Below are 144,179 nucleotides of genomic sequence, written 5' to 3'. Positions count from 1 at the left end.
CAGTCCATTGTGACAAACCGAAAGAGGAAGTGAGTTGCAGAAGTTGTTTTGCAGAGGATGCAGTGGGATTGTCAAGAGGGATGTTGAAGTCACCAAGAATGAGGGAAGGGGTGTCTGAGGAAAGGAAATAAGGTAGCCAGGCAGCCAAGTGATCTAGAAATTGAGTTGAGGAGCCAGGAGGATGGTATATGACTGCAACACGTATAGCAAAAGGAGAGAATAAGCTAATCATGTGGGCTTCGACTGAGGAAAATGTGAGGGAAGAGATGAATTGTATTTGTTGAAAGGTGCAACAAGAGGAAAGTAAAATACCTACACCACCTCCTTGTCTATTACCTGATCTAGGAGTGTGGCTGAAGTGGAGACCCCCATGTGACAGAGCAGCAGTGGATGCTGTGTCTAGGGGAGAGAGCCAGGTTTCTGTTAGGGCCAGAAGGTTGAGGGAGTGGGAGATAAAGAGGTCATGTGTTTATATAGTTGAAGTTTTCTGCTGATTTTAAAATGCTTATATTTATGGAATTGTTCAGCAAACACAGCTAAATTGTAGAATTGTCATCCTCTACAAACCCTGAAAATTTAAAGCACATTAAATTTTTAATACTCGTTAAGATATTTCAATTTGACAAAAAACAGCTTTTCAATATAGCTAGAGAACTGCTATACCAATCTAAATTCAATTTGGCATAGAGATAGATGGGTAAATAGATGTGATAGCATAAACCTTTTTATGTGATGGAAAAAAAACACACAGTAGCTCCAAAAATAAATTGTTATGTTGCATTAAATACATTTTCTGACCCTGCACAGTTGCCTTTTTCTATTGTAGATTGTTACATCTTTATTCCAACTTTGCATGTCTCAAAATAACTTTTTAGTCAAGTTTTTTCAATTTGGAGTTCATATCAGTTTGGGAAGTTACAAAGTTACACAAACATTCAAATCCCGCCTAGCTGCATTAAATTAAAACAGGGAGTTGCGGAAGTTTGATATTTCAGTAAGCTAAATTTCATATTACAATTAAATATGTTCATGGTTTCAGCATAAAAAAATATATTGGTGATAAAGGTTTTAAATACATGGCTTGTTTATAAACACATTTTACCCATGTTTAAGTCACTATATAATGTCATTATAAGATGGTAAACTGCTAAGTTATTAAGTAGCACAGGGAACAGAATGATTGTCTGGTGATCTTAAGATCATGGGTTTTAGGCCAGTTTTAGTAATTATTTGTTTTAGTTTAATAATCATGAATCAAGCACAGACTTAAATATTCTAAATTAAAGAGATTATCACCTCATTTTTGTGCATTTTTTTGTATAAATAACTTCTCTGTGTGGTGTAGAAAACAGCAATTGATAAAGGGTAGATTTTACAAGTGTTAAAAAACAGGAACCAAAACAAGGTACAATAGATTATTATAAGACAGGGGGCAGTTTATAAATTATTTAATAAATCATATGGTTCTTTTAGGTGACCATTATTGACATGGTGATAGCCACCTAAGCATGTAACTGCTCAATTTAAAATGGGGATTTCCTTGGTTCAAGGAATTATGTCATTATGGTCTAAATTACAAGTGAAGCAGTATTTTGGGTGAGATTTTTAGCATAATTTGCGCTTGTGTGAAACTGCTACTGTGAGTATATTAGGAGTATCTGTGTACTTGAATAAGAGTAAATAAACATGATTCCCATTGTGACATTACCAGAAACCTACCAATAACACCTTATACAAATTCAAATCACTAATACTAATACACAGACAGCATCTTACAAAAAAGGGCTTACATTGATACTGTTATGTGAAAGGACAATAGCAATTTCCATGAGTGAAATTAACCTTTTCACTTCCAAATGAATAGCAAAAAATAGTAAATAAATTTTATTGTAAACAAAAAAACTTTTTATTTTGGCATGTTTTTGGTTTAGAAACAAGATTAACAGTACAGAATAAGGCCGAAGACGATCATTGGGGATGCCATGTTCCTCTTTTAGAGGAGGATTTCCTGGTATTTCGGGGCTGGACTAACCTGTATAGGCGGGATCAGACTGATATACTTCAGGAAAGTTCTCTTCTGTGAAAGCACAATTAGGCAAAAAGAGGCTATTCCCGGGTGGCAATTTGCTGAAGAACAAGCTATTGGGCTTTTGTTTGTTCCTGGTTGAGCGCTTCTACTTGTTGTTAATATATAACAGTACACAATATTAATATCCCACATAAAAAATGGCTGCGACTTTTCCCTGTCATGATAGTATATTTTCAAACATTTCTTATACTGTAAAATGTGTTTTGTACAAACCGTGTTTATGCAAACTGTATCCCACTGTACCTAGAAAAGCCTTTTTTATGCAGGATATTAATATCCTGTACAGCTAATCTTATTTCTAAACCAAAATCAGAATTATTTAATCCTACGTTTACGTTTTTTTTTTTTTTCGGTTTCCAGGAGTCAGTGAGTTGTGCATGAATCAAACCTGCATTTATAAGACCTGAAAGTGTGTTGTAACTTGCAAGTTTATATTGGTTATGCCTGTTTCTGTTGAATTTGATGGTGTGCACTATGAAGTACCCCTCTTTGTGTTGCTGTTTTTAGGTTCATTACTCCATAGGAGCCCATCTTGCACAACAATTAGTGAGAAATGTTACTACTTGGTGAACACTTCTGCAGTACATGTGATGTTATCATGCAACATTTGATGACATCACCATGTAAAAGCCCTACAGGGTTACTAAGAATGGTGACAGATATGGAAAGAGAACAGTAAGGTAGATGCCCTCATCACAGCAAAGGCAAAATGGCAGAATGATGTCCTGCCATCCTCTCCATCCAAACAGAATTAAAATGAGTAAATATATATGTTAAAACTTTTTCGTAAAAAAAAATATAAAAAAAATGATAATAACAAATTATTTAATTCTGTGCAAAATAAATGCGATGAGGCATACATATGTGTAACATTTTCTACATTTTATTAAAACTACAAAGTAATTGCCTTTTTTCTAGCCCCCCCCAACATAATAGCTAGCCCCCGCAACTGAGATGTTACTCACGTTTTAGCACCCCACTCTGCCCATACTCCCCTAGCTCTTTGTCGCTTGCACATGCCCACACCACCACCCACAGATCGCCCGGGAAGTGAGCCCCTTATAACTATTTCTGGAGACACCACTGCTCAGTCCAATAGGTATAGGGGGGTAGTTATCAGCCGTCAACTTTTTCTGACTTCGCCGGCCAATACGCCCGCCTAAGCTCGGCCTGGCCTTCGCGCCGCGGACCTGAAAAAAATACGCCTAAGTTATCAAAAAAAAGCTGTCAAAAAGCCGGCGGGCGATGAGCAGCGGACTGTGAGAGTTATCACTCATCCGATCTCGCTGCTCTTCGGCTGTTTGACAGGCTTTCTTGCTAGCCTGTTACTAAGCACTCACACTAAACTACACTGCTCTAACCCCTATACCGGCACCCCCGGAGCCCCCCGCAACTAAATAAAGTTACTAACCCCTAAACCGCCGCTCCTATACCCTGCAGCAACTATTAAAAATGTATTAACCCCTAAACCGCCGCTCCTAGACCCCGCCGCAAGTCTTATAAATGTATTAACCCCTAAACCGGCCGCGCTCCGGAGACCCACCGCCACCTACATTATACCTAGTAACCCCTACAGCGCCCACTATACCGCCGCCCTCTGTAATAAAGTTATTAACCCCTATCCTGCTGATCCCGCACCTCGCCGCAAATAAAAAAATTGTTTAACCCCCTAAACCGCCAGCTCCCTGAACCCGCCGCAACCTATATTAAATTTATTAACCCCTATCCTGCCCACCCTACACCGTCGGCACCTATAATAAATTTATTAACCCCTATCCTGCCCCCCACTACACCGCCGGCCACTGTAATAAAATTATTAACCCCTAAACCTAAGTCTAACACTAACCCTAACACCCCCCCTAACCTTAAATATTAATAATAAATCTAAATAAATGTAACTCTTTATTAACTAATTGAATCTATTTAAAACTAAATACTTACCTATAAAATAAACCCTAATATACCTACAATATAAATAATAATTATATTGTAGCTATCTAGGATTTATTTTTATTTACAGGTACCTTCAATTTATTTTAACTAGGTACAATAGCTATTAAATAGTTATTAACTATTTAATAGCTACCTAGCTAAAATGAAGAGAAATTTACCTGTAAAATAATCTAACCTAAGTTTACAATTACACCTAACACTACACTTACTTTAATAATTATTCCTATTTAAAATTAAATACTTACCTGTTAAAATAAACCCTAATATAGCTAAAATGTAATTCATAATTACATTGTAGCTATTTTAGGATTTATATTGATTTTACAGGTAACCTTTGTATTTATTTTAGCTAGTTAGAATAGTTATTAAATAGTTATTAACTATTTAATAACTACCTAGCTAAAAGAAATACAAAATTACCTGTAAAATAAATCCTAACCTAAGTTACAATTAAACCGAAAACATACACTATCATTAAATTAATTAATTAAACTACCTACAAATAACTACAATTAAATACAAATACATAACAACTAAAGTACAAAAAAATAAAAAAAGCTAAGTTACAAACAATAAAAAAAAAAAAGTTACAAACATTTAAAAACATATTACAACAATTTTAAGCTAGGAAGAAAATTGAATTTTTTTTTACTTACACTAATCTAAGCCCCCTAATAAAATCAGCCATCAGATTGAGCTCCGCATTCTATTGGCTGATCGGAACAGCCAATAGAATGCGAGCTCAATCTGATTGGCTGATTGGATCAGGCGCAATCGGATTGAACTTGAATCTGATTGGCTGATTCCATCAGCCAATCAGATTTTTCCTACCTTAATTCCGATTGGCTGAATAGAATCCTATCAGCCAATCGGAATTGAAGGGACGCCATCTTGGATGACGTCCCTTAAAGGAGCCTTCATTCGTCGGGTAGTTCGTCGGAGAAGGAGGATGTTCCGCGTCGGCGGGATGAAGATTCAAGACCCGGCTTCGACGATGACCTCGCCCGATAGAAGACTTCTTCAGCGCCTTTTGGAAGATGACCTCGCCCGGATGGAAGATTTCTTCAGCGCCGCTTGGAGGATCACTTCATCGGATGGAAGATTTCTTCAGCGCCCCTTGGAGGATAACTTCTGCCGGTCCGGATGTCCTCTTCAGTTCCATCGGTGGCTCGGCTGAGTGAGACAACAAAAGGTAGGATGATCTTCAGGGGGATTAGTGTTAGGTTATTTTAAGGGGGGTTTGGGTTAGATTAGGGTATGTGGGGGTGGGTTTTAATGTTGGGGGGGGGGTTTGTATTTTTTCTTTTACAGGCAAAAGAGCTGAACTTTGGGGCATGCCCCCACAAAAGGACCTTTTAAGGCTGGTAAGGTAAAAGAGTTTGAACTTTTTTAATGTAGAATAGGGTAGGCGCAATTTTTTTTTATTTTGGGGGGGTTTTGTTATTTTATTAGGGGGCTTAGATTAGGTTGTAGTAGCTTAAAATTGTTGTAATATGTTTTTAAATGTTTGTAACTTTTTATTTTTATTTTTTGTAACTTAGCTTTTTTATTTTTTTTGTACTTTAGTTAGTTTATGTAAATGTATTTAATTTGGTAGTTATTTGTAGGTAGTTTAATTAATTAATTTAATGATAGTGTAGTGTTAGGTTTAATTGTAATTAGGTTAGGATTTATTTTACAGGTAATTTTGTATTTCTTTTAGCTAGGCTAGTTATTAAATAGTTAATAACATATTTAAAAAAACTATTCTAACTAGCTAAAATAAATACAAAGTTACCTGTAAAATAAATATAAATCCTAAAATAGCTACAATGTAATTATGAATTACATTGTAGCTATCTTAGGGTTTATTTTACAGGTAAGTATTTAGTTTTAAATAGGAATAATTTATTAAAGTATACTGTAGTGTTAGGTGTAATTGTAACTTAGGTTAGTTTTTATTTTACAGGTAAATTTCTCTTTATTTTAGCTAGGTAAGCTATTAAATAGTTAATAACTATTTAATAGCTATTGTACCTAGTTAAAATAAATTGAAAGGTACCTGTAAAATAAAAATAAATCCTAAGATAGCTACAATATAATTATTATTTATATTGTAGCTATATTAGGGTTTATTTTATAGGTAAGTATTTAGTTTTAAATAGGATTAACTTAGGCCTAGATTTGGAGTTTGGCGTTAGCCGTGAAAACCAGCGTTAGAGGCTCCTAACGCTGGTTTTAGGCTACCTCCGGTATTTGGAGTCACTCAAAATAGGGTCTAACGCTCACTTTTCAGCCGCGACTTTTCCATACCGCAGATCCCCTTACGTAAATTGCGTATCCTATCTTTTCAATGGGATCTTTCTAACTCCGGTATTTAGAGTTGTGTCTGAAGTGAGCGTTAGACATCTAACGGCAAAACTCCAGCCGCAGGAAAAAAGTCAGTAGTTAAGAGCTTTCTGGGCTAACGCCGGTTTATAAAGCTCTTAACTAGTGTGCTCTAAAGTACACTAACACCCATAAACTACCTATGTACCCCTAAACCGAGGTCCCCCCACATCGCTGCCACTCGATTAAATTTTTTAACCCCTAATCTGCCGACCGCCACCTACGTTATCCTTATGTAACCCTAATCTGCTGCCCCTAACACCGCCGACCCCTATATTATATTTAGTAACCCCTAAACTGCCCCCCACAACGTCGCCACCAGCTACCTACACTTATTAACCCCTAATCTGCCGAGCGGACCTGAGCGCTACTATAATAAAGTTATTAACCCCTAATCCGCCTCACTAACCCTATAATAAATAGTATTAACCCCTAATCTGCCCTCCCTAACATCGCCGACACCTAACTTCAATTATTAACCCCTAATCTGCCGACCGGAGCTCACCGCTATTCTAATAAATGTATTAACCCCTAAAGCTAAGTCTAACCCTAACACTAACACCCCCCTAAGTTAAGGCTACCTCCGGTATTTGGAGTCACTCAAAAAAGGGTCTAACGCTCACTTTTCAGCCGCGACTTTTCCATACCGCAGATCCCCTTACGTCATTTGCGTATCCTATCTTTTCAATGGGATCTTTCTAACTCCGGTATTTAGAGTCGTGTCTGAAGTGAGCGTTAGAATTCTAACTACAAAACTCCAACTGCAGAAAAAAGTCAGTAGTTAAGAGCTTTCTGGGCTAACGCCGGTTCATAAAGCTCTTAACTACTGTACTCTAAAGTACACTAACACCCATAAACTACCTATGTACCCCTAAACCGAGGCCCCCCCCACATCGCCGACACTCGAATAAATTTTTTTAACCCCTAATCTGTCGACCGCCACCTACGTTATACTTATGTACCCCTAATCTGCTGCCCCTAACACTGCCGACCCCTATATTATATTTAGTAACCCCTAACCTGCCCCCCACAACGTCGCCGCCGGCTACCTACACTTATTAACCCCTAATCTGCCGAGCTGACCTGAGCGCTACTATAATAAAGTTATTAACCCCTAATCCGCCTCACTAACCCTATAATAAATAGTATTAACCCCTAATCTGCCCTCCCTAACATCGCCGACACCTAACTTCAATTATTAACCCCTAATCTGCCGACCGGAGCTCACCGCTATTCTAATAAATGTATTAACCCCTAAAGCTAAGTCTAACCCTAACACTAACACCCCCCTAAGTTAAATATAATTTACATCTAACGAAATTAATTAACTCTTATTAAATAAATTATTCCTATTTAAAGCTAAATACTTACCTGTAAAATAAATCCTAATATAGCTACAATATAAATTATAATTACATTGTAGCTATTTTAGGATTAATATTTATTTTACAGGCAACTTTGTAATTATTTTAACCAGGTACAATAGCTATTAAATAGTTAAGAACTATTTAATAGTTACCTAGTTAAAATAATTACAAAATTAACTGTCAAATAAATCCTAACCTAAGTTACAATTAAACCTAACACTATACTATCATTAAATTAATTAAATAAAATACCTACAATTACCTACAATTAAACCTAACACTTAACTATCAATACATTAATTAAATACAATACCTACAAATAACTACAATGAAATAAACTAACTAAAGTACAAAAAATAAAAAAGAACTAAGTTACAAAAAATAAAAAAATATCTACAAACATAAGAAAAATATTACAACAATTTTAAACTAATTACACCTACTCTAAGCCCCCTAATAAAACAACAAAGCCCCCCAAAATAAAAAATGCCCTACCCTATTCTAAATTACTAAAGTTAAAAGCTCTTTTACCTTACCAGCCCTGAACAGGGCCCTTTGCAGGGCATGCCCCAAGAAGTTCAGCTCTTTTGCCTGTAAAAAAAACATACAATACCCCCCCCCAACATTACAACCCACCACCCACATACCCCTAATCTAACCCAAACCCCCCTTAAATAAACCTAACACTAAGCCCCTGAAAATCTTCCTACCTTGTCTTCACCATACCAGGTTCACCGATCCGTCCTGAAGAGCTCCTCCGATGTCCTGATCCAAGCCCAAGCGGGGGGCTGAAGATGTCCATGATCCGGTAGAAGTCTTCATCCAAGCGGGACAGAAGAGGTCTTCCATCCGATTGAAGTCTTCATCCAGGCGGCATCTTTTATCGACATCCATCTGGAACGGAGCGGCAGCATCCTGAAGACCTCCGACGCGGAACATCCATCCTGGCCGACGACTGAACGACGAATGACGGTTCCTTTAAATGACGTCATCCAAGATGGCGTCCCTCGAATTCCAATTGGCTGATAGGATTCTATCAGCCAATCGGAATTAAGGTAGGAATATTCTGATTGGCTGATGGAATCAGCCAATCAGATTTAGCTCGCATTCTATTGGCTGATTGGAACAGCCAATAGAATGCGAGCTCAATCTGATTGGCTGATTGGATCAGCCAATCGGATTGAACTTGATTCTGATTGGCTGATGTTAGGGAGGGCAGATTAGGGGTTAATACTATTTATTATAGGGTTAGTGAGGCGGATTAGGGGTTAATAACTTTATTATAGTAGCGCTCAGGTCCGCTCGGCAGATTAGGGGTTAATAAGTGTAGGCAGGTGGAGGCGACGTTGTGGGGGGCAGATTAGGGGTTAATAAATATAATATAGGGATCGGCGATGTTAGGGCAGCAGATTAGGGGTACATAGGGATAATGTAAGTAGCGGCGGTTTACGGAGCGGCAGATTAGGGGTTAATAATAATATGCAGGGGTCAGCGATAGCGGGGGCGGCAGATTAGGGGTTAATAAGTGTAAGGTTAGGGGTGTTTAGACTCGGTGTACATGTTAGGGTGTTAGGTGCAGACGTAGGAAGTGTTTCCCCATAGCAAACAATGGGGCTGCGTTAGGAGCTGAACGCGGCTTTTTTGCAGGTGTTTTTTTCAGCTCAAACAGCCCCATTGTTTTCTATGGGAGAATCGTGCACGAGCACGTTTTTGAGGCTGGCCGCTTGCGTAAGCTACTCTGGTATCGAGAGTTGAAGCTGCGTTAAAAATGCTCTACGCTCCTTTTTTGGAGCCTAACGCAGCCTTTATGTGGACTCTCAATACCAGAGTTATTTTTATGGTGCAGCCAGAAAAAAAGCCGGCGTTAGCTACGCGGGTCGTTACCGACAAAACTCCAAATCTAGGCCTTAGTTAATAATATAAATATGATTTAGATTTATTTAATTAATATTTAAGTTAGGGGGGTGTTAGGGTTAGTGTTAGACTTAGGTTTATGGGTTAATAAATTTATTACAGTGGCGGCGGTGTAGTGAGGGGCAAGATAGGGGTTAATAAATTTATTATAGGTGGCGACGGTGTAGGGGGGGCAGGATAGGGGTTAATAAATTTAAGATAGGTTGTGGCGGGTTCAGGGAGCGGCGGTTTAGGGGGTAATAACTTTATTTAGTTGCGGCGGTGTAGGGGGGCAGATTAGTGGTGTTTAGACTCGGGGTACGTGTTAGGGTGTTAGGTGTAGACAGCTCCCATAGAAATCAATGGGATGTCTGTCAGCAGCGAACTTGTACTTTCGCTATGGTCAGACTCCCATTGATTCCTATGGGATCCGCCGCCTCCAGGCTGGCGGTTTGAAAACCAGGTACGCTGGGCCGGAAAAGTGCCGAGCATACCTGCTAGTTTTTTGATAACTAGCAAAAGTAGTCAGATTGTGCCGCACTTGTGTGCGGAACATCTGGAGTGACGTAAGAATCGATCTGTGTCGGACGGAGTGCGGTGGATCGAAGTTTACGTCACAAAATTCTACTTTTGCCGGTCTGAAGCCTTTGATAACTAAGGCAAATCAGCCTCGCCACAAATACGCTGCGGAATTCCAGTGTATTTGAGGTTGACGGCTTGATAACTAGGCCCCATAGCATGTAAATATATGCATATTTAACTGAGAATAGAGTAACAAAATATTTTGTCATTAAATATATAAAAATGCATTTAATTATTTAATCATAAAATATTTGCTAAAGTTTCAGCAAACATTTTACAAATTAATATTTACTTCTAGTTCTGCCTTAAAAGTATATTAGCTAGAGACTTTTGTGTTTTTTTTTTAATTAAATGAATTAAATCCAAGCTTTCATGGTTTAAATATTCTCGCTTCAGCTCTCTTGCCAAAAATGCAACTATACAATAAAAAAAATCAATTCACTGTTTGCAAAGAAAAGACCAAAGTACAACAGTCTCGTCTAACAGTTCAATCACAGTTCATGAATATTCTGCTTTATGAATGAAAGCGTACAGCAAGTTCAGTTTTTACAAACATAATTTGTTCTATATCAACTCAAATATGATTGGTATTTTAGAGCAGATATTTCTTGCACAGATTTAAAGAAACAGTGTGTTTTTTTTGTCTGAAAAAACTATAAGTAAAAGCTGTATATGTTTAAACTAAAACAAACATAATGGTATTAGTTGTATACTTACTGAAGCTTACCTGCTTAAACTCCCTGCGGATTGTCTGATAGATATACATAATCATAGTAGGAAGAACACTGACAATATTGCTGTGTTAGTTTCAGTTTAAAATATTTAAATGATAGAAAATTTTAGAGTACAAAATACCTTTAAAGTGTTAAATATCAGCATTCATAGATAAATTATGCTTTTACATATCCAGAGCCTACCTATGTACCTATATTTTGTACAAGAAATTTCTGTTAGTTGCTTTGATTTATTAATACGAGAAGCAAAACAAGAATTGGGAAGCATTTGCCTTTTAAAATCACAACTCCCTCTCCAAATTACTAGTGTTAAGTTACTGAATTAAAGGGTTAAAAAGACAAAAATGAAATGTGCATGGGCGCACTTCAATTTGAAATGTAAACAGTTTTGCAATATACTTCCAATAGCAAAAATGCTTCTAGTAAAAGTTTTTGTGTTTCTCTGCAGCATATGCACATATCCTGTGAGGGCCTGTGCACCAGACACTACACCTTCTTAGAGAGTCAGCAGTGGCTTGCATGATACAAATTACATCTTTAGCAGCCATACACACCACTGACAGCTCTCTGAGAAGATGTGGTGTCCACAGGATACGTGCGTATGCTGCATAAAAACAGCAATAACTTTTACTAGAAGTATTTTTGCTAATGGAAGTATAATACAAATATGCTTATATTTCAAATTGAAATGCACCCATACACGTTTCGTTTTTGACATTTCTATCCCTTTAAAGGAGCACAGCATTGGGGGGGAACTTCCGGGCGGCGGCCATGATAGGCTGCTTTTTTCCACACTGCTCCTGCATCCTATCTGTCTCTACTTGTAATAACCTCCTAAACAGCTCAAATGATAGCTAACCATACAGATCTTCAAACAGTTTGAGAACCTGCATCTGACGAGCCTAACATCAACAAGATATCTGCAGTTTTGAGCGCCCGGAGCAGCTTGGAAGGTTGAGGCCTTTTTATTACACCCCCGGGGAGGCACACTAGAGCCTTGTCGTTAAGTGGCACAGCGTGTCAAATAACAATATTTCAAGTTGATTGTCCCCTTAAACAGATCTAGTGGATATGGAGCCTGTTTGCTTACTAAAAGAAATAAGCTGACTGCTCTTTCATTACCGAGAGGTCTACTTAGAACCGCCCCGCAGAATACCTGATGCCCCTTCCGTGGATTTACCCTCAAGTACCCCGCTGGCTGTATTGAAGTGTATTTCAAGTGATAGCGGCATTGTGATTGTACCTGAAGGGCGACTGACATCTACACAGATGACTATGCAAGCGGGCCTCACATTTCTCCAAGTTACGGAGGGCACTCCAGAGGTGGACAACACTACAGGGCCTAGAGGATCTCCTGCAATACTTACCTATTGCCAAGCTGGAGCTACGAAACGCTTGGATGACGATCCTGTTGCCCTAGTCTCACTGGCGGTTAGTTCAGAGACTCCTATTCAGAGGACAACCCTGATGGGGCGAGGTGCTTCAGCGCACAGTCCGGTTTCAGATGCCCAAGACAGAAGGAGTGTCCCTGTTAAGCATGAGCGGTCTCAGCCTCTTTCGGCACCGCACTGTGTTAACGCTCTACATCTGCTGATTCCCCCAGAGCCGCAACTTTCTAACTCAACTGGGACGCAGAACCGCGGGTGGAGGGTGAAGAGGTTCTTTCCAAGTTTAGCACTCATATTGATTGCGCTAAAGCAGCAGCGCTCTATGTTGTGTTCCCAACAACAGCTGATGGGCTCTGTTTGCGGAGCGACTTTCACCCAGTTCAAGAAAAAAGGAGTAGGTTGAAAAGTTATTTTTGTTATTCTTACAGCCCGCTTGCAGTGGACATGGGATGTAAAATCAACCAAATGATCTCTTAACATTACCTACTGCATATTAAACTCTCGCTTAGCAGCCACATACTTCGTTTCACTGCATTGCAATTCACCCCTCCTATCTATGTATTTTATAAACTATAACTATAATTTAATGATGGCCACTAAGCCTGATGCAAGAGGAGTGGGTGGATAAGTTTTCTGCTGCCAACATCTGACAGCAATGGGTAGGATATAGACACCAATCAATCCCTGCCTTACAGCCCCAAAAATGACTCCTGCCTATCAAACACTCTTGTAGCCATAAAACATGTGAACTTATTCTCTGGGCACAATTTACCCTTTTTATAACGGTCTAATACAGAATCCAAATATGGCCTAGGGTTGGCAATTGTGCCTGTGTTGGTATCATGACTGCAAACAGGAATATTTGGACAATTATCTATTGGAACCTTAGTAGTTTATGTTAAAACTATAGCATGTTTATATTTACCTGCATACTCTGTTATTGAATTTAGCAACAGATATTAGCTTAGAAGATTCCACTTCCTATAATTTATTAGACTTGGGAAAATGTACTGTTTATATTTGCTATTTCATTATGACCTTCTTCTCCCCTGACCCATACTAGTATATATTAGAAACCACGCCGATAAACCTATCTGTTATATAAACTGCTTCATAGTACTACACTAACTATTAGAGACCTCTACAAAACAGATTTATTTGATTTCCCACCATTATGATATCTCTATTTGAGAGTGCCTTTTTTATAAAGTGTTTAAACAATTAGGTCTTCCATCAAGAAGCAGTCCAAACTTCTATATGGGTCTCACTATATGGAAATGGGCAGGAATACGTAGTTATAAACTTATATGAATGTTATGTTTTACACCGAATGCTCACATTTGAATCATATTGTACCAATAAGATAATCATCTTTATGACCACAGTTTTAGCTCATACTAATGCTAGTCTTCTTATTTTACTTTGATGGTATCCTAGACGAGGATCTTTGGGTCTTTTTTTTTCTTAGTCTCAAAGGGGCGCCGCCTGCGACCGGGGCGGTGCGACCTAATACTAGGCACAGCCCGAAGATCCTCTCTTTATACAGTTGCTTTAATGCTATACATGGGCCACTTTTTTTTTCTTAGTCTATAGTAGAGTATAATGTTCTCTTAATAAAGATTGTGCTCACACTAACCTGCAGCTTTGGGACAACTGGCACAAGAGTCTACCATGGGTTATAGGTTTGGCACTTAACTGACGATACTAATGGTGGGGTGTGTGGCTGAAGAGATGAATTAATACAGTTTTATCTGGATATAAGCCAAGTAAGGGCACTTATTGATGTAATCTTTACGTTGCTACCCGGGTTCATTGCACTTAGCATATTCCATATTTAAATTATCCCTGTGCGACCATGCCAACCTTGCCCTTCAAGCCTCAGCATCCTTAACTTCCATTTTTGAACACGCTGTAGCTTCATAACTAGTTGGCTCCCAAATCACTGCTAACTGATCTAATTTTGTATTTTGTATTTGCATGTTGCATTTTCCTCCACTCTCTATATTTGGACCTCCCTATAATCTACATACTCCTAGTCCCATATCACCCTCTCAACTCCTTTAAACACCGCCCTTATATTAATAAGATGTTCTTGGATGGACTACTGCTCTTTATAGAAGGAGTCCCCTTTAGTGTTGTTATCCTTTGCATTTTAATAGGGGATAATCAGACATACGTATATATAATTAAAACTTACTTTATTAACTTTACGTTTTAATTCTAAGCTTAACCAAACCCTATACAGTCTGATTATAAGGTTTTAACTCTACAGCTTACATAAGATTATCAGATTGATAAAAACAAGAAAAAAGAGGTTCTCATTTGGAGATCCAAAAGTGGTCTCTTCACTAGAAATAGCCCCCTACCTATGGTTATGAGTTTATAACTGAGGTCCAAGAGTGGCCTCTCTTGTCATCTAGGGAGCACACAGAATAAAGAGCAATATACTTGTATATTAGGCTTCTGAATCTACTTATTAAGAATGTACTATGCTGTTATATGGACTTGTACTGTATGATCCCCAAGTTGCATTATCATTGTGTTTTGTTTTCAAATCTCATGTATGCCTCTTCAGAATCCTCAATAAATAAAAAAATTTAAAAAAAGGAGCACAGCATTCATTTTGCAAAATAAAGTTATGGTATTACTGCAGCATTTGTCTTGACAAATAAATACATGGATACATACTTATTGTTGAATTATTTATTTAATACCCTTATCCACTCCCTGCTTGTATTGGGATTTTTCCAATTACGGAAGTAAATTGCATACATTTATGTTTAAAGGGCAAATATGGAGAGTGCTGCCATGGAGTATACAGGGAAGTGCAGAATTATATTGGCAAGTTGTATTTTTGAGGATTAATTTTATATTGAACAACAACCATGTTCTCAATGAATCCAAAAAACTCATTAATACACAAAGCTGAATATTTTTGGAAGTAGTTTTTAGTTTTGTTTTAGTTATAGCTATTTTAGGGGGATATCTGTGTGTGCAGGTGACTATTACTGTGCATAATTATTAGGCAACTTAACAAAAAACAAATATATACCCATTTCAATTATTTATTTTTACCAGTGAAACCATATAACATGCTCAACATTCACAAATATAGCATTTCTGACATTCAAAAACAAAAAAAAAAAACAAATCAGTGACCATATAGCCACCTTTCTTTGCAAGGACACTCAAAAGGCCTGCCAATCCATGGATTCTGTCAGTGTTTTGATCTGTTCACCATCAACATTGCGGTGCAGCAGCAACCACAGCTCATCCCAGGACACTGTTCAGAGAGGTGTACTGTTTTCCTCCTTGTAAATCTCACATTTGATGATGGACACAGGTTTCTCAATGGGGTTCAGGATCAGGTGAACAAGGAGGCCATGTCATTAGATTTTTCTTCTTTTATACCCTTTCTTGCCAGCCACGCTGTGGAGTACTTGACGCGTGTGATGGAGCATTGTCCTGCATGAAAATCATGTTTTTCTTTGAAGGATGCAGACTTCTTCCTGTACCACAGGCTTGAAGAAGGTGTCTTCCAGAAACTGGCAGTAGGACTGGAGTTGAGCTTGACTCCATCCTCAACCCGAAAAGGCCCCACAAGCTCATCTTTGATGATACCAGCCCAAACCAGTACCTCCCACCTCCACCTTGCTGTCGTCTGAGTCGGACTGAAGCTCTCTGCCCTTTACCAATCCAGCCACGGGCCCATCCATCTGGCCCATCAGACTCACTCTCATTTCATCAGTCCATAAAACCTTAGAAAAATCATCTTGAGATATTTCTTGGCCCAGTCTTGACGTTTCAGCTTGTGTTGTCTTGGTCAGTGGTGGTCGGTCTTTCAGCCTTTCTTACCTTGGCCATGTCTCTGCGTAATTGCACACCTTGTGGCATTTTTGGGCACTCCAGTGAATGTTGCATGCTCTGAAATATGGCCAAACCTGGTGGGCAAGTGGCATCTTGGCAGCAGCACGCTTGACTTTTCTCAGTTCATGGGCATGTTATTTGCGCCTTGGTTTTTCCACACGCTTCTTGCGACCCTGTTGGACTATTTTTGAATGAAACGCTTGATTGTTCGATCGATCACGCTTCAGAAGCCTTTGCAATTTTTAAGAGTGGCTGCTGATCCCTCTGCAAGATTATCTCCACTATTTTTGACTTTTCTGAGCCTGTCAAGTCCTTCTTTTGACCCATTTTGCCAAAGGAAAGGAAGTTGCCTAAGTAATTATGCACACCTGATATAGCGGTGTTGATGTCATTAGACCACACCCCCTTCTCATTACAGAGATACACAATCACCTAATATGCTTAATTGGTAGTAGCCTTTCGAGCCTATACAGCTTGGAGTAAGACAACATGCATAAAGAGGATGATGTGATTCAAAATACTCATTTGCCTATAAATTCTGCACTCCCTGTCTCACTTGATGAATTATGTTAATGAATATATACTCTAACAGAACCCACCATAATCACAGAGAAAGCGGCAGAAATAAGCACGTTGAGTAAAGAAGAACTAATTCCTGTCATTTGTATGCCGACGACACCCAAATCTAATTCCTGTCATAAACATGAATTAAATCATATAGGTCTCAGCACTCACTGTGTTTGGGAACAAATAAGCATATTCTTTTGCACTTTTAAAGGGACATTAGGGGCTAGATTACAAGTGGAGCGCAAACGATTTTCACAATCGTTTGTGCTCCTTTTTAATTGTGCTGATATTAAATGTAGCGCAATTGAGATTTACGCTAGAATCATTACCGTCATTTCAGAGCTGTAGTTAACTGTTTTCTGAAACTAAAAAGTTGCACAAAACACTTAAAAAATATAATTACAACGTACAGTACACTCTCATTAACACTGTCTAAGAAAAATTATTTTCACAAAAATATTGCACAAAATAGTTTATAAGGGCTCAAATATATGAGATCTCGGATGTTAGAAAAAGGAAAGCCGCCAAATGACTTTAACATTGAGATACATACATATAAATGTCTAAAGATGGATATGTATGTATTTATATATCATATGGTATTTCCGGCGCTGGACTGACCATAAATAGGCGGGATCAGACTGATATACTACAGGAAAGTTCTACTCTGTGGAATAGCATTACTGGGCTAAAAGAAGCTGCACCCAGTGGTTAAATCGCCATAGAACAGGCTAACAATAGTGTTGAGCCAGTTTGTTCGTTCCTGTGAGTGAGCTTCTCTCTGTGTATATATATTATATATATATATATATATCTGTGTGTACACAGATATATTAAATGTATTTATATGTGTACATATGTATTTAAACAGACATATATACACATAATTATATATGTACAACATATATAGACATATATCAGTGCATGTAGAGCGTTCACCGTAAAAGTAGATGGGAAACATGTTAAAGCATATTTATGCAATATTATATTTAATAAAAGTTTAACTATGTATTTACTGTAAATATTTCACATTCTAATGTACTGTGCAATAGGGGGGGAATATGTTCTATGACATATGTATTTATAAATAGATATTCCTATATATTATATTATATATATATATATATATATATATATATATATATATATATATGTATATCTATACCTACAGTGTACATAATCATCTATATATATATATATATATATATAAATATATATATATTTGTTTAAAAAAGCATCAGATATATGTAGAAATATATATTTATGAATAACTAGAACATATTACATTACGTACAGAACATTGGAAAATGAAATATTCATAATTTCATTTCTGGTTAGTGCAATTGAGAATATGTGATGGTGTTTGAGTGAGAGAGTTGGGTATTTTTTTAGTTGTTGAGTAGCACTAGATTATATACACATTAGGACACATACAGCATATTTCATTGAACAATACAAGTTGATTTGCCCATTGGGGAACTAAAATTGAATTATATACTGTATATATATATATATATATATATTGAATTAAATTATATAAATTGAATGAGTTTCTATATACTATACCATGATGAGTACACTGATGAGGGCACAGCATATTTGAGTATAGATACTCATTTCATTGTATTTTTTATTTTATTTATATATGATGAGTATGCATACTCTGATAAGTATGCTGTACTGTATAATGACAAAAACATCTATACACTAATACTAAACATGCTGGACTGTATAATGATGTATTTATACACTTATGAGTATGCTGCGCAGTATAATGATGATGAGTATCTATACACAGATAATGACCATATAGGCACATCCCTATTTATAGAACGGCTGCTATGGACCAGCACAGTACTTGGGCCCAGGTGCCAATGCACCTGCTGCACAAATGTTAGTTCCCGCCTCTGAGGGGAAATATAATAATCACACTTTTGATTTACACTGAATATAAAAAAAATCAACAAAAAGTTTTATCATGAGATATTCATTTTTTTATTCTTTTTTATTGAACATAGGGTAAAAGAGCACCCCTCAAAGTAAACAAGAACAAAACAAACCACTGGTCTGTGTCATTTTATGCTAATTAGAAAAAACAGAGTTGCTGTCATGGAAGAGACTTAAAAGACCATTCCAGTAAGATTAGTTAAGTGTGACAATTGTTATGAAAATAAATTACTATTGGAAAGCCAAAAAGGCAATAAAATACATGCAGGCTATCATATGGTTACAATTAAACAAAAATTCAGTACAAATAAAGAATGCTAATTAGAAATCAGTTACTCTTCTCATAAAGTTGTGCAGGAGTCCTCAGGATCTTCCCTCCTGCTCCTAGAATGTACACGCAACCAACGCTTCTTTGGAGACTCCTTGTATTTTTTATAGGTAGGAGAAACCGTCTGGGTCTCTGGAATTTCTTCAAGTCTCTGGATACCTCAGAAAGGATAGACGACCAACATAGTGTGAACCTTACAAAACAAGGCACACACTAAAAGGAAAATACTCACAGGCGTATTTAGTCTATTGTGCAACAAGAATAATCTCCAATATGGTTGATGAAATATATTAAAATAAAAACAGCTTAAAAAAAATGCACAACATGTTTCAACAGTCCCTGTCAGCATTCTCAAGAACAGTGTAATCTTCTTCAAAAAGCACTAGAACCATTTCCAGGTAAGATTAGTATTTAAAATACAGTTGTAATCAAAATTATTCAACCCCATTTGTGTGTTGTGTTGAGCTTTTTCAATTGCTTTTGTTTGATTTGTTCATTGCAAACAGCTGAAAGTCTGTAAATTCAACTATATTTATGTGTGACACCTGATTCTCTTAGCCCAGTCAATGGCCTTAAAGGGCCATAATACTCAAATGTTTAAACACTTGAAAGTGATGCAGTATGGCTGTAAAAAGCTGACTAGAAAATATCTCCTGAACATCTCTATGTAAAAAAGAAAGATATTTTACCTCAAAGGTTCCTCAGTAGCCACATCCCATTGTAAAGGATTTCTAAGCAGCATTTTAGTGTGTCTGTCCTGGGACAGCTTAGAGAATGAGCCTCGTGCACTCTCATATTATTTCACTATTCAGCTTACTATGAAATCTCATGAGAGTTAAGTCAAATCTCATGAGATCACAGTAAAAGAGTTCATGACCTCAGCACTGCTGATGCTGATTGGCTGCTGTTGATTTCTTAATTTTTTATTTTTTTTTACCTGCAGCTGGGAGCAGCTGAGTATAACTTTTTACACAGAACTTACTCTGCTGAGCTGAGGAGATTGTGAGGTAAAATATCTTCCTTTTTTACATAGAGATGCTCAGGTGATATTTTCCTGTCAGCTTTTTACAGTTATACTGCATCAGTTTCAAGGGATTTAGCATATGAGTATTATGTCCCTTTAAGAGAAACATTTACAATAAGTAGATACACCTGAAAAGAGAAGAAACAAAGAAAAATTTATACACCCAAATGAAAAAAGGGACAGTGTACACCAATTTTCATATAATTGCATGTAATGGACACTACTATAAAGAAGAATGTGATTAGATACTGATCTGAAGATCCGTTATAAAACCTTTTAAAAATGTATTTAGAAGCTCCCAGCTTATCACTGTTGATGAGGTATGGCTGGGGCACCCAGTGAAAGGGGCTCGGAAAGCAGAAAGAGCAGACACTCCCCCCTTTCCTGCATACAAAAGACATATAGCACAAACAATAGCAGCAATAATCTGTAGATCTGGGACTACATCTGATACTTTGGGGATTGGTTCGGAGTCTGAAAATCAGCACAATGATAAGTATGCTGTACTGTATAATGACAAAAACATCTATACACTAATACTAAACATGCTGGACTGTATAATGATGTATTTATACACTTATGAGTATGCTGCGCAGTATAATGATGATGAGTATCTATACACAGATAATGACCCTATTTATAGAACGGCTGCTGTGGACCCGCACAGTACTTGGACCCAGGTGCCAATGCACCTGCTGCACAAATGTTAGTTCCCACCTCTGAGGGGAAATATAATAATCACACTTTTGATTTACACTGAATATAAAAAAATCAACAAAAATAACGTTTTATCATGAGATATTCAATTTTTATTCTTTTTTATTGAACATAGGGTAAAAGAGCGTCCCTCAAAGTAAACAAGAACAAAACAGACCACTGGTCTGTGTTATTTTATGCTAATTAGAAAAAACAGAGTTGCTGTCATGGATGAGACTAAGACCCTTCCAGTAAGATTAGTTAAGTGTGACAATTGTTATGAAAATAAATTACTATTGGAAAGCCAAAAAGGCAATAAAATACATGCAGGCTATCATATGGTTACAATTAAATAAAAATACAGTACAAATAAAGAATGCTAATTGCTCATTAGAAATCAGTTCCTCTTCTCATAAAGTTGTGCAGGAGTCCTCAGGATCTTCCCTCCTGCTCCTAGAATGTACACGCAACCAACGCTTCTTTTTTATCTATTTTTTATAGGTAGGAGAAACCGTCTGGGTCTCTGGAATTTCTTCAAGTCTCTGGATACCTCAGAAAGGATAGACGACCAACATAATGTGAACCTTACAAAACAAGGCACACACTAAAAGGAAAATACTCACAGGCGTATTTAGTCTATTGTGCAACAAGAATAATCTCCAATATGGTTGATGAAATATATTAAAATAAAAACAGCTCCAATAAAAAATGAACAACATGTTTCAACAGTCCCTGTCAGCATCCTCAAGAACAGTGTAATCTTCTTCAAAAAGCACTAGAACACTTTCCAGGTATAATTAGTATTTACAATACAGTTGTAATCAAAATTATTCAAGCCCAATTGTGTGTTGTGTTGAGCTTTTTCAATTGCTTTTGTTTGATTTGTTCATTGCAAACAGCTGAACGTCTGTAAATGTATCTATATTTATGTGTGACATCTGATTCTCTTAGCCCAGTCAATGGCCTTAAAGGGACATGAAACCCAAATATTTTCTATTGTGATTTAAAAAGAGTATGCCATTTTAAACAACTTTCTAATTTACTTCTATTATCTAATTTGCTTAATTCTCTTGACATACTTTGCTGAAAATCATATCTAGATAGGCTCAGTAGCTGCTGATTGGTTGCTGCACATAGATGCCTTGTGTGATTGGCTCCCCCATGTGCATTGGTATTTCTTCAATAAAGGATATCTAAAGAATGAAGCAAATTAGATAATAGAAGTAAATTGAAATGTTGTTTAAAATTGTATTCTCTTCTTGAATCATAAAAGAGAAAAATTGGGTTTAATGTCCCTTTAAGAGAAACATATACAATAAGTAGATACACCTGAAAAGAGAAGAAACAAAGAAAAATATATAAACCCAAATGAAAAAAAGGGACAGTGTACACCAATTTTCATATAATTGCATGTAATGGACACTACTATAAAGAAGAATATGATTAGATACTGATCTGAAAATCCATTATAAAACCTTTTAAAAACTTACTTATATAGAAGCTCCCAGTTTATCACTGTTGATGAGGTATGGCTGGGGCACCCAGTAAAAGGGGCTGGGAAAGCAGAAAGAGCAGACACTCCCCCCTTTCCTGCATACAAAAGACATATAGCACAAACAATAGCAGCAAGAATTTGTAGATCTGGGACTACATCTGATACTTTGGGGATTGGTTCGGAGTCTGAAAATCAGCACAAAAAATAAGTAAAACTATACATTTTTACAAAAACACTACCAGATGGGCTATATAAATGTATCATCTACAAAATATGTATGCAAAGAAAAATCTAGTGTAGAATGTCCCTTTAACTTGATATTGCTAAAACCAAAATATAATAAAGAAAGATTTAATAATGTTACTTTAAATAGATAGACAGATAGATAGAAAGTTCTTTAAAATTGCATGATCTATTTGAATTGTGAATTTGTTATGCTTTTGTCCCTTTAAGGACAGCGCTAATGAGCCAAACAGGGAATAAACCCAGAATATTTCAAAGACAATGTTAAAAAACCAATCAATATATAATAAATAGTCTATCATTTATTGATAAGATCACAAACAATAGAAATAGGTACATCTACATAAGTGATGGGTTTAAACTGATCTGATACAGATCAAAATTGTTCAGGTCAAATAGCTCCAATAGATAAAATGTTTTTTATCATTCATTATCAATGAAAATTTGGTTTTATGATTTTTTTTTTTTAAAAAACTAAAAAACTTTTTTACATATGCTGGTGTATTCCCTTTTTGTCTCATTGGCACCATTCTTAAGATTAGGTAATATCTTTGGAGATGGTACCCAAACATGGTCATATGCTGCTTGAAAACTCGAAACAGAAAAATGCTCCACTAGGAAATTTGCTATATTATACCAACTATATTAAAGGGATACTAAACCCATTTTTTTCTTTTTCTTTTTATGATTCAGATAAAGCATGCAATTTTAAGCAACTTTCTAATTTACTCCTATTATCAATTTTTCTTTGTACTCTTGCTATCTTTATTTAAATAGCAGTAATGTAAAGCTTAGGAGCCGGCACATTTTAGGTTCAGCACCCTGGATGGTGCTTGCTTATTGGTGGCTACATTTAGCAAACCAATAAGCAAGCATAACCCAGGTTCTAAACCAAAAATGGGCCGGCTCCTAAACTTTACATTCCTGCTTTTTAAATTTGAATCAGCCAATAGGAATGAGTGCTGCTTAAATCCTATTGGCTGTTCAAATCAGCCAATAGGATTTAAACAGCTCTCATTCCTATTGGCTGATTTTAATTTTTCAGCCAATAGGAATGCAACGGTACCTCAATATAAAAGAGGTACCTTGCATTGAATCCTCAGTGTGCGGCGGACAATCGAATAAAGAGGACTTCCACGTCGGACCGATGGACATCCACCTGGACCTCCGTCTTCGTGCATCGACAGCTCAACAGGGATGAAGAAGATGCCGATCCCGCGATGGATGAAGATGGAGCCACCTGGATGAAGATGCTTCGCCGCTGTGATTAAGATTTTTCACCCGAACTTCAGCAACTGTGAGTACTGATTTTGGGGTTAGTGTTAGGTGGGGTATTTTTTTTTTTTTTGGAGTGTTTTTTTTTTTTTTTTTTAGATTAGGGCTTTTTTATTTTAATGGGCCAAAAAAGAGCTGAATGCCCTTTTAAGGGCAAAGGGTAGATAAGGTTTTTTTATCTAAGATTTTTTTATTTTGTGGGTTTTGGGGGGTGGGGATTTGTAATGTTATGGGGTGTTTGTTGTAATTATTTAAGCAAAAGAGCTGTTAACTTTAGGGCAATGCCCTACAAAAGGTCCTTTTAAGGGCTATTGGTAGTTTATTAAAGATTAGGTTTTTTTATTTTGGGGTGTTTTTATTTTTTAAACGGGGGATTAGAATAGGAATAATTTTTATTTTTTGGGATAATTTCGTTTGTTATTCTTTGTAATGGTAGTTTTTTATTTTTTATAATTTTATTTTTTTTTATTTTTAGTAATGTTATGTTTTTTATTTTTAGTAATGTTAGGTTTTATTAGTTTAAGCTTAGGTTTTATTTTTATTTCACAGGTAAGTTTGTATTTATTTTAACTAGGTAGTTTGTTAGTAAATAGTTATATTGTAGCTAGCTTAGGTTTTATTTTTATTTCACAGGTAAGTTTGTATTTATTTTAAAATAGGTAGTTAGTTAATAATTGTAACTTTGATTTAGGTCTATTTTAATTATGTTAAAGTTAGGGGGTGTTAGGTTTAGGGGTTAATAGTTTAATTTAGGTTGTTGCGATGTGGGGGCCGGCGGTTTAGGGTTTAATAGGTTTAGTTAGTGTTGGCGATGTTTGTGAACAGCGGTTTAGGAGTTAAAAGGTTTCGTTAGTGTTGGCAATGTTTGGGAACAGCGGTTTAGGGGTTAAAATAGGTTTATTTAGAGTTTCAGTTAGTGTCAGTGATGTCTGGGAACTGCGGTTTAGGGGTTCATAGGTTTAGTTAGTATTGGCGATGTTTGGGAATGGCAGTTTAGGGGTTAATAGGTTTAGTTAGTGTCAGCGATGTCGGGGAACTGTGGTTTAGGGGTTGATAGGTTTTGTTAGTGTTGGCGATGTTTGGGAACGGCGGCTTAGGGGTTAATAGGTTTGGTTGCGTTGGCGATGTCAGGGAACTGCGGTTTAGTGGTAAATAGGTTTAGTTCGTGATATTTGGGAACAGCGGTTTAGGGGTTAATAGGTTTAGTGTTTTAGTTAGTGTTAGCGATGTTTGGGAATGGCAGTTTAGGGGTCAATAGGTTTATTTAGTGTTTTAGTTAGTGTTAGTGATGTTTGGGAACGGCGGTTTAGGGGTTAATAGGTTTAGTTAGAGTTGGTGATGTGGGGGGATGGCAGTTTAGGGTTTAATAGCTTTATTTAGTGTTGGCAATGTGGATGGCGGTGGTGGTTTTAGATAATTTTGTTTCGGCAATCGTCGACATATTAGTTATGTTAAGTTAAATCATTTTTTCAGATCCTTTCATTTTTTTCGGATCCATTTCATATGCATTATTCTATTCTAAACTTCAGAATAGAATAATGCATATGAATAAAGAATGGATCCAAAAAATACGAATGGATCTGAAAAAACAATTTAACTTAACATAACTAATTTGCAGAAACAAATTTTTTTTTAAACTTGACTAAACTAATTTACAGAAACAAAATTATTTATTTAACTAATGAAAATGAAACTAAACTAAATTTTTAGCGTTGCACATGTCTAGTTTTTTCACTGAAGTGCAAATATTGTTTATGTACAAATTATTAGATTTGCAAGTAAGCTATATTTCCCATTGCTATGTTTCCAGAAAATTACCAGTTTATTACCAACAAATGCAAATCACTAATACAATGGGGATTCAGCAGGACTTACATTGCAGGCGTTTCTATTGATACCATTTTAAAGGGTGAAATGATAATAAAAAAATTACATCTGTGAAACTAACGTTTTTAGTTCCAAAATACTAGCAAAGCTTGTAAAACTGTTTGAGCTGGGGTATTATGGACACACTGTGCATGTGTATAGGACATGCTATTTATATGCATTATACTATTAAAATTAATTATTATATGTTTTAACTTAATTTATTGTTTTAAATTGTGGGAGCTTTTGCATCAGCATCAAGATTAACAGTACAGAGTATGAATATCTCACAGAAGAAATAGGCCATGATCTTTCCTGTTTACAATAGTAGGCTTTAAACTCACTTTGGTGCAACATCAAATATGAGTGCACTCGTTGATATTATTATCCTGTTTACATTATCAGTCTATATTAGACTCTGGGGCGCCCCTGTTTCCATTTTTTATCCACTGATTGCTGAGTTTGGGAGTCAGATCCCCCCTCTCCCGCCCACAGAGAGCTGCTTGGACCTTGGCACTGTTTTAAACTATCCTTTTCTATTTTGACTTCGTAGTGATTTGTACATAGTACAATTTATATCATCCATTATTTGGCTATGTTTAGGGCACCCCTATTACTATACTATGTATGCAGTCTGATCTTACTGTTCATCTTAATTCTAGAGCACAATCTTGCAAAATTTAAAAACCATAAACAAAGCAGGAAAAAATGTAATTAACTACTTTCACAACCTCAAAATGCATTTGTTATTGTCACTACATCAGAAATTCTATTTCATCTGGAAATGTTTGAAAACTCATAAAATTGGTCTTGAAATTGAAAAAATGTTTCTTAAAAGAATAAGGTCATGATGCACTCACAGATAAAAAAATAGTTTCTGAAAAATTAGAATAACGGGCATTGCATGAAGGAGGCATTCACCAAGTGCTCAATGTTGTATGTTTTCTTGCATTTCTATTGGTTCTTTGATTATATTACTGGCCATTTAATCAAAATTTAAATATTTAAATTACTGCATCAAATAATAGTGAAGGACTATAAAATAGAATAGCAATAACATCATTTACATTAATGCAGACCCATTGTAACTATATTAAGTAAATCTAAAATGTGCTTTGTCCAAACACAAAACCAATTATTCTTTCTAAAACGTCTTGAAGTTGTATGAATGCCAGGTATTAAAACACAAGAGGTCAGTTTTTGGGAGTTTATTAAGTCCTTTATGAGCAATCACAATGACTTTACCAGAACTTTTCACTTTGGTTAACATTTCTAGTGTTGCTCAAGCACAATGCCTAAACATCAACTTGTATACAAGTGCAAATTTGATTAGCGCTTATCATTGAAAGTATAGGGAGCAAGTATTTATCATTTTGTTTCCCAGCAAGTGAACTTACAATATTGTTTAATGCCTGACTTCTTATGCTCATAAAATAAAATTAGTCTGCTCCACGTGTATTCTAATCTTAATTGTTTTTGTAACTGATTAAAATGACTATGCCATGGTAGATTTTAAATTATTTTTTGTACCTCCTTCTTTTGTAATTGCAGACTTTTACACATGCGAAAACTGGATTAGTTTGGTATCTTTACTTTATTGAAGGGATGAAACCCCAAACGGCTTTTTTTTCAATGGCATTGCTTTATTTATAAATAACTTTAGGTTTATCCAATAAGACTGGACCCAACATCTCATCATTCTGGAGAAACATGCCAATATTTTCTTATAATTCAATTCATTGTTGAAAAAAGTTAATTTAAAGTGGCACAAACCTTTGATATATCAGAATGCTATTTTAGATTTTTTTTCTAGTAGATAATCCCTCTTGATATTATGAATAGTGTTGTTGAGTTTTTTGTCTTTATGGTTTAGGGTATTTCTTCTCTAGAAAACTGTTGGAATTTTTTTCTTGACTAACTTTTAAGACCGTTCTGATGTTCTATTCCATCCTAACAGTGCCGGACTTTAGCGCCGTTAGTACGGAATAGAATAGTCCCTAGCCGCTTGGCAGTCCTGAAGCCAACAATGTTTTCCAGGATGCGATCGTGGTATGGAGGGCGTGCCTAGCGTCATAGGGACGCCCCACTGACCCAATCCCATTATTAAAATCTCACGATCGCGGGATTTCATTTTGTTTACCATCTGAACCTTGTTCCGATGTAGACAACTTAACCCTGTCATTTAAGGGTTAATTACCATAATCATTTATGTTGTTACAATTTCTTCTCAATCTATGAAATTGTCCTTTTTATAGTGTGAAACAATTGATCCCTATGTATTAGAAGAAGCCCTCTTTACCTTATGTGACTCTGGAGAAATTGAGTTTCTCATACTCTCTAACAGGAGAAATTCCATTACATACAGATTAAACATACTGAAGACTAGTATTCTATTTGTTGTTTATGAGATGATTATATGTCCAAGTTGGGGTAGAGACTTTTAATAATTTTGTACATGTTTGTTTCTCTACTGAATTTTTCAAATTGTTATAACTTTGGTAATTGACACTACTTTTTTGTCATCCCCCTTAATTAAAGGTGATAATAAGAACCTTTCCACTGGAGCGCCTGATTTTTAAACAGTGTATCTATGGCAAATTAGCTACTATGAACTCCACAATATTGTTTCATTGTTCTAATTGGATTAATTTTGCAAAATGTAATGCAAAATAAAATAAAAATGTCTTTTTGGAACATAATTTAACCAATGTGGGTTATAGGCTGCAAGAACACAGTTGCCATTATTTGAAAAACATTTCCAGAGACACTCTGCAGCCGAGCCACTCCAATTTATGGATTGCATAGACCCCGCACAACACCAATCCACTCCCAGAACAAGTATGCAAAATACTAATTAGTATAATTTAGCCATACTGATCAATTAAAGGGACAGTCTACTCAAAAAGTTTTTAATGTTTAAAAAGATAGATAATCCCTTTATTGAACATTTCCCCAGTTTAGATAGCAATTCTTCATATAGAAAATAATGTTCTTTTTTATTATTTAATCTATATATATATATATATATATATATATATATATATATATATATATATATTATTTACATTATATATATCTGATACTGTTCATGTAAAGTGCATATCTATATATCTAAGGAACTAGATACACAGATATGGGTATGTATATATATATATATATATATATATATATATATATATATATCGAATTTATAAATTTATCCGGTAAGTGAAGAACATTGGAATGTTAAATATGTAGAGTAAGTATACAGTAAAACATACAATGACATATTTAATTATATGTATATATATATATAAATAATATCTATATATATATATATATATATATATACATGCATACACAACATACACATATAAATATCTACATTGGAGGCCCTTTGCAGTCAAATATCTGAGAACATGAAATATAATTTGTATTCACTATAAATGGTTTAATAATGTAATTTAACTTTGTATGTACTGTAATTAATTTTACATTCCAATGTTCTTCACATAATAGAAAATGTTTTATGTATTTTTTAAATATATATATTTATATATATATATACTATATATATATATATATGCCTAGTACTAAAGCCCGTGTACCCGGGCCATTTTTGCAGTACAGCGGTCCCACCCCCCTTGCTCTCCTCTCCCCCCCCTCTCCTTTTGCTCTCTCTTCCCCCCTCTCTTTTGCTTTTTTGCTTTCTCTCCTCCCCTCTCTTTTGCTTTCTCTCCCCCCCCCCCTCTCCTTTGCTCTCTCTCTCTCCCCCTCTTTTGCTCTCTCTCTCCCCCTCTTTTGCTCTCTCTCCCCCTCTTTTGCTCTCTCTCCCCTCTTTTGCTCTCTCTCTCCCCCTCTTTTGTTCTCTCCCCCCTTTTTGGCTCTCTCCCCCCCCCTCTTTCGGCTCTCCCCCCCTCTTTGGCTCTCTCTCCCCCCACCTCTTTGGCTCTCTCTCCTCTTTGGCTCTCTCTCCCCCCCCCTTTGGCTCTCCCCCCCTTTGCGCTCCTCTCCCCCCCTTTGGCTCTCTCCCCCCCCTTTGGCTCTCCCCCCCCCATTTGAGTTCTCTCCCCCCCCTTTGGCTCTCCCCCCCCTTTGGCTCTCTCCTCCCTCTTTGGCTCTCTCATCCCCCCCTCTTTGGCTCTCCCCCCGACTCTTTGGCCTCTCCCCTCCCCCCTCTTTGACTCTCTCCCCTCTTTTGCTCTCGCTCCTCTTTGGCTCTCTCTCTCGCCCCTCTTTGGCTCTCCCCTCACCTTTGGCTCCCCCCCCTTTGGCTCTCCCCCCCCCTTTGGCTCTCTCCCCCCCCCCCCTCTTTGGCTCTCTCTCCCCCCTCTTTGGCTCTCTCTCCCGCCCTCTTTGGCTCTCTCTCCTCTTTGTCTCTCTCTCCTCTTTGTCTCTCTCTCCTCTTGGCTCTTTTTCCTCTTTGGCTCTCTCTCTCCCCCCTCTTTGGCTCTCCCCCCTTTGACTCTCTCCCCCCCTTTGGCTCTCTCCCCCCCCTCTTTGGCTCTCTCTCCCCCCTCTTTGGCTCTCCCCCCTCTTTTGCTCTCTCTCCTCTTTGGCTCTCTTTCCTCTTTGGCTCTCTCTCCTCTTTGGCTCTCTTTCCTCTTTGGCTCTCTCTCTCCCCCCTCTTTGGCTATCCCCCCCCCTCTTTGGCCCTTCTCCCCACTCTTTGGCCCTTCTCCCCCTCTCCTGCTCCCTCTCTGGCTCTGTCTTCATTGAAAGCCTTTGCCTCTCTGGCCACGCCCCCATTGTGGCACCCCGCCCGGCCACGCCCCATTGTGGTGACACCCGCCGGACATGCCCCCTTACGACGCCCGGCCACGCCCCCATCACAACACTCCCGTCGGCCACGCTCCCTGACACTCCGCTTCAGCCTTGCTCTGTGCTGAGTGCTGAGTGTCAGGATCGAAACTCTCAGGTATGTTTGTCACGTGCAGTCTCTACTGCGCATGACTGCATCTGACAAACATACTTGGCCATTTATTATATAGGATATGTATATATCTATACCTATATATAAACATATAGATATATAGGTATAGATATATATTTTACCAAAAAAAATCATCAGATATAGATAGAAATATGCATAAATAAAAAGAGAGAAGCGCTCAACCTGGGAATGAACAATAGCATAATAACTTGTTCTATGGCTAGTCACCACCCTAGAAGCAGCCTCTTTTTGGCTCAACATGTGCCTTTCACAGAGAAGAACTTTCCTGTAGCATATCAGTCTGATCCTGACTTAACAGTACAGTCCAGCCCCAAAATACCAGGCAATCCCTCTCTGAATGAGAGAAATGGCAAAACCCCAGATGTACGTTTTGGCCTAGTGTGGGCCTCGTCAGTGAGGTGCAGCCATATCCTTCTAGGCACACTGAGCACCGGGTCCCACGTCTGGAATTCCCGCATCACGCGTAGGGAGACTTCCCTAAGTGTCATAATTTGCATAAATGAATAAAGAGAAGGCTTAACCTGGGAATGAACAATAACATAATAGCTTGGTTCTATGGCTAGTTGCCACCCCTAGAAGCAGAATCCTTTTGCTCAACATGTGCCTTTTCACACGAGAAGAACTTTCCTGTCTAGCATATCAGTCTGATCCTGACTTCAAAGTACAGTCCAGCCCCGAAATACCAGGCAATCCCTCTCTGAACAAGAGAAACGGCAAAACCCCAGATGTATGTTTTGGCCTAGTCTGTGGGCCTTCATCAGTGAGGTGCAGCCATATCCTCCTAGACACATTGACCCAACGGGTCAATGTCTGAATTCCTGCATCACTCTTAGGGAGGCTTCCCTAAGACTCATAATTTGATAAATAAAAAGAGAGAAGTGCTCAACCTGGGAACGAACAATAGCATAATAGCTTGTTCTATGCTAGTTACCACCCTAGAAACAGCCTCCTTTTGCTCACATGTGGCCCTTCACAGAGAAGAACTTTCCTGTAGCATATCACTCTGATCCTGACTTAACAGTACAGTGCGAGGCCCCGAAATACCAGGTAATCCATCTCTGAATGAGAGAAACGACAAAACACCAGCGCTTCTCTCTTTTTATTTATGCAAATTATGACACTTAGTGATTGGTCTGCTGTTGTGTCCTCTAGTTCTGAGGAGGATATGGACAATGAAGGGAGAAAAAATCTGCCCTCCAAGCCGAAAAATAATGTGGATTTCTGATGGATGGAAAGTCCTGATTTGAATCTTCCAGTAGTTAAGAGTGCAGATCCCAGATATACAAGTGATCGCTGACTCTTTAATTTCAGAGTTTCCTTCTGTCCTCTACTAAGACGTTCCTTCTGACTAAGCCCAGTGTATAGGTGACTTTTCTGATGCCTCTTCTGTTGGTTATCTAGATAAAAGAGATGTGAACCAACTTGCTGAAGTTACTGCGTTATGAGGCTGGCCAAGGGCGTGAGCTAGGAGGTACGGAACAGGTCACAGAGGCAGATTTAAAGAAATCTCCTTTGAGTCCTACAAGAAAAGAAAGAAAGACAGAAGTCCTGATGTTGTATTTCCTTTTTTTGTTTTTCTTTAATTTAATTTTTGTGATGTTTCTGACCATTTCTTTCCATATAATGTCAGGTGTATGACAACCTGAGTAGCAAGGAGAAGCTGCTAATTTTTAAATTATTATCTGTTTGTTCTGCTCACTATTTTTTGTTGCAGGAATGTGGTCTCTCTGAACATCCCTAATGTGCTGACTGGGAATACTGGTCCTAAAGTATGGTCTTGTTCTTCTTGATACGGAATGGTGGGGGTCGGGGAGGTCTTGGTTTTTTAAACCAAAAAGGGGGTTTTAGTTTTTCATATTCTAATGTAGTTCATATTGTCCCAGGTCGGGTACTTTTGGTTAGTTTTATTTTTCGTGGACTGTTTTTCGTTTGTTTAATGTATACTGCTTCTCCAAATAGGGGTAGAACGTTTGCTTGATTTTTAAACCTTTAAGTTTTTTCTGCCAAGGTCGAGAGCCAAACTTTTTTGGTTGGGGATTTTAATTGTATTATTAAGAATGGGGACAGAGAGGGTGGGAGTGATTGTAGGGTGGATAGCTCAGGGAAGTTTTACTTGATTTGCTTAAATCTTTCGGTTTGAAGGATGCCTTCGGGTCTGTTTCTTTTTCAGGGGAGGGTTTTACTTTCTTTAGTGATAGTGGTGGGATAAAATCTCGAATTGATTTTTGTTTTTTATCTAAATTTTTATGTGTTGATGATTTTTCTTTAAAGCGGATGCCCTTTACGGATCATGCCCTTTTGATGTGTTAGGTGAATTGTGATTTGAAGATCAAGTAGGGTAAGGGTGTTTGGAAACTGAATGTGGATTTGTTTAGAAGATGAGAAGTTTAACGCCGTCAGTTTGTTTGGATGTATGAAAGGGTGGCGTGACAAGAAAATATGATTTTAGTAATGTGCTTATGTGCGTGGGAATGGTTGAAGGTGGAAATAAAGAGGTTTTTTTTATTAGAACAGGCTGTGAGAAAGCTAGAATGGAAAGGGATGTTGTATGATAATGGTATCTGAGGTTGTTGTATTTGTATGAATTGAGAAATTGTGATATTGATGTGCATGAGGAAATTGCTGAAGCAAAGAAAGATAATTAAAAAGTGTATTGCATGAAAAAGGAAAGAAAATTGTTTTTATCGGCAAGATTGAGAGAAAATGGAAAAGGATGAGTCTTGTAGTAAATATTTTTTTAAGAAAGCTTTTGAAGGAAAGACTGGTTTTGTTAGTGTTTTTGATAAGGTTGAGTGTGAAGTTAATGGTACGGATGGTGTTTTGCGTGAAGTTCATGAGTTTTTACAGTGAGTTGTATAAAGAAAAAACAAGAGATGTTTTATTGGAAAATGAGTTGTTGGAAAACATTGAGGTTAAGTTGGAAAAATATGATAATGATTTGTTAGGAAGGGATCTAAGTTTGGATGAGATTGCAGAGGTTGTTAGGAGTTTTAAGAATGGGAAGGTACCTGGTTGTGATGGTTTGCCTGTTGAATTTTATACTTGTTTTTGGAATTTGATTGGGGTTGATATGTTGGATGTTTGTAAGTTTGTTTTTAGAATGAATGTTTTGCCTGTTTCAATGAGGAAAGGTTTGATTGTTTTGTTATTTAAAAAGGGTGATAAGAGAGATTTGAGGAATTGGAGGCCGATTACGTTGTTGAATGTTGACTATAAGGTTATTGCAAAGGTGTTGGCAAATAGAATGCATGGAGTGATTGGTAAGGTTGTGGGGTGAAGAGCAAGTGTGTGCTGTTCCTGGGCGTCAGATTTCTGAAAGTTTGTTGTTACTAACGTGATGTACTGTGGTATGTGAGGGAGAGGATGAGGTCTGTTGCTGTTGCTATTGTGGATTTTGAAAAAGCGTATGATAGGGGTAGTGCATGATTTTATGTTTCATGTTTTAGAACGTTTAGGTTTTTCTGGTAAGATTATTGGATGGTTTAAATGTTTGTATAGTGATATTGTGAGTCAAGTCCAGGTTAATGGTTTTTTTGACTGAGGAATTTTGTGTTAAATCTGGAGTGCGTCAAGGATGTCCTTTGTCTCCTGTGTTATTTGTATGTGTCATTGAGCCATTATTAACTATTTTGAGGAAGGATAAATTAGTTAGAGGTGTGAGTGTTCCTGGTAGTAATGGAAGGTGATTGGGTATATTGATGATGTGAGTGTGTTATGTGAGACTCCGGCTGGTTTGAGGAGGGTGAAAACTTTAGTTGAATGTTTTTGTATGGCAAGTGGTTTCAGAGTTAATTGGAATAAGTGTAAAGTTAAAGTTTTTGGTAATGATAGGGAGATTGATTCCTGTGGATGGCCTGTGAATGAAGGTGCAATTGAGGTGTTGGGTGTGAAATTTGATGTGGATTTGAAAGGCTTGGAAAGTTGGGAGAATGTTTTTGATAAAGTGAGTAGAAAACTTCAGTTTTGGTCTTTAAGGACTTTATCTTTGGAAGGAAAAATGTTAGTTATTAAATCAGTTTTGATCCCTATTATGTTATATTTGGTGTTAGTTTTTCCAGCACCTGAGAGGATTTTTCGGAGAATTTTGAGAGTGTTGTTTTCTTTTTTCTGGAGTTCTGGTATGGAGCGTTTGAAAAGAGATGTTGTTGTTAAGAGTAAGAATGTTGGTGGTAAGGGTTTTCCAAATGTGGAGAGATTTTTGGCTGTGAAATATTAGTAGGTGTGTGGTGCTGAGTGGTAAGGATAGCATGGCTGTTTGTATGGTAAAGTATGCTTGTGGAAATGTTTTAAGACGATATAGTTTATTTGAGATTGATAGAAAGAAACCGGTATGTTTTGCTGTTCCGTGGTTTTATGTAAGGGTGGAATGTTGGATTAAAAAATATGGTTTGGAGAATATTAGTAGGGAGATGTGGTGTGCAAACAGAATGGTGTTGAAAATGTTGGAGAAGAAGGAAGGTCTTGAGTTTATTGGGGGTTTAAATGAAAATGAATGTGTGTTGGTATGGAAAAATGTGTTGTAATAAGTATTTGATGAATAGGCAGAAAGATATTAGTTGGATGAGTGTGCATAAGTGTTTTGCCAACAAGGGATTTTCAGAGAATACGTCGTTTAGTGGCTTCAGAAGTGTGTCCTAGAGATGGTTGTTTTCAAAGCGAGAGTGTTATTCATCTTGTTTTGGAATTGTGAGTATGCTAGGGATGTTTGGAGAAGTTTGAAAAGGATGATTAAGGGTTTGACTGGAGTGCAATTTTTTTACTTTTAATATGATGATGTATGGTTTGTGTGGAAGTGGTGTGGGAAAAGGAGAAAGCAAGATTGATATGGTTGTGTTGGCATGTTGTGTGAAGGAGGTGTTATGGGATGTGCGTAATATTTAGATTTTTAAGAAAGAGGTAGTTACTGTAGGTAATTGTGTGGGTATGATCCATGGGAAGTTGTTTTTGTATTTTTCTTTTGATAGGAGGCGATATGGGGAATTCGATTCTGAAGGCATCTGGAAGACAAAGAAGTGGAGGATTGGATTATTTAGGGGTTTTTTTTTTTGTTTTGTTTTTCCCTCCAGTTTGTTTTTGTCTGTTTTTGAAATATGTTTAATTTTATTTTGTGTGATTATTTAAGTTTAATGTTGCATTTTTATTTTTTTCTAATGACAAAAATTTGGGTCAATATTTCAGTTTTGTAACAAGAGATATTTTGTTTGCATTTGTTATTATGATTTTATTTTTTTATATGCATATATGATTTATTTTTCTAAATAAAGAATTACGAAACGTTTAGGTCTGGGGTTTTGCTGTTTCTCTCATTCAAAGAGGGATTGCCTGGTATTTCGGGGCTGGACTGTACTGTTAAGTCAGGATCAGACTGATATGCTTCAGGAAAGTTCTTCTCTGAGAAAGGCACATGTTGAGCAAAAAGAGGCTGCTTCTAGGGTGGTAATTAGCCATAGAAAAGCTATTATGCTATTGTTCATTCACAGGTTGAGCGCTTATCTCTTTTTATTTATATATAGAAATACGTATTTAATAAATAGAGCATATTCTTCTATGGAATGTGAAATAGTCATAATTTATGTCATGTTGCGCACACTTAAATAAATGTGGTCGGTTTACTGCACGAGTATGTTTTTTTTGTTTTGTTTTTTACAGTTTTTGTTCTCCATTGAAGTCTATGGGAAAAGAAGTTAACGTGGTCTTGATATTTTTTTTAGCGCGTGTTGGGTTTTTACAAACATTTTACTTGTAACTTGTAATATGAATGTGACAAATGCAAAAAGCCTCCATCTAGCATAGTTTACGCTCGAGTGGGAGTGCTAAATTTTGCTAATCTAGCTCTAGCTAGTGCATTCCTGCTTTGAACAGACTAACAATATTTTAACCCCTTTGAAGAGGTTTATGCGAGCAATAACACTTTAGAGCATTTTCTTTTTTCAAAAACAACATGACAAATAAAGCTATTATATCGTGCTCAATGTAAATAAGTGTTTTCCTTTTTTTATTTTGTTAAAAATTTGCAAACCATGGTTTTATGGCAGTGCATAGGATTCTTTATTTATAACAATAAAGTATATGTATACAAAGCAACTCCGAAGTCAAAACAGTAAAAAATAAATCATGACATACATAAAATTTAAAAACAAATATATACATATAAGAATATCTAAAAAAATATTTTTTTGGCCTGCAGTCAGAATAAATTTATCCAACTGTAATATAGGAAAATTATTTTTATTTGAAACCTTGGCTGTAAACATTGTCAGTGTTTCAAGTGCCATGTGATATTTACATATTACCATCATAGTACTAGTAAATATACAAACAACTCTTAAAGGGACATCAAACTCAAAACATCCTATTAAATGAGAAATGAGCAAGAATTACAAGTGTTAAAATATTGTTTGAATTAAAGGTTAACAGCTTTTTAAAATATTAACGTTAACAGGAAGTGAATGTGTGCACACAACTTACACCTAGGGGCAGATTATTAATCTCTAACTGATTTGTTGCTGAACAGTCCACACCTCCATGCTTAGGACAGAAATGGTCATAAAAAATATTATACCATTTTAAAACAGTCTTTTAGATGCAATACAAATGAGATTAATGTCCCTTTAAGAAAAAAAATCTTTAAATCATATTGGCAGTTCAATAATTTCTCTATATATTACATTCACAAAGCTAAAAGATAAAATTAATAAGAATAGTAAAAAAATAACATTCTTGTGCACAAAAATCTATATAAATGAAGTTGTTTTTGTAAATTATGCGTCTTTAAAGTACTGAGTTTTGCGAACAAATGTGTAATAATATTAATGACATACTTTAAGTGTAAATGTTTAATATGTCTGAATATGTTTATATTTGAAGTATTGAGGTACATGTCTTAGTATTCACATAAATGATAGACAATATATCTAGGTTTTTTTTTGTTTTTTGTTTTTTCACTTGAGCATTAATAATGCTTTATATACAATGTACGTATTCAGTATAATACAATAAATATTTGCATATGATTTTTATTGTTTGTTGTTTTTCTGAAATATATTGGGAATTAAATAATAGATCTGTGTAATGTTTCAATCAGAGTACTAGATTGCTTTAAGAAATAAAATAATGTACATTTCTTTTAATTTGGTATTACATGGAAATTGAAGTCAGAGATACATGTGTTGAACATTACAATTCATATTGCATAAACCTAGAGTATTGTTTCTCAACTGCAGTTCTCCTATACCCCTTAGAGTTCAGATTGTCATTATATCTCAACTAGAGCACAGGTGAGATAATCTGCTGATGAGTGAGAGCAGACTAGTAGCCATGGTTACTGATCAGCTGATTATTTCACTTGTGCACTAGGTCAGATATCATGAAAATCTGACCTGTTAGGGATATTTCAGGACTAGAGTTGATAAAAACAGACCTAAAGGATTAAGGAAGCTAAAGGAACAGAAAAATCTAAATTACATTTTCATGATTTAGATAGAGTTTGCAATGAAAAAAAAAGCTTTCCAATATCCTTCTATGATAAAAAATTACTTCAGCCTCTTGGTATCTTTTGTTGAGGAGTAAACACTAGGTAGGCTCTTAGGAGCTCAGATTTAATCAAGTCTTTGCACTAGCTAGGTTTACTCTTCAACAAAAGATATCTATAGGATAAAGCAAATGTTTCTTTTTTTATACTTATTGAAATTTTCAATAACGTAACGTTAATCATTTTCTCAGGAACATAATAGAGAATCATAGCATCTGACAATGATAATATGGTAACATTTTCTTTTTTAATTGAAAGTATAATTTTTACTTTACTATCCCATTATAAGCCATAAACCAAGAAAATGAGCTTACAATCAGGATATATTTGTTAATGTGAAAACCTTCTTTGCATTTTTTAAACAAATTCCTAAATATAAATTCAAGAGATTTTTTTTATGGCAAAGCAAACTAATGTAAACTTAAAACATAAATCAAATACAGTGGAAAGACCAATTATTTTTTGAAAAAAGGGATGAAAATTTGACTACATAAATGTTGCTACAAAACAATCCCCCATTCACCACTCACAAAAAAGTTTGCTGCTGTAAACAAGAATCAGAATATTTGGTATGTGAACTAGAAAGATTACATTTTTGTTAGTCTTCAAACATGAAAACAGATTATTATGGAATGTTTTTAGAATAGATTGTTTCTGCTAAAAGGGATATTTATCAAACATTTCCTGACACAAAACAACCCCAAATATGTATATTTTTTTGAATAAATCTACCTCGCTCAAAAACCACGTAATATATTACACTAAAAAAAATAATTAATAAATACATTTTAATTTTAACCATGGCACGAATACAAATTGGCCACACCATATGAAAACTACCAATAAGTCAGTCAGTGCTTGATTAGAATGCTTAGCAAAAATATTTTAAACAAGACATAAGATTTTAACATGAGAATAACTTATTATTATGTAAGTGAATAGCATTTACATAAAAAAAAATTACCAGAAAAAGTGATTGTTATTTTAAGATAATTTTGTGTAAATGTGGCAAATCCACAGCTTGATTAAAAAAAACAAAGCCAGTGAATAAATACAGTAGAAAGTGTAAAGCAAACCATTACTTCGGGGAAAAAACAAATATGGAGAGTTAGAAATTTAAAGCGACATAGATTAAAGGCCCATTTAATGAAAAAATATGATGTGCTCTAATTTGTATGTAATGTTATCACTAGTGAGTGACCCTTGTGCTGTTGATTGGGTCAGTGTTTGAACAATATTCTAAACTTGACCCATTTTTTTCTCCTTATCAGACATGACATTAAAGGGACATAAAAATAAGTACTAATGTAAAGCACTTTGCAATAAAAGTCTGTTAAAAATGATGCTTTAAAATCTAAAGCATCATTTTTTTCTAACAAACTTTTATTACAAAGTGCTTTCTAATTGTACTTACTTTTATGTCCCTTTAATTTCATACCTGATAAGGAGAAAAATATTGTCTTGAACGCTACTCTTTATATTTAATGAGTCTTAAAGGCATTGCTTTTTCAGAGATTTATAAACTTTACTTTGGGTGATAATTAGGGAGGAACAAGTACTGCAGCTGCATACTTTTTATTATTATTTAAATGACAGCATATTTTGTAAGTGATATAATTTGTCTAATTTGATAACAATTGTAAACGTGAATGCTTTGGGGAAAACATTTTAACACCAGACTTTCTTAAGCTATATCCGGCCAAAAATCAAGTTTGCGCACAACAGTATTCCAATATTTTTCTTCTTTTTAAAAGAATTTAACAAACAATCTTTTGTAAGTGTGAGATCATTCCTATATTTTCTATTTTTTATATTTAGAAATGAAATCTAACACTGATAAAACATATCATTTAATATGCTCCATTTGTTTCCAAACATTTTGTTAAACTGGATCCTAAGTACCTTTAACCAAATAACGAAGGCCAACACTTACATTTTATAGGAAATATATATATATATATATATATACATTGAATTTTTTATTTATTTTTTAACTTCTATGGCACGTACGTAGGGATCAGTATTGTGCACATGTTTTAAACACTATTTGGCAGCAGTTTAACAAAAAAAACTTTTAACAATGTTCTACATTTGTAACAGCACTAGATAGCGGCAGTGATTGCTATCATGTAGTGCTCCAGACAAGTTCACGCTACCTACGCTCTTTAACAATGAATACCAGGAGAACAAAGCAACCTTAATAATAGAAATAAATTAAAAACTTGTTTAAACATCTATGCTCTGTCCAAATCATAAAAAAAACACAATTTTGGGTTTCATGTCCCTTTAAAGACAAATTCATGTAAAATTGTCATAGGAAACATAATAAAAAAAAAAAACAATCAATATATTTGCTTTTTTTTTATATGAGACATAAGAAAGATTACTTTATGATAATAAATACATTATTTTTGGATATTTTTGAATATTATTAAAGAGACATTACATTTTTATATAAAATAACAGGATTTAAAGTTTACAATATATTTAATCTTAACCCTAAAACATTCTAATTGTTATATTACAAGATAGGTGCATTGTTTGCAACCATTATCCATTTATTTCACTAGGGAGTCTATCTCTGAGGGTAAATTGCCAATATGGATTAAAATCACACAAGTCGCCTTTTATGTAAATACAAGTTGGTTGTAAAGTTGTTCTTGTATATTTTTCTTGTATATTGTATTTAAACTTTAAAAAATAGCCAGTTGGTTTAGTTTTTAAACAAGTCTGCATTCTGATTTTTTTTTACATTAAAGGGACATGAAACTCAAAATTTTCTTTCATGATTTAGGTAGAACATACAATATTGAACAACTTTCCAATTTACTTCTATTATCAAATTTGCTTCATTCTCTTGTTATCATTTGTTGAAGGAGCAGCAATGCACTACTAGTTTCTAACTGAACTCATGGGTGAGCCAATGAAAATCAGTATATATATTCAGCCACCAATTTGCAGCTATAACCTGGGTTCTTTGCTGCTCCTGAACTTACCTAGATAAACTTTTCAGCAAAAGGATAACAAGAGAAGGAAGCACATTAAATAATAGTAGTAAATTAGAAAGTTGTTTGAAATTGCATTCTCTTTCTGAATCATGGAAGAAAAACATATGGGTTTCATGTCCCTTTAAACTTACTTGACCTTACAGTTTAACAGACTCTCAACAACTTTTTTTGTTGAGAGAGTTTAGTGAATTGACTCTTCTGCCTGTTTTGGTATTTCTCCAATCAGACTGCAGATTTCATGTAAGTAAAAAGGATTAATACAATTAAAATATTTATAAAAATCTTTTTTTTTTTTTTTTTCTGCATTAATAAGAATTTAAAGCTAAATCTACCTGTAAATAATTAGCATGATCCGTGACTTTACCTTCACTTTAAGAAACGTTAGGGAAGTGGTGTGTTTTGAGTTGCCTATGATATAATATGAATCACAGAATCTGATGTTTTAATTACTTCTTTTTCATACAAAAAATTTTAAGGGCTCTATTTAAATGCATTTTACAAAAATGACAGTTTTATAGCCATTTAAATATGTGATAACAAATATTTCAGTCATATTGAGAAGGGTGCACCTTAAGTCTATTCCAGCATAGATAACAAAAAATAGTATATAACCACTTTAAAATACTTTTTTCTGATGTTTCTTCTTTCCAATATGAAGGATCAATATATATATATATATATATAATATATATATATATATATATATACATACAATGTTAAGAGAGAGCACTCTCACCCCAATCCCAACTGCCAGGGTGCCATCAGTTAAATATAAGAATAGAAGGAGGCACTCGCTGGGCTTTTAATAAGTGAATTTAATTCTTTAGAGCGTGATGTTTCGGGGACACACTCTGAGGAAGGGGAGTGTGTCCCCAAAACGTCACGCTCTAAGGATTAAATTCACTTATTAAAAGCCCAGCGAGTGCCTCCTTCTATTCGTATATATATATATATATATAATTAAAGAGACATACAACTAAAATGCATATTAATGCATTTCAGATTTGAATACAAGAATTTTTTGCAATGAACTTGTATTAACAAAAATGCTTCTTTGAAAAGCTATCATTGTTTCAACTAAAGCTTTTTGTGTGCACAACGGTGTACAGGAACTTACATGTCTTCTCAGAGAACATATATTGCTCCAGTTATGGCTTAATTTGTACATTTGTCTACCTTTGCTTCTCCTACTGGTCCTCCTGAGCAGGCAAGTTTTTTTTTTTTAAATGGATAGGGCATATGTACATATGCTCCATGAACAATAAAGTTATCATGAAACAATAATACATTTTGCAAGTGTAATTCGTTTGGAAGAACAAAGTCCTGTGGACATTCGATTTGGACAATCGAATCTTGATAAGAATAAAAATTCATTAAAATTTGGTTATCAAATGTTATTTGCGGTTTTCCCATGTTACTTTTAGTTTTCGAATGTGCATAATTACATCGAATATCCACATTCCAAATTTTCGAATGTAACATTGGATTTTTACAAATACTATTCCGAAGTTCAGTAGTTCATGTGGTAGGAATTTAGTAAACTGATACATAATAGATACAAGTATATCAATTCAAATATTGCATAATTCAAATATTACATTTAAAGATTAGTAATACTATTACAGAAATATTGATTAGAATTTTTGGAATTTGAATATTGCATAATTTGAGTCGATTAGAAAAATTTGAATAGAATATTACATTTAAAGAAAGCATTAAAAATACTATTACATTAAAGGGACACTCGAGTCAAAATAAACTTTTATGATGCATGCAGTTTTAAGACCAATTTACTTCCATTATCAAATTTTGTACAGTATATTTATATTCACACTTTCTGGGGAACAAGCTCCTACTGAGCATGTGCACAAGCTCACAGGGTATGTGTATACTAGTCTGTGATTGGCTGATTTCTGTCACATGATACAGGGGGTCGGAAAATGGGAGAAACAATACATTTTCCAGAAAAAAAATCTACTACTTATTTGAAAGTTAAGTGTTAAATCATTGTCTTTTTATTATGCACTTGCTAATTATGCAATCCTACTGCATTGAGTGGTCCTTTAAACGAACATTAGAAGGTTGTAAAAACATTTGAAAATCGAAATGAACGAATGTGTGTGTTAAAATTTGTTTCATTTTTCTAATTAACAAAACATTTGGCCTTCCTTAGTAACAACCAATAATATTTCACTAAAATCAAATGCACATAGTACCAAAAACAGTATTTTAGTCAGCATATTGTGCCTCTTAAAATGGGCTATGTAGCTCAACAATTGTGGTTAGAAATATTGTGTAATTCGTGAGAAATAGTCTCCAGCTTTTATATAAAAACAAACATGATAATATTAGTGAAATAGGAGTTATTTGAAAGGGGATTTTGTTAACAAAGTCACTCCCTCTTCCCTTACACAGCTATAGTCGCTGGATTTCAACACCACACATATTGCTTATGTTTTTCTAGATCTGCTAAAAAAAGTGTAAAAACTTAAAAAAGAATTAAACTCCAACGTAATAAACACATTATTAGATAAATAACATTGGGTGCTTTTGTAAAATGTATATGAACAGATCAATGTTTTCTGTATCTCTACCCCTAAGCGTTTGTATAAAGGTGTAGATATTGTTCCCCTGACTTTAAACTGTTATGGTGGTCTCACAAAGACTACTTGCGTGTATCCTTTTAAAAACGATCATTATCCACTAGTGCCTAACACACGCCTGCAACTAGATGACAAAATCGGGGTGAATAATATAGTTTCCAAAACCTAATTATGCTTTTTTTTTGTCTTGTCATATTATTACTTCTGGTTCCATAATAATAAGCCAGCATAATAACTCACTATTCTTGTGATCTTGTTGTCAAGACGTTTTACAGTAAGGCATGAGAAACCTTAGGAGAGTTAGAGGCAAAGTTGGTTTATGTCTCCTCAATTTTCTAATCAGTTCACATGTATATATATATATATATATATATATATATATATATACAGTATATATATATACTATTTTACTGGCTCCTCAACATGTGTGTGACTACTCCATATTCTGTCTGTCTCTTAAAGGGACAGTAATGTCAAAAGTAAACAAATGGATTGGATAGAACAAGACATTTTAAACAAGTTTCCAATTTAATTCTGTTACCAATTTTGCTTAGTTTACTTGTTAAAGAGTAATCCTAGGTGAGCTCAGAAGTGTGCATATATCTCTAGCCATCTTGCTGTTTATTTAATAGCAATGTTATAGATAGTTGCAAGCACTGCTATAATAGAATAATCAAATGCTAAACACATGTGGACCCTCCTAATTTCACATCAGCCTAGTTATCTTTACTCTTGAACAAAGGATACCAAGTAAACAAAGCAAATTTAATAATATAAGTAAATTTGAAAGTTGTTTAAAATTGCAGGCTTTGTCTGAACCATGAGAGTTTAATTTTGACTTAACTTTCCTATAAATGTATCAGTCTTCTCACTTAGTCTGAATTTTGGGGTATATGGTTTAAAACAATGCATACTGCATTTTTTATGTCTGAGTGTCGGTCTACTTATTGATATATGTAAAAAGTAAATTATGAGAGAAAATTAGCAATTGATACAGAGTTTACATACAGATGTAGCACGCAAGATAAGATGTAATCTATATTATTAAAGTAAATATTTATTGTTTAATTTCAAAAGATAACAAGGGACGCTTTAAATAAGTAGTGTATGTATCACATTATCAGCCACATATAAAATATAGGTGTAATACTGTTCAACTATATCCGTTAAAGGGACATAAAAACCAACAGTATGCAGGGGGTGTACAAACCGAGCTTACTACTGCAACGCACTTTGCAATACAAAGTTGATTTTGAAAAGGCTGCTTTAGTGTTTTTAAGTTTTTGATCAATCGCTCCTAAATGTGTCCATTATTTTACATGGGAGTTGATTGGTGTGTCAACAACACGCACTAGCTTGGCAATTAATGAGTCTATGGCATGAGAGTAAACGCATTTTAGAGGTGCCAATCTCGAGAAAAAAAAAAAAAGGCTAAAGCAGATTTTTTAACACACCTTGTATTTCAAAGTATGTAGCATATACCATCTAAAGTCTCACAAACCCACAATAGAAATTAGACTACAAACACTTGCATAACTGACAGATGATTTTGAGTGCAACATCTGTAAATGTACATGAAAAAAATACTTATTGAGTTTTATTTCATTTGTAGCTTTGCTGCTAATTATGAGAATGCTGTGCTAAAAAGAGACATACAAATACCCAGAAGTAATGGCTTTTGGAGAGAATACGTGGAAATGCATTGAAAGTGTCTATTAAGCATGAACTAGCAAACATGGCTAGGAGCATATATTTTAAGATGAATTATTTATGTCATGACATCAGATTTATAATAATGAACTGAAGCTATTGAGCTATAGTAAATGGCAATAAATAATTTAAATTTGTATATAAACACAGACGATGAATCACAAGTTAAAATATATGGCAACATATAGAACATGCTATATGTTTTTTTTTAAATGGACTATTCTTTAATATATCTATTACTTTCATTATTTCTAATCTTCCATAAATATTTATTTAATGGAAAGCTATGTGTGCATTTTATGCATGGTATGTTTGTGTAAGCATCTATGCATATTTACATAAATATACAAATTGGGACTTCAAACTTTGTATTTAAAAAGAGAGTATATATTAAAACCTGAACTATTCACAAATGTCAGGGATTTGGCTGTTCAGACTCTTTCTGGTAATCTAAGAATACTATCAACTTTATATGGAGTTGAATACTTATTGGGGTTGATGAAATGCATTGTCACACAACTTCACACAATTTCCCATTCTACACATATACATATAGTGTAATGTTAGACTCATCTTCCTATTGTTCTCAATTCAGAATCCCATGCCTTGGTCATTAACCATATAGTCACACACATATTAACAAAAAAATTATAGAATCAATGCTACTTAAGTTATATGGACTATGTTATTAAAATGTATTAATCACATATAGTTTGTATAGTTTTAATTTATTTCAATTTTTTAATCTACCAGAGAGAGTAATCATCTCAAACTAAGTGGTACATTTTATAACACTTTATGTACAGAAATGTGTGTCCATTATAAAAAAATATATTTAATATGTGAGCTAAAAATAAAAAAGTATATATGTATATCCTGCTTCTGTTGTGCCAGCTTTGTGGAAACATTGCATTCAGACTCAATTGTCAAAGATCCAGAAATACTGTATAGATCATATTCACTCTACTGTCAATGAACTTCGTTCTTCATTGTACTACCACTGATCTCCAATGACATGTTGAGGGTCAACATTCTGAGCGTGCCAGAGACAAGTAGAATTTTTCAATGAACTATACTCTTCTCAAAATTCCATATCAAGTCCATTGAGGAGGAGCATACTTGATTACCGGTGGGGTCATTCAAACACCTTTCCAAGCTTACATTTTAATAAAAAGGGGAAAAAAATCAAAGGATCCTTTGAACCTAACCTTTAATTTCCATACTGTATATAGACATAAATAATTTTAGTTTTTATAAGGTTGCATATTTTTCTTTTGGTTGTTTGTGACTGAATTCACCAGCTACCATCATTGTCACTGGAAATAAAGAATTCTTCGGTCCCAGTCTAGCAGAAGAGGCAGAAACAGTGTGCATAATGACAGGTTGGCGAAGAACAAACTCTCTTCTAAGTGATTTGACAACTTAGTCCGTTTCTAAAATCATCACCAAAGAGTCCAAAAACAGTCTTTTGCTGTGTAGTATAGGAAGAGTTTGTCTTAATTTCTTCTGGTTATGATGGGAGTACATGCCTGTCACCTGTGGGGAAAACAGAAAAAAAGCATTATGAATTTAAAAATAAAGATATTAAGTTATTAAAATATTTTAACCAAAGAAAACTCAGAATATTCAAATCCATTAAAGTTTATGATTTTATTTTTACTTTGTTGTTGTTGTTCATTTGGGACAACATTTAAGTATGACTGAAATTCATGTGACACTGATTTATTATTTAAATGTCTGTTGTAGCCAGAGATTTCCATTGTTTTAATATCATGTAATGAAAAAACTGTGAATAAAACATCTACTTAGAGAATATTATGCAATATATGTCACATGAAATAATTTAGGAATAAGAGGGTATGCACAAGGAAAAACAAAATGTGCATTCTGTGATATTTTAATCCTCTGCTCTAATTTTATCAGCTGAAACCGGTGACTATTTTGAACGTCCAGACACCCTGTGATACTGGCCCCATTCTAACCCTTTAGAATTCATAAGCAATGACCCTCACATTGCTTTTTATTGGACTTTTACATTCAAACAACTTCAATTAATTTGATAAACTCATAATAACATTCTTTATCACAAGCTTTTCAAGTATATTTATATTGCTTTAATAGCCCTATACCCTTCATCTACTATTGCTTTGCCATCCATCAGAAAACACTATTCAATCAACTTTCTAAATCATTTTTAGAATTTTCTATTTCAGTAGCTTTGACTTGACATCATAATGCTCTGTTTGTAGATAATCAAAACTACATCAGAGTAAAAAAAAAAAAGAATCAACTTATATAATGTAAGTCAAGGGGCTAGACTCTCAAGAGCGAGGTTACCTCAGGCCCCATTGTAACAGCGACTACATGTCTGAAATTCTTTGAGCATTACTTTACCAACATTTTTAACAGTAGGTGTTCCCGCGGTTAACATCTATGATTGTGTGAGGTGCCCAATCAAACACCTACTTCTAGTAATGTAAAAAAAAACAATTAAAACTGCAACACTTAGGAAACACGCTTTCAAAACAGATTATGTACATGTTTGCAACTGTAAACATGTCTGTTTTGTTACAGTAAAGTAGTTACACTGAGTAGCACAAAAAGAGTTGATAGGCTGGCTGTGGGTGTATCAGAGCGTCTGAAAAACATGGTTTGGTTTCTTCACCTACACTTAGGCCCAACATGTGGAATTCATCAAGACTATACAACTATACAACTTTTATTTCTTTGTAACAATTTTCAAGTTTTCTTTTTTGCTTATGCTATAGCGGACTACTTTACGGAGGGTTTTTTTTTATTTTGTTTTTTTCTGTAACGCATTTTTGTAATGCCAGTATCCCTGCACATGGAGGTGAACAGAGAGTGACTCGATTTGTGATTTTGCTGCAAGTTTTCTTTATGAAATTTGACTTTTACAAACTTTTTTAAATTAATATAGGCCAATAACTTACAATACAGGCCCCTTTCACATTTAACATAATAATTGAAATATTATTATTAAATTTAAAGCTCTGAAATGTATGCTATGAATGTAAAAGCTAATTTTTGTGAAAAAAAAATCTAAAACAGATGTATAGCGTGTAAATAAACTTAAAATATAACGTGGGGTAAATGTATTATCCTTGCAGGCAGACAGATTCCGCCTGCAATCGCCAGTTGCAAAGTTTAATAACAGGGTAAAATTTAACATTGCACAAAAGGATTCTTATGCAATGCTGCCCCCTGCTACTGCGCAACCAATTGCACAAGAGTCAATCACCTTGAATGAGCGAGTGTCGGATGACTGACCTCACCCCTTCTGAGGTGGTGTAAAAAAGAAAAAGAAGAGGTTTCCGAACCTGCTCCACATAGACGTAAAATCTTCAACCACAGCTTAATAAATTTACCTCTAAATATAAGTTATGTCTCCCAAAATAATAAAGGCTGTGACACACTGCAAGCGATGCAGCGCGAGGTGAAGCAGCTGCTTTGCGCCGCGTTGCTTCTAAAGTTCAAATATTTCAACTCTGAGCGCTCAGCTACGCGACCTGACGCCGCTGAGCATGCAGAGATGAAAAGGCAGGACACACTGAGCGCGCACAGTCGCATCATCATGCTGTGCGCCACATCGCTTGCACTGTGTCACAGTCTTTAATGTCAAATACTGTTGTTTCAGTGCAAAGGCTCTCACAGAGTTGCAAATAATTATGTATTGTTGGGAGTTTATCCTTTAGAAGACAGTTCACGTCAAGTGCCCGCATTTCCTTATGTCACACTTTTTGGGTACTGTAAATCTGTGTAAAATAAACTATTGCAAATTAAGGGCTACTGCTAAAAAGTCGTCATCCAAACACATTGTCAATAATGCAATTAGCAGTATAGCTATTCTTTGTTTTTTCGCACACTTGATTTGCCTACATCAAGGTCTGGGAAAATCACTGGGAAAAGCTATTGAAAAGCCTGTAAAATGCTTATTAAAGTTCTTGTTTTTAACTAGATTTGCTTTATATATTGCACACTTTGAGCAATTTTAATATTTCACATGCCAGCTTTCCTAATGGATTAAAATGGCTTCAAAAGTTGAATGAACTGGAATGGGAGACATAAATTGTATTAGTTTTATTTATTTCCATTATCAGATTTTCTTTGTTCTCTTGATAGTCTTTGTTGAATACCACACATAGTCCTGAGAACTGCATGAGTAATGTATGCCTGCATTGTTACATTGTTGCAAGCACTGTAGCCATGTAGTACTTAACACAAGTGCACACTCTCGAGTCTACCTAGATATGCTGTTCAACAAAAAATGGATTAAATAAGAGACCGTCACAGGATGAAAAACTATAGCATAGTGAGTGTTAACCATGCTATTGTGGTCGTATACAGCAGTATAGTATATTAATGAGAATGTATGTTTTATTATTCACACTTGTCAGTGATACTGTAATAGTAAACTTGATGCAATTAAATAAATACCTACTTTTTAATTCAGTACTTTCTTCGTCAGTTCTTTCTGGGGATTTTCTGTACTTAACCTGCAAGAAAAATAAAAATGGAAATTTAACATATATTTAACAGAACATCCAAACTATTATAAATCATTATCTATAGCATTCGCATTATTTTTTTTTTTTCATTTTAAAATATGCAACTATTTTAAAATAATAAAAACATATGTATATGTACAATATAATATATTAAGAGCCTAACTATCATTATCTATAAATAATGGAAGAAGTGAAAATTCAGCCACTAAAATATAAAAACACTTAGGTTCCATTAAAGTAACTGCAAATGTTGCGTCTTAACCTGTGTGCAACCTCCTAGGTTGTGTATGTTAAACATCCTGGACTCATTCATCCAGACTGATTGCCAAGCAGTGCTCTTGCTCCATTGATAGCACAAGACACATTGTTTGCACACTTTATCTGTCACGAATAGTCCTCAGTGGTTAAGTTTACATAAGAGAAGCCTAGGTTTCAATATGGTGGCAACTATTACTTTATAGAAAGGGAAATGGGAAGCCCACATTTTTTCATTACAGATAAAGCTCGGCATCTCTATACTGAGCACCCGCCATCTTGGTACACTACTCTGAAGTCACAATACAGCTTGTCAAAAAGACAACAATGTCACTGATCTCTGAATATGCACCGTTTCTGTCACAGGGTGCGAGAATACTTTATCTCCACGATGGTGGGCCCAGTGGGAAGATGCAGAACCTCACTAACCAGCACTTGTAAAGGCTTAAGAGAACAGCTGTAACCCCTTAATGATCAGTAATGTACCCTGTACGTTGCTGGTCCTTCTATGGGAGTGTCTTTTTCAAGAGTGCGGTTTAGCCGCCAGCAGCAAGACCGCACTATTTTAGCAAGCCTGCAGGATGGAGGGAGGGTTTAACAGGGCAGTCTTGCTGCTAGCGTCAAGACCTGCACTATTATACCCAGACAATCCACTAAAGACCAGCGACGTACAGGGTACATCGCGGTCGTTAAGGGGTTAAGGAGAACTGCGGGAACATAAGGAAGAAACAATACTGTGACCATACTATGCTACTTGTAGCCAACTAATTAATGTCCCTTTAAACTACAGGAAAAGGGAACAAAATAAATAATAATGCATAATCAAAGATATTCAAACATTTTATATTAAAATCTCACAGTGTTTAATGTCCCTTTAGGAATGGGTTCTAGTTTTAAAGAAAAAAAGAAATGGCATGATTCTCCTCTGTTAACTTAGAAACGACACAAATGAAGGTTAATAACAAGTGCCAATGATACCACACAGGCTCCATTAATCGTCTGGTTTATCTACACTGTAAGTATTCCTGGGCACAGGGCCCATATGTGTGTTGTTTAATCCAAATGCATAAGACAGAGCTTCTGTCAACTTGTATATTTCATCTTATCTGTATTCAGTCTTCCTGAAAGGTTTGCTACAGAAATTTCAAAAGACATCGCACTTACCAGCCAGCATACAAAGCCTCCAACAAGAAAGCCGACAATAAGACAGGACAGTGCTATTGATGCTATATTTGCCCACTGCAAAGATGGGCCACTGCTGAGCTCTGGTTTGCCTGGAACTGTAAGAGTCAAAGAAAGAAAGTGATTAAAAATACAGTAGTTTGTGTTTTGCCTATTTTAATTCAAGCAATAAATATGAATAATTTGATATATAGATAGTTATGGGGTTTCCTTATGTTAAAGGGACACTCAAGTCAAAATTATTTTCATGATTCAGATAGAGCAGCAGTTTTAAACAAATTTCCAATTTACTTCTAATAACAAAATGTGCACATTCTTTTTATATTTACACTGGCCTAGATTTGGAGTTCGGCGGTAAAAGGGCTGTTAACGCTCCGCGGGCTTTTTTCTGGCCGCACCATAAATTTAACTCTGGTATCGAGAGTTCAAACAAATGCTGCGTTAGGCTCCAAAAAAGGAGCGTAGAGCTTTTTTACCGCAAATGCAACTCTCGATACCAGAGTTGCTTACGGACGCGGCCGGCCTCAAAAACGTGCTCGTGCACGATTCCCCCATAGGAAACAATGGGGCTGTTTGAGCTGAAAAAAAACCTAACACCTGCAAAAAAGCAGCGTTCAGCTCCTAACGCAGCCCCATTGTTTCCTATGGGGAAACACTTCCTACGTCTGCACCTAACACTCTAACATGTACCCCGAGTCTAAACACCCCTAACCTTACACTTATTAACCCCTAATCTGCCGCCCCCGCTATCGCTGACCCCTGCATATTTTTTTAAACCCCTAATCTGCCGCTCCGTAAACCGCCGCAACCTACGTTATCCCTATGTACCCCTAATCTGCTGCCCTAACATCGCCGACCCCTATATTATATTATTAACCCCTAATCTGCCCCCCACAACGTCGCCTCCACCTAACTACACTTATTAACCCCTAATCTGCCGAGCGGACCTGAGCGCTACTATAATAAAGTTATTAACCCCTAATCCGCCTCACTAACCCTATCATAAATAGTATTAACCCCTAATCTGCCCTCCCTAACATCGCCGACACCTACCTTCAATTATTAACCCCTAATCTTCCGATCGGAGCTCACCGCTATTCTAATAAATGGATTAACCCCTAAAGCTAAGTCTAACACTAACACCCCCCTAAATTAAATATAATTTTTATCTAACGAAATAAATTAACTCTTATTAAATAAATGATTCCTATTTAAAGCTAAATACTTACCTGTAAAATAAATCCTAATATAGCTACAATATAAATTATAATTATATTATAGCTATTTTAGGATTAATATTTATTTTACAGGCAACTTTGTAATTATTTTAACCAGGTACAATAGCTATTAAATAGTTAAGAACTATTTAATAGTTACCTAGTTAAAATAATAACAAAATTACCTGTAAAATAAATCCTAACCTAAGATATAATTAAACCTAACACTACCCTATCAATAAAATAATTAAATAAACTACCTACAATTACCTACAATTAACCTAACACTACACTATCAATAAATTAATTAAACACAATTCCTACAAATAAATACAATTAAATAAACTAGCTAAACTACAAAAAATAAAAAAGAACTAAGTTACAGAAAATAAAAAAATATTTACAAACATAAGAAAAATATTGCAACAATTTTAAACTAATTACACCTACTCTAAGCCCCCTAATAAAATAACAAAGCCCCCCAAAATAAAAAATTCCCTACCCTATTCTAAATTAAAAAAGTTACAAGCTCTTTTACCTTACCAGCCCTGAACAGGGCCCTTTGCGGGGCATGCCCCAAGAATTTCAGCTCTTTTGCCTGTAAAAAAAAACATACAATACCCCCCCCCCAACATTACAACCCACCACCCACATACCCCTAATCTAACCCAAACCCCCCTTAAATAAACCTAACACTAATCCCCTGAAGATCTTCCTACCTTGTCTTCACCATCCAGGTATCACCGATCCGTCCTGGCTCCAAGATCTTCATCCAACCCAAGCGGGGGTTGGCGATCCATAATCCGGTGCTGAAGAGGTCCAGAAGAGGCTCCAAAGTCTTCCTCCTATCCGGCAAGAAGAGGACATCCGGACCGGCAAACATCTTCTCCAAGCGGCATCTTCGATCTTCTTCCATCCGGAAGTGGCAGGATCCTGAAGACCTCCAGCGCGGAACATCCATCCGGACCGACGACTGAACGACGAATGACTGTTCCTTTAAGGGACGTCATCCAAGATGGCGTCCCTCGAATTCCGATTGGCTGATAGGATTCTATCAGCCAATCGGAATTAAGGTAGGAATTTTCTGATTGGCTGATGGAATCAGCCAATCAGAATCAAGTTCAATCCGATTGGCTGATCCAATCAGCCAATCAGATTGAGCTCCGCATTCTATTGGCTGTTCCGATCAGCCAATAGAATGCGAGCTCAATCTGATTGGCTGATTGGATCGGCCAATCGGATTGAACTAGATTCTGATTGGCTGATTCCATCAGCCAATCAGAAAATTCCTACCTTAATTCCGATTGGCTGATAGAATCCTATCAGCCAATCGGAATTCGAGGGACGCCATCTTGGATGACGTCCCTTAAAGGAACAGTCATTCGTCGTTCAGTCGTCGGTCCGGATGGATGTTCCGCGCTGGAGGTCTTCAGGATCCTGCCACTTCGCTCCGGATGGAAGAAGATCGAAGATGCCGCTTGGAGAAGATGTTTGCCGGTCCGGATGTCCTCTTCTTGCCGGATAGGAGGAAGACTTTGGAGCCTCTTCTGGACCTCTTCAGCACCGGATTATGGATCGCCAACCCCCGCTTGGGTTGGATGAAGATCTTGGAGCCAGGACGGATCGGTGATACCTGGATGGTGAAGACAAGGTAGGAAGATCTTCAGGGGATTAGTGTTAGGTTTATTTAAGGGGGGTTTGGGTTAGATTAGGGGTATGTGGGTGGTGGGTTGTAATGTTGGGGGGGGGGGTATTGTATGTTTTTTTTTACAGGCAAAAGAGCTGAAATTCTTGGGGCATGCCCCGCAAAGGGCCCTGTTCAGGGCTGGTAAGGTAAAAGAGCTTGTAACTTTTTTAATTTAGAATAGGGTAGGGAATTTTTTATTTTGGGGGGCTTTGTTATTTTATTAGGGGGCTTAGAGTAGGTGTAATTAGTTTAAAATTGTTGTAATATTTTTCTTATGTTTGTAAATATTTTTTTATTTTCTGTAACTTAGTTCTTTTTTATTTTTTGTACTTTAGCTAGTTTATTTAATTGTATTTATTTGTAGGAATTGTGTTTAATTAATTTATTGATAGTGTAGTGTTAGGTTAATTGTAGGTAATTGTAGGTAGTTTATTTAATTATTTTATTGATAGGGTAGTGTTAGGTTTAATTATATCTTAGGTTAGGATTTATTTTACAGGTAATTTTGTTATTATTTTAACTAGGTAACTATTAAATAGTTCTTAACTATTTAATAGCTATTGTACCTGGTTAAAATAATTACAAAGTTGCCTGTAAAATAAATATTAATCCTAAAATAGCTATAATATAATTATAATTTATATTGTAGCTATATTAGGGTTTATTTTACAGGTAAGTATTTAGCTTTAAATAGGAATCATTTATTTAATAAGAGTTAATTTATTTTGTTAGATAAAAATTATATTTAACTTAGGGGGGTGTTAGTGTTAGGGTTAGACTTAGCTTTAGGGGTTAATACATTTATTAGAATAGCGGTGAGCTCCGATCGGAAGATTAGGGGTTAATAATTGAAGGTAGGTGTCGGCGATGTTAGGGAGGGCAGATTAGGGGTTACTATTTATGATAGGGTTAGTGAGGCGGATTAGGGGTTAATAACTTTATTATAGTAGCGCTCAGGTCCGCTCGGCAGATTAGGAGTTAATAAGTGTAGGCAGGTGTCGGCGACGTTGTGGGGGGGCAGATTAGGGGTTAATAAATATAATATAGGGGTCGGCGGTGTTAGGGGTAGCAGATTAGGGGTACATAGGGATAACGTAGGTGGCGGCGCTTTGCGGTCGGAAGATTAGGGGTTAATTATTTTAAGTAGCTGGCGGCGATGTTGTGGGGGGCAGGTTAGGGGTTAATAAATATAATACAGGGGTCGGCGGTGTTAGGGGTAGCAGATTAGGGGTACATAAGTATAACGTAGGTGGCGGTCGGCAGATTAGGGGTTAAAAATTTTAATCGATTGGCGGCGATGTGGGGGGAGCTCGGTTTAGGGGTACATAGGTAGTTTATGGGTGTTAGTGTACTTTAGGGTACAGTAGTTAAGAGCTTTATAAACCGGCGTTAGCCAGAAAGCTCTTAACTCCTGCTATTTTCAGGCGGCTGGAATCTTGTCGTTAGAGCTCTAACGCTCACTTCAGAAACGACTCTAAATACCAGCGTTAGAAAGATCCCATTGAAAAGATAGGATACGCAAATGGCGTAGGGGGATCTGCGGTATGGAAAAGTCGCGGCTGAAAAGTGAGCGTTAGACCCTTTAATCACTGACTCCAAATACCAGCGGGCGCCCAAAACCAGCGTTAGGAGCCTCTAACGCTGGTTTTGACGGCTACCGCCGAACTCCAAATCTAGGCCACTTTTTGAGTCACCAGCTCCTACTGAGCATGTGTAAGGATTCACAGAATAGAAGTATATGCATTTGTGATTGGCTGATGGCTGTCACATGATGCAGGAGGAGTGGAAATAGCCATAACTGACATTTGTCAGAAACAAAAAAAATCTACTGCTCATTTGAAGTTCAGACTATGTGCTATTGCATTGTCTTTTTATTGTGTATATGTTGATTATTCAATTCTACTGTATTTACTGGCCCTTTAAATAAAAAAGAATCCTGAAGTGGATAACCACAATTTAAAGGGACATTGAAGTACAAAAATGACATGCTCACATTTGTTATTGCATATAATTTTAGCATTACTGACCCTGTAAGCCTATGTATTTAAACCTGCAAAGTTGTGAAAGTACTACCTATGAGCCACAGAGAACTGCTGATTAACTAAGTGACTGATCAGTAGCATATGCACAACCCTGCCAATCGCCAGCAATTCCTGCTTGGGACCAAAAGTTAACTGAAGATTCTAAGCAGGACTTTAACTATGTGTTTATCCCCTTTTGCAGATGGTAAACACAATAGATTTACAGGGTTAGTACTGCTAAAATAACATGCTCTAATAATGTCCCTTTAATTTCTTCTACAACATTTGCAGCACTTTAATAATTTCTACATGTTGTCTTCCACACAATTGGATAATTCAAATATGTGAATTTAATTGTGCATATAATTTAATATCTAATATGCAATTTAAACAGAAATCTAGGAGCTCGGATAAAAAAAAATGTAATTTTGGCAATTCAAGTGATTTTAACAGACAGCTTTTTATGTTCATCTGGTAATAAGTTCACATATTGCAGATGAGGCGTCATAACTCACCAGTTAGTAAGTGCAGATGACATTTATTCATAAATTGCACAAATACTGCCAAGCTAATTTGAGTTCTAAGTTAATGAATGACATTAGAACTCTTTCCAGTCTCATAGTCAGTAATCAGCCAGAAGTTGTCAGGCTTTCTATGAAAAATGTGAAGCGTGCAAATCAAATATTCTCTTGTTTATACAAGAAGTAAACATATACCATGAAGATAGAGTCTGTTTTTGCTGAATAATGCATAAACCATGCTCACAGTAAGATCAATTCAGTTCATTTGTGTGATTCCAAGCTCTTACGCATCCATATTGGTTTCAGAATTAGCCTAAATCATTTCAAACCTGTGCTAAAGCCTCCGTAACAGGCCACATTTTGAGGATATCTAAACTAGAGCACATATGAAATAATTAGCTGATTAGTTAGTTTTGGGATATTTTACCTGCTCTTATCCAAGGTAATCCTGAAAACCTGGACTGTTGGGGAGCCTGAGGATAGGTTTGAAAACCAGTGGCCTAAACCAATGCTTTCCAAGCCTGTCGTCAGGGAATGATAACAAGCCCAGGCGAGTGAGAAGCTGAGGAAATGGCTTAGTTGGCTAACTGAGGCCACCTACACTATCTCAAATATCTGTTCAAACATCTGCACTGCAGGTTTATTCCATGTAGGGCCACCCCACACTTTCATGGTTGGATTGATTATGGTCACAAATCTGAAATTAAAGAATCTACTTATTGAACTATTGCTTGCTTATACTCATGCCAGTTTTCTTTACACCTAGCAAAGTCATTTGAACTAAAATATATTATCATTGTTAATTTACAAAAATTCTTAGAATTATATATTTAGAAGTTTTCATTTATTCTAATACTTTAAAGTGACAGTAAATCCCTTATAAATAAATTAATTTAATTGACGAAAATAAAACAACATTGTTATATACATTATTTAGTTTGCTTGTTTTTGCTGTTAAATACCCGTAAAAATGTTGTGTGTTCCACTCCTAGTGAGGCTGGGGCTCAAAACTGCTGAAAACTGCTGTATATAACCTGGCTTAATACATACATACAGTGATTGCTTACAGTAGTGCCCAAACTCATTGGCCACAATCAAGGGACCTAAGATAAACATGCTCATCAGCGTTATTACTGAATATTGTGTAAGAAGGTTCTAAATGATTTTAAAACATTTATTTTGTGTGTAGATATTTTGAAATCAAGTGCTTAAAGGGACACCAAGTAAAAATTTAATTTTCAGGATTAGGTACGAAATGCAATAAAAACATTAAAAAAAACTTTTCAATTTGCTCCTATTTTCAAATTTGCTTTGTTCACTTGGTATCGTTTGTTGAAGAGGAAATCTAGGTAGGCTCTTGGGAACTTAGGTGTGTGCATATGTCTTTAACAATCTATGGACATAGTGTTTGGTATAATGTTTGTAGCAGTTGTATACATTGTTGCATGCATGCTTTCACAGAATGCTAAGGACACGTGCACGCATGCTCTTGAGCTATGAGCCTACCTAGGTTTACTCTTCAACAAAGAAAAGCGAGAGAACAAAGCAAATGTAATAGTAGTAAATTGGAAAGATTTTGAAGATTACATGCTCTGTCTGAATCACAAAAAGTACAATTCACGTTAAGTGCCCATTTAAATGTTTACATATACTATGCATAATAAAAATTCCTTTAAAAAAATAAATATATAACAAAAAAATGTTCTGCAATGTTCATATTAAAATATTTTACATTTAGAACTACCTTAATTATTATTGATAACTGAATAAATAAACTAATAAGCAGTAGTGTAACAGTAAAAAATACTGGCAATAGCATTTTAGGTCAAAGTGATGGTAAATCCTAGCATTTTAAAAACGGTAGGAGTTACCTGTGCTATAAATAAAGGTGACTTTCTGTCATGAAGTATAAAAAATGCAGAAAGAAAGTACCTTTATTTGGCCCTGAGCATCTGCCTAAACTGAGCCGCCCTCTGCAAGTCTTTTTTTTTTTTTCAATGAGGTGAGATTTCCACCTCTTAGCCAATAGCAGTGCTAGCCATAGAGCACAGTGCCGTATGGCTAGCACGACTATTGGCTAAGAGGTGGAAACGTCACCTCACTGAAAAAATAATTACTTTTTCAGAAATTGCCCAATGCGGCTGAAGGCGCTCAGTTTGGGCAGAAGCTTGCAGCCAAATAAAGGTACTTTCTGTCTACATTTTTTGCTTCATGACATAAAGTCACATTTATTTATAGCATTGACAAATCCTAGAGTTTTTGTAAACTCTAGGATTTACCATAACTTTAATAGAAATGAACATAATGAGTGAGACTTGACTCTGTAACCTGAGGAATGTAGCACTGACTTTGAATAATTGTCCTAGTTTAATAACTGTTTATAAACTTGTCTACCTCTTTCTGCTATGGCTGTAATTCAGCATCAGAAATATGTTAAGGAAGTATGTAAACAGTTTACTATTGCGGGAGCACAGCAGTACATTAGTTAACATGCCAACAGGTTTAAAACCATATTTCATACCAGAAAACTATTTCGCTTTGTGCAGAATAGATGAGGATAAAAAAAGGTATTTGTGTTAATTATCATCTTGCTGGGGTGATGGTTTTCACTTATGAACATAATATACATTCAGTGTTTGCCTGCATTCTTTAATTTGTACAATTCTGTGTAAATATTTCCTAAATGAATACTTAAAGAATGCTAAGCTGTCACTCCAAATTTAAACAAGAACAAAATAAAAAATATTATTTAAATTATTATATGTTTATTCTACACAAATGAATCAGTTAAAAATAAATATTACAAAAAATAAAAATAATAATAAATAATAAAAAAAAATAAAAAAAGAATATAATATATTTTTATACTACACAAATGAATCAGTTAAAAATAAATATTACGAAAAAAATAAAAATAATAATATTTTTTTTTTAAATACACAGTGAATTGTACAACATGAATACTTAAAGGGACAAATAGGGCAAAAATATTCTATTGTGTTAGAGCATTTTTATTATTGTGCTATGGCTTGCATATAACTGTGTTAAACCCCTGCAACCCTGCAAATAGTTTGAATACAAGTTTAACACAGCAGCAATACACTACTGGGAGCTAGCTGAACACATCTGATGAGCCAATGACAAGAGGCATATGTATATAGCCACTATTCACCAGCTAGCTTTCAGTAGTGTATTGCTGCACCTGAGGATATTAAAGGGACAGTCTATACCTTAATCATCTTAAAGTCTTACCTTTGATTAAGCTGCAAATAGCCTCCTGCACCCCTTTCTATATCATGCAGCAGGAATGGTAAAACAGTTATTTTTAAATGAGTATTGTTTTTGGCCAGTTTGAAATGGCTACCAAGCTCCACCCACTGATGACATCATGATCTGGGCTGCATATTACTTCCAATCACAAAAGGCTCACTAGTTGGATTCAACAGACTGTCAATGTTATTCAGCAGAGTGCATAGATGCAGCCCAGATTGTCATCGGTGGGTGGAGCTTGGCAGCCATTTCAAACTGGCAAGAAACAATATTCATTTTAAAATAACTGTTTTACCATTCCTGCTGCATGATATAGAAAGGGTGCAAAAGGCTATTTGCAGCTTAATCTAAGGTAAGACTTTAAGATGACTAAGGTGTAGACTTGTCCCTTTAAGGAATGCTTTTCAACAAAGGATGAAGGTACTTGAATATACAGCTGTATGTATACCGGTATGTATGTGTGTATATATTATTTTCAAACATTTTGTGCTGATTCTTAGAGTAATATAATATTTATGTTACTATAACCCTGATTTCCTCTTGGGGTTACTATAGAGGGTTTACACTGAATAACTGAACATTGTAGTCTTTTTTTTTTTTAACATTTTCTGACACCACCCACCAGTGAATAAGTGATATGTGATAACTATCTGACACTGAAAAAAATGGCATGAAGCAATGTTAACAAATAGCTGGGAATGTAGCTCTGATTAATGGTATATACCGTATAAGCACAAAAGTACTGAATAGCAAAACATAAGCATTAAATAAGCATTTTAAACTTTGTTAGAACAATAGAAAGAGATTTGGAATTCAGTAATATACCACTTGAAAACTCTAGGAAGACTGTTTATCATATCTCTATTCAATGTAACCAACATGGGTTAGCTTAAAAAGGGGTATTATACTGTATTTTTCCACTAATGTGTTCACAATTATCCATTTTACCCACTGGAGTATATTTAAATGTTTACAAATAGCAACTTTACCTTTAATAACTCAGTTAGTACAGTTAAATCAGCTATACTTAAAATACGAATACTGTAGTATTCTTTATAGAAAGACTATGTAAACAAGATGCAGCAACAAAAATTAACTTTGCAGTAGGGGAATTGAAGTTTATGTATCTAAAACAGCTGGTTTTGCTCATTGAGACCCTGATCATAATTTATAGTTCAATACATATAACCCTTTGTGCATATACAAATAGCATGAGCTATTTAAAAATACAAAAATAAACATAAAGTACACATTTCTCATATATTTAAAGGGACAGTCAAGTCCAAAAAACTTTCATGATTCAAATAGAGCATGCAATTTTAAACAACTGTACAATTTACTTTTAGCAACCAATTTGCTTTGTTCTCTTGTTTATCTTAGTTGAAAGCTAAACCTAGGAGGTTTATATGCTAATTTCTTAGACCTTAAAGGCTGCTTCTGCATTTGTCAGTTTTTCACTGCTAGAGGGCGTTAGTTTATGTGTTTCATATAGATAACATTGAGCTCATGCACGTGAATTTACCGAGGAGGAAGCACTGAGGAAGCACTGATTGGCTAAAATGCAAGTCTATCAAAAGAACTGAAATAATGGGGCTGTCTGCAGAGGCTTAGATACAAGGTAATCACAGATGTAAAACGTGTATTATTATAACTGTGTTGGTTATGCAAAACTAAGGAAATAATTAAAGGGACACTGAAACCAAATTTTTTCTTTCGTGATTCAGATAGATCATGCAATTTTAAGCAACTTTCTAATTTACTCCTATTATCAAATTTTCTTAATTCTCTTGGTATCTTTATTTGAAAAGCAAGAATGTAAGTTTAGATGCCGGCCCATTTTTGGTGAACAACCACAAGTACTGTCCAGGGTTCTAAACCAAAAACTGTCTGTCTCCTTAGCTTAGATGCCTTTCTTTTCAAATAAAGATAGCAAGAGAACGAAGAAAATGTGAAAATAGTTGTAAATTAGAATGTTGCTTAAAATCGCATGCTCTATCTTAATCACAAAATAAAACAATTGGGTTCAGTGTCCCTTTAAGGGATTATCAATCTTTTAAAACAAGAAAAATTCTGGTGTTGACTGTCCCTTTAATGCTCTAGCCCTTTAAGCTCTCACACACCTTTATTCTGATAAAAAAATATTTCCTGGCTATTATTTGACGACTTTATGCAAAACTTGATAGATCATTTTGTTAATACAAGAATAAATCACTAAAAGTTTTCCCAAGGCAAATTAACACTAACTTTCAAACTTGCTAGGTCTTGCATTTGTTTTTAAATAATTGGCTATAGGTTTAATAACATATTACACATATACTGTAAATTAATTTTCTCTGCTATATAGTAATGTATTATTAGAATTATATTGTTTGTAGAACCAGCTATGGGATTGACACGTGAATACAAACACAAACATGCAAAATCCAAATATAATAAAATAACTCATCTTTTGATACCAAAAATAAGGTAGGCCCATACACATACTTGTTCTACCATGTCAATTTGTTTTCTCCCCCAGAATAAATATTAACATCTGTATGTGGAAGTTAGTAAGGATCGATTAAATATTAATATCCAAATATCTGAATGCTACATTTGTGTAAGCAAGTTTAACATTAATCAATTAAAAAATACAACTGTCAAATAAGGAACAAACACATAACATTACTTTAGAAAAATGTGGTCAACTCTCATATTTTAAAGAGATATGCATGTTGCAGTTTTTGCTTTTATGTAAGGAAATTTGTTATCTAGGTTTTCAGAATACTGCCACTTGATTTAACCAGTTATTTGAAATGTCCTTTTAATGAATGTGCTAACACCTTCTCTAAGCCTATTGTACAGAAAGTGAGTAACCTACATGGGCACTATAGCCCCAAATAATAGCAAAGCAAATGTGCCATCTACATTCTGTTAAAATAAAAGTCTGCTTAGCCTTTTTTTTTCACTCCAAGAGCACTGATATACACACACACACACACACTGCTGATCTTAGAAGAATAGAAGTGTATGTAGCCTCTGACAAGTAACCACGTTTAGTGTGTATACATCAATAAGAAACTCGCAAGGATCCATGTTCCAGATCTTGAAGCAGGCTTCTGTGACAGTTTGTGAGTTTAAAAAGGTTAAGCAGTGTATACTGTTAACTTTCTTTCTAAACTATAGACTCAGATTAGTTTGTACTGGAATGTTTCTTTAAAGGGACAGTCTACACCAGAATATTTATTGTTTTAAAATATAGATGATCTCTTTATTACCCATTCCCTAGTTTTGCATAACCAACACAGTTATATTAATACACTTTTTACCTCTGTGATTATCTTGTATCTAAGCCTCTGCAAACTGCCCCCTTATTTCAGTTCTTTTGACAGAATTGCATTGTAGCCAAACAGTGCTGGCTCCTAGGAACTCCACGTGTGTGAGCACAGTGTTATCTATTAGAAACACATGAACTAACATCCTCTAGTGGTAAAAAAAACTGTCAATATGTCCTGAGCTATGAGTGGCGGCCTTCAAGGACTTAGAAAGCAAAATTGGTGATAGATGTAAATTGGAAAATTGTTTAAAATTACATTCCCTATCTGTATAATGAAAGCTTGTTTTGAACTAGACTGTCCCTTTAAGGCAGAAACTGATTTAAAGATACCAGCTTTAGGGATCTATGAAATATTGCAAGTAGGTTTACCTTACAGAGTTTACATTTCTTATTACTGTAAGCATCCAAATCAGTTTCTAGTAAACCTCAACCTTCAGGCTTCCAGTCATGACATGTTAAAACTGAAGTAGCTGTTACCTTTACATTTTAGACATCATTTTAATAAACTCCTTATAACAGCATCTCTTCATCTAAACTGGTGCAGGAACTGAAGATAGATCGACAGAGATAGATAGCTTGATAAATAGATATAGATAGATTGTAGATAGATATATAAATAGATGATAGACAGAAATACAGACAGACATATAGATAGATAGATAGATAGATAGATAGATAGATAGATAGATAGATAGGCAGACAGATATATAAATAGATAGATGACAGACAGATAGATGGATAGATAGATATATTATCCAAAATCAGACAAACATATGGAGAAAAAACAAAATTTATGCTTACCTGATAAATTTATTTCTTTCCGGACATAGAGAGTCCACAACGTCATTACAATTACTAGTGGGATATTTGACTCCTGGCCAGCAGGAGGAGACAAAGAGCACACCAGCAAAGCTGTTAAGTGTAACTTCCCTTACCCATAATCCACAGTTATTCAGCCGAAGGAAAATGGAAAAAAAAGAAACTCAAGGGTGAAAAGGTGCCTGAGGTTTACTCAAAAAAAACCTGCCAAATTATAATGAAAAAGAGGGCGAGCTCGTGGACTCTCCATGTCCGGATAGAAAGAAATTTATCAGGTAAGCAGACATTTTGTTCTCTTTCCTATGACATAGAGAGTCCACAACCTCATTCCAATTACTAGTGGGAACCAATACCCAATATAGAGTACACAGAATGAACAGGGAGGGAGAACAAGGCAGGAGGACCTAAACAGAAGGCACCACCACTTGAAGAACCTTTCTTCCAAAAGAGGCCTCAGCCTAAGCAAAAGAATCAAATTCATAGAATTTGGAAAAAGTATGAAAAGAGGACCATGTTGCCGCCTTGCAAAACTGTTCCAAAAAAGCCTCATTCTTGGAAGCCCAGGAAGAGGATCTTAACAGGGAAAACAATGAAACAGGGACAAAGAAGCCAAAAATCCTTAGTAGCTAAAAGGAAATAAATTTAAGTGCAAGCACAACAACCAGGTTATGCAAAAGACAACCCTTCCGAGAAGAAGAATTAGGACAAAAAGAAGGAAGCAGCAATTTCCTGCTTAATATGGCGATCCAATACAACCTAGGAAGAATTCCAGCTAATTATGAAGGACCACCTTATCCGAAAGAAAAAGAAGGAAAAGGGAATCACACTGCAGAGCCGAAAGTTTGCAAACTCCGCAAACAGAAGAAACAACTTTCCAAGATAACAATTAAACATCAACAGGATGCAGCGGCCCAGATGGGACCTGTTGCAAAACTTAATGAATAAAATTAAGGCTCCAAGGAGGAGCAACAAGATTAAACACAGGCCTGAATCTGAACCAATGATAGAACATCTAGAAAATCTGGCAGACGTTTGCGCAAAAGAAGAGCCAGAGCAGAAAACTGACCCTGCAGAGCACTGACTGACAAAACACTCTCCAGGCCCTCCTGAAGAAAAGAAAATATTCGGGGTACCCTTACCCCGCTCCAAGAGAAACCCTTCGATACACACCAAGAAAGGTATGAACGCCAATACCGTATGGAAAAGTATACAAAGAACATGCTGACCACTTCCATCAGAAAAGATAGCATTGAGGAGCATAAGCTAAAGAAAGGACTACACATTGGAAGTGTATGTCCAGAAAGACTACCCATAGGAAGTAGAATGTTCCTAGAGATGAAAGCTTCCTTCAGCTCTATGGGAGACCCGAAAAAATCCTCCTAAACCAAAAGTAGAATATAACGGAAATCTCCATTGAAGGACGGAATCCTGAAAAAATTGTAAGACCCATAAGGTCTAAACAGAGAAGGTCGTAGACCTCAAGCCCCCCAAGGAACTAGGATTAATAAAACCTCTCTTACTTTCGATAACTCTATAGGGAAAAAACTTCCCAGGGAAGATCAAATTAGAGTCTCTCCCGATTCCTGGAATACTACCTCTTCCAAGGGTGCTGAGATGCTGCAAATCTAAGCCTGTTGAAAAAGGGAAACCTTTCCCCAACATGATCATGCTCAGCCCCGAGAAGACCCTTCATACATAATAATCCCTGGATAAGAAATCTAGGATTGCAGTCCCTATTCCAAGGTAGCTTAGAATTGCATGAGGTCTTGACCCTCCAAGTCAGAAAGTCTCAACTTAAAGGCTGCACAACTAACCATAGAGCTATGTGAGCAACACCCAGGCGGACCTAGAGAATACACATCTAGTCCTGAGAAAAGAAAGCTCCATTGCCACCTGGAGATGAACACAGAAGAGTCATGTCCAATCTAGACTTTGACAAAAAATAAGATACAGAGGAGCCAGATTTGATCAACTTGACCCAGATACACTAAGTAGGGATCAATCCAAGACCGTAGAAGATAGACTCCACAGAGCTATACGGACCTTCAGAGAAAAACGCTGAAAACCATATAGATGCAGACATTGCAAATTTCACCTCAAACAGAGAGAAACACTTATAAAAAGAAAAACTGACACCATACATGCCAACTCAGAAGATCTTCCCTCAATATGAGGAGATATAAAGCAGTGTCCTAAAAACAATAAAAATCTACAACATGAGAGTTGAAATAAGATCCCAACATAAAAAGGATCAAAAACATGAAATGGCCTCTCAATATGAGGGGGGAAAAATTAAGACATATTCTAGAAAGAATTAATATGTTGAACCACCACTTAATGGCAGTCAGAAGTCAAGACAATTAAGATGTCAAGAAATAAAAAGACATCTAGCCCCAGCAGTGAAACAAACCACATTCTGGTAAAAAGTTCAAGAGCAAGATGTAAGGCAGTTGGTCGAACCAAAAAAACCTTATAGGATGCAAAGCCACAAAGCTAAGCACTAGCCTATATTGACCTTCTGTACGCAGAAAACATGAAAAAATAACAGGTCAACAAAAGAAGGATAAAAACTATTGTGTTCCTATAAACAAAAACAGGAATAAATATACTAGGGTTCTAAGAACACTAGGACTCAAAGTAAGATACATGAAATCATACAGGAGAAAATAGTCTAATATTTCCAAATAAAAATATTAGAGTTCAAAATTCACCAAGGAATCCTTCAAGCCCGCTGTAGGCAGACTTCCCTTTACACCAAAGCATTGCTGTATACACAGGTATTAAGCAATAAACATAGCTAGGGAAAGCACTGACTCATAACTATCCCAAAACAATAGACACGAAAACATGTCATGGCGTAAATGAATTGAGCTCAACATGAGAGAAATCACAATATATTATTCCTAAAGCCATAGAAATATCTATAACAAAAAAGGAAAACAATACTCTTAAGCCCAAGAGTACTAGGCTCTAGATATATAAATATATATATATATATATATATATATATATATATATATATACTGTATATATATATATATATATATATATATAAGTGTCCAAGCTACAGTGTTGCCCTCGAATGGTTATCTGCCTGGGTGTATAAATAAATATAGTAAATATTCCACAAAGCAACTGCACTCTCATGCTGATGAAGAGGAAGTTCTCCCCGAAAACGTTCCAATAAATTTGTGAATTTTATTTAACTAAAAGTCCTGAGAGACAATGTCTCAGGGAAAAACATATTAAAAATTATAAGCACCTATACCTAAAAAAGGTACAACATACATGCCACTGGCATTAGATAAAAATTATCTCAGATAACAGAGATAAATATACGGTCCCTGTACCAAAAAGATAACATTATATATGTAATGGGATACTAAAATCTTTCATATTGAGTCCATAAAGAAATAAAATATGGCAATGTCAAAGAAAAAATAAGAAAATAAGCATTCATTATAGTACTAATACAGGTAGAAACAAATTCCACAGAATGAGAGAGGAATTAAATTGTTTACATATAAAACATCACCAAATGGTAGTGATTAACCTGCTTAAATTGATCCCATTCTCAGGATTAACCTCTAAATCAGAGGAAAGTATCCTTTTAGAAACTTCAGAGAACAATTCTTTCCAGTGAACAAAGAAGATATCAGCACTAGTCAAAATACCAATAACTGCCACTAGATGGCAGTAAAATGTTAATAAAACCTAAATATACATAGAAATATCTGTAAGGCAGGGTACATAACAGTACCCCTTAAACACCTAAAAGTACGTCAATATACATTTGAACGACTGCAAGGTTAAATAAAAAGTCATCCAGGGATATGCGCAACACATACTGTGAGCTGCAAAAAAACAATTCTCAGAAAATGAGTTTCCTCACACTGGCGTCCTTACACTGGTGCCTTAGATAAGAACCGCAAATGCGGTCCTGAGTAATGGCAAACTGCAAACTCAAGCACCTCACTTTTAACTGCTGCGAAAGTGGCTGAGTACAATGAATGCGGTCGTCAAATACCGCCATTATCTACATCAGAGATCTAACATTGAGCCGCAAATGCGGCCATGAAATCACTGTTAACAGTATACAAAATCACAGAGGCGTCTTAATTGTGAGAGTGATACACTGACATACTATGCAGATGTTACATATATAAACTGGATCCTGTTAAGAAATGACGGTTAACACCAACGCCATTTAATGCCCCATCAAAACTAATATAAAGCACGGCAGTGCGGTATATCAAATTACCCAACACATGAAAAAGGAGCTCCGGTGTATAGAAGGAGATGCTGGGGAGTCCTGATTAAAATCCCATATACTTAAAAGGGATGAGCTGCTCAAAGTAGAGAAGAAATGCCGAGGCCTTCCTCCAGGCCTTATCCTCCCATAAAAATGAGAAACCCTCACACCAGTGGATCCTACTTTCCAGCAGACCATGGACTTACTGCCCATTAAATAAATCCCAAGTTCAAGAGATTTGTAAATATCTTAGGCTCCATCTATAAAAGAAAGGAGGATAAACCTCCAAAGTGCTAGGGCCTTCTCGCCTAGAAGGGAATAAGTACTTACCTGTGGAGCTTCAGCTGTTGGGCAGGAACCGTTTCTTAGGTGTGTCAGATACACCAAAATCTGACAGGGACCTGTAGAAAAAGAAAAAACAGAGTAACCAACCCTTGCTTTCTACAAAGGGGTAGCAAAAGTGTTAGAAGTAAGGCAAAGACAACCTCACCACCTTCTAACTGCTAAAAGCCACCACTACTCCTACTCAAGAGATTGACCCCAATCCTTGCTTGCAGGGAAAAGTACCCATAAAAGGATTAAATATCTTCAGACACCAACCGCACATCCTCCATTGACAGAGGCAAAGAGAATGACTGGGGATTATGGCTAAGGGAAGTTACATTTAACAAATTTGCTGAGGTGCTCTTTGCCTCCTCCTGCTGGCCAAGAGTTGCATATCTCACTAGTAATTGGAATGACGTTGTGGACTCTCCATGACATAGGAAAGAAATAAACACTCAATTTACTGACAGAATTGAACAAGTTATTATTTACTGATTCTTTAATGTACATCTAGAGTTCAACAATGCAAATGCTTCTGTCACAAATCATTTTCTGTCACATGTAAAAGTATATACAGACTATTTGCACTTACTTAGTTTACTGCTATTCCCTTCCCGCATAGTGTGCTGTAGCTCTTTTGTCACACGACTAAAAAAATCTTTAAAGAAAAAAAATGTTTTTAAGTATTTTATCCATCTCTCATATACAATATTCTTGACTTTGCTATTTGTGGTGGACACAAATACTAAACCTTACCATCTTCAGCACTGTTTATTGTAGGTAGAACACATGTTTTGTCATAGTCTGTGTTGTTAATTTCTTTGAAAACTTCAGTTGTGTTTTTCACTTCCATAAAAAATTCACTGGGAAGGAGAACCCTTTCCTGGTGAGAATAATCATCTATAAAATCCTATAGTGGAACAAAATAGAATTCAAATGTTGGACAATATCAACACATATGCAAAGTGAGATATTTACACACTAATATACTTAACTATGCAAGACAGTGTTTTCTTTCTATAATTTAGCTATTTCCAATGAAGGCAAATTCAAAATAAAATACATTTCTTAAAGGGACATGAAACCCAAATTTTTTTCTTTCATGATTTAGAAAGAGCATGCAATTTTAAACAACTTTCCAATTTACTTCTATTATTTAATTTGCTTCCTTCTCTTGTTATCCTTTGCTGAATGGTTTATCTAGGTAAGCTCAGGAGCAGCAAATAACCTAGCTAGGTTCTAGCTGCTGTTTGGTGGCTGCATAAATATACGATTTGTCATTGGCTTACCCATGTGTTCAGTTAGAAACCAGTAGTGCATTGCTTCTTTTTCAACAAAAAATACTAAGAGAATGAAGCAAATTTGATAATAGAAGTAAATTTGAAAGTTGTTTCAAATTGTAAGTTCTACCCAAATCATGAAAGAAATTTTTTGGATTTCATATCCCTTTGGGTATAACAGCATATAACAGAATAACTAAATCTCTGTCTAGGTGAATGAATTTGTATGTATTTTTTCAACGTTTTAGGCATGAATTCAATCAAATAGTTGGCACCATGAGCAAAGTTCTTCCACTCTGCATGAGCTCCTATGTTCTAATTAAAAAAATGAACAAAAGAACTTGTTCAAAGGCATTTCAAAATAGTTTATTTTGTAGTATCATTAAACTAATATAAAACTACTGAGAGCCATGTACTTCTATTGTTAAAGGTCAGTGAGCTACATATGTGACAAATTGCTTACCAGATAGAAAATGTAGACCAAATTATGTAACTGAATAATCTATCATTTGTGGGTTTATTCTTTTTATTTTTAAGACATTATATGTCTTCAATAAAGGATTGCTTTGTTTTACTATGTAAATATTACTAGTAAGCACTGCTTAGCTATACATCTGTATAAAAATGCATGCATGAAAAGCATTATGTTAACATTTGCATTGTTTTATCGATCAGGGGCATATCCCTTGAAAAGCATATTAATTATGTTATCATTGTTGAGGATTTAGCATAATGTAATCAAGCTTATTTGATGGTAGTGAAAAAACATTTTTCAGGTATAAACAGCAAAATATAGCAAAATAATGAATGGAAAAAACATTGCAGTTTTTTTCCTTTGAAAATAGTTGTATTAAAAGGGACATTAAACACTAAGAGCTAGTGGCTACATTACAAGTGGAGCACTAAATATCGCTTGAGTGCAAGCAATATTAGCGCTCCACTTTGTAATACCAGTGCACGATAATGTGGGCTGGTATTACAAGTAAATTGCAATGCGAGCTCGCGTTCGCATTGCTAGGAACCATTGCGCTCACAAGACAGCGCTTCCAAAGGCTCCTATGGGACCCTAGTTTTGATGCCATCACAAATAATAAAAAAACTATAATGCCCTCTATTTTGAGGGCATTTGGAGCACTTTTAGAAAATGAACCAGAGATCTAATCTAGATTTAATTTTCTGAGCGCTTATTGCTACTGTGAGCTTGTGGTAGCAATAACCAGCCATTTGTTTGCCCATTTGCGGGAACGCAATCATTTAACACTCCACTTGTAATCTAGCCCTAAATGCATTTTATAAACATAGTATTGCTGTTATTCCCCTGCCTCCCTCTAGTCATGGGAGCAGCCATGTTGAAATCTAGCTTTCACTACATTCCAGTGCTGACCTGTTTGAACATGTGCAACAACTCTCCTTCAGTGTAATCTAGGTTACATAATGAGAGCAGCCATGATTACAGGGGGGGTGCATGAGATGCATTTAGTGTTTAATATCCATTTAAAAATAGGTAAAAATTTCTAAAAAAAAAATTAATTTTTTTTTTTTTTAAACATCTATGGTATAAATCAGATAAACATTCTGGGATAAACTTTTAACCATATGAGGATCCCTTACACTTCAAAGTTTCTTATAACAAAATGCATTATGTTGATGTCTATAAAATAAATACCAAGTTGTACTTTATAGTGAATGATAAAGTAGCAACCATTTGCATGTAGAGCCAGCAGTTGTTTGTCTCTCAGTATTTATACATTTAATAATGTTATTTATAAAATTAATTTTATATTTTCTACACAAATTGGATATTGGTGTTTTTTTTCTTGCACTGCAAAATATTTTAAAGGGACAGTCTAGTCAAAATTAAACTTTCATGATTCAGATAGGGAATGCAATTTTAAGCAACTTTCCAAATCACTTTTATCATCAAATTTGCTTTGTTCTGGTAATATTCTTTGTTGAAAGCTAAACATAGGTAGTCTCATATGCTAATTTCTAAGCCCTTGAAGGCTGCCCTTATTTCAATGCATTTGGCAGTTTTTCACAGCTAGATGGTGTTAGTTCATGTGTTCCATACAGATAACATTGTGACCATGCCCATGGAGTTACAAATGAGAGGTCATTGATTGGTTAAAAGTCTGTCAAAAGAACTGAAATAAGGGGGCAGTCTGCAAAGGCTTTGATACAAGGTAATCACAGAGGTAAAAAGTGTATTATTATAACAGGGGAATGGGTAATAAAGGGATTATCTATCTTTTTAAACAATAACAATTCTGGAGTAGACTGTCCCTTTAAGTAATCAGGAGCTCTAGTGATTATAAATTTAAGTGTTACATATGATGAGTATCAATTGTGAAACATGAAAGGTCAACTTGCATTTATTTAAAAGACTGAAATATTCGCTGTGCTTAAAACTGAAAAGTTCCCAGAAGGCTATGTTGTTGCTACTGGGTTAAGTTCTTTCACCTAACTCCTCATGCAACAAAGAATGCTTTTTTTTTTTATTCCAGCAATTAAGTTTTGCCCGTGGCTACTTTTTGTACTCACTGTGGAGTTTATTTCTGCCAAGTGCTAAATTCCTTTACCAATAAACTGATGATGCTTTCACTAAATAGTTTATTTCTCCTCTTTCAGTTAATTACATGCAACTTGAGTATCAAATTATTATTATTTTTTTCTAGCTAAATCTCTGAGACTGTAGAAGAGCTCATGAATATGTTTAACTGAAAATATGAAAACTCTTAAATATTGAAGTTTAAATGTTGATTTTCGTAGACTTCAATGCAAATCTTTTAGAATCAACATTCTGATGTACTGTTCAATTCTTTTATTTAATATCTAAAAGTTAACATTCAATATTTGAATGTTATATTTCACATTCAAATGTTAACATTGTTCTATATAAACATTTGAATGGCAGACCAAAGAAGCACATTTGTTTTACCACTTTTTTTCCCATAACTACTTTTTATGTGTTTGGCAGGAAGGAGTTGACTAACTGCTAATTTGTGGAGCGAAAATGTTATAAAATGGGTGGTAGTAAGTTGGTGGGATATTTCCCTGGCTTGGGCAATAAACCTAAATAAACCCCTAAGGAGACGATTTATCAAGCTGTGATGGACAGGGGCGCACATACGCGCCCCTGTCCACCGCAGCTCGCCTCTGGTAGGCTGAATTCTGCTGCAGAATTCAGCATTGCACACAAGCACTATTTTGCGCTTGTGTGCAATTCCACCCGCGCATGGTTGGCTGTGCGCGGGCAGGAGCTGTCAATCTCCTCGATCGGACGAGACCTGGAAGATTGAAATTCGCCACCTTAGATGACCGCTGCTTGATAAATACGGACTGCAGGTTCTCTTGTGAGAACCTGCAGCCATAGGCAGGCGAAAACCTGCCAAAGGGGTTGATAAATCGACCCTTAAGTCTGAGGTGACAAAACTGTGAAATATTGAGAGCCATGAAATGTTATTGTTAGAAACCAGAGATATAATTTTATCACTCACAGCTTAATGGCTCCCCAGATTTCAGAGGTCTCTATGTAAGAATTACCATAATATACAAACATATGGAATCATATCATTTAATGGCAGTTACGAGTCAAAAGGCCCATGAAGCTTCACATTTATTTCTTGATAACCTTATGCATATCCAAGAAACTCTAAACGTTTGTGTCCTCAATACATCTGAAAGTTATTTCCATATTTCAACAATCACTCTTTCATTAAAGAAGATTACTGAAAACAAATTATTTGTGAACTTGCTACATCCCAACTTGAAATTCTGAAATTCTATTTCCAATTCAGTAAGGTATGTAAATATCCCTTCAGTAAACTATTACTGAGCACAATCATAAACATAATATGTTGTTATGAAAGATAATGAAAAAATATGCATATGACTGACAATCTTACAGTTATATAGGACAAAGTACAAAATACAAAACATACATACCATGTGATCACTCAGATGAAGACATTGCCTGATGCCCAGAAAAATCATAGAAAGATTACTTAAGATTTCATAGTTTTGTGATGTATTAGAGAATTTGTGTTTTAGTTGTTCCAATTGATCAGAAACTTCTTTCACCATCAGATATAACCAGCAGTGTTTCGGCTAAAGTGGGAAAAAAAATCTTGTGTTTAACAATACTTCATAATAAACAATGCAGTAAGTATAAATTCACTTTTAATTCATCCCCTGGTTTTTTTTAGATCTGATATAAAAAAAAAAAAGCAGAGAATATAAATCTATTTTATATAATAAACGGATTGGACGCTTTCACAGAAAATTCCAAATTGCATTTGAACACAGTTACCATCTGGCGTGTTTTAATTCTGCACAGATGTTCCTTTTTCCCTTATAAATCATTCCATTTTGACCGGAAACTGGATATTTTTGTATTACTAAAAATATTTTGTATAGTTAAATATGATTCACATCTTTGTTCTGTATCATCTCTTTTAATAAGCAGATAGTTATTTTTATTAATAATAATAAATATGCATTTACAGAAATAAATTAACAACACAATTATGAATTTATTTCAAGTACAATGTTAACTCAGTTTTTCATGTACTCTATGCCATGGGCTGTATGTGGTTCTCTACACTAGTTTTTGCATCCTCCAGAAAAAAAGCAAAACTGTGATTAAGTGCCTCAGTTTATGTGTCGCTGGTAAAAAGGGGAAACAATGAGGACAAAATATAAGAGAGAACAGCAGACAGAGGGTACCCTGCAACTTTACCTAAATCTGTGCCACTGGACATTTTTAGGAATTAAATTATTATGTGTGTGTTCAGTAAATGTTTGATGTGATGGCACCATGTATTAGGAGGTTGGCTATCACTGATGAATATGATAGATTGAGTATGGGTTATTATTGAAGTGGGGGGCAGTTAATGGGGCCAAATTTCTTCTGTTCATGTGTTTTACTAGCAGCTAAAGATTTAAAATTATTGATGTGTATGTTACTGGCAGGCAAGAGATAAAATGAGTACTGCAGTATAGATTACATTAACTCCACATGATTCATTTTGCAAGTTTCTTAACTTCTGAATAACATTTTTGAACTAAAATCATTGGGGTTATGGTTAGGGAATCAGTTAGTGTTAGTGATGGGGTTATGGTTAGGGAATCAGTTAGTGTTAGGCATGGGGTTACGGTTAGGGAATCAGTTAGTGTTAGGGATGGGGTTATGGTTAGTGAATCAGTTAGTGTTAGGCATGGGGTTACGGTTAGGGAATCAGTTAGTGTTAGTGATGGGGTTACAGTTAGGGAATCAGTTAGTGTTAGGGATGGGGTTACGGTTAGGGAATCAGTTAAGTGTTAGAGATGGGGTTATGGTTAGGGAATCAGTTAGTGTTAGGCATGGGGTTACGGTTAGGGAATCAGTTAGTGTTAGGCATGGGGTTACGGTTAGGGAATCAGTTAGTGTTAGGGATGGGGTTACAGTTAGGGAATCAGTTAGTGTTAGGGATGGGGTTACGGTTAGGGAATCAGTTAAGTGTTAGAGATGGGGTTATGGTTAGGGAATCAGTTAGTGTTAGGCATGGGGTTACGGTTAGGGAATCAGTTAGTGTTAGGCATGGGGTTACGGTTAGGGAATCAGTTAGTGTTAGGGATGGGGTTATGGGTAAGGAATCAGTTTTAGGGATGAAGTTATGGTTAGGGAATCAGTTAGTGTTAGAGATGGGGTTACAGTTAGGGAATCAGTTAGTGTTAGACATGGGGTTATGGTTAGGGAATCAGTTAGTGTTAGGGATGGGGTTATGGTTAGGGAATCAGTTAGTGTTAGGCATGGGGTTACGGTTAGGGAATCAGTTAGTGTTAGGCATGGGGTTATGGTTAGGGAATCAATTAGTGTTAGGCATGGGGTTATGGTTAGGGAATCAGTTAGTGTTAGACATGGGGTTATGGTTAGGGAATCAGTTAGTGTTAGTGATGGGGTTATGGTTAGGGAATCAGTTAGTGTTAGGCATGGGGTTACGGTTAGGGAATCAGTTAGTGTTAGGCATGGGGTTATGGTTAGGGAATCAGTTAGTGTTAGGCATGGGGTTATGGTTAGGGAATCAGTTAGTGTTAGTAATGGGGTTATGGTTAGGGAATCAGTTAGTGTTAGGGATGGGGTTATGGTTAGGAAATCAGTTAGTGTTAGGGATGGGGTAATGGTTAGGGAATTAGTTAGTGTTAGGCATGGGGTTATGTTTAGGGAATCAGTTAGTGTTAGGCATGGGGTTATGGTTAGGGAATCAGTTAGTGTTAGGGATGGGGTTATGGTTAGGAAATCAGTTAGTGTTAGGGATGGCATTATGGTTAGGGAATCAGTTAGTGTTAGTAATGGGGTTATGGTTAGGGAATCAGTTAGTGTTAGGGATGGGGTAATGGTTAGGGAATTAGTTAGTGTTAGAGATGGCATTATGGTTAGGGAATCAGTTAGTGTTAGGGATGAAGTTATGATTAGGGAATCAGTTAGTGTTAGGGATGAAGTTATGATTAGGGAATCAGTTAGTGTTAAGGGTGAGGTTATGGTTAGGAAATCAGTTAGTGTTAGGGATGGGGTTATGGTTAGGAAATCAGTTAGTGTTAGGGATAGGGTTATGTTTAGGGAATCAGTTAGTGTTAGAGATGAGGTTATGGTTAGGAAATCAGTTAGTGTTAGGGATGGGGTTATGGTTAGGGAATCAGTTAGTGTTAGGGATGGGGTTATGGTTAGGGAATCAGTTAGTGTTAGAGATGAGGTTATGGTTAGGAAATCAGTTAGTGTTAGGGATGGGGTTACAGTTAGGGAATCAGTTAAGTGTTAGAGATGAGGTTATGGTTAGGAAATCAGTTAGTGTTAGGGATGGGGTTATGGTTAGGGAATCAGTTAGTGTTAGGGATGGGGTTATGGTTAGGGAATCAGTTAGTGTTAGAGATGGGGTTATGGTTAGTAAATCAGATAGTGTTAGGGATGGGGTTATGGTTAGGAAATCAGTTAGTGTTAGAGATGGGGTTATGGTAAGGGAATCAGTTAGTGTTAGGGATGGGGTTACGGTTAGGGAATCAGTTAAGTGTTAGAGATGGGGTTATGGTTAGGAAATTAGTTAGTGTTAGGGATGGGGTTATGGTTAGGGAATCAGTTAGTGTTAGGCATGGGGTTACGGTTAGGAAATCAGTTAGTGTTAGGGATGGCATTACGGTTAGGAAATCAGTTAGTGTTAGGGATGGGGTTATGGGTAAGGAATCAGTTTTAGGGATGAAGTTATGGTTAGGGAATCAGTTAGTGTTAGAGATGGGGTTATGGATAGGAAATCAGTTAGTGTTAGGGATGGGGTTATGGAAAGGTAATCAGTTAGTGTTAGGGATGGGGTTATGGTAGGGAAATCAGTTAGTGTTAGGGATAGGGTTATAGTTAGGGATGGGGTTATAGTTGGGCCATGGTTAGGGATAGGTAATACCATAAATCCCATGGATGCCAGAGGACAGCAATACATTTTGATGGGTTAACAGAATTTCCTCTAATGCAGAAGGCTTGTACCACACATGCAATAATGCATTTCTGCATATAGTCATTTATGTATGTTATGTGGGTTTTGTAAAGTGCCTCTAGCACACATTACAGTACATTGTGTTTTTTAATGAATGAATGTGAAGTATGTGTCACGAACTTTTACAGAATTGTTTTTGACAAAAGCATGCAAATCTGATTGCTAACTCAATGACACTAGCTCTCAGCATCACATTTTCTTCTAAGAAACATTGAGGAGTTAATGACCGACTGCCTTTTAGTTCTGTTTTTTTTTCTCAGAATGTTCCTTTAATAATGAATTACTGTAATATCTTGTAAGTGTATCTAACTCACATATTCCTACAGAGCAAGACACAAAAACCAAACTTTTTCTTTTATGATTCAGATAGAGAATACAATTTTAAACAACTTTCCAATTTACTTCTATTATAAAATTATCTTCATTCTCTTTGTATACTTTGTTGAATGAGCAGCAATGCATTACTGAGAGATAGCTGAGCACACCAGGTGAGCCAATTACAAGAAGTATACGTTTGCAGGCACCAGTAAGCAGCTAGCTCCCAGTAGTGCATTGCTGCTCCTGAGCCTACCAAGAATGCTTTTCAACAAAGGATACTAAGATAGCAACACAAATTAGATAACAGAAGTAAACTGGAAATGTGTTTAATATGTATTTGCTACCTGAATCATGAAAGAAACAATTTGGCTTCATGTCCCTTTAAGTAATCAATGCCAGGTGCTAACAACGTTCAAGCATACCAGAAACTTGAAGAAACAAAAATACAACTCTGCACATTTTAGGCACATTCGTTTCTCAGAACCAGAAATTAATAAAATATACCAATTATCATGTATCGTTTATTTGTAAGGCACTTGAAGCCATCTGATTACATAAAATTAGCTGTACTGTTCTGCATATTAAAAAGAAGGGAAAAAAAGGAAAAGAATGTCAAATTAGTTTGTACCACCCAATTTTATCATGTTTTAGATCTATTAGCAACAATTTCTGGTGACCAATGCTCAGATTTGCTTAAACCACTAAACACGATATACTGGTTTATCAGCTTTTCTAGGTAATACAGACAATTTTAGTGGAATTCAGTGCAATTAAAATCTTCTACCACCCTCAGTGCTAAAAATTCCAAAATTGTTGCATGCAGTCCCTTTATGCAGGTCTTTAAAAAAAAAAAAAGAAACAATGATGTTGAAAACTAGTTTAGTCATGAACTATTTTGGATAATCATCAACATCTTAAGATAACAATATGTATCAGTGTGTATTTATGTTTTTCAAGCCACAGCTTATTTCTACGTGACTCATTTTTAAATAAATAAACTGTAATATTACTGCTCAAAAACATTATCGGCTAGATTACGAGTCTTGCGTTAGCCTTCAAAAGGAGCGTTGAGGGGTCCCAACGCTGCTTTTTAACGCCCGCTGGTATTACGAGTCTGACAAGTACAGGTGTACCGCTCACTTTTTTTCCACGATTTTAGCATACCGCAAATCCCCTTACGTCAATTGCGTATCCTATCTTTTCAATGGGATTTTCCTAACGCCGGTATTACGATTGCTGGAAAAAGTGAGCGGTACACCCTCTCCTGTCAAGACTCCTACTACATTTAAAAGTCAGTAGTTAAGAGTTTTATGGGCTAACGCCGTAACATAAAACTCTTAAAGGCCCATTATACACTCATTTTTTCTTTGCATAAATGTTTTGTAGATGATCTATTTATAAAGCCCATAAAGTTTGTTTTTTAAATTTTTTTATAATTTTGCTTATTTTTAAATAACATTGCTTTGATTTTCAGACTCCTAACCAAGCCCCAAAGTTTTATTTGAATACCATCAGCTACCTTCTCCAGCTTGCTCCTGTTTGTGTAAAGGGTCTTTTCATATGCAAAAGAAGGGGGAGGGGGGGAGTGTCTTATTTCCCACCTGCAGTGGGCTTTCCAACTGCCTTTTCAACAGAGCTAAACTGAAAGCTTCTAAGTACGTTTTTAAACCATTTTATACTGGATTTTTATATCAGTATCTGTGCATCTTATTCTTTATAGTAGTGTCTATTGCATGCAGTTATATTAATATGAGTGTATACTGTCCCTTTAACTAAAGTGCTAAAAAGTACACTAACACCCATAAACTACCTATTAACCCCTACACCGAGGCCCCCCCCCACACCGCAAACACTATAATAAATTTTTTAACCCCTAATCTGCCGCTCCGGACATCGCTGCCACTGTAATAAATATATTAACCCCTAAACTGCCGCACTCCCGCCTCGCAAACACTAGTTAAATTTTATTAACCCCTAATCTGCCGTCCCTAACATCGCGGACACCTACCTACATTTATTAACCCCTAATCTGCCGCCCCCAATGTCGCCGCCGCTATACTAAATGTATTAACCCCTAAACCTAAGTCTAACCCTAACCCCCCTAACTTAAATATAATTTAAATAAAACTAAATAAAATTACTACAATTAAATAAATTATTCCTATTTAAAACTAAATACTTACCTATAAAATAAACCCTAAGCTAGCTGCAATATAACTAATAATTACATTGTATCTAGCTTAGGATTTATTTTTATTTTACAGGCAACTTTGTATTTATTTTAACTAGGTACAATAGTTATTAACTATTTAATAACTACCTAGCTAAAATAAATACAAAAGTACCTGTAAAATAAACCCTAACCTAAGTTACAATTACACCTAACACTACACTACAATTAAATTAATTACCTAAACTAACTACAATTAAATACAATTAAATAAAATAAATTAAAGTACGAAAAACAACAAACACTAAATTACAGAAAATAAAAAATAATTACAATTTTTTTAAAACTAATTACACCTAATCTAATCCCCCTAATAAAATAAAAAAGCCCCCCCAAAAAAATAAAATTCCCTACCCTATACTAAATTACAAATACCCCTTAAAAGGGCCTTTTGTGGGGCATTGCCCCAAAGTAATCAGCTCTTTTACCTGTAAAAAAAAATACAATACCCCCTCAACATTAAAACCCACCACCCACACACCCAACCCTACTCTAAAACCCACCCAATCCCCCCTTAATAAAACCTAACACTAACCCCTTGAAGATCACCCTACCTTGAGACGTCTTCACCCAGCCGGGCCGAAGTCCTCCAAGATGCCGGGCACAAGTGATCCTCCAGAAGGCCAGAAGTCTTCATCCGATCCGGGCAGAAGAGGTCCTCCAGAGGGGCAGAAGTCTTCATCCAGGCGGCATCTTCTATCTTCATCCTTCCGGCGCTGAGCGGGTCCATCTTCAATCCAGCCGACGCGGAGCATCCTCTTCCAACGAAGTCCACCCGACGAATGACGGTTCCTTTAAATGACGTCATCCAAGATGGCGTCCCTTAAATTCTGATTGGCTGATAGGATTCTATCAGACAATCGGAATTAAGGTAGGAAAAATCCTTTTGGCTGATGCAATCAGTCAATAGAATTGAGCTTGCATTCTATTGGCTGATTGGAACAGCCAATAGAATGCAAGCTCAATCCTATTGGCTGATTGGATCAGCCAATAGGATTGAACTTCAATCCTATTGGCTGATTGCATCAGCCAATAGGATTTTTCCTACCTTAATTCCGATTGGCTGATAGAATCCTATCAGCCAATCGGAATTCAAGGGACGCCATCTTGGATGACGTCATTTAAAGGAACCTTTATTCGTCGGGTGGACTTCGTTGGAAGAGGATGCTCCGCGTCGGCTGGATTGAAGATGGACCCGCTCCGCGCCGGAAGGATGAAGATAGAAGATGCCGCCTGGATGAAGACTTCTGCCCCTCTGGAGGACCTCTTCTGCCTGGATCGGATGAAGACTTCGGCCGTCTGGAGGATCACTTGTGCCCGGCTTCTTGGAGGACTTCGGCCCGGCTGGGTGAAGACGTCTCAAGGCAGGGTGATCTTTAAGGGGTTAGTGTTAGGTTTTATTAAGGGGGGATTGGGTGGGTTTTAGAGTAGGGTTGGGTGTGTGGGTTTAATGTTGGGGGGTATTGTATTTTTTTTTTACAGGTAAAAGAGCTGATTACTTTGGGGCAATGCCCCGCAAAAGGCCCTTTTAAGGGCTATTTGTAATTTAGTATAAGGTAGGGAATTTTATTTTTTGGGGGGGGCTTTCTTATTTTATTAGGGGGATTAGATTAGGTGTAATTAGTTTTAAAAAAAATTAATTATTTTTTTATTTTCTGTAATTTAGTGTTTGTTGTTTTTCCTACTTTAATTTATTTAATTGTATGTAATTGTAGTTAGTTTAGGTAATTAATTTAATTGTAGTGTAGTGTTAGGTGTAATTGTAACTTAGGTTAGGGTTTATTTTACAGGTACTTTTGTATTTATTTTAACTAGGTAGCTATTAAATAGTTAATAACTATTTAATTACTATTGTACCTAGTTAAAATAAATACAAAGTTGCCTGTAAAATAAAAATAAATCCTGAGATAGCTACAATGTAATTATTAGTTATATTGAAGCTAGCTTAGGGTTTATTTTATAGGTAAGTATTTAGTTTTAAAAAGGAATAATTTATTTAATGATAGGAATATTTATTTAGATTTATTTAAATGATATTTAAGTTAGGGGTTGTTAGGGTTAGGGTTAGACTTAGGTTTAGGGGTTAATAACTTTATTATAGTAGCGGCGACGTTGGGGGCGGCAGATTAGGGGTTAATAATTGTAGTTAGGTTGCGGCGACATTGGGGGTGGCAGATTAGGGGTTAATAAATATAATGTAGGTGTCAGCGATGTTGGGGGCAGCAGATTAGGGGTTCATAGGTATAATGTAGGTGGCGGCGGTGTCCGGAGCGGCAGAATAGGGGTTAATAAGATAATATAGGTGTCAGCAATGTCGGGGGCGGCAGATTAGGGGTTAATAAGTGTAAAAATAGGGGTGTTTAGACTCGGGGTTCATGTTAGGGTGTTAGGTGTAAACATAAAAAGTATTTTCCCATAGGAATCAATGGGGCTGCGTTAGGAGCTGAACGCTGCTTTTTTGCAGGTGTTAGCTTTTTTTTCAGCCGTCTCAGCCCCATTGTTTCCTATGGGGAAATCATGCACGAGCACATTTAGCCAGCTCATCGCTACCGTAAGCAGCGCTGGTATTGAGGTGAGATGTGGAGCTAAATTTTGCTCAACGATCACTTTTTAGAGGCTATCGCCGGGTTGAAAAAAACCTGTAATACCAGCGTTGTTTGTAGGTGAGCGGTGAGCTGGAACTGAGCGTTAGCAACGCACAGCTTTACCAACAAAACTTGTAATCTAGCCGTATAGTTGTTGATATTACAAAACATTTTGTAAATGCTTTAAAGGAATATAGAAAGAATATAATATATAAATTAACTTAAATGAAGTTCACAGATATCTACATTTCTGTTATCATTTTTCACTGGAGTATTGAGACAGATGCACATTGTATTCTATATATTAATGACAAAGGTACATTTTTGTTAAATCCTGCTCTAAACATCACTCATATATCTTTTTATTGTTTTTCAATTATATACAGGAGAGAAAGAAAAGGTAACATAATTATACTGGGGTTTTGTCCATTATGGACCAATTAAATGTGCAATTTGTGTCACACAGTTAAAGGGACACTCAAGTCAAAATAAACTTTTATGATTAAGGTAGAATGCAGTTTTTAGACACTTTTTAGTTTACTTCCATTATCAAATTTTGCAGTCTTTTTATATGCACCCTTTCTGGTGAACAAGATCTACTGAGCATGTGTACAATCACACAGTATATACATATACTAGTCTGTGACTGGCTGATGTCTGTCACATGATACAAGGGGCCGGAAAATGGAAAGAAACATAAATCTAGTAGATATTTGAAATTCAGGGTTGGTGTTAAATTATTGTCTTTTTATTATGCACTTGTTAATTATGCAATTCTACGACATTGAGTGTCCTTTAATGGCTATATTAGATATTGTGCTTGCATAACACAGTTACTGATGATTTCAGTGACAGAGCTGGAGAATATTCTGCCAGAAGAATTAATGATAATGTACAAGCTTTATTCTAGGTTATTGTGTATCTTTTGCTGAAGGTGGTTTGATAAAGAATTGCTCTTTCAGCTATTATTTAAATTTGTTATAGTAACTCAGTACAGCTAATAAAATTGGTCTGATCTTGGGGTTCACAAATATGTCTCAAACCCATGAGAAAATTAGTGTAGGTCCAGCGAAATATAAAGAATAGAATAGCTATTTTCTTCTCACCATCAATCTCTGCATGTTTCAGCCTCTAATTAATACGTTTGAAATTCGTGCTCCTTTATTACCAACACAGTTGCCAGTTGATGCTACATGGCTGCTTTTTAAAAACTGGCTATTAAAATAGTTTGGCTTTTTTCTTTTAGTTTGTACCCATGTAGAGTAATAAAGTGCTACAATGTCAGCTGGCTCTAGTTGCATATTATAATTAGCAGATAAAAATATACGTTGCATTATTCCAAGATCCGTTATAAGAACCCTCATTGAACTCTTTATCCCATTTGATATGGCTTGAAGTGATCATCATATATAATTTAGCAGAATGAGGCCAAGCCACAGTGCAAATTCCAATAATTTAGCACCCTGCTTACATGGCCTGAAATAATTCATATCTAAACGGGTCTACAAGTCAACAATAAATATAAAACTAAAACATGTTTTAGGATTAAAGGGATATAAAACTCAATGTTTTTCTTTCTTTTCAAGAGCATACGATTTTAAACAACTTTCCAATTTGCTTCTATTGTCTAATTTTCTTCATTTTCTTGATATATAAAAAGCATATATAAATAGGCTCAGTAGCTGCTGATTGGTAGTGATGTCGCAAACCTAAAAATTTTGGTTCGCGAACGGCGGACTCGATCTTCCGCAACTGTTCGCGAACTGGCGAACCGCCATTGACTTCAATAGGCAGGCGAACTTTAAAACCAACAGGGACTCTTTCTGGCCACAATAGTGATGGAAAAGTTGTTTCAAGGGGACTAACACCTGGACTGTGGCATGCCGGAGGGGGATCCATGGCAAAACTCCCACAGAAAATTACATAGTTGATGCAGAGTCTGGTTTTAATCCATAAAGGGCATAAATCACCTAACATTCCTAAATTGTTTGGAATAACGTGCTTTAAAACATCAGGTATGATGTTGTATCGATCAGGTAGTGTAAGGGTTACGCCCGCTTCACAGTGACAGACCAAACTCCCCGTGTAACGCACCGCAAACAACCGCAAACAGTCCATTTGCTCAACCACAAGATAGATAGATTTGATAGATAGATACAGTTTTTTTTTTAAAAAATGTAGACTACTGTTACACCAGATATGACTGGTGGTGGCACTGAGCAAGTAGACACATTATATGCTGTGAGCCTGACACACAGGCTGGCAGTGGCAGGCTGGCCTGGCAACTGAAATTAGATTACACTAGCAGACTGATGTAAAAGTTTTTTTTTTTTAAATTTACACTAATGTTACAACAGATATGAGTGGTGGCACTGAGCAAGTAGACACATTATATGCTGTGAGCCTGACACACAGGCTGGCAGTGGCAGGCTGGCCTGGCAACTGAAATTAGATTACACTAGCAGACTGATGTAAAAGTTTTTTTTTTTTAAATTTACACTAATGTTACACCAGATATGAGTGGTGGCACTGAGCAAGTAGGCACAGTATATGCTGTGAGCCTGACACACAGGTTGGCAGTGGCAGGCAGGCAACTGCTATTAGATTAAACTAGCAGACTGATGTAAAAGTTTTTATTAAAAATTTACACTACTGTTACACCAGATATGACTGGTTGTGGCACTGAGCAAGTAGGCACAGTATATGCTGTGATCCTGTCACACAGGCTAGCAGTGGCAGGCTGGCCTGGCAACTGAAATTAGATTACACTAGCAGACTGATGTAAAAGTTTTTTTTTAAAAAAATTACACTAATTTTACACCAGATATGAGTGGTGGCACTGAGCATGTAGGCACAGTATATGCTGTGAGCCTGACACACAGGCTGGCAGTGGCAGGCTGGCCTGGCAACTGAAATTAGATTACACTAGCAGACTGATGTAAAAGTTTTTTTAAAAAAAATTTACACTCATTTTACACCAGATATGAGTGGTGGCACTGAGCATGTAGGCACAGTATATGCTGTGAGCCTGACACACAGGCTGGCAGTGGCAGGCTGGCCTGGCAACTGAAATTAGATTACACTAGCAGACTGATGTAAAAGTTTTTTTAAAAAAAAATTACACTAATTTTACACCAGATATGAGTGGTGGCACTGAGCATGTAGGCACAGTATATGCTGTGAGCCTGACACACAGGCTGGCAGTGGCAGGCTGGCCTGGCAACTGAAATTAGATTACACTAGCAGACTGATGTAAAAGTGTTTATTTTTTTTAATTTACACTAATGTTACACCAGATATGAGTGGTGGCACTGAGCAAGTAGGCACAGTATATGCTGTGAGCCTGACACACAGGCTGGCAGTGGCAGGCAGGCAACTGCTATTAGATTACACTAGCAGACTGATGTAAAAGTTTTTTGTAAAAAATATACACTACATGTGTTGTCATTCTGACTAATTATTCAATAAAAATATTTAAATAAAAAAATAAAAAAAATGTACACTACTGTTACACCAGATATGACTGGTGGTGGCACTGAGCAAGTAGGCACAGTATATGCTGTGAGCCTGACACACAGGCTGGCAGTGGCAGGCTGGCCTGGCAACTGAAATTAGATTACACTAGCAGACTGATGTAAAAGGTTTTTTTTTTAAATTTACACTAATGTTACACCAGATATGAGTGGTGGCACTGAGCAAGTAGGCACAGTATATGCTGTGAGCCTGACACACGCTGACAGGCAGGTAAATGCAATTAGATTACAAAGAGAAAAAAAAGAAAAAAAAAGACTGATGTTCTAGCCCTAAAAAGGGCTTTTTGGGGTGCTGTCCTTATAGCAGATATCAGATGAGTCCTTCAGGACTGTAGTGGACACTAAATACACTAGCTTAGCTATCAATTTCCCTATAAAATCATCAGCAGCTACACTATCCCTCCTCTCACTAAGAATGCTGGATCAGAATGAATCTAAAATGGCTGCTGCACAGGAGCTGGGAGGGTCTGGGAGGGAGTGTCTGCTGCTGATTGGCTGAAATGTGTCTGCAGACTGTGAGATACAGGATCAAAGTTTACTCAATGATGACGAATAGGGGGCGGATCAAACATTGCATATGTTCGCCCACCGCGGCAAACGCGAGCAAGCTATGTTCGCCGGGAACTGTTCTCCGGTGAACTGTTCGCGACATCACTACTGATTGGTGGATGCACATAGTTGCCTCTTGTGATTGGCTCACCCATGGGCATTGTTATTTATTCAACAAAAGATATCTAAAGAATGAAGCAAATTAGATAATATAAGAAAATTGGAATGTTGTCTAAAATTGTATTCTCTATATAAATTGTGGAAACTTGTTTTGGGTTTAATATCCCTTTAAATTCATACAGCTAAATGAAAACACATATTTTTTTCAAACAGTTTTCTCTTACCAGTGACTCCATTTGTTTGTATTGCTTTACGTTCAAAAAGTAATCGTTTGGAAGGTTTCCAACCTGTAATTAAAAAATAAATAATTAACTTTGTAATTGTAGATTTTACAAGTTACATTCTTCTAATATGTGTCACTGGCTAATTGGTTTCATATTCGTTAATCTACAGGTTTATTCAAGGGTGTGCCAAACTGATCCTTGAGGGTCACATACACAGGAAATCATTATTTTAAAGAAGAAGTATTAAATTAATGGAATGTGTTAATTAAAAGAACATTCTAGTGTACAATGCCATAATTTGTTGGAACTAACTGTAGTTACAAATTGCATTTCCAGACTGATTTCATTGTCACTCCTCCAATCAGAAGTGGCATTCATTCATATCAACCAATCACCAAGTTTCAGTTTATTTTATTTTTATGTAACTTAGTTGAGGTTTTGTAAAAGCATCACCAATAACACAGGGGATAGTGTAGAAGGAGGTTATTGATGTGGGGGTCAAGTAGGGACTTAAATTAGTGGTTGATTGGCAGCTATAAATAGAATCCACATTTCTAATATACAGCACCAGGCATGGAATCTTTGAATTGCCAGCTACAACATATGATTCAATAAAATGATGTAATCCAGCCTTGGGTGAAATGATGAAAATCTTTTTTTTTTTGTTACCACAGGTCTTTTTAAACCATGTTGTGGTAACAATAAAAGAGTTTTATTATTTCAACCAAGGCTGGATTACATCATTTTATTGAGATATAAATGGGGTGTTACTGATAGTGGGTCACATAGGGATAGTTGGAGTTAAAGGGACAGTCTAGTATAAATTAAACTTTCATTATTCAGATAAGACTTTTAATTTTAATCAGCTTTTCAATTTCCTTTTTTAATCAAATTTGCTTTTTTCTCTTGGTATTCTTAGTTTAAACTAAACATAGGTAGGCTCATATGCTAATTTCTAAGCCTTTGAGGGCTGCCTCTTATCACATGCTTTTTAAATCTCTTTTCAACACAAAGAGACAAAGTTCACGTGGGCCATATAGATAACACTGTGTTCAGGCACAGGGAATTATTTAAGATTTAGCACAAAACAATGCTAAATTTAAGACAATAGATAATAAACAGTCACAGTCATGTGATCAGGGGGCTGGAAGAAGGTTCCTAGATACAAGGTAATCACAAAGGTAAAAAGTACATTAATATAACTGTGTTGGTTATGCAAAACTGGGGAATGGGTAATAAAGGGATTATCTATCTTTTAAAACAATAACAATTATATGGTAGACTGTCCCTTTAAGGGAAGGTTGTGATGGGGGGTTCAGTTAGGGTTAATTGGGTCCAGGAGAGCCCCATTGTTCGCAGTGGGGGAAGCATATCTAGGGTTAATTGAGAGGCAGATCTGGAACAATGCAGTTGCAGTTAATTGTGATGGTGGACCTGGAAAGTGTGGTTAAAGTCATGGTAAAGGTTAAAGTGAGGTGGGTGGTTAATGGCCTATAGCACTATAGGTAACAGCATTATAATGACAAGGTTCACAAATTTTCTGGTGACTAATTATACAGAGCCGCTGTCATTCAGGTGCCACTATTAGTGACCCATATAAAGTGTGACTAAATTGCTGGTGACTTTCTTTTTCATGCAGCTCTGTTACAGGATGTAGACAAAGCATAGAAACGTGCATTTGTTTAAGCATAAAATGTTCTAAAGAACTAGAGCATTTTATCATTATATGAACAGTTTCTTTCACATATTTAAGAAATTACTGCATCATTTCTGCCATGTTTACAGCAACAAAAAAACAAGATCTTCTATTTTAACTGAATGATCTTCATGAGTAAACTGTGGTTAATGATTAAAACTGAAAAAAAAACTCCAATACGATTACCCCTTATACCTGATAAAGCTTAGGATTTTCTCTTAGAAACAATATACAACATTATTTTACTTTACCTGATGACATTCTTAGCGGCTTCCTAAATAATATCTCATAATATATTTAATGGCAAATCCTCAATTGAATGATTTGTTAAAACAACAATAATAAAATTAATATTAGATTGATAACAGAACAGCAACAATTTTAAATTAAGGCAAAAATAACAATCAAGTTTGTTTTTCTAATGATGTTCAACGATGCATGAAGCTTAACTCAACACACTCCATTCATAAGTGACAAAAATCAGAGCCAGGTTTGCGGATTAAGGCTGTGGCTTAATACTTATATTATAAAGCTGCGTTTACTTTCTCCATTTGAAGCCTGACCAAACTTGCAGATGTAGACAAAGAATATCTTTACTAGAGTCATTCACTCTAACCTAATGGCTTTAAAGGACCAGTAAACGTTTGTTTTTTGAGCAGTTTATAAAAAGACTTTATAGTACAGTATTAAAGTACACGATGCATCTAAATATCATGTTATAAAATCTTAGAATAATTTAAAGACTTACTTAAAAATGTTCTCAAATGTCCAGCTTTCCCAAATCAAGCCAGCTTACTAAATTTAAAGGCACTGCATAGCGCAGCTTAATTTTACTGTATCCAATCGCTGCGCGTCATTTAATTAGTATTTAGCATATATTTTGTCACTAATGCTCACCCCACACCCATGCGCAGTTCAAGTTTTTGTCACCGCATGTGCAATTGTGACCTCTCCTCTGTTACGTAAAAATTGGGCGCTGGTCACGTGACCAACACTATATGCTTTGCAAGCCGGTAGCTCAATGTCCTTTTGTCAGTGGCGTCAAGGGTAAGGTACTGAGCATTAGTGCACTACTGTGCATGTTCACAAGCCTGGCATCCAGGGCTTGGAAATGATTATATATTCAAGTTCAGTTTTAGTTGCTTACTCACAAAAAAGTTGTGGCGCATGTATATTAATTGATTATTATTTATAGATCAAAGTTTAATTAATGGAATATTGTTATGGGGGGCTTACTGTCCCATTACCTTTGTTTTCATGTGTTATTGTAAAAGATGTTATATGGAATGCTGGTGAAAACTGTATTATAGATTCTCCATACTAAAGGATAAATTAAAGGGACACTAAAGTAAAATTAAAACTTTCATGATATAATTAGACCATGGAATTTTTAAAACATTTTCTAATTTGCTACCATTATTAAAGTTTGCACAATCTTTTTATATGTACATGTTTTGAGTCACCCGCTCCTACTGAGCATGTGCAAGAGAACTCAGTATGTACATATATGAATGAAATTTTAAATTTGTCATCTGCTCATTTGAAATTCATACTAAGGGCACAATGATCAAAAACTCACAGGTATGGAGAGAAATAATGCAAAATCTTTGGATTTTTTTTAGACCTTGAATTGTAATGAAAGAGTCTCCCCTTCACATCCAGAACCTGCATAGTGAGATAAACAAAATTTGCATTTCTAAATTTCTTTATTGGAACAGTAAACACCTTGAGCTTTTTAGATCAAATGTTTAGTTAAGCACAATGAAACAACTTTGTAATATATGTCCGTGATTTATTTTGCCCCCTTTTCATGTAATTTAGCTCTGAAAATTGATCAATTTATAATTTGCAAAACTTGAAATGCACCTGCTGGCTTTGCAAAGCTAACTCTGATACAGATAACAGCTGCAAAACAAACCAGTTTATACTAACTTTCTGAAAGTGGCTAATCTTTTAGTCTGTGGACTAAAGCTCAGATTGGCTTCTCCAAATAAGGTAAATAGTGGGTGGAGTTTGACTATTGAAAAAAAATTGCAGAAAAAAAAATATGTTAATTTGTTTGTTTGTTAAATGTTAAGAGTTGGCTGATATTTTATTCTATAGCAACACAACAGAAATGTCTTGTAATTACAAGACATTTACTGTCCCTTTAAGGGTCCTCCCTTTACCCCTAAGTGTTATTACTTTCTCTAAAATTATCAAAATCCAAGGAGCGCCTAAGAGATAGCTAAGGATATTTACCATTTATTTTCAGCAATAAAAAATAACAGATGGATATATTTATAAATAATTACAATTGAAGTAAAAACATGGATCCATGTAGTTAAAAAACAAGTGAGCAACATATTGCAAATAGTCCTGTAAATGGCAAGTGGAAAATCCTACTATAATTGTCCAATTATGTATATTTTCTTAATCCAATGAGTGGGGATATATAGCAATGAGTCCTTAGAGGATAGTCCGTTCCTTCCCAATTAAAATTGTGAAATAGAGAAAAAAAAATTAAAAATCGTTTGAAAAAAATCAAAAACCAAAATTAAAATTAGTGTAGAAAAAATATATATCCAAAAAAGATTGTGTCATTATGAAAAAAGTGTAAAATATAATATACTATTGGGTTAGTGAAACAAAAAATATAGAGTCTTGATAAAGGCCTAAGGAAGGGTCGAAACGCGTTGAATTTTTATGGTAAGCTTCACTCTGATTATTTTTACATCATTTTAGCATTATTGCACTATGATGTATTTTGTTTATTCACAGGAACTACCCTAAAAGCACCTTAGACTTTGAAAAAATCAGATCTTTTCTCCAATTGTACTTTCCCAGCGTTTAAAATTTCAATTTGAGGATTCATCAATAAGAAGGATTATCACACTATTGATATATTTTTTTTGGTTTCACTAACCCAATAGTATATTACATTTTACACTTTCTTCATAATCACACAATTTTTTGGATATATATTTTTTCTACACTAATTTTAATTTTTGTTTTTGATTTTTTCAAACAGTTTTTCATTTTTTTTTTCTATTTCACAATTTTTTCATATTTCATATATTTTTTATTACACTTTTCACTAATCCTGGGAAGGAACGAACTATCCTCTAAGGAGTCATTGCTATATATCCCCACTCATTGGATTAAGAAAATATACATAATTGGACAATTATAGTAGGATTTTCCACTTGCCATTTACAGGACTATTTGCAATATATTGCTCACTTGTTTTTTAACTACATGGATCCATGTTTTAACTTCTATTGTAATTATTTATAAATATATCCATCTGTTATTATTTTTTATTGCTGAAAATAAATGTTAATAATTTTAAGTAAATATCCTTAGCCATCTCTTAGGCGCTCCTTGTATTTTGATAATTTTAGTCTATAAACATAGGGTAAGCTAGGCCCCCTCACTCCAAGGAGCTATTGAATCCTAGTGGGTGAAGCGCTGTGAGATAATCGGTTATTATTACATTCTCTATGCAACTTTACTGTATTTAAAGTTCTTTTAATGCAAGCGATTTATTGGTCCAGATTATGTGTGAAGCACAAATTAACACTCCCGCTCGAGTGTTAATTGTGCTAGAAATAAGTTTTTTGTTCTTGTTGGGTTGCGCTCATATTACGAGTTGAAAGTAAACTGTTTTCGTACTAACCCGACAAGCGCAAAAAGACGAAGTTAAAATATTACGTACTCATTCACATATTCCCCCATAGAAGTCAATGGAGAAAAAAGTGGAGAAAAAAAACCCACTCTTGCGCAAACCTGATCACATATTCTCAAGTGCGCTAAACCGACAAGAAAATATGAATATTTCACATTCCAACGTGCTTCACCTAACAGAATATGTCCGATTTATTCATAAATACAAATTTCTACATATATCTGATGTTGTTTTGGTAAGGCCCGAAACGTCGCCTATGTTCTACTGCTTGAAAATAAATCACTAAAATATTAATTTGGAGTGCTGCAGCCCTTTCTTCTATTATATATATATATATATATATATATATATATATATATATATATATATATATATATATATATATATATCTTATACATATATATACAGTATATATATATATATATATATAAAATACACACACACATATATATATATATATATATATATACTGAGCTACTATTTAACTGCAAAGGGCTTCTATATATGTCTATAAATGTGTAGTGTATACAGATGAATTTATGTGTTTATATGTGTATATATATGTCTGTAAATACATATATACACACCTATAAATACCTAAATACATCTGTATACATATATAGACACACACACATATATATATAGTATATACATACATATACATATTTAGACATGTATATGTATGTATCTCTATGTTAAAGCCCTTTGCCTTTTTTTTAACACCTCAGACCTCATATCTTTGAGCCATTATAACTTTTGTGTGCAATATATGTTGTGAATAATTTTTATTAGACAGTGTTATTATAAGTGTAACTATGCTTTGTAATGTATTTTTATTGTGTTTTGTGCAACTTTTATGTTTCACAAGACAGTTAACCAGAGCTTTGAAGTTGTGGTAATCATTCTAGCGAAAATCACAATTGCGTTCAAGCGATCGTGTTTACTTTCAACTTGTAATACCAGCAGTAAGCCTGACGAGCTCAAACCCCCACAATAAAGCCCTTATCACTCGGGCGCAAACATTTGCACTCGTAATCTGGCCCATAGTAATCTGGCCCTTGAGACCCTCATGGGTGATTAGTTTGCGCTCTATAAGTACCCAATAGATAGATAGACTTGCTACAATTGTGCAAAATGAGAATAAATTCATTAAAGGGACATGAAACCCATTTTTTATTTAATAATTCAGATAGAGTATGTGATTTTAAATAACTTTCCAATTTACTTGTTATCTAATTTATTTTATTCTCTTGGAATCCTTTGTTGAAAAACATACCTAGGTATGCTCGAGAGCTGCTGATTGGTGGCTGAACAAATTTGCTTCATGTCACTGGTTTACCAGATGTACTCAGCTATCTCCCAGTAGTGCACTGCTGCTTCTTTAACAAAGGATACCAAGAGAATGAAGCAAATTATATAATATATGTGAATTTGAAAGTTTGAAACTGTATTATCTGCCTGAATCATGGAGTTTCATGTCTCTTTAATGTAATATTGCAGTTGGAATCGCAGAGTAGCAAAGATATGCACAGTATGATAAAAACCTGTTTTCCCGAGAATCAAATGTATTTACTGAGAAACAAAGTTTACTAACACAATCTTTATCCAGCAACATTTGTTTCTTAAATCTTCAAAAAATGTAGCCAAATGCTCAGATCCTAAATTGACATTTCCCACAAATAATGACTTTATTTCCATCACAACACAAATATAGTTCAACAAAGCATGAAAGTTGGCTGTCTATTTTCTGACATAGTGTCTCTTGGATTATTGTCATTTAATTGCACAAAGAGTTTAAACACATCTAAATGTCACTGCAGAAAATGTGCCCACACATTCATTTGCAGCTGATTCTGAAAACTCCAGACTTGTTTGTGAAATGATAAATAGCTCTTTTTTTTATTCTTCATGTTGAACTAAAGTGGTAATTGCTACTTTAAACACAATCAAGAAATCATATCACATGTATGCAGCTCTCATAATGCGTTTTTGAATTAACTATTATCAATATTTATGTTTACTATTAATTGGACAGTTGTTTAAAATGACATGCTGTATCTGAATCATAATAGTTTAATTTTAACTTTACTGTCTCTTTAAATACCCCCTTTCATTCTAACCAACACTCCACCTAATTCAAACGCTTACACTGATTTCTCTTGTGGTTTTACAAACCTCACATTATCACAAGATTTCTTATTTCTTCCCTTGTCTAGAGGTTGATAGGTCCTGGGCCACATGGTGATTGAGCCGTACTGAAGACATAGCTTAGATTCTAGACTCTTTTTCCCCAGCTTGCCCAGAGAAAAAGAGGGAAACTGGTAACTATGTATAATGTACCTGGCCCCTGGGTCCCGATGATCTAAAGCTATCTGGGCTTGTGAAATTCTATAAGAAATCGAGCGAGTACTATGAAGCCCCTGTACTATTTCTGTAACTGCAGTTTTAACCAAGAGAACAGTGTTTCTCGCAAAGGGGCGTTACCTGTTTTTAAAGGGACAGTCAAGTTAAAATAAACATTAATGATTCAGAAAGAGCCTGCAGTTTTAAGACACTTTTCAATTTCCTTCCATTATCACATTTTGTGTCTTTTTATATGCACACTTTCTGGGGAACAAAATCATACTGAACATGTGCACAAGCTCAGTGGGTATACGTATACTAGTCTGTGATTGGCTGATGTCTGTCACATAATAAAGGGGGCCGGAAAACGGGAGAAAAAATAAAATTTGTCAGAAAAAAATCTACTGCTTATTTGAAATTCAGAGTAGGTGTTAAATCATTGTCTACTGCATGGAGTTGTGATAGGACTCACAAAAAATCATCATTTAAAAAACATAAAAAACTAATAAATTAAATATTGAAATAAAAATCTGCAGAAAAAATTGTATTGTTTAAAAATCATAACAAAAAATCAAATTAGTATTTAAATTATGCAGTAAAAAAACAAAGGTGCACAGTATAAATTGTAATAAAACGACATTGTGCGTGCAATAAAGGGTGTGAAATATGTATTTATAATACAACATTTTTAAGTGTATTGTTTCTTTATTGTTAAATGAGTTTCCCCAGCTCTGCTAGTGGGCTGAAAAGGGGTGTTTCATGGGAGTAGCTTAAATTTCTCCTACAGGTCTGGTGTTTTGTCTAAACTTTTTCCCCTGCAGCTCTCGCTGTTTTTTCTTGCAAATTTAAAGGTGGTGAGATTGTGTCGAGTATCAACATGGCTTTTCACATCTTGTCTGGCAAAGTTTTAATCATCAGACTCCTGGTGTTTCTTGAGCACTACTTTATGAATTAACAAATGGAAATATTTAAACTATTATAGGGACAGTAAACATCTACAGATTTGTATATACATTTTGTAGTTATGCATAATGAATCAGCTTTGCAATATATTTTCATTATTTATTTTGACCCTTTTCATATAATTTAGTTCTGAAAATTGAACAATTTCTAATACTCAGAACATGAAATGCAACTGCTGACTTTTCAAGCCTAACTCTGCTACATATATGTCCATTAACTGATAACAACTGCAAATAAATGCATTTAACACTAGATTTACGACAGTTGCTATCTTTGATGTCTGCTGAGCTGACTTAAAGGGACACTGAACCCAATTTTTTTTATTTTGTGATTCACATAGAGCATGCAATTTTAATCAACTTTCTAATTTACTCCTATTATCAATTTTTCATTCTCTTGTTATCTTTATTTGAAAAAGAAGGCATCTAAGCTTTTTTTTTTTGTTTAGTACTCTGGACAGCACTTTTTTATTGGTGGATGAATTTATTCACTAATCAGCAAGGACTACCCAGGTTGTTCACCAAAAATGGGCCGGCATCTAAACTTGCATTCTTGCATTTCAAATAAAGATACCAAGAAAATGAAGAAAATTTAAAATGAAATCCAAATTTTTTCTTTTGTGATTTAGACAGAGCATGTCATTTTAAACAACTTTCTAATACACTTCTATTATCTAATTTGCTTAAAGGGACACTAAACCCAATTTTTTTTCTTTCTTGATTCACATAGAGCATGCAATTTTAAGCAACTTTCTAATTTACTCCTATTATCAATTTTTCTTTGTTCTATTTCTATCTTTATTTGAAAAAGAAGGCATCTAAGCTAAGGAACCAGCAATTTTTGGGTTCAGAAACATAGACAATACTTATTTATTGATGCTGTCCAATCAGCAAGGACAACCCAGATTGTTCACCAAAAATGGGCCGGCATCTAAACTAATATTCTTGCTTTTCAAATAAACATACCAAGAGAATGATGGAAATTTGATAAAAGGAGTAAATTAGAAAGTTGATTAAAATTGCATGCTCTATCTGAATCACAAAAGAAAACATTTGGGTTCAGTGTCCCTTTAATTCTCTTGATATCATTTCCTGAAAAGCATATCTAGATAAGCTCAGTAGCTGCTGATTGGTTGTTGCACATAGATGCCTTGTGTGATTGGCTCACCCATGTGCATTGCTATTTCTTCAACAAAGGATATCTAAAGAATTAAGCAAATTAGATAACAGAAGTAAATTGTAATGTTGTTAAAAATTATATTCTCTACCTGAATCATGAAAGAAAAATGTTGGGTTTAGTGTCCCTTTAAAGAAATGCAGAATTCTGCCATTAACAGGTTTTACTAGTTGTCATCAAAATGTACATGACAGAAAATGTAAGTAAGTATATGCAGGGTGATGATATTATGTGGCATATGGTTTAAATACTTGGATTACTAAGCATTGTATAGTTCTCATCAAAATATAAAAAAATCAATCTCATTAAAATACTTGCAATAACAAATACACACATTCCCAAGGGAAATTGTTATTTAGTTATCAAATCCAATGCTACAAATGAGCAGCTTAATTCTTACCAGTTTGTCAATGTCATTTACTGCATCAGTAACTGGATTTCCGCACGGACTCCCAAAACAAATCAGTAGTAGTTGAAGACAAATACATGTGATAATCCAAGTCTGTGGCAAAAAAATAAACATATATATATAAAAATATTATATAAATTATAATTGGTGGAAATAAAATAGATAGTTTTAGAAAACTATATAAAAGGAATTGAGATTCTGCTATAAATATCTCATCATATTTAAAATTAAATCTTCATCATTATGTTAATAATAATAATAATAATAATAATAATAATAATAATAATAATAATAATAATAATAATAATAATAAAAGCAATAGCTACAGTTAGATATACAATGCATTACAAAATGTTAAGTATATAAATCCAAAACACTACATATGGCATTTTTATAACTATTTGAATGAATACATGCAACTGGATTAATCAAGGTAGCTTTCATAGTGGCAAATACATTGTCTAAACATTATGCTATTAAAAATAATCTATTTAACAAAAGAGTTAAAGCAATATATAGATAAGAACCAGATAGAATATAGACTTATATGTTTAGTAAATATGTTTTTACTGATGTTTCCCATAATGCTGATTTCTATTTAACCATTTTAATTACACTTGACTTGTTATTTTGTTATAATATCCTTGTATTTATTTATTATTGCTTTACAAAGTTAATTTATTAAAAAAAACAATACTAAAAAACTATACATTAAAAGGAATGGTTGAAATATTTTTAAAGTAACAGTAAAGTCAAAATTAAAGAAGCAGTAAAGTCAAAATTAAACTTTCATGATTCAGACAGAGCATGCAACTGCAGTTTTTGTCTATTATCAAATTTGCTTGATTTTCTTGGTATCATTAGGTGAAGAGTAAATCTACTTAGGCTGATAGGTTCTCAGGAGCGTGCATGTGTCTTTAGCATTCTATGGCAGCAGTGTTTGTAACCAAATATAACATTGCTAGGTAGGCTGATAGGAACTCAGGAGCGTGCACATGTCTTTAGCAGTCTATGGTAACAGTATTTGTAACTAGGTATAACTTTGCGATAAAGTTTAATAAACCTTAGTTAGACTGATATGAGCTCAGGAGCGTGCACATGTCTTTGGCAGTCTTTGGCAGTAGTGTTTGTAACTATTTATAGCATTGCAATAAACCTTAGGTAGGCTTAAAGGAGCTCAGGAGTGTGCATGTGTCTTTGGCAGTCTATGGCAGCAGTGCTTGCAGCTATGTATAACATTTCCGTAAACATTGTTGCAAATGCTGTTGCCAGATGGCTAAAGACCTGTGAACGCCCCTGAGCTCACCCAGGATTACTCTTTAAGAAAGAATACCAAGAAAACTAAGCAAATTTGATAATAGAAGTGCATTGGAAAGTCGTTTAAAATTCCATGATTTGCCCAAACTATCCAAATTTTGACTTTACTGTCCTTTTAAGCAAAAGAATGTTGTAATGCAATTAGCAACAGCTTGCAGCATGTTAGGTAAGAACCAGTTGATCTGGCGGAAAAATTTGGTTCTGAAATCAGATAAAATACATAGTCATGTGTCGAACTCTTCAAAGGTGAATAAAAGCATCATTACTTCAGTAGTAAAACAAGCTAAACAACACAGTACTGGTGGAATTGCAAAAAAAATTCCATGTATAAATTCTTTAAATAAACAGATAGAGAATACAATTTTAAACAACTTTCTAATTTACTTATATTATCTAATTTGCTTTGTTCTCTTGATATCGTTGGTAGAAAAGAATATCTAGGCAAGCTCAGGAGCTGGTAGCTAGCTGCCCATATTTACCTTTTATTATTGGCATACTGATGTGTTCAGCTAGCTCCCAGTAATGCATTGGTGCTCCTTAAACAAAGAAAATGAAGCAAATTTTATGACAGACGTAAAATGGAAAGTTAATTAAAATCGTATGCTCTGTCTGAATAATGAAAGAAAAATATTGGGTATCGTGTCCCTTTAAAATAATATTAAACAATATTAAAATTTGTTTTGGTAAAAACAAATATGTTAAAACAGTGCAGCCCCTGGCCTCTGTGTAATAAGAGAGCTGACATCTTGGCAACTTAGATTACATTTTCTGACTGATCTGAGCATGGGCAAATCTGACTTCCTATTATCTAGTCTATTCACTCTATAGTAAACCAGCTCATGTTACTATAGAAGTTTTATGATATTAGGCTAGATAAACCTTCCTGCAGAGGTCACAGCCTTCTTGAAGGATTGTCACAGGAAGTAATGGACACTACACAAACATATTGTATAAAAAGAAATAAAATCCAAAATGATGAATAATACATATTGCAATAATTTCAGTATAGGCTACTGCTTAGTGCTTTTTATTACAACAATGAAACAGGCTGTTTAACATCTACTAGATCAATATATTGATATAGTATGCTTTAATTCCCCATAAAAACAACTTGTTTACCCAAATTTCCTGTAAAGTCAAAATAAAACTTTTATGATTCAGTTAGAGCATGCAATTGTAAAGTTTCCACTTTACTCTTATTACCAAATTTGCTTTGTTCTTTTGGTATCATTTGTTGAAGAGTAAATAAAGGTAGGCTCAAGAGCAGCAAAGTAAAAAAAAATGTTCTCTGAATCATAAAAGTATGATTTTTACTTTAATTTCCCTTTAATGATACAAAAGTATATATTTCTCTACTGCCCCAGAGTGGCCAGTGTACAACTCACCCTGCAACATGCTACATAGTTAGGGTGACCAAATTGCAGCTTTAAAAGGGACACATATGAAAAATACATATGTATTTTTCATATATGTCCTTTTTAAAGCGGCAATATGGTCACTCTACATAGTGAAACCTTGAACAATACAGGACCTAGTTTATTTCCAACTCTGATTGGCCCCTGCAATGGAGATAACATATTGCGTCACTTCAGGGTTACATACCTACACTGCAAAATAACAAAATATTTCCCTTAAAGGGACAGCAAACAACTTGTAATTACAAGACATTTCTGCTGCGTTTCTGTAAGATAATATCATCCACGTCTTAAACCAAATAAACATCCTTTTTACTGCACTTTTTTTTAATAGCCAAACTTCTCCCATTATTTGCCTTATTTAGAATAGCCAATCTGGGCTTTAGTCTGCAGACAACAAGGTTAGCCACGATCATACAGTTAGTATAAAATGCATTTATTTGCATTTGGTATCTGATAAAGACAATTAGGGACAGATATATAGTAGGGTTAGGTTAGAGAAGTCAGCAGGCTGAGAATTAGAACTTAATTTTAAGAGCTATGAAATATATTGAAGAGTTGTTTCATTATATATAATGTTTTATATGAAAAATTGCAAGGTGTTTACTGTCCCTTTAAAAAAATTATTTTACATTTTTTTAACACGTATTTTCTTATTCAATTCTTCTACAATGCAGTGCTCAAATCAAACTAAATGGAAGCACTTAGAATATAGCCCATTGAATATCTACAGAATCTTGCAGAGCTATTCAAATAAATAATAATCATAACAATTATAATAATCTACTGTATATTGTAAAGTGCCTGGACAAATTTGCATTATATTTATGTAATGTTTTCCAACTATCTGTGTAGTAAAATATAATGCAAATGTCCTATTAGTTAGCATAACATTGTCCCATAAATTAACACCTGCAAAATAAAAAATTACTACAGTCTAAATCTATCTATAACAAACAGCTAATGCCACATATTTGTATACAGTCAAATCCTTACATTTCCATATTGTTGTGAACACAGCTTTATAAATACAAATATAAACACCTATAAATAATACAATTCTCCAAAAGGATGCAGTACATAATGTTATTATTTTATTCATACCTAGTACAAATAGTCTTAGAGATAATTAATCAATGGATATGGATTATTATTGCATTAAAATATTTGAATCCATTAAACATATTTTAAAAACATAATTATATTTATTCTTTAATAAACAATAAATAAATACATTTATATATCTATACTATTTAGATGCGGCATGTTAGAACTTTAAATTAATATATTATCTGTACCGGATATCATCTGCTAACCCACATGGTCATGTACTTTTACATTTTGTTTCATTGGAACTCAAGCGTAATAGTTAAGTGGTAAAAGCGAAACTAATCGTAATGATTAACCAAATGCTTTTGGGTCTATAAAGAATATTGACTTAGAGCAAACAAAGATAACAATTAAAAAAAAAAACATGCCAGGAATTGGAAGATCTGGGAAAGACAAAAATGAGTAGACTTTGATTATTTCTACTATGGATTAAAGGGACAGTTTACTCAAAAATTTTCTCCCCTTTAATTTGTTCCCAATGATCCACTTTACCTGCTGGAGTGTATTAAATTGTTTACAAGTAGCTCCTTTACCCTTATATTGGCATTTGAAATAGTTGATTTAGCATGTGGTATCCCCACCTATTCTGAAAGTTTGTGGCCGCAGGTCCAAGCTATAGATAAGCTTTGTAAACACAGCCAGCAGAAGAGATTACACTCTCATTGTGATATAGCAGAGCTAAGGTAATAAAATGTTGATTTTCCATTGTTCTCTCCAAGTACTGGTGATTGGTTTATGGACAGATATAAGATAAGGAAGCAGGTATATGTACACAATGTGATACAGTAATAAGATCTGATTATACCTACAAGATCAACCCATTTTATTAGGTTGTGGCCTCAAAACACAAAATCAGAGCATTAATATACACAAATAAACCTTAAAAAGCTAATTTTCATACATTTGTGCCACCTACAGTATACCTAGTAACCCCTATCCTGCCCCCCCTACACCGTAGCCACCTATAATAAATTTATTAACCCCTAATCTGCCCCCCCTACACCGTCGCCACCTATAATAAATTTATTAACCCCTATCCTGCCCCCCACTACGCCGCCGCCACTGTAATAAAATTATTAACCCCTAAACCTAAGTCTAACCCTAACCCTAACGCCCCCCTAACTTAAATATTAATTAAATAAATCTAAATAAATTAACTCTTATTAACTAAATGAATCCTATTTAAAACTAAATACTTACCTTTAAAATAAACCCTAATATAGCTACAATATAAATAATAATTATATTCTAGCTATCTTAGGATTTATATTTATTTTACAGGTAACTTTGTATTTATTTTAGCTAGTTAGAATAGTTATTAAATAGTTATTAACTATTTAATAACTACCTAGCTAAAAGAAATACAAAATTACCTGTAAAATAAATCCTAACCTAAGTTACAATTAAACCTAATACTACACTATCATTAAATTAACTAAATAAACTACATACAAATAACTACAATTAAATACAATTACATAAACTAACTAAAGTACAAAAAATAAAAAAAGCTAAGTTACAAAAAATAAAAAAATAAGTTACAAACATGTTAAAAATATTACAACAATTTTAAGCTACTTACACCTAATCTAAGCCCCCTAATAAAATAACAAACCCCCCCAAAATAAAAAAAATCCCTACCCTATTCTAAATTAAATAAATTTCAAAGCTCTTTTACCTTACCAGCCCTTAAAAGGGCCATTTGTGGGGGCATGCCCCAAAAAGTTCAGCTCTTTTGCCTGTAAAAGAAAAATACAACCACCCCCAACATTAAAACCCACCACCCACATACCCCTAATCTAACCCAAACCCCCCTTACAAAAACCTAACACTAATCCCCTGAAGATCATCCTACCTTGAGTCGTCTTCACTCAGCCGAGCCACCGATGGAACTGAAGAGGACATCCGGAGCGGAAGAAGTTAATCCTCCAAGCGGCGCTGAAGAAATCTTCCATCCGATGAAGTCATCATCCAGGCGGCGCTGAAGAAGTCTTCGATCCGGCCGATGTCATCTTCAAAGAGGCGCTGAAGAGGTCTTCTATCCGGGCGAAGTCATCTTCCAAGCCGGGTCTTGAATCTTCCTTCCGCCGACGTGGAACCACCTTCTTCACCGACGGACTACGACGAATGACGGCTCCTTTAAGGGACGTCATCCAAGATGGCGTCCCCTCAATTCCGATTGGCTGATAGGATTCTATCAGCCAATCGGAATTAAGGTAGGAAAATCTGATTGGCTGATGGAATCAGCCAATCAGATTCAAGTTCAATCCGATTGGCTGATCCAATCAGCCAATCAGATTGAGCTTGCATTCTATTGGCTGATCGGAACAGCCAATAGAATGCGAGCTCAATCTGATTGGCTGATTCCATCAGCCAATCAGATTTTTCCTACCTTAATTCCGATTGGCTGATAGAATCCTATCAGCCAATCGTAATTGAGGGGACGCCATCTTGGATGACGTCCCTTAAAGGAGCCGTCATTCGTTGTAGTCCGTCGGTGAAGAAGGTGGTTCCGCGTCGGCGGAAGGAAGATTCAAGACCCGGCTTTGGAAGATGACTTCGCCCGGATAGAAGACCTCTTCAGCGCCTCTTTGAAGATGACATCGGCCGGATCGAAGACTTCTTCAGCGCCGCCTGGATGATGACTTCATCGGATGGAAGATTTCTTCAGCGCCGCTTGGAGGATTAACTTCTTCCGCTCCGGATGTCCTCTTCAGTTCCATCGGTGGCTCGGCTGAGTGAAGACGACTCAAGGTAGGATGATCTTCAGGGGATTAGTGTTAGGTTTTTGTAAGGGGGGTTTGGGTTAGATTAGGGGTATGTGGGTGGTGGGTTTTAATGTTTTAATGTTGGGGGGGGGGGTTGTATTTTTCTTTTACAGGCAAAAGAGCTGAACTTTTTGGGGCATGCCCCCACAAAAGAGCTTTGAAATTTATTTAATTTAGAATAGGGTAGGGATTTTTTTTATTTTGGGGGGGTTTGTTATTTTATTAGGGGGCTTAGATTAGGTGTAAGTAGCTTAAAATTGTTGTAATATTTTTAACATGTTTGTAACTTATTTTTTTATTTTTTGTAACTTAGCTTTTTTTATTTTTTGTACTTTAGTTAGTTTATGTAATTGTATTTAATTGTAGTTATTTGTATGTAGTTTATTTAGTTAATTTAATGATAGTGTAGTATTAGGTTTAATTGTAACTTAGGTTAGGATTTATTTTACAGGTAATTTTGTATTTCTTTTAGCTAGGTAGTTATTAAATAGTTAATAACTATTTAATAACTATTCTAACTAGCTAAAATAAATACAAAGTTACCTGTAAAATAAATATAAATCCTAAGATAGCTATAATATAATTATTAATTACATTGTAGCTATCTTAGGGTTTATTTTACAGGTAAGTATTTATTTTTAAATAGGAATAATTTATTAAAGTATAGTGTAGTGTTAGGTGTAATTGTAACTTAGGTTAGGATTTATTTCACAGGTACATTTCTCTTTATTTTAGCTAGGTAAGCTATTAAATAGTTAATAACTATTTAATAGTTATTGGACATGGTTAAAATAAATTGAAAGTTACCTGTAAAATAAATATAAATCCTAAGATAGCTAGAATATAATTATTATTTATATTGTAGCTATATTAGGGTTTATTTTAAAGGTAAGTATTTAGTTTTAAATAGGATTCATTTAGTTAATAATAGTTAATTTATTTAGATTTATTTAATTAATATTTAAGTTAGGGGGGCGTTAGGGTTAGGGTTAGACTTAGGTTTAGGGGTTAATAATTTTATTACAGTGGCGGCGGCGTAGTGGGGGGCAGGATAGGGGTTAATAAATTTATTATAGGTGGCGACGGTGTAGGGGGGGCAGATTAGGGGTTAATAAATGTATTATAGGTGGCGACGGTGTAGGGGGGCAGGATAGGGGTTAATACATTTAATATAGGTTGCGGCGGGTTCAGGGAGCGGCGGTTTAGGGGTTAATACATTTATTATAGTTGCGGTGGGCTCCGGGAGCGGCAGTTTAGGGGTTAATATGTATAGAGTAGCTTGCGGTGGGCTCCGGGAGCGGCGGTTTAGGGGGTAATAACTTTATTTAGTTGCGGCGGTGTAGGGGGGGTCAGATTAGCGGTGTTTAGACTCGGGGTACATGTTAGGGTGTTAGGTGTAGACAGCTCCCATAGAAATCAATGGGATGTCTGTCAGCAGCGAACTTGTACTTTCGCTATGGTCAGACTCCCATTGATTCCTATGGGATCCGCCGCCTCCAGGCTGGCGCTTTGAAAACCAGGTACGCTGGGCCGTAAAAGTGCCGAGCGTACCTGCTAGTTTTTTGATAGCTAGCAAAAGTAGTGAGATTGTGCCGCACTTGTGTGCGGAACATCTGGAGTGACGTAAGAATCGATCTGTGTCGGACTGAGTCCGGCGGATCGATGCTTATGTCACAAAATTCTACTTTTGCCGGTCTCGAGCCTTTGATAACTAAGGCGTATCAGCCTCGCCACAAATACGCTGCGGAATTCCAGCGTATTTGAGGTTGACGGCTTGATAACTAGGCCCCTATGTGTACATTTTTTTCTGCAAGAATTTCAAAATTTAGCACTGCTGCATAGAATGCATTGAATATGGTAAACCAATTGTCACAACTCATATGAATGATTCTAGCAATCACAAAATAAGTTCTAATTTACTATAAAGATAATTATGTTGCTCATATCAAGTTTAGTGTTAATAAGAATTAAACTAATAATTTAAAGGGACAGTCTACTCCTGAATTTTTATTGTATAAAAAGATAAATAATCCCTTTATAACCCATTCTCATTCAACATGGTTATAGTAATATACATTTTACCTCTGTGATTATCTTGTATCTAAGACTCTGCAGACTGCCCCTTAGCTTTGTTCCTTTGCATTTTGGCCAACCAGTGCTGGCTACTAAGTAACTCCATAGAAGTTAGGACAATGTTATCTATATGGGACAAATGAACAAGTGCCGTCTAGCTGTGAAAAAATGTCAAAATGCACTGAGATAAGTGGCAGTCTTTAAGGGCTTAGAAATTAGCATAATGAGCCTACCTAGGTTTAGCTTTCAACAAAGAATAACAAGAGTACAAAACAAATGTGACGATAAAAAGAAATTGGAGAGTTTTTAAAAATTGTATGCCCTATAAGAATCATGGCAGTTTAATTTTGACTAGACTGTCCCTTTAATCCATGCCTGCATGCTCTGTTTGCATACATAACACTAAACATATGAGTGCTACGGTAACAATGGTAGTATTTAGCAGGGACTAACAAATGTATATCAAATTAAGAAGCCAGCAAGAACATTGAGAAACCAGACACATTTTTTAGGAACATTTGTATATAAACAAATGTAGAATTATCCGAAATTTAGTTTTGGAGTCTGAAATAACATTTAAATAATGGTTCTATAACTTAAAGGATTTGTCAAATTCTATTGTACATCAGCCATGTGAAACTATAAAATGTTATGGCAAACATAACTAATGTGTCACTCAGAAATCAGCTGCTGTTAAGAAGACTTTTGGTAAACAGGCGTTATACATATTAAAATAAAAATATATATTTATAAAGTAGAAAAAAATGCTCTCATTTGGGGTTAACACATACATAAAGTACTTTGAATGAGCCTCAACACATTACAGCTGGAGTGGGAAACAGCCAGTGATTGATGGTTGTGTTTGCTGGTGCTAACTGGCTAATGGCTATGTCTTGCTTAGGAGCTGCAATGTGGGGTTAAACACACAATTAATGTAGAGTAAATTATTATAAAATAATCAAAAAATAGGAGGCGCTTAAATCCTAGATGGCAAATATCTATAAATTGTTAAATATTCTAAGAGCAATCTCTTAAGAGATAATATATGTATCGAATATTGTCAATAAATATATCAAATATTGGTAGTGTCTTAAAAACCGCTATATAATTGCAAAATGCATAAGACAAAACACAGTGTGTGAATCAACTGCACAGTGTATAATACAGCTGTATATAAACCACAATATATAAATCTAATATATGCAAATTAATTAAAGAAAAAAGTATATGGTTGAAGGTAGGCAGCTCCTCTTTAACCTCTTAAGGACATATGACGGAATTTTTCCGTCATAAAACAATTGAGCAAACTGAAAGCTGTGTCCTTAAAGGGTTAAACCGATAGTGTGTCAGTATGATCTAAAAATAGAAAACAGAAAGAGAGTGCCTCATGGTGCATTATTGCACAGTAGAACAAATAGTGAACAGGTACTAACAAGTGTAGAGGCACCTTTAATTAAAAAGGTGCAAACAGTCAGCTCGCTGGATCCTCGATCTCTGTGTGGGCTGCGGAGGAATGTGAAAGGCATCTGCAGCGAATGATTCGCTTAGGCGGACAAATGGTGTGTGACCTCCAGTGTCTTTTGCAGCTTCCAGTGCTCATTACTAACTCAAACTTCAAAGACAGCTTATTCTCATGGATCCTTAAGTTGCGGGTTTATTGCAAAAATTTGGTGAACACTTTGTAGATCAGTTAAAGGCTAAAAAAAACACACATCCGTGGTATGTCTAAGTATAAAAGAATTTTAATAAGTTTTACAACGCGTTTCTCGGCTGTAATACTGTGGCCGTTTCCTTAGGGCAGGAACTTGCCTGAGGAAATGGCCACAGTATTACGGCCGAGAAACGTGCTGCAAAACTTAAGACTTAAACCGCAACTTAAGGATCCATGAGTATAAGCTGTCTTTGAAGTTTGAGCTGGTAACGAGCACTGGAAGCCGCAAAAGACACCGGAGGTCACATACCATTTGTCGGCCTAAGCGAATCGTTCGCTGCAGACGCCTCTCACATTCCTCCACAGCCCACACCAAGATTGATGATCCAGCGAGCTGACAGCTGTTAAAAGTCAGCCTGCCTGTTTGCACCTTTTTTCGTTAAAGGTGCCTCTACACTTGTGAGTACCTGTTCACTCTTTGTTCTACTGTTCCATATGATCGTCAATACTGCACCATGAGGTGCTCTCTTTCTGTTTTCTATTTTTAGATCACACAATTAATGTAAGCTATGAAAGCAATGTGCTTTGCTGCTTATGGGCACAACACAACCAGTGAGCCAATGACTAGTTATGTCCTAGGACTAGCAGGGGAGGGATTTATGTGCAGGGGTCAAACACATTGGCATAAAAGCATGCATGGAATAATAAAGTGCACTGAAGCATTAGACCGTCATGCTATTGAATTGTTAAGTCCCTTTGAAACCAACAAAACCTTGGATTTATATGTACACAGGGGACTAGTCTAGCCTGGAAAGTAGAGGCTTGGGGAAAACCTGGGAGGAGATTTCATACACAAAATGAATAGGACATAAAAGTGCAAACAAATTCTCTAATGCTTATCATTTTATTATTGAACTCCTGCTTGCATATAACAATGTGTTTAACCCCTGCAAAGCCAACTCGAAATGCACTACTAGCTAGATGAACACAAAATTACAAGAGGAATATGTGCGTAGCCACCAACCACCAGCTAGCTCTCAGTAGTTCGCTGCTCCTGAGCCTACGTTCATATGCTTTTAAAGGGACATAATGCCCATATGCTAAATCACTTTCAAGTGCTTCAACGTTTGGGTATCATGTCCCTTTAACAAAAAATAGCAAGAAACAAAGTCATTTTTATAAATCAAAAGATCTCTCAAAATTGCATGATTTGTCTGAACCATGAAAGTTTCATTTGGAAATTCATGTCCATGAAATGCCTTGGTAGGTACAAAGTGATACAAAAGTAGCATTAAAAAGGACTACTTTAACTTTTTAATGCCAAGATTGGAACCATGTGCTTATATGCTGTGCCAATAGTTGCACTAACAGAGTTGCTAGTTGATAAGTATGCTCGATGCACTGTAGTGTACTTACCAATCAGCGCCCATGTGTGTGTAGGTGGCCCTTGCACAAGTGGTTTAATGCACTCTGATTGACAAAGTATTTTACAATATTATGTCTTCGAGTAAACACTACATTCATTTTCCAGAAGTGTTTCATAAAAGTCTATATACAGATGATGATCCTTCATTCTTCATACTTATAAAACAGTCTATTGTTACACAATCACTATTTTGTAACTAAAAGCTCTATCTTAGCACTGGTGTACATGAGTATAGATATCATTCAGACCTACTTAGCACTAATCAAGGATCAAAACATTGTGAGGTTATTTAAAGTGTGGTATTTTCCATTAATGTTAAATTTACAGTGTATATGTTACAACTCAAGATTTACAAATACCAGGATCTAAGGTCCTATAATTACAATTGCTTCTGAAGTTTTTCTATTATTCTACATAGATAAACACCCTTTTTTGGCTCCTAAAAGTATGCGTCTTTTTTCACAATATTCTGTCTGGCTCCTAAATTTTAAATAAATTTGTCAACCCCTTTTGTAACTCAAAAACTCTGGCTACTATCACTTTCATCTCAGTACTCCCACATTTAGCGTTCTTCTACCAAACTGACACATTTGACAGTTTTCCCTATTTCCACTGCACTATAGTTGTCTTTCTTTTTTAAAATTCAGTTTATTTAATCTAATTTAAAGGGACAGTCTAGTATAAATTAAACTTTCATTATTCAGATAGGACTTTTAATTTTAATCAACTTTCCAATTTATTTTTATCATCAAATTTGTTTTTTTCTCTTGGTATTCTTAGTTTAAACTAAACATAGGTAGGCTCATATGCTAATTTCTAAGCCTTCGAGGGCTGCCTCTTATCACATGTTATTTAAATCTCTTTTCAACACAAAGAGACAGAAAATACACGTGGGCTATATAGATAACACTGTGTTCAGGCACAGGGGGTTATTTAAGATTTAGCACAAAACAATGCTAAATTTAAGACAATAGATAATAAACAGTCACAGTCATGTGATCAGGGGACTGGAAGAAGGTTCCTAGATACAAGGTAATCACAGAGGTAAAAAGTATATTAATATAACTGTGTTGGTTATGCAAAACTGGGGAATGGGTAATAAAGGGATTATCTATCTTTTAAAACAATAACAATTCTATGGTAGACTGCCCCTTTAATGTCAGTGTAGATGTCTGTTACTTCTTCAGATCTGACAAATAGAAAGAGGTTCCTCTACAATTCATGTTTCTAAAGTCACTGCAGACTGCAGGTATTTATTTCACAATGCAACACAATGAAATTAAGAAGCTGATCACAAGCTATAAACCCATGATACCTTGTTATTTTACAAAGAACAGTTCACCTCTTTTGCTGTGGCAATGTTACATAATACTTTATTATATTTTTTACTATTTACAACCCAAAGGAAACCTTAGCTAAAATTACTTCCATTCTTATATTTATTCCCTAGACGGCTAATGATCACATAAGATACCAGATTTGTAACATGAAATGAGCCAAGACAGAGCTGTCTATTTAATTGAAGTCAGCTGGAACTAGTCACAACTGCCATTAATGTCATTGTTTCACCAGTGGGATACATTTTCCAACGTACTTTTTAAGGGTCCTGCAAACCAACACTTATTTACTATTCACAGATTTAATCCTTTGGGAGCTTAACACTCAATTTACTGCAATAAAAACAGTTCAATTGCTTTTACAGATTTAGTTTCCCTTTTTTTGCAAATGATATAAATGCACCCACATGGTAAACATTTTACTCACTAATGACAACAAACATACACCCACTTCAAATCATGTTCCAAGGCTGCAACTGCACTTTATCACTGAATACCGTATATCACTGTATAATAAACTAAAAAACAAATACAGAAATGATATATACATTTTTTAAGAGTTTATTTAACACTTTAAAAGATAAATGAAAATCTCAAATAACAGATATACTTAGTTAATTCCTACAACAGTATAATTACGGTACTCAAAATTCTATTTTATTGGTAAGGATACAGAAGGTTATTTCTGTTAACAATTAATTTAGCAAAGTACTAATTCATTGAGGCAAAGAGTTTAAAATAATAAGACTTTAACACAGAGATTATATAAATATTAGGTAGTAAAATATCAGTGGCTCAGAGTAGCCAGCAAACTAGATAAAGTTTATCTACAATGGGCCAGATTACAAGTGGAGCAGTATTTAACGCTCCCGCTCGTGTGCTTACTCTGCTAGAAGTAAGGTTTTTGCGCACGTCAGTTAGAGCGTGTATTACGTTGAAAGTAAAAAGTTTTCGCTCGCCTGCTAACCCAATGCGTGCACAAAGCCTAACTTCGAAAATCAAGATCATGTTAGTGTATTCCCCTATAGAAGTCAATGGAGCACATTACTTGCACGCAAACATTTCATTTTTGCACTCCAATATCCAATTAAAGGGATTAAACAGTAAATAAATGCTATTCAAAGAAGATTAGCCGCATAATATGAAGATGTATTTTTTAATTTTATTTGTAGTGTAAATTTTGAAAACAAGTGTAATGTTTTAGTGTCTATAAAGCAATGGGAGCCTCCAGCAGTAATATATTTTCTTCTCAGTTGAAGTCCACTTTGGGACTGTTCTAAAATGGTAACTAGAGTGCGCAAAAACTGAGTATTTGGAATATATCAGTGTTAAAGGGAAACTAAAGTCACAATTTAAGTTGTATAATTCAGATAAAGCATGCACTTTAAAAAAAACTTTCTAACATACTTCCATTATTCATTTTATATGCACACTTTCTGAGGCTTCAGCTACTGAGCATGTGCAAAACTGCACAGTATATACATATATACATTTTGTGATTGGTTGACGGCTGTCATATGATACACGGGGAGGGAAATTGGATTTGAAATTTGTCAGAAAAAAAACTACTGCTCCTTTCAAATTCAAAGTAAGTGACATTGTATTGTCTTTTTATTGTGTATTTGTCAGTCAGTTCAACTGTATTTAGTGGCTGAGTGTGCCGTTTTACTTTTAACAGGACTTGGAAAGTCCACAATTTTTTAATTAAAGGGACAGTCTAGTCAGAATTAAACTTTCATGATTCAGATAAGGCATATAATTTAAAACAATTTTCCAATTTACTTTTATCATCAAATTTGCTTTGTTGTCTTGGTTTTCTCAGTTGAAAGCTAAACTTAGGTAGGCTCATATGCTAATTTCTAAGCCCTTTAAGGCCACCTCTTATCTGAATGCATTTTGATGTTTTTTTCACAACTAGAGGGTGTTAGTTCATGTGTGCCATATAGATGACATTGTGCTTACCTCTGTGGAGTTACCCAGGAGCCAGCACTAATTGGCTAAACTGCATGTCTGTCAAAAGAACTGAAAAAGGGGAAAGTCTGCAGAGGCTTAGATACAAGGTAATCACAGAGGTAAAAAGTACATTAATATAACCGTGTTGGTTATGCAAAAGTAGGGAATGGGTAATAAAAGGATTATCTATTTTTTTTAAACAATAAAAATTCTGGAGTAGACTGTCCTTTTAAATTACAGTGAGGGGAGAAAATAAAAAAATGATTACATATACAGGTAAACCCTGCTCATACAGCGGGTTAGGGACCGGAGCCCCGCTGTAAAGTGAAAACCACCTTAAAGTGAAACAAGGCAGTTTTAGCTTTCTTTTCAGTGTTTAAAAACCTGAAAACATGACTGAACTAACATAAATTAGGGGTGCAATAGTGCTATGTTTAGTTTAACATTAGCACAGCAAGTATTCAATTAGTATTCAATAAATACTGTACCTGTAAAATTGTGACAATTACTGTAGTAAAATTTGCCAGACTATAGCACTGAGACACAGATTGCACTGCAATGTTATAAACAGAGTGAACTAAGCATAACAAAATGGTGCCAGTCACTTTTCTAGAAATCTCACAATGATTATAGCACTGTTTCTTGGAGGTTGAACTTCAGCTCCACAAAGCGCTGTATTAGCGAATCGCTGTAAAGTGAGGTATACCTGTATGTAAAGTTGTTTATTAGAAATAATCAAACCTTTTATATTACATTCTAAAAGTAATGACTGTTGCTTTTATAGCTTATATATGTTACACATTTTTATATCTCTAATGCAACTCTATATATTCTGAAGTATGTTGTTTTGTAGCCAATTTCAGCCAGCTATATCCAGTTTGTACAAGTGTAGAGGGTACTAAGAATGAGACAACACAGTGAGTGAGGAAGAAAATAAAAGTGTGTGGTGCCTACACACTGAAATAATTACAATTATAAAAAGTTTCTCCTCCAATAGAAAATCTTCACCTACAGAAGAAATCATGCTATGGGGTAGATAGAACAAGCAGTGGATGCTGCAATCTACCCCAAACCCAATTTTTATTTCTTTCATCATCCTAATAGATCATACATTTTTCAAAATACTTTTATTATCTAAATTGCTTCATTTTCTTGGTATGCTTTGTTGAAGGAGCAGCAATGTACTACTGGGAGCTAGCTGAAAGCCAATAACAAGAGTATATATGTGCAGCCACCAATCAGCAGCTTCTGAGCCTACCTAGGTATAATTTTCAACAAAGAATACAAAGAGAATGTAACAAATTAGACAACAGAAATAAATCGGAAAGTTATTTAAAATGACATGATCTATCTGAATCATGAAAGAATAAAAAATGGGTTTCATGTCCCTTTAACCCCTTGAGTGCTAATGACGGCTCTGAGCCGTCACAGAGTTTCTCACTCTGGTGCTAATGACGGCTCAGAGCCGTCGCTAGCACTCTCCCACCTTGAGGGAGATCTGGGGGCTCCCACCCGCTCCTACCCCGGCGATCGGTGCTGCATAATGAAAGGCATCGCTGGGGCTTCTGTTTTGCGTGGTGACGTCACGCGCAATAAACGTGATGACGTCACCGTGCAACTTTATTTAACATTAACAATGTTAAATATAGGAGCAGGGGGCATGCTGCTTAGAAGCCTGTATCTCAGGCATCTAAGCAGCTACAGACCCCCAAGACCCACCGTTGGAAAGGTAATCGCCTAACCTTTCCAACGGTGTAAGTCTTGGGGAAATAAATAAAAAAAAAAGTTAAAAAAAATATTTTAAAAAATATTAAATATTAAATAAAAAACCCTTTAAGAAAACCTTAGCACCCAGGTGGGAAAGTGCTTAGCACTCAAAGGGTTAAATGAACATTTTACACTAGATGTTTCTTTGCATAAATGTTTTGTAGATGATCCATTTAAATAGCCCATCTGGGAGTGTTTTTGTAAAAATGTATAGTTTTGCTTATTGTTTAATAACATTGTGCTGATTTTCAGACTCCTAACCAAGCCCCAAAATATCAGATGTAGACTCAGGTCTACAGACTCCTGCTGCTCCTGTTTGAGTAATCTGTCTTTTCATATGCAGGTGAGGGGGGGGGGGGGTGTCTCCTCTTCCAGCTTTCTCAGCCCCTTTCACTGGGTGTCCCAGCCAATCCTCATCAACAGTGCAAAACTGGGAGCTTCTAAGTAAGTTTTTAAAAGGTTGTTTACTGGATTTTTAGATCAATATCTGTGCATATTCTTTTTTATAGTAGTCTCTATTACATGAAGTTATATGAAAATTGGTGTATATACTGTCACTTTAATTAAATCAAAATTAGTTTCTAAGAACAGAGTGTAAATGATATTCTCACCAATATTCAATTACGCATGCAAAAAAAAATCCTTAACTGAATTTCATTGTGGACACTGCACTATGAGAATTGCAGGACTCAAACATATCAGTTTCACATGCTCATTTGGTTGAGTAATACCCTTTCTGTAAACAAAACAATATATTTTGTTTTGAGCATAGGAAAATGTTTACAAATGTCAAACGCAAATGTTATAACGAAATTCACTGAAAAAAGATACTTTGTAGAAATAGAAATATACAACTTGTAAGTTTTATATCATCAGGGATATTAAATGCATTTTTTACTTTTGCATCTATAGAAAGTACTGTATACTAAAATCTATTAGTTTTATTGTTGTTTATTTTAACTGATATCCCTGAGCTGAAAAAAAAAAAAAAATTTGTTTTTGTGCAAGTAGATGTATGTCCCTACCAAACAATAAACTTGTAAAACTCTGAATTCTCTAATTTGAGATTGCACTTCCAATAGCTGACCAAATATATTTTTCCAAATTGAATTAATTATTTAATCATGTTAATTACAAATAAAGTAGATATTTCTCAGTTATCCAACAATGATTTTGAAATGTAGTTGAAAAAAATGCACACATTTTTAATTATTTAAATTAGATCAAATATTTTGCCCAACTTTAATTTTAGTTGGAAGTTCTATTATTCACTGTGCTGTTGAGGCCTGTAAAGATTAAAGGGACAGTCTAGGCCAAAATAAACTTTAATGATTCAGATAGAGCATGTAATTTTAAACAATTTTCCAATTTACTTTTATCACCAATTTTGCTTTGTTCTCTTGGTATTCTTAGTTGAAAGCTTAACCTAGGAGGTTCATATGCTAATTTCTTAGACCTTGAAGCCCACCTCTTTCAGATTGCATTTTAACAGATTTTCACCACTAGAGGGTGTTAGTTCACATATTTCATATAGATAACACTGTGCTCGTGCACGTGAAGTAATCTGTGAGCAGGCACTGTTTGGCTAGACTGCAAGTCTGTCAAAAGAACTGAAAAAGGGGCAGTTTGCAGAGGCTTAGATACAAGATAATCACAGAGGTTAAAAGTATATTATTATAACTGTGTTGGTTATGCAAAACTGGGAAATGGGTAATAAAGGGATTATCTATCTTTTAAAACAATAAAAATTCTGGTGTAGACTGTCCCTTTAAATCAAACTCTTATGTTTGTGAAACCTGTCAGTCATATATTCTGACATTTGCTTTATGTTTATATTACTTATTTGATCTACCTGAAAACTTTATGATGGCTATAAAAAAAAAGTTCAAACAGTTGACATTTCATCCTCTAGGGGGAGTAAATTCATAGAAATCACAACACTGGCTGCCTAAAATGCCTGTAGGCTTTACCCAAAACCAATTTATTATTGTCTAATTTAACAGGACATAAAAGTCTATAGTATGATAGATTGATAGACAAACTAGTGCACAAGTGATATGCACCAATCAATTCCTGCTTAGGCTCCAAGCACGGCACCGGGCGCATGCATTAAAGGAATGTGAAAGTCCAAATTAAACATTTATGACTCGGATAGAGCATGCCATTTTAAGAGCATTTTCAGTTTACTTATTTTATTAACTGTACTCTGTGTGTATCCTTTGTTGAAAAGCGTACCTAGGTAGGCCCAGGATTATCAATGCAATGCTGAGAGCTAGCTAGCTAGTAATTGGTGGTTGTTGGTTTTCTTTTTAAAGATAACAGAAAATGCATGTCAGTGTGCAAGATAGATAGAGTCTAACATCAGAATAAGAAATGGCAAGAAATGGATACAAAGTAGACATAAAATGTTATAAAAAAGAAAGAGCTGCAATTAAATATGGCTGCAGTGTTGAATTAAGTTATTTTACTTTTAAAACAAACATTCCTTCTGTTTACCATTAAAAACGATTAAGGTTACATGTACATTTTTTGAATGGATTCTCCTGCACAACGAGAAAAATACAAGCTTTGGTTTTAAACATAGGTGAAATGTTGTTGCCCACCAATAATAAAGTGAGGGTTTTGCTTATAAGCCAGTGAGAATTCAAGTCTTCCTTTTATAAATAAACAGTGCCCTTTCTTATACATGATAGACATTTTTACAGTTCTTACAGTTTTTACAATTTCACTGTTCCTTTAAAGCCCACACTCCTAAACTTTGATTCTGCAATTTAGTAAATAAAGTGTATTTACACCTTTTCTTTGCCTTCTTAAAATCTCTTTAAATACAGTAGAACTGCACAAGCAATAAATGCATAACACAGATACAATGCAATAACAGTCTAATTTTCAAATAAGAATTTAAAATGAGTTCCATTTTCTCCCCCATATCACGTGACAGCCACCAGCCAATCACAAAAGACATATACATATATACTGTAAACTCCTGCACATTCTCAGTAGGATGTGATGCCTCAGAAAGTGCACATATAAAAAGACTGTGCACATTTTTGCAAAGGTTTTTTTTTGGGTGTAACATCTATTGATATTATTGATAATAATTTAAACGCACACAGGCGAATTACATATTTGAATAGAAACATATTTGCAATATATATGTAGACAAAAATGCATCTAGAAAAGTTATCAGTGTTTTAGTGTACTGTTAACAGTTTTCTCTGCACGTGCATGTGAAGCACAGCTAGATATTCCCAGTCCACCAGCATTTCAAATACTCCAGCTGCTCAGAGCACCAGTGGGGCTTGTGTCATGTCAGCAATTAACAAATGGAGTCATTACCAGATGGTACAAGCACGTTAGGCTCTCAGAACAAGTAGTATGTTTAAAATGCTGGTGCATGGTGCATACTTAAATACACTTTTGAAACAGCTCTATCTTTTATTAGAAGCATTTTTTGCTAATAAATGTATATTACAAAAATAGTTCTATACAAAACGGAAATGCATCCACGTCCTTTTAAAGCTGGAAAGGGCAAAGCAAGAAGCTTATTAGCTGAAGGAAAAAGCCACAGAGTTCTATAGATGGATAGTAACACACCCACAAAAATAAGAACAGAGACTTATTTATTTATTTTTTTGTAAAAACAAAACAAAAATACATTTAAAGGGTTATTCCAGTTTTAAGAAGAGAAAAAAAAACAGAATCACAAAAAACAATGGAAAATACTTAAATATCTGTCAAACTATCAAACGCATTGCTGTCAATAACATCTTATACTGAGAAATATTTTATTACCATACCCATACCCCCCTGCTTTAGACCTATAAAAAGCTAATGGGAAAACCAGTGAGCTAAAATACCATTGCTTGCTGTTTATCACACTTTCCTTTTAAGGTCTGCTTGTCCATGTAACACAAGGGAAATCACTTTAAAGTCACATTTAAATTAATAACATTCCTTGAATTTACTATCAAGTGTAATACTAACAATTACCAGAACGTCCCGTAGCACTGAAGCAAATCTAATTTGACCACTTTAAAATACATATTGAATCAATTCTTATACTGACTAATTTAACATAATATGTACAGCCCACACACAGTAACTGGAATGTTTAATATATCCTATAATTATAAAGATTATTTTGTAAACTGCTTTGTAGATTAAGGAAGTTGTGATAGCTTTAGACCTTGTGTCACTATAAACTATACTAGTTTCTAGTAACTACAATCATTTGCATATACTAAAAAAAAAAATATTTGGCAACTATCGGGTAGAATTATTAAAATTGCACAGACACTATAGTCTGGTATTTTATATGCAATATGTACTGATCATGCTTTATTATAGTAATGTTTTCTACTGAAAGGACATGTTTGTTTATTTATAATATATATCTTCTATTAAAGGGACACTAAAGTCAAAATTAAATGTTTATGATTAAGATAGAGCACACAATTTTAAACAATTTTCCAATTCACTTCCATTATCTAAACGTGCACAATCTTTTTATATACTCACTTTCTGAGGCACCAGCTTCTACTGAGCATGTGCAAGAATTCACAGAATATATGTATATTTTGGTCTTGGCTGTTGATTGTCACATGATGCAATGGGAAGAAACATTTTAACTAACTTTGAAATTTGCATTGTATTTTTATTATACATTTTTTTATTATGCTATTTTACTGTGTTTATTGGTTATTTAAGCACTGAACTGCAAAATATCTGCATGCAAAAATAAACTTATATGTTAGCAAAATTTGCATTGTTTTGCATTACATTTACAAAACCACTGAAAAGTATCTGGAGGCCAGTTAGGGACAGATATAAATGAGCTTCTGCACCGACCAACCAACCAACCATTGTATAGCATTTTGCAGGGTCAGACTGTGGGTACATGTAAAATTCCCATGGGGCAGTGGAGGACCTGTTGGAAAATGTTCCCCTTAATAATGGAACCCTGAAAAAAAGGGGGAAAAATGGAACCCCCTTTTTTCTTCCTCTCGACTCTCATCCCTCTCTTTCTCCTTCTCTACCCCCCTTCACCTCACTCATATTTAAACAATTTAAGACGGAATACAAAGAAACATTTTTAAGAGACAGTAGACATCCTCGACCCCTGCCCTTTTTGTTATCTAACTTCTCTCTTACTCAAGTTTTCATCCATTCACCTTCCCTTATCTTTATTGCTTCTTTATTGCTTCTTCTGAATAAGGAAATACTATGATCTTTTATTCACAATTATCAGACTTTAAGATGTTGCTGCACAATGAAATAATGAATGAAATAAAAACATTATTGTTTAAAGGGATAGTAAACCACAAAATTTTATTTTAGGATTCAGATAGAACATACAATTTTAAACAAATTTGCAATTTACTTCTATTATCAAATTTGCTTCATTCTCTTATTATCCATTGCTGAAGGGACAGCATTGCACTACTGGCAGCTAGATGAACACATCTAGTTAGCCAATCACAAGAGACAAATGTGTGCAGGCACCAATTAGCAGCAGCTCCCACTAGTGTATGATATGTGTGTATTCATTTTTTTAACAAGGGATACTAAGAGAACGAAGCACATTTGAAAATAGTAGTGAATTTAAAAGTGTCTTAAAATTACATGTTCTATGTGAATCATGCAAGTTTAATTTTCACTTTCCTATCCCTTTAAGTTCAAAGTATATTTAATTTTGATAAGAAACTGCTAATTACAATTTCCTGGCAGGCAATGAAGAACCTTCAAACACAACGCTCTCCTGCAAGCTTGATATGCAAAACATGCAATACGCCCAAAGAATGAATAGTTCAAGGAGTACTTGACGAATGCAAGTGTTTAAAAAGGAAAGGGTAATTAGCAAATAATGTACACTATTTCACATTTATTATTTTAAGTAGTTTTTAGGTTAAAGGAACAGGAAACCCCACAATTTTCTTTTATGATTTGGATAGCACAATTTTAAACAACTTTCTAATTTACTTCTTTTATCAAATTTGCTTTATTATCTTGTTATCCTTTGCTGAAGGAACAGCATTGCACTACTGGCAGCTAGCTGAATAGATCTATTTAGCCAATCACAAGAAACAAATGTGTGCAGGCACCAATCATCAACTAGTTTACACTAGTGTAGGATATGTGCATATTCTTTTTCAACAAGGGATACTAAGAGAACTAAGCACATTTGAAAATAGAAGTGAATTTAAAAGTGTATTAAAATGACATGCTCTATGTGAATCATACAAGTTTTTTAAGCACACTGAAGGAGAATCTGGAAGTATACATCAGTATTGTTTACTGAACATTGATCATTTATATTAAATATGGTGGGGCTTGACAAATTCCTGAAGTCAGTGGCCAGGGCTAGACAACATGTCTATGTCTTCAATAAAAAATGTATACCTGGCTCCTCAGATTCCTAGCTTGCTCGTATGTTTTATAGAACTTTCCAAGCACTGCATGGGTAGGCTCTTTAGCCTTTACACATGAGATTTTAGGATAGCAAAAAGAGAATATAACATTTTTAAAAGAAGTTCAGAATACACAAGTGCACACACAGTAACAAATCAAAGTTGCATACTTAGTTGGTGTCCAAAATCACACTGGTAACAGTTATAATATAGACAAAACCCAAGCTGAAAATGATGAGCAATCTATACATAGGTGTGTACAAAACAGCATATAATGTAATCTCACAACCTATAGGCTTGTCCAATCTAAGGCAGCGGGGCCTCAGTGTGGCCCTCCACTTCTACAACATAATGTCTGAACTAGGTCAGTGCTTTGATCTTATTTTTAGTCATATTTCTTTTCAAGCAGGAAATGTGTACCGACAAATGTGTAGGAAACAGAAATGGGTGGTGCCGCGATACAGTATGAATGTCTTGCTGGAGCTTTGCAATAACCACAGGTATTGTACAATTGAATACATACAATACAATAGAATACATTTCTAAATAAAGCAATACACTAGAATTGCATAATTAACAAGCTCATAATAAAAAGACAATGCAATAACACTCTAAATTTCGAATAAGCAGTAGGTTTTTTTTCAGGCAAATTTACTTTTTCTACCATTTTCTGGCCCCCATATCATGTGATAGATATAAGCCAATCACAGACTAGTTTACAATACCCTGTGAGCTTGTGCCCATGCTCAGTAGAGCTGGTGCTGTGGAAAGTGTGCATATAAAAAGACTGCAAAATGTGATTATGGCAGCAAATTGGAAAGTGTCTTAAAACTTCTGCTCTATCTGAATTATGAACATTTATTTTGACTTTAGTGTCCTTAAGGCTGAAGGTCTATAAAGGACAGTAAATTACAGTAAATATGTCTTGTTTAATTATAGCGACTGAAGTAAAAATATTGATAACCTAGACTGGCCCCTTCAAGGAGTTGCCAAGTCCTGAATTATGATATATAGTGTTCTGAACACATGAAGACGTTATGGTAGTTTCCTACACTTTACTATTTTAGTTTTTGGAAAACTATTAAAATGTTCAAGACAAAGTTATCATAAAAAAAAAGATGAATTGCTTTTCAAATCATCACAAATCTTTGAATGAAAATTTGAATAACCAATCGCTTGTTTCTTGCTAGTTGTTAAAAAATATGAGTTTTCAAATGCTATTAAATGAGTGGACTCTGTTCTCTTAACATTAGCAGTTAAACAACCGCAAACCTACTGTAAACCACTAGAGAAGAGTTATGTTTCCTTGTGTCCCACAGGCTTAAGAGTTTTGCACAGAACAGACTAATCTTCTGCTATGTTTGGAGAATATATAGAAAATACCTGTACTAAATTTTGACAGTAAGACTAAACATTTTAGTTACAGAATGCATGTTCAACAAATATCTATGCCCGGCAAAGGTCACATTTGTAAGACTTAGTTTGATAGTTGCAAGAAAGTTAAAACCATGCTGATGGAAAAAAGTTCTTAGTTCTCTAGGAGATGAAGTGCTTATAGTTTACAGCTTATAAATGACCCCTATTTTGGTAACAAAATCTGACAAATGATGAGAACCTGTACAATATCAAGCTACGTGAGATAAAACATAGAATTATTGCTTAATTATTGAAATATGTAGATTTATAACTGCTTTGACAACTAGAAAAACGTGTTTGATAGTTTTCCCAGCAAAATATACTAATAAAGTTTTATAAACCGCTTTAAAGAAGAAAAAAAAGTGGCTTATGTCTATGAAAATCTAGTATTTCTAAAAAAAGTAAATAAATATATTTTTAATATACACATCTGTTGGTTAAATGAAAGTCGTTTGAATGTTTCAGGATTCTGTCACTCTGTTTTCACATTTTCACATCTATATTTCCAAGTTAATTATTTTGAATTGGAAAAATAAATGATTGACAGCTCTGAATATAACTAAAAAGTCAAAGAAGGTTATGACTTTTGGCAATTGTCCAATACACCTCATGCATCTTCCACAAGGATATGGATTCAACTTAAGAGCTTTGATAACTGTTAATGTCTTTGGCACCTACAAAGCTGGACTATGTTATTTAATTCATTTTGCACATAAGGTCACCCAACAGATGTGGAATTGAGAATATTTTGGATCATTATCGGCCGGAGGTAGATTTTACCTCTCACCTCTGACACATACCAGCTTTGATGGAAGCCATCGCTATGTTGATAAGAATTAAAGGTACTAAAAACTTTTAATCCTGACCTTCTTCAAAGTAGTTTAACTCGTATAGTTTCAGACATTACACAGTTGCTTAACTAATAAAATGGACAAGTACAAATAGGCTTGTTACCTGTGGATTTTATAAAACATAAGTGTATCTGAGTATATGTCTTTTAGATAGATACGTAAGTAGACAGACATCTCTCTCTCTCTCACACACACACACATACATATGAACACATGGCTGGAAATTTAGTATAAGTGAGTATAACATTGAGAGGATATTTAATGTAACTAAACTATTATTTTTTCTCCCCTGACTAGTAAGCTACAGTTATATTTTATTCAAAGTCATATATATGCAGCAATACTCATTTCCACTAGTTCTGACCACCTAACCAACAGATAAGAATGCACCCTTGTCCTAACTTGTAACTTTTTCTCCTCTGACTAGTAAATCATAGTGACTATAATATATATATATATATATATATATAAATATATATAAATAAATATATATATATATATATATATATATATATATATATTAGTGAAGAAAAGGGATGCACTCACCAGGATTTTCAAAGTTACAATACTTTGGAAGCACCCTGGGTGGATGAAATGTTAACTGTGAGTGCTGGCCTGCCTGCTGTTTATATATATATATATATATATATATATATATATATATATATATATATATATATATATATATATACACACACACATGCAAATTCATATAAACATACACACATACATAATCTATGTTTTTTTAGCATGAATATATATATATATATATATGCATACAAACTCATATATACATACACACATACATGTCATATGTTTTGTGTGCATATATAAATATATATATAAATATATATATATATATATATATATATATATATATATATATATATATATATATATATATATATATATATATATATACCCATACAAACTCATACATACTCTATGCTTTATGTGCATTATGTTAGTTGGAGTCAACTGATCAAGTAAGAAAGTTTAAGCTCAGTACAGTAAGAGACAAGTGCAGTCATTGTAGCCTACATTCATTTTATAAACACACTGAACAACACACGCCATTATGCATCTGCAGGATACAAGTGCACAATGCTGTTTCTGCTACAGTCCATTATGTCAAAATGTTTCCCACAGATATATTACAGAGTTTTCAAATCCTACTTTTAAAAAGGTGTTTAATGTTGCTTTAGGTTAAATAAGTGATATAATTAGATGTGCATATTTTTATAGCACAAGTGAGTTATTTCATACTTCAGGGGAATGATTTACATTTCAATCAGGTAGTGAATTTTTAGAAGTTTAAAGTATTGCATTTTAATAGCAAAACATTAACCTGTATTATAAAGTACACGTCACAGAGTATATATATGAAACTGAGCAATCTATATCTGTCTTGCAGGAATGCCTTTATTCAAGCCTAAGTAAATTCCATAATAACACTTTAACAAGTTTACACAGCATACAACGCCTCAGTAACTCGGAATGTATACAGCTCAAACGCAAAGAAAACCTCACAAGGTAAATTATCCATAATGGAAAATAAACATGAAACTAATTTTAAAAAGTCAGCTAAAAGAAACTACAGACAGCCCAAGGGAAATTAATATTTTAATCAATACATATCTGTACTCGGAATCTGAGTGCTCATACTGTGACTGGGAACAAACATGCTGCCACAGCCAGTGTGTTATATATATATATATATAAAATGCATACGTGATTTACAGTGTAGTCTACTGGAACAAGAGCCCCAGTATGGAAACAGGGTAGAAGCGATAGATCCTTTAAGAAAACAATAGCAAATGCAAACATCAGCACGGCAGTTCCTCCTTGGAAATAAACTAATCCCCGAGGTTTGTTTCTTTCTCAGGTTGTTAACCAGGCTGCACCTCCCCACACAGTGGTCTGTGACAGCTGCTGGGACACCTCAGTGCAGGTGTTGGGACCAGGCTCAGATACAGATTTTACTGCCCCATTTGCCTCTCATATTCCTGACAGATCCAGCTGCAGTTGCAGCCAGAACTGAATAAATCTTTGAGCTAGAACCAGTACAGCCCTGACTGTCCTGACTTGCAGGTAATAAAACTCTCTAGCCTAACCTTTGCCCTCTATGTACTTGTTACAGCAAATCCACTGGATTTTTTTTTTTTTTTACTTCTAATGTAGTTTATCACAGTAAAGTCAACAGAAAAAAAATATGTACCATTGATTCCAATCCATAGCAAATCCACATCCAATATCCACATTTTCCCTACATTATTGACAGATTGGGCAATGTAAATAAATCCCACACTATTCTGTGCTGGGATTTCACACAGCGCTGGTTAAGCATATTTCCAAATCTTCAGTACTTACTTTTGCCTTCTTCATAAGGAAAAGATGAAGCAATCCGGTTTAGGTAACCTGTGTAATATCCCTTTAGCTGTTCTGGAGCCACAGCATATTTGAGCTAATCCGTGCATTGGGTTTCCTTGTAATGGTGATCACTGAATCACTTTGCTCCCTTCACTGGTTATCTCCCTGCAAAGTGCTCTCTCCCAGGCAGCCTTGTGGATTGTGCACTCTAAGCCACAGCAGTTTTAATAGACTTCCCTCCGCCTGCAGCTACAGAGTGGCCACGCCTGCCTCCCTTCCCGGACTGCTTCACATTGAAATCCCAGGCATCCTCTTTACGTGAGCAGCACAGAGACATCAGCAAGTGCAGAGTGGATGGGTGCAAATAGGGGCACTGCATTTATTGGAGTGTGAACATAACACGTTGTCTTACATGGATTAATAAGCTTCACTGATTAATTGTTCTGCTTTGTGTTCGCTGTCAAAATTAGCAAATTACACAGCACAGTAAATGAATTACTAGTGTTACTATTCTAAAAATAAGCCCTGCTATGTTATTAACTTGTGATACTATTTTAGACTCTGGTGAGAGAATACATTTATTTTTACGTATATATAATTATTTGTTCTTAATGCATATGTAATGTGTTATATATATAGTTCTAAAATCTTTTCTGTGCTTTTAGATATGTATCTTGTCCACCCATTTAAAAAGACAGTAAGCACCTTAAGATGTTAATATAAAATGATTAGTTATGCATAGTAAAGCTAGATATATAAACACACAGTATATATCTAACCCTAATTAGCTTCAGCAGATAACAGTTGCAAAACAATTCACTTATTGGCCTCTCCAAAAAAGACAAATGGTGGGTAGACTTTACTGATTGAAAAACAATTGCAGCAGACAAGGTTGTTTGGTTTAAAGCTGTTTACTTTTTGCTGAAATGGTAACAATAATATCTTGTAATTACAAGTTGTGTTTACTGTCCTTTTCAAACACATGCTAGTCTGGACCAAAGGGAATGCCAAATCTGCACTGCACAATAGCATGTTTACATTTGATTAGAAGCATATTTGTTATTATAGTTTTGTTGATAAAAATGTTTCTAAGAAAATGTATTACAGGCTTTGTGATTGGTCACAGCCAGCCTGTCTATCATATACAGGTAGACTGTGTGCATATGCATCAATATAATTATTATGAACCCTTTATATGTATGTGATGTATGATACTCTCTGCATTTCATACCTCTCAATTTCCTTTTGCTCTCTGTCCTTTTATCCCCCCCCCCCCCCCCGCTGTTATTTTTTTGTCTAAGACATTCATGATTCAGATAGAGCATGCCATTTTAAAGGGACAGTCTAGTATTAATTAAACTTTCATTATTCAGATAGGACTTTTAATTTTAATCAACTTTCCAATTTACTTTTATCATCAAATTTGCTTTTTTCTCTTGGTATTCTTAGTTTAAACTAAACATAGGTAGGCTCATATGCTAATTTCTAAGCCTTTGAGGGCTGCCTCTTATCACATGCTTTTTAAATCTCTTTTCAACACAAAGAGACAGAAAGTACACATGGGCCATATAGATAACACTGTGCTCAGGCACAGGGAGTTATTTAAGATCTAGCACAAAACAATGCTAAATGCAAGACAATAGATAATTAACAGTCACAGTCATGTGATCAGGGGGCTGGAAGAAGGTTCCTAGATACAAGGTAATCACAGAGGTAAAAAGTATATTAATATAACTGTGTTGGTTATGCAAAACTGGGGAATGGGTAATAAAGGGATTATCTATCTTTTAAAACAATAACAATTCGATGGTAGACTGTCCCTTTAAACAACTTTCCAATTAAGTTCTATTATCACATTTGCTTTATTTTCTTTGTATCCTTTGTTCAATAATGCACTACTGGGAGATAGCTGAGCACATTTGCTGACTCAATTTAGAAGAAGCATATATGTGCAGCCACCAATCAGCAGCTAGCTCCCAGTAGGGCATTGCTGCTACTGAACCTACCTAGATATGCTTTTCAACAAAGATACCAAGAGAATTAAACAAATTAGACAATAGAAGTAAATTGGAAAGTTGTTTAAAATTGTATGCACTGTCTGAATTATGAAAGAAACATTTTTTGGGTTTCATGTCAAGTCAAAATTAAACATTCATGATTCAGATAGAGTACACAATTTTAAACAACTTTCATTATCACATCCATTATTTATTTATATAGCGCCGCAAAACTCCGTAGTGCTGGGTACAGAGATAGGGGTATACAATGACAAGGTTTGTGATAAGATACAAAACGTAACAAAACTAAACAAATCTAGTACAGGAGGAAGAGGGCCCTGCTCCGGAGAGCTCACAGTCTACAGGTTTAGGGTGCAGAGACATAAGGTTTAGGGTAACTTGTCACATGGATTGTAGTTACAGCAGTAAGTCAGGCAGTACAAGATTTATATTGCTTAGGATGAGCGATGGAGGAAAGATGGTAAGCCTCTCTGAATAGGAGCGTCTGAAGCTATACAAGGTTGGTCTTATGGAGCGGGTAGGGAGTTCCACAGGACAGGAGCAGCACGTGAGAAGTCTTGGAGGCGGGAGTGGGACGTAGAGATAACAGGAGGGGAGAGACGTAGGTCAGAAGTTGATAGAAGAGGACGGTATGGGGAATATTTGAAGATGAGAGAGGAAATATAGTTGGAAGTTAGACTGTTAAGTGCTTTGTAAGTTAGGGTTAATACTTTCAATTGTATTATGGAGTGTATGGGTAGCCAGTGTAGAGACTGGCAGAGTGGAGCAGCTGATGTAGCTGGATGAGTCTAACTGAAGCATTCATAATAGATTGGAGGGAGGATAGGGGGTGTTTTGGAAGGCCATTTAGAAGTAGATTGCAAGACTCATTGCGTGACAAAATGAGAGAATGAATTAGTATTTTTGTAGTTTTTTTTGAGTAAGGAAGGTATGAATTCTGGAAATGTTGCATTCGTGTGCACGGAAGGATTTAGTAAGCGCTTGTATATGTGGGTTGAATGCGAGTTCTGAGTCAAGTGTGAGCCCAAGACAGCGGACCTGGGGTGAGGTATTGAGAATAGAGTCTACGACCATCAGAGAAATGTCAGGTGTTGGATGTCTCGAAGAGGGGGGAATAAGAAGCAGCTCAGTTTTGCAAAGATTGAGTTGCAGGTAGTGTGAAGACATTCAAGAGGAAATTGGAGAGAGGCAGTTGGAAATCTGTTTGAGTAAAGAGGGAGAGAGATCAGGAAAGGAAAGATAAATGTGGGTATCATCAGCATATAAGTGGTACTGGAAGACAAATGAGGCTATACGTTTTCCATATATAGAGAAAAGCAAGGGACCCAAGACAGAGCCTTGTGGTACTCCAACTGAAAGAGGCAAAGAATCAGAAGATATGTTGTTAATATATGCATTTTGTGATTGGGTGATGGCTGTCACATCATGCATTAGGAAGGAAAATGTAACTAACTGACATTTGTCGCAAAAAAAATCTACTACTCATTTGAAATTCATACTAAGTGCATTTGCATTGTCTTTTTATTATGCATTTATTGATTATGCAGTTATACTGTGGGTCTGTGTTTAGTAATCCTTTAAACAATAGAAAAACAATTTCCTTACATTTAAGCAGTCATACAAATATACATGCTTATACTAGGATTATTTTGTAAGACACTGCTATTAATGTCTGAAACCAGGGCATTCATAAGGTATGAGAACACTGCAAGAGAGACAGACAAAGGCAATGCCACATAATTCAGGGGCTGTTGGGAGTTCGGGGTACCCCTCGCCTCTACCACTTTTTAAATATTAAACAAAAAAAGTAAATGTTTAGTTTTCTGTAGAATTTTATTCCACTACAGCAAGAAATATTGTACTTTAATTTTTACTTTTGTGTGGTTATGTAGAAGGAAGAATATTGTTTAGCTGCACTGATTTCCTTGTATGGTGCTGCATGTTCCAATCTCCTCACCTGCCATTAAATGTACAATAACTCAAAATACAATGTTTTTTAAAGTATAGGGTTTTAATATTTTATCTACAGCAAATAATTTATTGAAAGTGAATCAGTTATAGAATGATACATTCTTGTAGTTAGCTGACACAATGTCATCATTTCATTATTGTAAAATAAAAAAATAAAATATATCCCATTATAAAAATAACAGACAGTCATGTGTAAATTATAATCCTGTTTTTTTAGGGCATTGTAATATTTTTTTAATGTCAAACATGCAGTCAAAAAGAATCTGTGCTACTACAGATAAGGATATGGCTGGTCAGCAAATCAAGAGCACATGGTCTGGAAAGTAAAACAAAAGACACCTTATTATTACAATATTGTTGTGCTGTGTTATATAATACATTAACATGCAAAATGTTTGTAAAAACATTCTGAGTACATTAACACTTTTTTTTGTTACTAATTTTTCAAAGTAAAAACTCACCTCTTGCCTTATTTAGAGGTGTCAATGCAGCATTGTTACCGGCACATTGTTTTGCTGTTTTTATTTATCTTCTCTGCTGAGATCATTTAGGGACAAATCTAAATAAAGTTCTACAGTTACTTGCAGGAATTGGAAAAGCCACCATTTTTAGAACATTTATGGGAAAAAAATGACCAAAATAATAAGTGCATTGTAAACTTGCTTTTTGTTGTTATTATTATTATCGTTATTAATAGTAGTACTAGAATTGCTAATTAAACATTTTATATTAAGATCTCAAAATGTTTAATGACCTTAAAATGACATTGCAATTCCTAGGTAATTTCAAAACAAATAATCTAAAAAACAAAATACAGCTTTTTCATGCAAAGAATATTTTGATCATGTTTAAATAATGCTCTTTAACGTGTATTTTATTATTTCATCAAGTTGAACGTCCCTTTAAGCCTTAACTTGGAATGCAATACTTACTGGATCCTAAAACTATTAAGAGTCTATCATCAAAGGTAAGAGCAGGAACATCTTGTTTGCCAAGATACTAGCAGATTTTTTCATTTTGACTGCTTTGCTGCCATAGGGAAGGAGACAAATTAAGACCCTTTTAATTCTGGGAAAGTGGAGTTATAATACAAGTACTATGTCAATTGCAAAAAGGTATCTGCCTCAGGGACACTCAATCAAAATTAAACTTTCATTATTCAGATTGAGCATGCAATTTTAAACAACTTTCTAATTTACTTCCATTAACAAAATGTGCACAGTCTTTTTATATTTAAACTTTTTGAGTCACCAGCTCCTACTGAGCATGTGCAAGAATGAGTGTGTATGCATTTTTGAATGGCTGATTGCTGTCACATGGTACGTGTATGCATTTGTGATTGGCTGATGGCTGTCACATTGTACAGGGGGAGTGGAAAAAGACATAACATAAAATTGTCAGAAAAAAAATCTACTACTCATTTGAAGTTCAGTCTAAGTGCTATTGCATTGTCTTGTTATCTTGCATTTGTTGATTATGCAAATCTACAGTGTTGACTGGTCCTTTAAATTGAGGGAGGGATCACCAAGCTAATGGCAGGTGCAATATTTAAGTCTCTTATAAAGGCAAATATGTATATCTAAAATACTATTTATCTATCACAGTGCAGGTGCAATATTTAAGTCTCTTATAAAGGCAAATATGTATATCTAAAATACTATTTATCTATCACAGTGATACAGAGAGATGGGGCTGAGGCTGTTATAGAATTGTTTGTTTTTTTAAGTTAAATATTTATTATAATTGTGCAAATGAAAAGGACACTGTTTTCTGGTTTCCAAAAATAGAAAAGTAGCGTATAATGTAATTCATGTGCTAACAATGAAGTAGAGGAAAACATCTGGCAGACTGACTGAGACCAAATGGCCTGCAATGAACGTATACATAATACTGCAGATCTGAGTCCACATGTTCTGTATCAGCTGGCCACTGACCAATAGGGCTAATTTGCACTGAACTGTTTCATGTTTGACCAATATGGTGTCAATATTATACAACCTCCTTTATAAAGACTTCTTCAAACACTGCAGACTCTCGTAAAACAAATGGCTATTAAAGTTTCATGTATGTGTATGGTAATCTTGTAATTTAACAGAACAGCAGGATAATATTTTTTTTTTTAGTAGATCTGTTGATATTTGTGTCTGCTATATTAAATCAACAGATAGAAACAAAGATTTGCTTCAGATAAACAGAAATCTTATCTAATCTGTCAATTTACTATTTTATAGAATTTATATGATCTTATAGAATTTGCTGTTTAGAATTATTGTTTTTGACTATTTTGTGGAGTACTTACAAATTCCTGTGAAGCTGTTATTTTAAATACATTAGGCTACTTGATTCCAGAACATTTGAATTTTCTATATACACAGTGGGCAAATGTGCAAATACAGCCATTTTTGCTGACTTTTCGAAACCATTATGGAAGCTAAAACAAAAAGCAGCCAATAAGGAAGGAGAACATCATTAAAAATTAATACACTGATGCTGTTGAATTCCTTTTGTGTTTGAATGCAGGTTGTTTAATCTCCTAACAAGCTCAATTCAAGATTTGTGCAATTAACCCCTTTCTTGTATTGTATGTCAATATTTGCTTACATTTTATTTCAAAGAGGAATATAAACCGATATTTGCTACAGTTGCTCCATGAATCTACTACTTATTCACTACCTAATAATGTGAGACTATTTTCACCTTATTAAAGGATCACTCAATGCAGTAGACTTGCATAATTAAGAAGTGCATAATAAAAACACAATAATTTAACACCTTCTCTGAATTTCAAGTAAGCAGTAGATTTTTTTCTGGCAAATTTATTTTTTCTCCCATTTTCCGGCCCCCTGTATCATGTGACAGCCATCAGCCAATCACAGACTAGTATACATATAGCCTGCAAGCTTGTGCACATGCTCAGTATTAGCTTGTTCCCCAGAAAGTGTGTATAAAAATTTGTAAAAATGGAAGTAAATTGGAAGGTGTCTTAAAACTGCATGCTCTATCTGAATCATCAAAGTTTATTTTGACTTGAGTATCCCTTTAATTGAAGAAAGAAAATTGAGTGAGGAGTAGGTTATACTGATAGAATTAGTGTTTTAAAAGAAAAGCAATCATTGTAGCATGAACAAATTCATAAGTCACAGAGGTAGAATGAAAGGTATCATTCTGATATAATTCTGTATATAATTTACAATCACCACCTATGTAAAGTACACATTATGCTTATTTATATGTGTCCATGTGCTCAACACTTTTTTATTGGTATCAGTAACATGAGCACACACTGGGTATTGAGCTCCTGCCCTGAAATTTGAATGCTAAGACATTTATAGGCATATCACAGTGTTTCTAACTGGTATAAACAGGCACTTTAACTGGTGCAATGTACAAATATGTTTTAAGAAGATAGACTTTACGATGAGTTTAAAAGGTTGTTACAGTATCGGCTTAACAAATACCCAAGAAGGGTTTGTCAGTCAGTACTCTGAAGGGTCAGAGCGCCAATCATGCGCAGGCAGGAGCCGCCCCTCTCCCCAGTCGGAGGAGACTGCAAGATTGAAATTCTCCACCTAAGATGTGGGTAGGAAACAGTGGTCTGATAATAGCTGCTTGATAAATACTGACTGCAGGTTCTTCTGAGAATCTGAAGTCGTAGGGGAGGAGAAGGCTTGATAAATCGAGCCCAAAGTCTTCTTTAGGGGGATACCAGTAGCGGACCTAAAAAACAGAGGGCACTGATGCAAATTTTGTTTTGGGGCCCCCAAAATGTAACTCAGTAGTAAGCAATAGTAATAATATGCCTGCTGCTCGGTATCATAATTTTTATTGTTAATAGATAGATGGAAATATAGATATAGAGATAGATAGATAATAGACATGCACTAATAGAAGACTCTGATGCATTAGGATTGTACACATTTTGCACATGTCTATGTATAAACTGGCTGCTATTGGCCCTGGTGCCACTGCACGTGCTGCACCAATGGTAGTTCTAGGGGATACAATAAATCACTGCTTACTTTATTCAGATCACCTGGTTCTTTTATCACCTACATCACAGGGGTTGCAACAAAGCCTGAAATAATGTTTTGTTATAAAAGAAAGCAAGGATAATCAAATACATATTTTATTCTGATGTAGAGGTCCTTGAACATACATCCTATAGCAAAGATGGTGAACCTAAGTGTCCAAGGTGTCACACATGACACATTTTCTGGCAATCAATCTCTGAGCCAGCACTATACTTCTTTGTTGTACTGACTGCAGGTGTAGTGCATATTAAAATAGCTTTCTTATGAATCCATGCTATATAGTGGAAAGGGGGTTTAAAAGTATATATATATATATATATATATATATATATATATATATATATATATATATATATACACACTACAGTATATATGTTTGTGTGTGTATATACATGTGTATATATGTGTATATATGGATGTATATACATATATAAACACATACACACGCATAGCCATTCATCCTTTACGTGTTGTCTTCAGTTGCGCTAACCTGACAAGCGCAAATTTAGTTTGGCTTGTGCGGTCGCATTTACTTTCAACTTGTAATATGAGTGCAAGTTAGCACGGGCACAATATTACTAGATCACGCCCCGTGCTAATGATAGCACTCCATTTGTAATCTAGCCAATAGTATCTTATGATATGAAATCTACACTGTTCCATATGATCTCATCAGTAAATCTTTGGTTAATGTTGTCTCACTACCACGTCAAGTCAGTTCTATTATACTAAATGTGAGTTAGGGGCCCTGAAATAAATTGGGAGCTAATCAAATGTAATATTAGGTTTACAATAAAATAAGGCACCTTTATCTTATGTGTGTAGAGAAGAACTGTTGAGCCCTTTTTTTACTGCTAGAAGAAGAAAAAAAGGGTTATGGCATTTAGGATCAATCAGTATAAGTGACCCTAATGTCTTCAAACATTCAAAAGTAACATAAAATACCATAAAAACAGCACATATGGTGATCCTGGGATTAGAAGCATATGTGTGTAGCCCCAGTCACAAAGAGAAAGACGTACATTTAATAAATGGGATACATTGATACATCTATTAAAAAAAGTATATGCTTTGCCTGAACTATAAAACTTTCATGTTGCATTTCATATCCCTTTAAAATTTATCTTTGTGGTCAACTTCTTCTAAAGGATAAGTAACCTGGAATCCTGTTAGAGAGACTTAAACAGAGGAGGGTTAAGAAAAGAATTTTGAAGAGAGCAGTGTGACCTGATTGTCTACTCTTAGTATTATGTGTAGGATGTATTTTTATAAATGTAAGAAATCTGGAAATTAAAAAGAGAACAAAGAAATAATAGAAACAAAGGAACAATACAATATTATAGGTATTACTGCAATGTGGAGTGAGTCTGTAATTTCCTAAAAGAAACTAAGATATGAAAAGTAATACTTAGCTCACACACAGCTAGATTACAAGTTTTAAACGCTATAGGGATTTTAACGACCACCACAAAAGCGGCTTTAATTCACCTCCCTATAGCGCTGGTATTACAGATTTTGAAAAAGCAGGGTTGCGCGGGCTAAATGGTTGCGTTGAGCTCTATATCGCACCGAAAACAAGCGCTGCTTTGACGTGCTCGTGCACGATTTCCCCATAGACATCAATGGGGAGAGCTAGCAAAAAAAAAAAGCCTAAGACCTGCGATCGTGGAAACAAAAGCTCCGTAATGCAGCCCCATTGATGTCTATGGGGAAAAAGAAAATAACTTTTAAACCTCACACCCTAACATAAACCCCAAGTCTAAACACCACTAATCTGCTGCCCCCAACATTGCCGCCACCTACAAACAGTTATTAACCCCTAATCTGCCACCCCCAACATCGCCACCACCTACATAATGTTATTAACCCCTAATCTGCCACCCCCAACATCGCCGCCACCTATATAATGTTATTAACCCCTAATCTGCCGCCCCCAACGTCGCTGCCACCTACATAAAACTATTAACCCCTAATCTGCCGCTCCTGGTGTCACCGCCACTATACTAAAGTTATTAACCCCTAAACCTCTGGCTTCCCACATAACTACCACTAAATAAATCCATGAACCGCTAAACCTAACCCTAACCCTAACGTAATCCTAAAATAACCCTAAGCCTAACCCTTACACCCACTAACTTTAACATAATAAAAATATAGCTAAATTAAATTTACAATTATTAACTAAATAAAACTATTAACCCCTAAACCACAAGCCCCCCCACATTGCAACAAGCTAAATTAAACTATATTAACCCCTAAACCTAACCCTAATCCTCCCTAACTATAACATAATTAAAATAGAGCTAAACTAAAGTTACAATTATTAACTAAATAATACCTATTTAAAACTAAATACTTACCTGTGAAAAAAAACCTAAGCTAGCTACATTATAACTAATAGTTATATTGTATCTAGCTTAGGTTTTATTTTTATTTCACAGGTAAGTGTGTATTTATTTTAACTAGGTAGACTAGATAGTAAATAGTTATTAACTATTTACTAACTACCTAGTTAAAATAAATACAAACTTACCTGTGAAATAAAACCCTGCCTTACACTAAAACCTAAAATTACAAAAAAAATAAACACTAAAATTACTAAAAATAAAAATAACTAAATTACATAAAAAACAAACAGTAAATTTCAAAAAAAGAAACAAATTATCAAAAATGAAAAAGAATTACACCTACTTTAATAGCCCTATCACAATAAAAAAGCCCCCAAAATAAAAAAAAACCCCTAGCCTACAATAAACTACCAATAGCCCTTAAAAGGGCCTTTTGTGGGGCATTGCCTCAAAGAAATCAGCTCTTTTACCTATAAAAAATACAAACACCCCCAAACAGTACAACCCACCACCCCCACAACCAATCCGCCCAAATAAAATAACTATCTAAAAAAACGTAATCTCCCCATTGCCCTGAAAAGGACATTTGTATGGGCATTGCCCTTAAAAGGGCATACAGCTCTTTTACATGCCCAGACCCTAAACTAAAAATAAAACCCACCCAAAAAACCCTTAAAGAAACCTAACACTATCCCCGACGATCCACTTACAGTTATTGAAGTCCCGCTTGAAGGATCCATCCAGCCGGCAAGAAGTCTTCATCCAGGCGGCCTCTTCGATCTTCATGCATCCGGCGAAGTCCTCATCCAGGCGGCAAGAAGTCTTCATCCAGACGGCACCTTCTATCTTCATCCATCCGGTATGGAGCGGGTCCATCCTGAAGACATCAGGCACGGAGCATCCTCTTCATAAGGTCGCCGCCGTAAACTGGAACTTGAATGCAAGTGACGTCATCCAATATGGCGTCCCTTGCATTCCTATTGGCTGAAATATTTCAATCAGCCAATAGGATTTGAGCAGCTCTCATCCTATTGGCTGATTGGAACAGCCAATAGAATTAGAGCTGCTCAAATCCTATTGGCTGATCCAATCATCCAATAGGATTTGAGCAGCTCTAATCTTATTGGCTGATTGAAATCTTTCAGCCAAAAGGAATGCAAGGGACGCCATCTTGGATGATGTCACTTGCATTAAAGTTCCAGTTTACGTTGGCGACTGTATAAAGAGGATGCTCCATGCTGGATGTCTTCAGGTTGATCCCACTCCGCGCCGGATAGATGAAGATAGAAAATGCCGCCTGGATGAAGATTTTGCCGGCTGGATGAAGATCGAAGAGGCCACCTGGATGAAGACTTCTTGCCGGCTGGAAGGATCCTTCAAGCCGGACTTCAATAACTGTAAGTGGATCATCGGGGGTTAGTGTTAGGTTTCTTTAAGGGTTTTTGGGTGGATTTTATTTTTAGTTTAAGGTCTGGGCATGTAAAAGAGCTAAATGCCCTTTTAAGGGCAATGCCCATACAAATGCCATTTTCAGGGCAATGGGGAGCTTAGTTTTTTTTAGATAGTTATTTTATTTGGGGGGGTTGGTTGTGGGGGTGGTGGGTTTTACTGTGGGGGTTTTTTTTTTTTACAGGTAAAAGAGCTGATTTCTTTGGGGCAATGCCCCACAAAAGGCCCTTTTAAGGGCCATTGGTAGTTTATTGTATGCTAGGATTTTTTTTTATTGGGGGGGCTTTTTATTTTGATAGGGCTATTAAATTAGGTGTAATTCTTTTTTATTTTTGATAATTTGTTTCTTATTTTTCGTAATTTAGTGTTTTGTTTTTTTTGTAATTTAGTTTTTGTTTTTTTGTGTTTAGTGTTAGGATTTTTTTAATGTGTAGTTTAGTTTAATTTAATTGGTAGTTAGTTTAATTGTAGTTTAATAATTATCTTAGTTTAATTGTTAGTTTGAATTAATTTATTTAATTTGACAGGTAAGTTTTAATTTAATTTAAGATAGGGAAATTGTAATTTTAATATAAAGTTAGGGGATCCTTAGGTTTAGGGGTTAATAGTTTATTTTAGTATATTTTGTTGTGGGGGCTTGCGGTTTAGGGGTTAATAGGTTTAATATAGCGGAGGTGTGGGCGAATGGCAGATTAGGGGTTATTAATATTTAAATAGTGTTTGCGATGCGGGAGGGCAGAGGTTTAGGGGTTAATAGGTTTATTATAGTGGCGACGATGTCGGGGAGTGGCGGAATAGGGGGTTAATACATTTTAATAGTGGCGGCGATGTCCGGAGCGGCAGATTAGTGGTTTATAGTGTTTGCGATGCGGGAGAGCTTCGGTTTAGGGGTTAATAGGTAGTTTATGGGTGTTAGTGTACTTTTAACACTTTTGTTATGAGTTTTATGCTACAGCTTTGTAAGGTAAAACTCATAACTATTGACTTTAGATGGCGGTACGGATCTTGTTAGTATAGGGTGTACCGCTCACTTTTTGGCCTCCCAGGCAAACTCGTAATACCGAGGCTATGGGAGTCCCATTAAAAAAGGACTTTTTTAAAAGTGCGGTACTGACGTTGCGTGACTGGCTAAAAGGTGTGCAGTACACCTATACCTACAAGACTTGTAATAGCAGCGTTAGGGAAAAAGCAGCGTTATGGGCCATAATGCTGCTTTTTCATTCATAACGCCAAACTCGTAGTCTAGCTGATCGTCTTTTAATTTCATTTAAGAAAAAAAACAAAAACATAAAGCTCTGCAGATGGTTTTCCTTTTGTATATTTGAGAATGAATGGTATTAGTTCTATAATCAGTTTTAAAATGCCCTAAATAAATGAAATACCAGAAAAGATTAAAACATAAAGGGCCCGATTACTTTATTATTAACATTATTATTATTATCAGGTATTTGTAGAGAGCCAACTGGTTTTGCAGCGCTATGAACATGGGTGGTATATAACAAATGATTACAGGGATCAAATGGGGAGAGAGGGTCCTGCCGAGAGTTGCACTGTTGTAGTAGGCTCTTAAGAAGGTGAACTACGAACAGCTGGGCTCATAGACTTACATGCTATGGGGTTTTAGGGGATAGCAGTGGAGATAGGAAGGTAAGTGTAGGTTGTAAGCATCCCTAAATAGTAGAGTCTTTAGGGAGCACTTGAAGCTTTTAAAACTAAGGGAGATTCTTGTGGAGTGAGGCAGAGAGTTCCATAAGATGGGAGCCAGTCTTGAGAAATCTTGTAGACGGGAATGTGAGGAGGTAACAAGAGAGGAGAGTAGGAGATCATGAGCGGAGCGAAGGGGATGGGAGGGAGAGTTACTGGAGACAAGGTCTGAGATGTAGGGGAGAGCAGTGCAATCGAGGGCTTTGTGTGTCAGAGTGAGAATTTTGTGTTTAATCCTAGAGGCAAGAGGCAGCCAGTGAAGGGATTGGCAGAGAGGTGCGGCAGATGAAGAGCGATGTGCAAGGAAGATGAGCCTGGCAGAGACATTCATTATGGATTGTAAAGGAGCTAGGTGACAGCTAGGGAGACCAGAGAAGATAGAGTTGCAGTAGTCGAGGCAGGAAAGGATGAGAGAGTGAATTAAAATCTTTGTTGTGTCTTGTGTAAGGACATGTCTAATTTTAGCTATGTTTTTAAGGTGGAAGCGGCAGGCTTTAGCCAAGGACTGAATGTGAGAGTCAAGTGTGACCCCAAGACATCTGGCACGTGAGGTTGGGGTAATGATGGAGTTGACAACAGTTATAGAGACATGGGGGTGGAGATTTTGGAAGAAGGGGGGAAAATAAGGAGCTCAGTTTTGAAAAGATTTAGCTTGAGGTAGTGAGAGGACCTCCAGAATGAGATATGAGAGAGACAGTTAGTGACACGGGTTAGCAAGGAAGGAGATAGTTCTGGTGCAGAGAGGTAGATTTGGGTATCGTCGGCATACAAATGATAATGAAACCTGTGGGACTTTATTAAGGAACCTAGAGAGGATGTGTAGATTGAGAAGTGAAGGGAACCGAGGACAGAGCCTTGTGGTACCCCAACAGAAAGAGGTAACAGGGCAGTGGATACCCCAGAGAAGGCTACACTAAAGGTACGGTTAGACAGATAGAAAGAGAACCAAGAGAGAGCTGTGTCACAGATGCCGAAGGATTATAGGCTATGGAGCAAAAGAGGGTGGTCGACAGTATCAAATACTGCAGACAGATCAAGGAGGATAAGTAGAGAGAAGTGGCCTTTTGATTTTGCTGTAAGTAGGTCATTGGTAATCTTAACAATTGCTGTCTCTGTTGAGTGAAGGGGGTGAAATCCAGATTGCAATGGTTCAAGGAGGGAGTTTAATGTAAGGCAATGGGATAGACGAGCATATACTATCTTTTCAAGAAGTTTTGAGGCAAGAGGTAGTAGGGGAATAGGGCGGTAGTTGGATGGGGAGGTTGGATCGAGAGAAGGTTTTTTGAGGATAGGTGTGACTAATGCATATTTAAGAGATTAGGGAACTATACCAGTGCTGAGGGAGATGTTGAAGATGTGTGTAAGTATAGGGGTAAAGGTAGAAGAGAGGGAGGGGAGTAGTTGTGAGGGGATGGGGTTGAGGGGACAGGTAGTGAGGTGAGATGATAGTATAAGGGTAGAAACTTCATCCCCTGTAACAGGGGCAAAAGAGCTAAATTTATGGCTATCTGGGTTTTGGATGATTGTGAGCTTTTGAGGGGGTGGGAGACCAGTAGTATGTTGAGAGCTGATTTCATTTCTAATGGAGTTGATTTTGTTGTTGAAGTAGCTGGTAAAATCTTGGGCTGATAGAAAAGTTGTGGTGGGAGGTGGGGGTGGGCAGAGAAGAGTATTGAATGTGGAGAACAGATGTTTTGGGTTTGGAGAAAGAGTAGAGATAAGAGTAGAGAAGTAATGTTGCTGATATAGATTAAGGGCAGAATATTAGGAGTTCAAGATAAACTTATAGTGAAGAAAGTCAGCAGAACTCCGAGATTTCCTCCAGTGTCGCTCAGCAGTACGGGAATATCTGCGTAGGTACGGTGTCAGAGGATTATACCAGGGCTGAGGATGAGTGTATGATTTCCGAGCTATGGTAGGTGGGGCCAGGTTATCAAGGACCGATGTAAGGGTGGAGTTATAGTGGCAGATGGATTCATCAGGACAGGAAAAGGAGGGGATGGAAGAGAGAAGAGGTTCGAAAGCTAGCAAGCTGTTTCTGATCTAATGACTTGATTCTTCTGTGAAGTTTAGTGTGAGGGGTAAAAGGAGGGAGAGTTGTAGGGAGGGAGGTGATGGTACAAGTGAGGAGGTGGTGGTCAGAAAGAGGAAAAGGTGAGTTTGTGAAGTTTGAGATAGTGCATCGATAACTGAAAATCAGATCAAGGGAGTGACCATCTTTGTGAGTGGGAGAGTCAGTCCATTGTGACAGGCCGAGAGAGAAAGTGAGTTGCAGAAGTTGTTTTGCAGAGGAGGCAGAGGGATTATCAACAGGGAGGTTGAAGTCACCGAGAATGAGGACAGGGGTATCCGAGAAAAGAAAGTAAGGTAGCCAGGTGGCAAAGTGATCTAGAAATAGAGTTGCGGAGCCAGGGGGGCAGTATATGACTGCAACATGTATAGATAAGGGAGATAATAAGCGAATCATGTGTGTTTAGAATTAAGAAAATGTGAGGGAAGAGAAGGGCTGTATTTGTTGAAAAGTGCAATGAGAGGAAAGTAAAATACCAACACCACCTCCTTGTCTATTGTCAGACCTAGGAGTGTGGCTGAAGTGGAGACCCCTGTGGAACAGTGCAGCAGAGGAAGCAGTGTCTTAAGGAGAGAGACAGGTTTCTGTGAGAGCCAGAAGATTGAGAGAGTGGGAGATAAAGAGGTCATTGATAGAAGTAAGTGTGTTGCAAACAGAGCGAGAGTTCCATAGTGCACAAGTGAAGGGGTGGTTGCTTTAGATGCAAGAGGAATAAAATTAAGGTTACCAGAGTTTTGTTTTTGAAGTCTATTGAAGGGCACACATGGGTGTGCAGGGCAGGGAAGTTGTGGGGGACCAGGATTAGGGGAGATGTCGCCAGCAGCTAGTATGAGCAAGAGGGAGAGTGACATGAGATGAGATGCAGATTTGCATTAGGAATGTGTGAAGTTCATCATGAATACAAAAGTAAGGTGAGGTTAAGAGAGATGGGCTAATGAGCAATGCAGGTGGTGAGGGGTAAGGAGTAATTGAGTAAAGTAGTTTGTTGAACAGACAAAAGGTGGCAAAAAGGGATATTAAGATATTGTGCATTTTTTACAAAATAGACAGTGGGGCCCATTTATCAAGCTCCATATGGAGCTTTTGGGCCCGTGTTTCTGGCGAGTCTTCAGACTCGCCAGAAACACCAGTTAAGAAGCAGCGGTCTAAAGACCGCTGCTCCATAACCCTGTCCGCCTGCTCTGATGAGGCGGACAGGAATCGCCGGAATTCAACCCGATCGAGTACGATCGGATTGATTGACACATCCCTGCTGGCGGCGTAATGCTCTCCACATTCCACACTGTCGGATCAGGTCCGCAAGACCTTTGATAAATAGGCCCCAGTGTATAAAACTCAGTATAAAAACAGAACTTGCCTTATCCCTTGTCCAATCCTTGTTGAATTCTTGTATAATTCAATGTGCCTCACTTATAAATGTTCACTTGAGAGATGTGAACAGATGATCTTACAATATTGCTATCTAACCTACATTGCTAGCCCCTGCATTGTTTTCCCCATAGCAGTATTACATTTATAGGCCACAGCATTCAGCTGAATGCAATAAATTAGGTAATGACCTGATCGAAGACAGTCAAAGGCCAACTGGGAAAATTTGATTCAGGCTGAGATAAGTTAAAAATAACAGACAATAAAATTTGGGGGAGGCTGTGGTTAAACCATTAGTGAAATTATAAATTTAGGAATTAAAACAAGTATTTGCAAGGTTTGAACATCACATAGATAAAGGCAGGAGTTCAGCAGGGTAAGTAAATAATTAATTATACAGACAAATGCAAAAAGAGAGGCTTGCAATACATATGACACAAAAAGCATGTAAATTGGCAGGATTTGAATGCAGGGATCAATTCACATACCAAAGAGAGACTTGTAGTACATATGACACAAAAAGCAGGGACATTGGCAGGATTTGAATGCAGGGGTCAATTCACATACCAAAGAGAGACTTGTAGTACATATGACACAAAAACAGGGAAATTGGCAGGATTTGAATGCAGGGATTAATTCACATACCAAAGAGAGACTTGTAGTACATATGACATAAAAAGCAGGGACATTGGCAGGGTTTGAATGCAGGGATCAATTCACATACCAAAGAGAGACTTGTAGTACATATGACACAAAAAGCAAGGAAATTAGCAGGATTTGAATGCAGGGATCAATTTACATACCAAAGAGAAAATTGTAGTACATATGACACAAAAAGCAGAGAAATTGGCAGGGTTTGAATGCAGGGATCAATTCACATACCAAAGAGAGACTTGTAGTACATATGACACAAAAAGCAGGGAAATTGGCAGGATTTGAATGCAGGGATAAATTCACATACCTGAAAGTAGAGGAGAGTCGGTTAACTCAGCATTCCTTAGCAGATGTCAATAGGCAGTTTGTTAGTTAGTAAACAGCAGTGTGGTGAGTATTGAGTATCAGTCTTGTATAATTCTAAAGACCGCTGCTCCATAACCTTGTCCGCCTGCTCTGATGAGGCGGACAGAGATTGCCACAATTCAACCCGATCGAATACGATCGGGTTGATTGACACCTTCTTGCTGGCTGGCCAATCTGCATGGGGCGGCATTGCACCAGCTGCTGGTGCATTGCAGAATACGGAGAACGTATTGCTCTCCGCATTCAGCTATGTCTATCGGACCTGATCCGCACTGTCGGATCAGGTCCGACAGACATTTGATAAATAGGCCTCTATATGTCTAAATATGTGTGTTTGTATGTATATATATATATATATATATATATATATATATAAAAACATGTATATACATACACATGCACACAGACACATATATATATTTAATATCCAATAGATAAAATCACATGATGTTTCTGAACCTTTATCAAATGTATCACATCACCAACAATGTGCAGCTAAAACAATTAAAAACATTTACAGATTGTTTACTAAATTTTAAATAATCTGAAATAATAATTCCAAAGTTTTGTTCCTCATTTGTAACAGTCAGTAAAGTGTCATTAAGTCTGTAATTAACGTTTGGATTGTTCTACCCTGAATGCATGATTTTACACTTTGCAGTGTTAAACGTAAGATTCCAGTAATTTGTCCAATACTCCAATTGTTGTATATCACTTCACATTTTGTCTACTCTATTACAAATGTTTGTATCATCCACAAACAGACATACTTTCCCCTGTAGGTCTTTGCTGATATCTCTGATAAATATGTTAAACAAAACAAGCCCCAGAACTGCCCCCTAATGAATACCACTAGTAACAGCCCC

At 35.6% G+C, this 144,179-nt stretch overlaps 1 protein-coding gene across 1 annotated transcript; it reads right to left on the bottom strand.

Moving 5' to 3' along the window:
• Window positions 1–43,145: 43,145 nt before the first annotated feature.
• On the bottom strand, window positions 43,146–125,562 carry KITLG (KIT ligand). Its single transcript, XM_053716924.1, has 9 exons — window positions 125,334–125,562; window positions 97,461–97,562; window positions 87,216–87,278; window positions 74,082–74,243; window positions 69,613–69,766; window positions 69,449–69,514; window positions 51,412–51,527; window positions 49,926–49,980; window positions 43,146–47,002 (listed from the first exon to the last, which is right to left on the bottom strand). The coding sequence occupies exons 1-9, from the start codon at window positions 125,346–125,348 to the stop codon at window positions 46,977–46,979; spliced, it is 759 nt and encodes a 252-aa protein (XP_053572899.1). The 5' UTR covers window positions 125,349–125,562; the 3' UTR covers window positions 43,146–46,976.
• Between the last annotated feature and the right edge of the window lie 18,617 nt (window positions 125,563–144,179).

This window comes from Bombina bombina, chromosome 6 (genome assembly GCF_027579735.1).
Source record: "Bombina bombina isolate aBomBom1 chromosome 6, aBomBom1.pri, whole genome shotgun sequence".
NCBI lineage: Eukaryota > Metazoa > Chordata > Amphibia > Anura > Bombinatoridae > Bombina > Bombina bombina.
This window is presented reverse-complemented; position numbering and strand designations above follow the sequence as displayed.

Coding starts and splice junctions, on each gene's coding strand:
- KITLG (XM_053716924.1), bottom strand. Junction 87,279..97,460: donor TAAATGACATTGACAAACTG/GTAAGAATTAAG, acceptor TTTTAATTACAG/GTTGGAAACCTTCCAAACGA. Junction 74,244..87,215: donor ACAAACAAATGGAGTCACTG/GTAAGAGAAAAC, acceptor TTCCCACTTTAG/CCGAAACACTGCTGGTTATA.